Source organism: Gymnoscopelus microlampas (assembly GCF_963454915.1).
Source record: "Gymnoscopelus microlampas genome assembly, chromosome: 11".
In the NCBI taxonomy this organism is placed as follows: domain Eukaryota; kingdom Metazoa; phylum Chordata; class Actinopteri; order Myctophiformes; family Myctophidae; genus Gymnoscopelus; species Gymnoscopelus microlampas.
The window spans coordinates 16083981-16222513 of record NC_139948.1 but is presented as its reverse complement, the minus strand read 5'-3'; the positions used below and the strand labels follow the sequence as shown (position 1 = coordinate 16222513).

The window sequence follows — 138533 nt, the reverse complement described above, 5'->3', positions numbered from 1 at the left end:
AACAGTATGAGTTCAAGGTTCCACTTCCTTTAACAATCAGACATCATTTTTGTATTCTAAAAGATGTGTTACTTCATTTCAAACTCTATGTCAGAGAATGTTTTTTTAGCTGCAAGTATTCCAAGAAGACAACACATCTGGAAACACCTGTCTGCTTCAAAATATCTGCCTGTGAGAGACCTTGCTGATGCAGGATGACCATCTTATTAGTGCAATATGAAGGAAAAACAACTCTGTTTCAGCTAAACTGGAGATAGAGAGGTTGCAGTTCATAAATCCCTCATTACAAAGAGTATAAAAATGCACATTCGAGAATTCAGTGGTGCAAAAACCACAGGCACTGGTCTACAGAGATGTAGAAAAACTGATAAGGTTATGAGTTATCCTCTACAAGTGGGCGAGTGAATGCTTGACCCCTTCAGCGAGGGCGTCCGGTGGTTCTGTTGTGGGGTGCATTTTCCTGGCATGGTTGGGGTCCACTAGACCCTTGGGAAGGGTTACTGCAAAGCAATACAAAGTTAGTTTTAAATGATCACCTTTGTCCTATGATGAAACATTTCTATCCTGATGGGTTTGGTCTCTTCCAGGATGACAATGTCCCCATCCTCAGGACATGAAGTGTCACTGAATTGTTTGATGAGTATGAAAATTATGTGAATCATATGCTAGGCCTTCACCTGGGCCTTGCACCTGGAGTGACAGGGCTTTTTCAGTTGCAGCCCCCACCCTCTGGAACCCACTCCCACCTCACATCAAAGCTGCCCCCACTCTTGCCATGTTCAAAGCCTCCCTCAAAACCCACCTTTTCAGACTTGCTTTCCCTGCCTAACCAAACCAAATCTCTTCTTCTTAGTCTTAGCTTATTGTTTTTAGCCTTTTAACGCACTATATAGGTCTGATGTATTATTATTATCATTATTCACAGTTACCAGATCTCAACCTAATTTAACACATTTTAGACTGACAAACACCAAATGAGGGAATATCTTTTGAAAGAATGGCGTTCCAGACGTGTGGGATCTATGCTGCCATGTCTATACATACGTATCTATTCTCAGAGAGAAGTGTAAAATTCAGCACTGCAAGGAACTTCCATCTCAGACTACAGTAGATCATGGTAATGCCTAGCCATAGGACACTATAGGGTCAAGAATTTAAATGTGTTATCAGACTAGTGGGTAATTTGCATGACAGAGTTTACATGTGTGAGCTAAATAATGGTTCAGTGGCCCCTACCCTTTGGGACAGGGACACCCACCCACACTGTATTAACATAGCAATTTGTGGTACTAAATATTCACCAGATGCAGATGGGGGTAGGGCTTTATGGTGTGTATGGGGCAGCCAGGGAGGTTAGTAGGCATACAAATGGAATATAGGCTTATAACGTTTGATTGTGTCACAAATAAACCTACTGTGAGAGCAAATATTTTACAAGTCTCTCCAAACCTGATAATTATGAAAATTGAGTTGGAAGGTATTTTGAAATTAGCCCACAGTTGTTGGGTGTTTGCCTATGGTCAGGAATGATTTGAAACCTAAAAAGGCTGATGTTATACCCCTTTTTAAATTTTCTATTTGATCATAGGAAACAACTCCCCAGGGCTATTTTTGTGTTAGCTCTAATGGCTGACCTCTGTACCTCGTGCTGTTTACATTTCTGTCTAATAAAGTATTCAATCAATAAAAAAAACATGCACCTTAGGACTTAGGCTATGTAGTCTTGTATTTGCCATGTTGACTGTTATCTGACGTTGTTTCAGTTCTCTCTCTATGACTGTTTTTCACAACATTGGGAACTAAAATAATTTCACTCTTTTTTACACCCGTAAACTTGAGGTGCAAAATAAACTTTAAACTAAAGTTGAAACTTTGCATCAACCTGGCCGGTTGTTATAATTCCACAAGGAATTATATCTCAACTAGTGGATGCAGTGCAAACAGTCCTAATATCAGTGATGGAAGAAGTACTCATATGTTTTACTTAAGTCAAAGTATTTTAAGTAAAACTTAGTACTTAAAGTACAAAAAGTAAAAGTACTCATTGTGCAAAATGTCCCATTTCACAAGTTAAAAATGTATACAAATTATTTTGAAAATAGCAGATCTACAAGCTCACACATGGCCAAAACTAACTAACCAAAGTTTTCAAATAATTATAGCGGAGTAAAGGTACAATATTTGCTTCTGAGATGTAGTGGAGTAGAAGTAAAAGTGCTGAAAATTGGAAATACTCCAGTAAAGTAAAAAATACCTCAAAGTTGTACTTAAGTATATAATATACTTGAGTAAATGTACTTAGTTACTTTACACCACTGCCTAATATATATATATATATATATATATATATATATATATATATATATATATATATATATATATATATATATATATATATATATATATATATATATATATATATATATATATATATATATATATATATATTATATTATAAGTCCTAGATCTAAATTCTGTTTGATTCCCTTTGTAATGCGAAGGAAGAAACGACCCCGCCCTCTGCTGACGTCAATTCTAGTAATAACACAGGAACTAACCGGATTACCACTTTCAGTCTCGAACATATACGTCCGCGCCAACAGTTTCGCCGAAAGTCCCCAAAAATAGCCCCCCCCCCCCCCCGATTCATGATGAGGGACTGATTCAACAGAAAAGGGAACATTAAATATTATCTCTTAAATGATGAATTATCATGCGTTCACATATAATGTTATTAGAACCCATCTCATATATCTGCAGCCCGGCTTAGCCCTATGGCTGTGATATTACATACATTTAATGTATTCATGTATTGGAATACATGGATTGTTAAAAAAGGGATTGTATGTAATATCACAGCCGTATGTAATATCACAGCCATTCTAGGGCTACAGTCCAGCCTTGATGCCAATTTGAGCAACAAAACAAAACAAAACAAGAAACAAAAACTAAACAAAACTAGGTTTAATGAAACTCAAAAGAAAAAGACCACAGGGTCTCAATCGAAATACGTTTTTAAATATAATAATTTGATAAATTGAAACTCAATACAAATGGTTATTGGTTAGTTCTATTTGAAGATAGAAACCATGGAAAGAAACAAACAAACAAACAACCCAAAAAACACAGCGGATGAACAGTGTTGCCATGTCCGCGTATTATAAGCGATGTTGGTCATTGTGGGTTGCAGTTTTTTGGGCTTGTTTCTAAAGTATAGTTGCTTACTTGGGCTTGTTTCCTAATGCTGTTTAAACCAGTGGTTCTCAAACATTTTCATGTCAAGGACCCCCGAATTAATATGTATTTGCCCACAGACCCCCCGTCCCCCCCACCTGAAAATACATTTGTGTTGTTATTGTGTATATATATTTTTTATTTTTTTTTATTTTTTTTCAAGTAGCGGTTGCATAGTCGCTACTTTTGGGCATAGACCTGGTCGCTTATTTCTCTCGCAAAATCTGGCAACGCTTCGGCGGATGGATACGCCCAGGGCGCCATCATGATGCGAGAGCCCTTCCACCTCATATGATAAAAGCCGGTCCTCCTTTTCTGATCACCGGCATTTCAGCAGCAACCACAGTCGGTCGGGGTTTCAGTCGGTCCTTAGAAACCTATTATTAGTATTTCTTCTTACTTTATTTTTACATTCACACTTTGTTTACACAATGCCTGGATTTTCCGACAGAGACCGTGGCAGAGACAGAGGGTAAGTGTTTTCTCGCTGTTTTCTTATTCTTTGTGTTATGTCGTCGTCGTATGACTTGCTAGAAATGGCCGACGAACGAACGCGACTGGAAAAAGAAAACGGAAACGAACCGTCGTGTCTTTTTGTCGGAAGCCCCTAACTATAATTAAACCAGTTTTTTTAATTTAGAATTCACTTACACAAGCAACGTTTAAATGTATATCTGGTTGGTTTGACGACATCGAGTCGTGCGGTTTGTGGTGTTAATGTGAGGTAACTAGCTGGCTGAAGGCCTCGCCCGGCCTCGTGTCCCGACGGTGTTCTTCTAGCATCAAAGCTAAAGATGCTAGCCCGTCGCAGAGACTTTCGCTCGACAAAAACGCCAAGAAAAGGAGTCTCCTCGACACCTTTTCTCGTTTTAAAATGTAAAATTATGTCGAGCAAAGGTCTTTGTTTGATAAATTAAGGCCAACGACGAATTCCGACGACGGGGTTTGAAATGCTCTTTCTGCTTGGCTTGGCATTCTTGGTGCCAGTATCTAGTAATCATATTCTAGCTCATGAAGTGACGCTGTTGACACACTTGTATTCTTAAGTGAATGTGTATTCTATGAGGCCTGTATTGAGCTAATGTGCTAGCCTCGTGGCTAGCCGGCGTTCCGCCACGTGACTGCAGGAGTGCGGATACAAAATGCCGGCCCAGTTTTTTTCCATTGTTCAACTACTGGTTGGAAAGTATACGGCACTTTTATTTTTACGAACTGGATGACGCAATCTATGGGCCAAGTTGCTTTTCCTGCTAGATTCGAACGGGGATTGGGTCTTCATGCGAGATTTTCTGGCAAATTTGAACACATGCAAATAGTTTTACACTCGCAACCATAGCAGTCACCTCGCGTAATTTCAACTTACGGTACCACGTGAAGATGGTAGAACATACGGTGCCACATGTGCTCATGAAACACAATATCCGTGTTCTGCAGATATGGCGGCGGTCCTCCTCGCTTTGGCGGTGGCGGCGGAGGTGGTCGCGGTGGAGGAGGTGGTAACAAGTATGGAAACCCAGGCGAACGTCTGCGCAAGAAGCACTGGAACCTCGACGACCTCCCAAAGTTCGAGAAGAACTTCTATCAGCAACATCCCGATGTGAACAGGAGGCAACCGGTATGTATGCGGGGCTTATTATGGTGTGATCTCACGTGGTCTCTCAGCCCTAAGGGATGGTTACATAATGTAATGGCTGCTCGAACTCAACACGTGCAACTTGAGATATGTTAAGCTACCATGTCTTCAACTACCATGTAGCATGCATTTGTCAAACTTTTTATGATTGTTTTATATCTCACAGCAAGAGGTGGAGCAGTACAGGAGAACCCATACTGTTACAGTGAAAGGAAGAGACTGCCCAAACCCCATCATGAAGTTCCACGAGGCCTCTTTCCCATGTAAGATTTAAGGCCTGCCATATGTATCAAACTGAGAAGGTTCTGTTTTTTCTCTGTATACTGCAACATTTCTTTTTGGGTCCAACGTATACATATCTCATACCTCAGTAACCTATCCTAGTCTAGTCATTCACTATACTATACTGATGCTGTTGCACATTAATCACAGGCATTTCAGTGAACATTCGATTTACACTGCCCATAATGTATTAATAGTACCATACTTTGTATTATAACTTTATTACCTTACTTATATTATATCTTGTACTATATGTTGGGCATTAACCTGGCTGTTGCGCCACAATTTCAATGGACGTGTAACAAATGTCTTTTGAATCTTATTGATTTGGATTTTAATTATTTTATTCTCACCCCCACAGCCTATGTGATGGATGTGATCGGTAAACAGGGCTGGACTGAACCAACACCCATCCAAGCCCAAGGGTGGCCTCTAGCGCTGAGTGGCAAGGATATGGTTGGCATTGCACAGACTGGCTCTGGGAAAACACTTGCTGTAAGTAAATCCTGCATCACGTTTGACATTTAATATTGTGATGTTCTGTTGTGCTCAGACCTAGCATGATTCAATGTGTACTTTTCTTTATGCAACTGATTCTGCTCAACTAACTACATTCTTTTTGCTCTGCAGTATCTGTTGCCGGCTATTGTGCACATCAACCACCAGCCATTTTTGGAACGCGGAGATGGTCCCATTGTAAGTATTGAAAAATACAATCCCTCCCCCTCCTTTGCTATATGTTCAGTTGGATGTGATTGTCTTTTTGGGATGTACCTAAACCCCTCCTTTCTCCTCTGCAGTGCTTGGTGCTTGCCCCCACCCGTGAGCTGGCGCAGCAGGTCCAGCAGGTGGCTGCAGAGTACGGTAGAGCTTCTCGTCTCAAATCCACCTGCATTTATGGAGGTGCCCCCAAGGGACCGCAGATCCGTGACCTGGAAAGGGGTATGTTCCATCACCATCTTGGGGCTTTTTATTATTTCTCCCAACAAAATGTGCATATCATTTTCTGACCCCTTGGTGAAGTAGGCAGACTGTTATGAGTAAAAATGCCATTGCTAATAAGTTGGCAGTCAGATAGACTTAATGTTATGGCATGTTCAAATTGGCTAGTCCATATTGCCTTTTTGTTTGAGTGTTGTCAGTATAGTGATTGCTTTTTGTTTTTTCTGTCCAGGTGTGGAGATATGCATTGCCACTCCGGGTAGGCTCATTGACTTCCTGGAAGCAGGAAAGACAAACCTTCGCAGATGCACATACCTTGTTCTGGATGAGGCTGACAGAATGCTCGACATGGGCTTCGAACCACAAATCCGAAAAATAGTGGACCAAATCAGAGTAAGATTTTCTTGACTTGTGATTTAAAAAAAAAAAGGCATATGTCATGAAATGTTTTTTAAGGTGGAAATGTCCATGTATTAAAGAAAACCGCTAATTGTAATGTCCCTGTTACAACAGCCTGACCGGCAGACACTTATGTGGAGTGCTACCTGGCCCAAAGAGGTCCGCCAGATGGCAGAGGACTTCCTAAGGGAATATGTCCAGATCAATATTGGAGCACTGCAGCTCAGCGCCAATCACAACATCCTGCAGATTGTTGATGTCTGCAATGACGGAGAGAAGGAAGACAAGTGAGTATCATTTTAAAAGTGACACACTGTTAGACAGTGTCTTATGGAGTTTTGTTATTGAGCCATTTTGTTGCTCGTTTGCCATAGGCTGCTTCGCCTGCTGGAGGAGATCATGAGTGAGAAGGAGAACAAGACTATTATCTTTGTGGAAACCAAGAGGAAGTGTGATGAAATCACCAGGAGGATGAGGAGAGATGGGTATGTATTGCTGATTTGTTCACAATGTCCTAAATGGTAGTGCCATAATTTATCTAGAAATAACGTTCCCCTTCCCCCCTTGTTTCCCCCATAGATGGCCTGCAATGGGTATCCATGGAGATAAGAGCCAACAGGAAAGGGACTGGGTGCTCAATGGTAAGTTTGAGAATTGGTGTAGTGAGAAAAGGTGACTCTGGTGCAGTGTTAGTTTTGTTGCCTAAGATTTTGATATTTAAAAGACTGAAATGGGACAAAGCTAAATGGTTTGTTCAAAGGACTAAGACTAAATGAGAATTTGCTGCAGTGTGTAATTGTTTTTGACTAAGATTTTGATATTTAGTGGAGTAAGACTAAATCAGAATTTGCTTTCAAAATTAACATGGCTCTGGTGGCGAATTCTTGTCCTAAATGGATTCCTTTTATGTTATTTCAGAGTTCAAGTTTGGGAAGGCTCCAATCCTCATCGCAACAGATGTTGCCTCCAGGGGTCTAGGTTAGTGATTGTTTGATTTATATTTTATGTTGAATTTCAAAAAAGAAAGTGTATTTGCTTTCTTTAACTCTTCTGCTTCTTTCTGAGTTTCTCCCCGTACCTGAAGGAGCAGTCTGTGTGGCAGGGCCTTGGCATGACAAGCCCAGGTCTCCAGAGGGGGAAGGAGGATTCTTGGAGGTGTCCTGACTGGGGGAGACGCGGGTCCCCCAGTCATGCAGATATACAGAGGTGACAGGGCCCCGGGTGCGGCATATCGTGCTGGCCTGCCTTTTAAAAAAAAGGGGGGTCTGCGATGGGGGCCACAGTCCCTCCCCCATACGCTCGTCTATGGCAATGGTTTGAACTGCTTCACACCCAGGCTTTTACCTAGCCCTGCATGTGTTTGGGCGCATGCACTCTACTGCTAGTCATTTAGTTGTGGAAGTTTTATTTCATTTAGAGTCTGTCAAAGCATGGGTGACGTAAGTGTTGCAGTTTACCTAAACTTAATGTTGTAAGAGCAGTATGTCTGGTTGATCATGCCATCACCTCTGTAATGACATGGCTACTGGCGCTTCTGGTCACAGTGGAACGCGCAAGTCGGCCATGGACAAAATCCAAGCTCACACTCCTCCCTCGCCTGCGTTTCAAAGTCATGTCGAGACCTGCCAACGAGAGACATTTGATCACCTGAACTCTGGTTCTGGAAATATCTTGCCATGATGAGAATGGGGATACGCAATCTTTTTTCATTTTTCCAATTTTTTTTCTCATAATAAGTCAAGACTAAGTGGCTCCTTTACAGCCCTCCAAATTGGTACAGTTCCTAAGATCTTGGCAAGACGCTGCAGTGTGGCCTTTATAGCAAGCTTCTCATGAGTGTGCGCGACAAAGGGACCATGGTCCTTGTTTGGGCATACGAAGAGGCACTTGTCAAATAGCGGCCCTACTGTGTATATGCACCCGAGGGTGACTTGACATTATGTGGGGACATTTGCTGCAATGGGAACGGACTAGTGAATGCATACTCCAAAATGGTAAGACTTCTAATCGGTTCTTTATCGTTGTGGGTGGTTCAGCTGTGTGGCTGAGGGTTGGGTTTCTGTTGTCCTCTGGATTGGAAGCAAATGGAGTGTGCATCGTTTCTCTCTTCCCACCGTAGTCTCCCCGGGGAAAAGGTGTTTGTTCAGGAGTTGTCTAATACAAATTCTTCACAGGCTTATTGAATAACCCCATCCAATCATTCCCGTTCTAACTTTACCTCTTGTTTCTGGCTGTTGTGGTGGCATTTTTTGTTTTTTGGTGTGCGTCTTTGTGCGCGCTCCTGCTCACCCTGTTATGCCACACCACAACACAATCCACAGATGTTGAGGATGTAAAATTTGTCATCAACTATGACTACCCAAACAACTCTGAGGACTATATCCACCGTATCGGCAGAACGGCACGTAGCCAAAAGACAGGCACGGCCTACACCTTCTTCACACCCAACAACATGAGGCAGGCCGGTGACCTGGTTGCTGTGCTCCGTGAGGCCAGCCAAGCCATCAACCCCAAGCTCCTCCAGATGGCTGAAGGCAGTGGAGGTAAATCCAATTGGTGAGATACAGGAACTGTGGTGTAAGCTGCAGACTTTATTTGTCTTTATTTTCCCCTCCTGCTTTGTTTTGATTTTGGTTCACCACAGTTAACTCACAGAGTATCTCAAACAAACATTCTGTAGCTTGTCGTCTTAACCATTATATGGCTGTTTTTTTTTTACTAATTTCATGTCTTAAAAGAATTTTCACTTGTCTTTTCCAGGGCGTTCAAGGGGAGGCAGAGGTGGCTACGGTAGAGACGACCACCGTGACAGGTATTCTGGCGGCAGGCGCGACTACGGTAGTTTTAGGGACAGGGATAGCGGTAGAGGCTTTGATAACGGACCAAAGAAAAGCTTTGGCACAAGCTCACAGAATGGAGGTTATGGGGGTGGCAACAACGGCGGCAGCAACAGCTTCAACGGAGGCAGCTACAACGGAAATGGACAGTCAAACTTTGGTGCCAACCAAGGGAGCTCCTTTGGAGGCCAGAGCAGCTTTCAGGCCCAGCAGTTTGGTGGTGCTCAGAATGGCGCAAGCCATCCGCCTTTCGCCTTTCCCCAGGCACAGGCCCCCCAGCAGCCACCACCACCGCCCATGATGCCATACCCAATGCCTCCTCAGTTCTCACAGTAAAATTCGCACAGAGAAGTAATTTATTGCTTATTGCTTTTTGTCTTTGTTAAGTTCTATACCTGATCTACAAATGTATCCCCCCTTTTTTTTAAATCTTTATTTACATGACAGGGTTTCAAAACCAGTCCAAACCTCTATCGAGTTCCTTGGAGGGTCTGCAGTGCAGCCATAGTGTTGGTGCACATTTTTGTTATTACTTTTACTATTTGCTATTTAATTTGTTACATTCCTCAGTCAAGTTTAGTCATGTTTTGTACTAGGTAATTATATGTTTTGGGTTTTTTCCACTTGTATCGATTACTAAGGTGATGTTAAAGACTGCATGGCCTCTCAAATAAAAATCCCGAAAGACATTGGTTGTTTTTATTTCTGTGTGGGGTTGCTCTGAAACTTCTGTTTTTTATAGTTATTATTTCTGCATGTGTCTCACTGGTTCATTACTACTTATGCAATAACATTAACTAGTAGATTTGTATAATTCAAAGATATTGGCTATTCTACAGTACCACCTCTGACCAGAAGGTGTCATATTTTGTCTACTTAACTTCAACATGCTGAAACTGTTAAATTCTATGACTGGGTTCTGACATTGCATGCTGAATCACTGTTATTTGACTGGTTGCTTGATTTAATACAGTAAGTCGAATTTCTTCCTGTAAATCCTCCATAGTACAGTTATTGCAGATGTTGAGTGAGGTACAGAAAGCATGATGAAGGTAAATCATTCCCCAGTATGCAGTTGTGATACTGTAGATGGTGATAGTGTTGTGACATTGCGACAATTTTTCTGCTGCAATCTAGATTGACAGCTGACTATTAGAAAAATTTTGTTTTATCTGTCATGCTGGCAAAGGGGCTTAGTATGCCAGCAGTTAATTATATTAAGGGTGAAGTGACAGAACACAAGAAACCTTGTCATGTCTGCAAGAACTCAAACGTTACTTTGAAAGATGTCTTTGCCACATTAAATACCAACCTCGGTAAATTTGCAATTTCGTAGTAAAACTTTACGCTATTCCTTTTGGACTGAAATATACATCATCTCAAGTAGCCTCTTTAACTGCCGCAGAGAGAAGTGACTGCACCCGCTGTGGTAAAGCCTCTGCCAAATATTGAGAAGACATGAGCGAAAAGGTTTCACTCGACAATTCATGACCTTGGGGATTTGGCAGCTGCTGCTGAAGTTCTGTCTTCCAGTGAAGAGCAGTCCCTAAGGCCTATTCAGCCCTGACGAACCATGGTGAGAGATGCATTGAAGCCTGCCACCCTGCAGTATTCTGTTACTGACATCTGGACTTGATTCCCCAAAATGTTGGATTGTGTGTATCCGTAACATGTCCACTCTAGTTCATTAGTTTTATCATTGTAATGCAAAGTTATATATTGTCTTGTTTTAAATTAGATTTGCATACATAAATACAAATGAAGTTCCTAGCCATTTAGAAAATATTCAAAAGAAATTGAAGATATTTATACATTTTTTTCCCCCAAATAAAAGATTGAAGTGATATATTTAAATATTAAAGCTCTATTCTTTTAGTAATAACTGCTTTAGTGCTTTACAGGCCTCTCCCAAACTCTCCAGGTCTTTAATGAGCAGGTGGGTTGCCAATTTCATCCAATCAGGAGAGTACAATTTCCTGCTTCAATTTTATAGTGTGTTCCAGTTCCAATTTTGCATTTCTTTTGTTTAATAATTTTGAATTTCACTTGTTCATCCTGGCTGTAGCCTCTATGAGTTCTCTCTCCTGATTGAATGAAACTGGGATCCTGATGTATTTTCTGTTTACTAAAGATTGTGAGAGTCGGAGAGACCCCTATTACTGACTGAACAAACAGCAGGGGCATTCAGTGTTTTTTCAGGCCATGGACCCCATAGCTTAAAGAGAGGGATGAAGCAGCGACCCCTACTACATATATTGTAATACAATTGTGTTGCAGATTAAATGTTTTCATAGATTTCATAGATAGCGTCATAGAATTTGACAGCACTAGCATCAGTGTTGTGTGTAAATTAATGTTTTTGTTTGTTTACACTATCTTTTCTATTCATATGTTGGATTCATGTTAATGTGTAATTTCAGAAATGTAAACCATCAGTAGCCGGCATTGTCGGTTTGACATTTGGCTGTATTTTATTTGGTCTGCTCTTTTTTCCCTCTGCACCCAACCTCTTCACCGAAAATAGCCGACCTACAAGCTCACAGTGCATCACAGCGTGACACGTGAGCTTGCTATTTTCGGCAAATCTTTCCCCCTAATGTAAAAACACACAAAGATTTGGTGGCCCCCAGGAAGTAACTCCGATGACCCCCTAGGCCCTAGGAGGTCATCAGAGTTACTTCCTGGTATCATAGTATGATACCAATGTATATATAATAATGGAGACACGTTTTTGGAAACTGTCATCATTTATATCAGAAAGTAGATTGGATTTCTATGTGTGTTGGTGGTTCTGTTGACAGTCAGAGGGAGTTTGTCAAATTTCAACAATGGTTATAATTTGGTGAACCTTCCTTTTTCAGGTCTTTTGTTAACCACTTAAGCCCTATACAACAAATAGCAAAAATATATAGCTGATCTGCAAGCTTGTATCATCACACATTGTGAGCTTGTAGATCTGCTATTTTCTAATTATTTGTTTAAAAAAAAAGAAAAATGATAATGTTTTTACAATCTACCCAAGATAGAGACGCCAAAGTTAAAGTAGTTAAATTATACCATGAAATTGAGAAATTAAATTCACATTGCTCTTTAACGTGTCCTGTTGACGACATCACTGGGAGAGGAATTTCTTTCAAGACTAATGAGTTTGTGCAAGTGTACAGTGAGAGGATGCATTTCACATACACAGCATTTAAACCAATTCTGATTTACGTTCAATCTTTGATGTGTGCATCATAATGCAATCACAGTTCAACCAGCAGCAACTAATTCACATTAACCATCTTTAAACGGCAAAAAAAGGCAGGTTCTGAACCACACTAATAGAGAGCACAATGCTCCTCATCTTGGTGTCATATCCAGTGCATGCATGTCCCTCGACAGTCTTTTTTTTTTAAATCAACCGCACCCACTGCACTGTCATATTTCCAAAACCGTGGTCCGTGATAATGTGCACTGAGAAGTTATGCCTGGAACGTTTACTCTTGTTATACTGTGCAGAATTCTTTCTTTTGTCAGTCAGAATGATTTGTTTTCAACGTGTAACCTCACCCTGCTGTTGACAGCCTCTGTGATGCTGTTGACTTGACAGCCTCTGATACAACTAAACAGCATTAGTTGTGTCAGGCTCGGCTGACTGTCTATAACTTAAACATTTGAGCATTTTTGGGGGAAACAGATGAGGAATCAAAGAGCCTGAGTGTCAAGTTCACTGTGTTGTATATATTGACATGGTATGGTTGTGGTTTATGTTGTACACAATGAAGGGTAAATAATTGCAGCACAAACTGTGCTTATCTTGAATGAATTGTGCAATGTGGAATTTAATCAGGTGGGCTATGTTTTCTTGTGGGGTGGGGCTGAACTATACGTATACAGGCCATTTATGACACAAAGTATGTGACCCCTCCCGATATTAGTACACGCCTTGTGAATACATAAGGCCTTTAAAGTAAGTGATACAAACAGAAATGCATGTGTAGCCCCATTACCAAAACAAATAGCAGCAGAGACATGTTTGGATGGCTATGTTGTTGACTATGTTAAACCCCATGAACTGTAGCATCCCTATTCTGGGGCACACTTTTGGTGAAAATAGCACATCTACTGTACTTACATGCTCTCAACATGACCTTTTCGGCAAAGAGAGGTAAAAGGTGGGGACCAACAAAGGGCCCTGGGGTACTCCTTGCTACTAAGCATAGGGATTACGTGGTTACATTTGGTTCACCACTTTGTTCAAAAAAACATACTGTTTCTCAAAAACAACTTGCTGGATTGCCATGGAATTCTCTGTCTATCATTTATGCTCCCGTAGGTCACATGGGGTGTAAGGAGCAGCATGGCCTTCAGGCCCACCAGCGTCATGTTTTGGCTTATTTGTAACTTTCTGTATTGGGAACGGTAATTGGATTGTGTTAGTAGTAAGTAAGTAAATTGTATTTATATAGCACTTCTCACAGAGAAAACTCACATAGTGCTTTACATACCAACAAATGTAACAAAAAACAGCAGCAAAACAGTGCAATATAATGCAAAAACAGAAGACATATTGACATATAAGACAAGGAAGAAATAAAAAGAAAATCAAAGATATTCCGCAAAAGCATGACCAAACAGAAGTGTTTTCAAGTGGTTCTTAAAAATGCCCACAGACGCTGCAGCTCTCAGGGCCTGCGGTAGGGCATTCCAGAGTCTGGGAGCTACAGCCTGAAAGGCTCTGTCGCCCCTGGTTATGTAGTTGGTTCGAGGGATGACCAACAGACCCTGGTCGGCTGACCTTAGGGTCCTGCTCGGCACATATCGTTCTAGCAGGTCGGTTAAATATGCTGGTGCTTGACCATGCAGAGCTCTATATACGTAAGTACAAGGACCTTGTACTGGTTGTGAACATTTGAGTAAAACAGATTAATTGTCATGTACCAATCAAACTATATGTAAAAAAGGAAAAGAAAAAAGGATTGCACCTTTAACCACTTTTGCCCTGGCGTTCCTAATTTGGGCATGTCATTAGGCCTATAGGTGAAATATATTTAAAAAAAACTTTTATTGAACGACTATAGTAGATCTACAAGGTCTCAAGGCATCGACTTGCAACACATTGTGAGCTTGTTGATGTGCTATATATTTTTTTAAGTGGTTAAGGAATTTGTCACCAACAGTCAAACACTTTGTGATATGCATTTACTCTGAAAAACTGGTCTGTTTGACTGGGTGATATTCTGATGTAGCTAACAAAAGACACATGGACCATCTGTACAAAAAATAACTAGAAGAAAAAAGTGGTCCTCGGAGCACAGGTCTCCGCCAGGTCAGGTATGTTATTGTGGGCCAGCAATGTTGCTGGATCCGTCTTGATCACTTGACTATAGAGATAATGTGTACCGATTTGCGTAATGTTTGGAATACATTTGTAGGAGTAATATAATAAAAATGTTCAGCAAAAATCCGCCTCCTGGTGGCACTATAATAGGGCAATGTTAAAAGGGTGGCATTTGTTCCTCAACGTAGTGCGTATGTGCGTGCAAAGTTTCACCGCAATCGGATGCTGCGTTCATGATTTGTGACATTTTGTTCAAAACTTTAGATGTCAATCTTAGCCAATCAGGATGGAATATGAAAAATCTAATGCATCCGTCCTGATCACATGACTATAGAGATCATGTGTACCGATTTGCATGAAATTTGGATAAAATCTGAAGGAAAACCTTTCGGCCTGGCGGGGACAATTATGAGATCTGCTCAGTCACCATCTCACATGCCCTTTCACTCAACATGCGTTCCTGGTTACTATGACCCATTCCCCTCCCCCCTGTCTTCAGGTATGTAGATGTTAGTTGTAGGAGTAGTTGCTCTGGGTGTGGTGTGTGTCAGACACACCTATCACAAGCATGAGGCAGAGCAGCATGTTGAACACGATTCTTTCCACTGAAGCAGAGAGGGACTACATTGTTAGACATTAAGGCACGAATACCTCAAACATTCTCACGGCTACTTAAAACTCTGTGCTTTTGTTTTTGTAGTTACACACAGAAACAATGTGTGTACTCTCCTTTTGTGCCCTATCTGTTTGTTATCTGAAGAGAACCCAGTCCTTTTCTTGGCAGCAGGTGAAGTCTACATTCCTTAGAGCAGACCTTGACTCCTCATATTCCACACTGCTAATTTAACTGGGCGTGTGTCTGATAACCACTCACCTAGAAACCCCTTGCCGGGCCCTGCCAGGCCTCTCATGTGGCTCACCTGAGACATGGTTCACAGAAATGCCCAGTTAGGTTTTCACTTGCTTTGTTACCCACATTTGAAATGATTAAAACCTCTGAACACTTTTTACCAGTTTTCATTACCAGTTTTCATTACCAGAACAGATTACTTTTAAGTTTGTATCTTTCTTTGCTATTTCTCTGTTCTGAGTTTTTTTGCGCAACTATCATGACTTTCAGTTACTGTATACAATGCCTTCTGCACATTTTTGACACTCTGGCTAAAACATATCGCACCCATCTTAAGAGGTTTATCATACTACCATTCTACCTGTATTTTGTCTTGATTCTCACAGAGCATTATTATTATTATTATTATTATTATTATTAACTTGCTATATTGGATTGTTGCGTTAGCACAGTCTCTGCGGAACATCCACGTCCCACCAACATCGCACTGCTTGTTCCTATATGGGTAAGTGATTCTTACAGTATGTGTGTATTGCTCAGTGACAGTGGGTCACTAAGCTAATTGTTCACCTATGATTCATGCACTTCTATAAAGTCTTATATACTCCATATGTGTCATCTCTACTCTATGTTTACTTGTAGGGTGGGTGGCACTGATATAATGACAGTGTCCGCTGAACCAGAAAGACAACCGGTGTATAAACATGATGGAACATTTGTGTGCAGTTTCTTTATGTTAAAATAAGCCAATTTAATTTGTTCGCTATTTGTTTTTCTGCATTTCTGCATTTCTGATTGTATTTACAAAAAATAAGTAGGCTACATTTGTAGGTTATTTACTTAGTTACATTCTAATGAGCAACCTTACAAGCGAACCCTAAGCATAATATACAAGCAATACTGAATACAATAAACTGTCCCCTCTTCTGACTTGTTACTGTGTAGTGGAGTGAGTGAACATCTGTCAAACAGACAGAATGCAAGGCAGTCAAGGAAAATACAGTGGTACATAAACTGAGAGTGAAAGAGTGGCAAGGAGCAGAACGGAGGTGGTGCCAGTGGTGAGGAACAGGTCTGCCCGGTCCGCTGCCTTGAATGACGACACACCTGCTCCTGCTGGACTGGGAGGAGCTGAGGCAGCCAGGTGAATGCTCCTTAAATGATAGGAGGAGAGGAGAAAGGAGGAAAAGAGGAAAGGATTTGCGAGAGCTGTACAGGGACTTAGGGGCTTACAGACACGGTCTCCCAGGATGTCAAAGAAAAAGGAATTAAGTCCTGTTAAAATCAGCAAGTAAGTTTGTCCAGTGTGTGTGTGTGTGTGTGTGTGTCTGTGTGTGTGTGTGTGTGAGAGAGAGAGAGAGAGAGAGAGAGAGAGAGAGAGAGAGAGAGAGAGAGAGAGAGAGAGAGAGAGAGAGAGAGAGAGAGACAGACGTGTTGTGTTGTGTTGTGTTGTGTTGTGTTGTGTTGTGTTGTGTTGTGTTGTGTTGTGTTGTGTGTGCTGTCATTGTATTCTATCTCTTGTTTTCTCCTATCTTGTGCTGCATCTTGTCTCAAGAGGATTTGGCTGGAATCTGGTTCACCTCCACATGGACATGCGTGTTGGAAGGAATTCCTTTTGTGTGTGTGTGTAGGAAAGAGCTGTTTTATTGTCCTGATTCACAGTTGTCCATATGGACAGCTCAGTGTGAGCTGTGATCTCCTGCATGTGAGCTGCTCACATACAAAATATGCATTCAACAGAATGGGAAGTTGTCTTGCAAGCAAAGTCACGTCAGCAGAAGTTACATGAGAAACTCATGCAGCTGTATAAATATGCAGGACATGCTGAAAATGAATAGACATTTGTGATATATTCCATTCCATTAGTTTCTCTCCTGTCAATAATGTCACAATACACTTAACTTAAATGTGTCAGGAAAGAAATACTTTAATGCTGCTTCTTGTCTTGCGTTCATTTTGCAACAACAACTCTTTCATCTGTGTTTCATCTTTGTTAAAGGGGTGTGACAACCTAAGTGTATTGATCCAGTAGAGACATTCCTGGTGCAGCGTTTCAATAGAGCACTGCTCTGACTAATTAAGCTGACAGAACAACAATAGTTTTACATTACACTTTTATTTAGCAGAGAACCATTATACACGGACACAAGACACACAGCGTATAGTTGCAGCGTGTTGGATTCTGCCATCCTCTTACTGGAGAGAAACATAATGGTTTCAATAGAATCCATTGCATTGACATGAGCTGTTGAGCAGCATGCTTGACAGTCACGTACACTTACAATACTGCATTGCACTTAGAGGTCACAATATTTACCATTCCATTTTTACACTGACTAAGGGCAATCTGGAGTCTTTCCCAGTGCCTCTGTGTCTTTTACTATAGCTGTCAGTCACCCTGGAGGACATCTTCATCCATAACTGCTGCACAGTTTAAGGAGTGGCCAGACAGGATCCCCAGCAGCTTTGCTTGTTTATATAATCTACATAGTTACACTCACCGCACTGTCAACTACAGGTCTCATGACATGAACTACTGTAGACAGTCTGCCATGTCACACATTCCACACATCACTCTTGATAATCAGGTGGATAATGTCAGTTTAGTGCTAAAACTGGTTCTGGTGCGTTTTGCAGGAAACAGCACGGTTGCTTTGCAAGGCTAGTGTACACAAGGCTGGTTTACACAGCAAAATCCAGTGTGTTCATTTAACACGAAAGTGTAAAAAAAAAAGTAAATTATTACACTTTCAGAGATAAATGAACTTATTAATACTTTGGACTTTTCTGTGCCATACTAATGGTCTTGACCATTGACCATTCAACATTAGGTTCACCACATTGTCCTGTATTTTGGACTTTGCCAAGCTTTGGGGCCTATAGTGTGTGTGTGGGGGGGAAGCAGTAAAGATAAGCGCTTGTCTGAATTAAGTGAAATACACTGAGAAATGTGCACACTATAACCTTAACCTTATCATCCTACACTTCTACCACGCATCATGTCTGCCTAAGGATTTTATGGCCCATGCTGGGCTCAACATTCTCTTGATTAGAGATGAATGAATGGGAGTGGAGATGTGTGAGTCACACCCTCACTAACAGCATTCCTGACCTCAAGGTGAAGGTGTGGGCACTCGCTAATGATCTGTCAATGATAGATGTAAGTATCTGGGGTGTGTCTCCGGAAGTAGTTTCAGAACAATTGGAGCAGAAATGAAACTAGAAAATAGCCGTGCAAACTGCCCGCAGGTTAGTTGTCGAAGCCACCAATTACCACTGACAAAGTGCCAATTAACCTAGTGCTGGAAACGTGAATGAATCTTCTTTGTTCACCCACACAGTGAATGGGGTTTGTCTCAGTGGCCTCAACACTAATGTGTACTATGTGGTGCTCTTCCAGAGGTATATTTGAACTTTTAAGTAATCTGTTGAGGTGCGCCATTGGATGACCAGATGCACTGACCACATAATTGTACATACCGTAAATCTTCTAATAGTGACCTCTATTAAATTAAAAAACGTCTCTCTATTAATGACCGGGGCTCTTTTTTCTTTGAACATGTATATATATTCACATACATGCATGCATACATACATACATACATACGTACATACCTACATACATACATACATACATACATACATACATACATACATACATACATACATACATACATACATACATACATACATACATACATACATACATACATACATACATACATACATACATACATACATACATTGCATGCATTATAGAGGTTTCATGACCTTATCTCTGTCTCTTTAGGAGCCAGGCCAATGACCTGGTCACGGCGATTTCTCGTATGCAGTTGAATGCAGACCAGGTGGAGAAGAATATTCTACGAGCAGAGGACCTCATGACTTTGGTAAGATGCCTGTATAAGTAGGCTAACTTACATACAATGTTATGTATGCACTATGTTATCCTCTACCAAAACCAAAAGCAATTTCCATGTGTGGATAATACAGTTTCTATTCTAGTCTATTCTATTATATCAACACTAATCTACTCTAATCTGTTGTCCAAGTGTACACTTGATAACTGTACATATTCTAGTACACACACACATCAAACATCTTTTTCCGATGATGTATGTTCTTTTTTCTATCTGTGGTGGTTCTGTGGATTCCAGGATACAGAGAATGAGAAGAAGGGACAACCCTTCGTTCACCAGAAGGAGAATGCAGACAACCTGGGGGAGGGTGAGGTCTTGTTAAAGCAGCTCTTCATGGATGTGGACAAGGTCAAGAAGCTGGTGCATCCGCAGGCTGGCGAGATTGAGAAAGAGTGAGTTCATTTTACAAGTAGCATGGAACTGTGAGAGTATGCAAATATCCATCAATCAATCAATCAATCAATAAATCAATCAATCAATCAATCAATCAATCAATCAATCAATCAATCCTATCCTTTTTTTATCCATATATAAGATAAAAGTCTCATTGAGATTAAAATCTCTTTTAGAAGAGTGACCTACCAAGAGAACAGCATGAACATTGTTAGAATAATAAACAAGCAAAACTATCACACACTACAATCGAGTGAACACAACATCAAGTTAAAATGCAGTACAGTCTAACCCTAACCTAGCCTGGCTCCAGCCCCTGAATCGAATTTTATTGAAAAAACAAAATGAAAATTCAGCCTTGACTAGGTCTAAAAGACTAGGTCTAAAAAAATAAATACATTCATAAACAGGTGCAACAGGTTTCAAAACTATTTGTGTATGCATATGCACATAATGGATGTGGACATACACGTACATAAAAGCACAAATACTTACTGTGTACATAAACTGACATACACATAATGACATAGCCTACACTTGACAAACACTCCACACACTGCCAAGATACTTATGTACAGCCATAATAAACATTCATTGCTAGTTCTAACCTGGATGTTGACCACCGCCTGCTTCATCCCTCCCTCTCTCTCTCTCTCTCTCTCTCTCTCTCTCTCTCTCTCTCTCTCTCTCTCTCTCTCTCTCTCTCTCTCTCTCTCTCTCTCTCTCTCTCTCTCAGTGTGAGTAACCTTCATGACCGCTGGGCTAAGGACTGTGTGGCGTATCGCAATCTATACGAACAGGTGCAGGAGGTGGATCTGACTCCTAGGATCGACTGGGCTCAGATCCTGGATGAAAAACAGGTCAGTGTGCTGAGACAGCCTCATGGATGTAACGTCTGTGGTTTGATTTAAAGCTGCAAACAGAACTAAATGTATGTTAATGTAACCTATATATAATGTGTGTGTGTGTGTGTGTGTGTGTGTGTGTGTGTGTGTGTGTGTGTGTGTGTGTGTGTGTGTGTGTGTGTGTGTGTGTGTGTGTGTATGTGCGTGCGTGCGTGCGTGCGTGCGTGCGTGCATGTGTGTGTGGTGTATATAATATGTGTGTATATATTTATTTACTCTTTCATTAAGACAGTGTCGGGTATGACACCTACTGGTTGACGAGTAGTACTGCCTCAGGCTCATAAGTGCAATATCTCCTCTGGCCAAGTGGGGATTCCCCAAATGGGGATTGCAGGTTGCAGCTTTTAAACCCACTTAAACCCTCTATTCTTATTCTAAACGGACCTGAGTTGCAACTGTGCTTAGTCTGCTCTGGTTTCCTTCAACATCGAATCTCTTCGCCAGAAATAGCAGATCTACAAGCTCACAATGCTTCGTGCTGCGGCGTGTAGTGAGCTCATAGATTGACTATTTCTGGCAAATGTTCCCCCCAGTTCATGTGGTTAACTCGAGTTTGGGTGAAACCAGCTTGCTCTCAATGCTCTTAAATTAAAACACTGGCGGTTTTCCACTTGTTTTTAGTAACATTTGGTGCATTAATTAACATGTGTTCTTCAGGTTTCAGCGGTGTTCATGTTTGTTGTACTTAAACCCCATCATCAGGGGCAAAAGACAGAAAATACACTAGTATTGAGCCCTGAGGGACTCCGGTTACCCATATGGGGTTTAAGTGGTTAATGTGTGTCACTGCAGAAGCAGCTAATGGCAGAGGAATACGGGCCCAACGTGTCTGATGTGGAGAAGCAGATTGCTGCTCATAACATCTTCCACCAGGAGATGGAGGCCTACAGCTCCCACCTGGACCCCAGCAGCACTACATCACAGGTGACAACACAGTTAGGGGTGCAATAGTTAATCAAAAAATATGTATATTTATAAAGAATGATTTTCAAACATCAGATCAGATCTACAAGCTCACAACACCAACCTTGTAGATTGTCTGTTTTTACAACAAAGTATAAGACAGGGCTTAAATGGTTAATCAGACTGATTTAGCCGATTATAAAACATATATTACAAGTTCTTCACGTTGATGCGCCAGGGTAAAAATCTCCTTGGTTGTTTGATTAATGAAAAAAGAGATTGATAGAATAATTGCTAAGAAGATAATTGATAGTTAAAGCCCAACAACATAATACCATGAAAAGAGGTGAACTGGTGTGTGCCCTTCTCTCAGTTTGGTTCAGGTTAATTATCGTTACACTGGAACTGAAGCTCCCAATATTTAATTGGCTTAGCCTATTCGAGATGTTTTGGTCATTTTGGACATTCATCACAAATACATAGCTGAGAAGAAACACCCAATTTTCTGTGTGCAACAACACAATACCAGACTCTGGATTCATGTTTACCGTGAAGCTGCATTAATGAATGAAACAATAATGATAGAAGAAAGAAAGAAGGATACTGTGTAGAATGTCGTCCACACATTTGCAACACCAACATTGCCCTTCTTGATTCTTGACCTAGCTAGTTTGATTCCTGCTGGAGACCTGTGTTGCAATCTCTCTGCCCACAGATACCTGTTTCTGTACCCTCCTATCTAAATGAGGTTACTCTCCTATCTAAATGGGGCAAACACCCCCACACACACACACACACACACACACACACACACACACACACACACACGCATGCACGCATGCACACACACACACGCACGCACGCACGCACACGCACACGCACACGCACACGCACACACACAAGCACACGCACACGCACACGCACACGCACGCGCACACGCACACGCACGCACACGCACACACAAGCACACGCACACACAAGCGCACGCACACGCACACGCACACGCACACACACACACACACACACACACACACACACACACACACACACACACACACACACACACACACACACACACACACACACACACACACTGTGGTCAATCCAAATATAAGTCAGAATGAATGCTGTCTGCAAGAAAATGTGTTTCTATGCCTAAAACAAATGAATGATGATTGACTAAACATAACTCTCTGATCTTTGTCTGCAGGTCAAAGACAAATACGCCAAACTCCTGGTGAGTCGAGTGTGTGTGATAAACATGAAGCATAAAACCGTGTGTTTGTTCCATACAGTATTGTTTCAGAATTGCAGCTTAGAATCACTGCAGTCTTATTTTCTGTCTCATGTACTAATGGTCGACTAAACCAGTGGTTCTCAAGCTTTTTAATGTCAAGGACCCCCAGTTTGGTGTGCATGATAAGGCCAAGAACCCTCACAACAAATGGACCCGTAAAAGTCCATTTAGTTCCTAACCAACAATTTGGCTGGGGACCCCTTGGAACCCCCTCAAGGACCCCTGGGGGCCAATTTGAGAACAACTGGACTAAACCATTACGTGTGTGTGTGTGTGTGTGTGTGTGTGTGTGTGTGTGTGTGTGTGTGTGTGTGTGTGTGTGTGTGTGTGTGTGTGTGTGTGTGTGTGTGTGTGTGTGTGTGTGTGTGTGTGTGTAGGAAAGCTGCCAGGGGAGGCGCAGGGACCTGGCGTCTATGTATGAATACATGCAGAGCTGCAGTAAGGAGCTGGTCTACATGACGGAACATCAGGACAGGATCCTCAAGAGAGACTGGAGTGACCACATGATCAATCCCCCAAGCGTCCGCATGGAGTATGAGGTGATGTAGAATAGATGATAATCATAATGAAAAACTGTCACATTTTCAAAATATATATTTGGAAATATTGCTTTGGATCCGGATTTAAAAAAAAAAAAAAAAAAGACCAAAAAAAAAAGTGAGATTTTAGCCAGTTTGCCTTAACAAATGCACTGACTAATGCACTCTGGTGCAATCAATAGTAAAAAAAAAAACATGATGGTAACACTTTATATTGAGGTTGGGTCTAAAATGCGTTATAACCACATTTATAATGTATTTTAATGCACTTATATACTATAAATGTTTATAATTATGAATAACTTATAACAAGGTTTATGACTCATTATAACTTATATAATAATATCATTTATAAGTGCTGGTCATAATGCATTATAAACTCAATGGAATCACATTTATAATGCTTCATAACACTCATTATTATAAATGTTTATAATTATGCATAACAACTTATAACAAAGACACTAACTAAGATAAGGTAGTTATAATGTGCTATTCCACTGAGCTTATTTTTCATCTCATTCTTTTATATTTCATTCTTTTTGTTGTTTTTCATACAGAAATTCAAGAACAGCGGTCTGCTGACTCATGAGGAAGAGACTAACCAGCTCCAAGAGGAGGGAGCGAATCTCATCGAGATGAAACACCCTGGAACCCCGACCATACGGGTACATAATATATATGCATAACTGTAATGAAATCAATAGTTTTGTGGTGGGGGGGTTGAAGATCAAATAATATTCAAGTGATGAATTAGACTGAATTGCTCGAAACTGGTCTAAATGGAATTGAATTGAACGAAATTGAATCAAATCAAATGAATCAAATCAAATTGAAAAGATTTGAATCAATCTTAACAGCAGGCATTCAGCTGAATTACCAAGTGGAAGGCTGCAGTGCTGTGAAACAGTTCTCTTCACATCCTCCCACTGTCTTTTGTCAGGCTCACAAAGACGCTGTGCAGCAAGAATGGCAAAGTTTCCTCAACCTGTGTATTGCCCAGGAGACTCACCTGGAGAATGTAGAGGACTACACAAAGGTAGATGCCTTAATATATCTATTGTAGTGACTGATTGAATTGAGTTTGTTTTAGCTGAAATAATTCAACGGATTTGAAGGATTTCACCATCCCACTCTTGCTTAGCCAGATGGAGCGCTCGTAGCATAGTTTCCTGTTTTTCTGTGTGCACCACTGTAATATAACTACACTGTCTCACTCCTTTTCTGTGTGGGATAGTTTTGGTTTTATTTCAAGATGTTAGAGAACTTAATGAATTAATAGCTTGGCAGAAAAAAGCATTGGGGAAAAAGACAAAATGCATGTGTTAAAATCTGCTTTTGTTAATCACAGTTCCAGCTTGATGCAGAGACATTGTCTGAGTCCTTAAAAAGACTCAACTCCACTCTGGACCCCAAATCTCTTGCCAACAAGAGCAACCCCGAAATCCTGATGGCGCTGGAGGTGAGATGCCGTTTTCGGCACAGTCCAGGATTGAATATGCATTAGGACGTCCTCCTTGAAATAGAACAATATAGGATTTAGGTTAAACATCTGCAGTGGCCCTTTAAGTTGGCAAGCCAATGAATAATTGGTTATGTGTGACTGCAGGCAGATGAACCAGCTGTACAGAGGAATGATCAGCGCCTGGCTGCTCTGAAGGAGCTGAGTGCCTCTGTAGCTCCTCTCAAACTGAGACGAACCCAGCCATCCAAACCCACCACCGTGTTGTCTCTGTGTGAATGGGCAGATGAGGAGGTAGGGATGGAGCTGGTCAGACACGCACGCACGCACGCACGCACGCACTCACTCTACCACTCCACCTAACTCACTCACTAGTGGTCACTTGCATAAATATTTATATTTCTTTTTAAATGAAAATAATAAATGCTTGATTTTTGAAAGTTTTGGTCCCCTTTCCAACTGTAGGACTCAGTGAGTCGTGGAGGTGAGCTCATTCTTAAGTCTAACTCAGACAATAAGAACTGGGAGGTGAAGACGAGCAGTGGGAAGATCAAAACGCTGCCTGGAGCCTGCTTTACGATCCCACCGCCTGATGAAGAGGCTCTGGAGAAAGTGGACAGGTACAGAGGGACATCTCTGTTTGTCCTGCATGTTGGTTCATCATTTGATCATTAACTCCCATGTAACAAAGGCAAGCGAGGTTGGCTCATCGTCAACCTGAATGAACCTTGATGATTTTTTGAGTTAGAGACCTAAATGAAGTTTCATTTCCTTGTGTTGTGATTTACAATGTATTGAGTCACTGGGCAGAGTGACATACAGATGTACAGCCTCATTACAATAATATCCCATTCCCAAATGCTTCACAGCTCAACTAATAAACAGATGATTCAACTGCAGTGAGCTGTAATGAAACAGTGTATTTATGTTTTAGTCTGGGCAGAGAGTTGGCAGACCTGAAGAAGCGGAGAGCTGACCTCATGGCCTCTCTCAGGACTCCCAGTGTGGAAAAGATTCGCCCACAGACAGCGGGTAAGAATAGAACACAGCTTTTACAAGACTCAACTCACAGCAGCATTATAATGGGGGAGCGTAGAGTGGGTAGAGAAGCCGTCTGGGAATCTGAAGGTCACCGATTTGACCCTCGGCTCACCCAGTCAACGTGTCGAAGTGTCCCTGAGCAAGACACTTAACCCCTTAACAGCCACCCCTATGTACTCCTTTGAGCCATCCGAGCAACCTTCTGCTGGGTGAAGCAGTCAAAGTAATTTCCCCTCCCTCAGGAACCAGGAAATACTCAATTTCCCCTTTATAATGCAATCAGATTTGTTTGGTTTTGATCCCACCTGGTTTTTCATTGTCTAAATGTTGCTTCTGTCCTTCCATAGTTGCTGTAGCTAGTGCTCCAGAGGACTCCAAAGCTGCCACGCTGTCCACCCAGCTGGACAGAATAAAAAAAGACCTGGAGCAGAGTGAGCGGGATATCCAGGGCAGACTGAGGGCCCCACTGAATCGTCGTGACCCCACACAGGACCTGGCCAACAGGCTCAAAGAGCATGAGGTTAGTAAAGCCTGATTTATAGTATGCTGGTGTCCTGCGCAGAAAATTGCAGAACTACAAGCTTACAACACATTGTGGTGCGATGCGTTGTAAGCATGTAGATCTGCTATTTTGGCACGGGACACCATCGCAAGACTAAGTATAAATCAGACTTAATTTCAAAGAATAGGATGTTTTATTGGCTTTTTATCACTTCATTTTAACAGTGACTCTTGTCATCTCTGACATTTTTGCAATGTAAGCAAGGCTGCATTATACTATTGAATCCAGAGTGTAGAGTTGTCCTGTGCTTTTCCCTCCAGAAAACCACTCTGGCAGTGAGGAGTCTGGAGGCTGAGAAGTCAGCAGTCCAGAGAGAGATGGAGCCCATCCTGGCCAAGAAGCCACTAGGGCCCACAGCTTCCAGCCTGCCCATTAAACTCAATGCTGCCAACAATAAGTTTGATGACATCAACAGCCTCAGTGAACTTTATAACAAAAAGTAACAGAATCAAACTATAATGATTTGATGTTCAATGCAGTTTTAGATAGATAGATAGATAGATAGATAGATAGATAGATAGATACGTAGATAGATAGATAGATAGATAGATAGATACGTAGATAGATAGATAGATAGATAGATAGATAGATAGATAGATAGATAGATAGATAGATTGTAGATCTGCTATATATGAATGTACGCCTATTTTCACCAAATGTTTGCCTGTTATCATGCACAGAATTAATGTGGTTAATAAAGTGATACATAAGTCAAGACAGCGTGTAGAGGTTTAAAAATATTGAAAAATGTATTCTGAATATTAATTATATTTATAAGTGTCATTTTCCTCTTTCATCTACAAGGGCTACAGCTTCCATGTTCCTAAACAAGCAGATTCAGAAAGTGGAGGATGAAGTCTCAGGGTTTGAGGAGCAGTTAGCTAAGGATGGTGCCATCCCTGACACACCCAATGCCCTCCAGACACGCAATCAACAGCTACTGGTGCGCTATTCTTGATTTACCTGATTTACAACTTTACTTCTTGGACCTCTTTTTTCCGTCTGAACCAAATCGCTTCGCCCCAAACAGCCGATCTACAAGCTCACAACACATCACAACCTGACGTTTTGTGAGCTTGTAAATCGGCTATTTTTGCAGGATGTTCCCATAATAGGAATGCTGGGGTTCAAGTGGTTAACTGTCTCCATTAGCCAATCAGGTTCAGGTTCAGACATAGAGGTCATAAGAGGAAGTAGAATGTACACTGTAAAAATCCTCAGTGTTCATTTATCCACTTGTAACTCTGAGAATGTAGAAAATGTGAACAAATTGAAGGGTCCATTTGGTTACATTTGTACACTCTCAGTTAAATTAACGCTGAGGATTTTCCTGTGTACTGTATTGCTTGCGCATTTCTGATTGTCATTCCAGTTATTAATGATAGAATGATCGATCAAACATTAATTGTTACCATCATGCCTTTATTTTTTATTAATGTCATCTGTGTGTCCTTAATCCCTCACACAGCTGATGAAGGATGATGCCTCAAAGCAGGATGATATAAAGAAACTGGGCAGAGACCTGGAGCTGACAGAGCAGGTGTGCAACTCCCTGCAGAAGAACTTTAATGAATACTGTCCTGACATCCATCGTCAGGAGAAGGAAGTTAAGCTCCTGAAGAACCGCTATGCTAACATTAGCAATCAGCTGCAGGACAGGTGAGACCTCAAATCATTATCATTAGTAAATAATACAATAATACAGATAATTTATTGTCATTGTAAATGCAGTAACCATGTGAATTCATTTGTACTGGATAAATGGTGTAGGGTTCATCTTGTTGTTATCCGTTCCAGGTCTACTCTTGTTCAAGAGGCAGCCAATAAAAATCAAGGATTCGAGAGTGCTGCGCAGTCATTGAATTTCTTCTTGGGCAATCTGCCCAACAATAAGATCAAACCCACTGACAGTGTAGCTCAGATAACTGCCAAGCAGAACACTCAGAAGGTGTGTGTAAATATTTATTTGTGTCGGATTTTAAACGTTTATAAACATTTATCCCTGATTGATATGGATGAAATAACCCAAGAGAAGGTTATTTTATAACTGATATGATACCAGTTTGTCTCATTGGTTTTATCGCACCTTAACGCACCTTAACGTCCATAAGTATATCATGCACAGTAGTATACATACATTGCTGCTATGCTCAGGCACCTTAGTTTGTTTCTTATCTCAGGTACTTTGTAAATATGTAGATAAAACTTGTTTGGCTTCTGTTGTTCTCTTGTTTGATCTCCTGCCCCCCACTCCTCTTCTTCTTCTCCCTCCCCCCTCTTCTCTTCTTTCTATGGAAATTAACGTTGATGATATACAAAAACGAATTTCACCCACTTTTTTACCTTGTAAACCTGTGATGTGACAATAAAACTGATTCTGATTCTGATATACTCAATTATGTCCCCGGTTTAGAGAGTGATGGAGGACATCAAGAGAAAATCAGAGGACTTAGACAGAGTCAAGCATCTTTCTCGTGACTTGCAGAATGTCATGAATGTGAGTTCAGAGTGAAAGGCACTCCCAATATCCTGTTCCATGTACAACTAGTAAAATCAACTTTAAATGCTTTGTTGTCAAATCTGCTGCTGACGGTCTATTTTTATGCTATCAGGAGTATGAGGTAAAATCAAACAAGTACCGTGCCACTCTGAAAGATGATGATGATGATGATATTGATGAAGAACCAAGCCCCAAGAAACAGTACACTCCAACCATGGCTGATGCTGTACAGAAAAAGGTATGGCTGAGATCAGCTTCTAAACAACTATATGAGGAGTGTAAAAAAAAGTAACAGGACTGTGGCAGCCACGCTCATGACTCAATGCTAATCGGGTAACCGCTTATGTTAATGTGTTGTGCAACATCCCACCACTATTCTGCTATAATATTGTTCACTTCTCTCACTCTGTGCTTCTGTTCCAGCCAGGCTGTCGTGTAGCACACCCTCTGTTACCCACCGCCACGCAACTGGAGGTGGCTACGGTTAGGGTCAGGGTTAGGGTTAACCCTTCAACCTAACCCTATAGCCCAACTTAACCAGCAATTTCAAATAAATTATTTGCTCCTTATTTGCGCCACCTCCAGTTGCATAACAGCAGTGTAATTACACAATAGCATGGAACAGAAGCACAGAGTGAGCGAAGTGAACAATATATAGCAGAAAAGTGGCAAGATGTTGTGCAACACAGTGACATAAGCTGTTACTCAATTAGCATTGAGTCATGAGCAGGGTTGCGACAGTCCTGTTACTTTTCTTACACATCTCGTATATGTTCAAAGGTAACATGTCAGAGATAAAAGATATAATTAATGTTAAGATTTTAAGATGCAGGATTTCTGATATTTGTTCTTGGGATGATTTTGCACTCAATTGCATTTGCTGCTATTGCAGGAGAAAAAGCTTCTGAAACTTTATTCTGAGGTGTCTGCAGAGAATGATCAGCTACTCAGCCAGATGAGAATGGCTAAGGACGTCATGGCCAGGGTAGGAAATAATGCCATATAATCAAGATTTTTACTCATCAATACTTTGTGACTGTAGAATTAATTGAATACTGGATATGTGGCATTCAACATCTAAAGACCCTCCTTTATCTTCTTCCATTCATCACAGAATGAAGAGAACGTTAGCCAGGTGGTTGTTAGACAACAGCAGCAGCTGCAAAGTCAGCAGAAGAGCTTGGAGGAGTCTGATCATCTGAAGAAAGAACTTAAAGAGGAGATCACCAGGCGTACACATGCTGAGAATGACCTGAACACATACAGGAAGAGATTCATGTCCCTGAAGAGTAGGAGAGGGGTGGAGAGGCTGGAGGAGAAGGAGGTGGTGCAGTACTACCGTGAGCCAAAGCTGGAGGTTGAACTTGAGTCTTTGAAGAAGAAGATCAAGGATGAGGCTGTGAAGCGATCAGGAAGCCATTCAGAGATTGAGCTTATCAACGAGACGATCATCAAACTGGAAACTGAGCTGACAAAAATCGAGCCCAAGCTGGTGACAAAGGTAGTGACAGAGTACGAGAGAGACCCAAAGCTTGACAAAGAAGCCACCAGGATCAAGGATGAGATGCACAAGATAAGACTGGAGCTCCAAACGAGAGATACGGAGACGGTCCAAATGAAAACAGAGATCACAGTTCTGGCACAGCAGAAACCAAAAATTAAGGAGACGGTGGTGAAGAAGGAAGTGGTGAGACTTGAGAAGGATCCAGAGATGCTTAAAGCTGTGCTTTTCTTCCAGAATGACATTGCAGATGAAGAGTCCCAATGCAAGGCACTCAATGATGGGATTTTTAGCACAAGGAGCCACATAAACACATTAGAGAGAGTCATTCCCTCCATCCAACCCAAAATTGTCACCAAAGTAGTGAAGAAAGTAGAGCAGGATCCACAGCTACTTGAAGAGTCAAAGAAACTTCGCCTCTCCATGGAGGAAGAGAAAGATGAGATTGTCATCTTGATGAAGGACCTCAACACTCTTCAGCTACATTATGGTGAGGTTGACAAGCTTAAGCCTAAAGTGAATGTCAAGGAGATCATTAATGAGATTTACAGAGTTGATCCTGAGACGGAAGTGGAGCTGGTGCGGCTGAAGAAAGAGCTGCAGGATTCAAGCCGAAACAGTGCAGACACAGAGAAAGAAATTAGCAAAGTGATGGTGGATCTGAACACCCTGCGTTCTCAGAAACCCAAAGTGGAGTACAAGGAGGTGACCCAGGAAGTGATCAAACAGGAGAAAAGCCCAGAGGTCATCAGAGAGTTGCAGAAGCTCAAGAGCCAACTCTCTCGCCTGCAGGTCAACTGTGATACAACTCTGGAACTGTTGAACCACCTACGTAAAGAGAGAGATGAGTTGAAGGCTGAAAAATCCAAGGTGGAGATGAAGCTGGTAACCAAGGAGCTGATCAAATATGAGAATGACCCCTTGCTGGAAAAAGAGGCTGACAGACTTAGGAGAAATGTGAGAGAGGAGGTTCAGGAACGGCGCAGTGTGGAGGAAGCTGTCTTTGACCTTCAGAATCAGTACATCATCCTTGAGAGGCAGAAGCCAGAAGAGAAAATTGTAGTCCAAGAAGTAGTACGTCTTGAAAAGGACCCCAAGCAGTTCCTGGAGCATGAGAACTTGAACAAGAGTATGGATGATGAACTTAAAGCCCGTCGAAAGCTGGACCTAGAAGTGAGGCAGCTCAGAGGCCTGGTTGAGGAAAAAGAGAGAACCTTAGCACAGATGGATGACCGCCACAAAAAGATTCAAGTAGAGGTAGAGCTCAGGCAGATCAAGTGTCGTATTCTTGAGTTGGAAAATGCACCACCGCCCATTGAAGAGAAGATTGTCATTGAGGAGGTCCTCAAAGTAGAACGGGACCCCAAGCTGGAGAAACTAACCGAGGATTTACGCACTAACATGGAGACTGAGGGCACCAATATTTGTCGCTTGGAAAGAGAAATTCGCAACCTAAAGATCAAGCTAGATATTTTGCTAAAAGAAAAGTCTGGTGAGAAAGTTGTTTACAAAGAAGTTGTTCGCGTGGAGAAAGACCCAGAAGTCGAGGCGGAGAGGGACCATCTCAGAGAACAAGTGATGCAGGAGAAAAATCTCAGAAGGGACCAGGAAGATGAAATTGCTAACACCAACACTAAAATCATCCGCCTGCGGACATCTCAGGCCTCCACATCTCAAGAGGAGACCTCATTTACATCCAGTCGAGATGCCCTTCAGAAAGAAAAGGGAAATCTCCTTCAAGAGCTTAAAACACTGGAGTCTGAGAGGCAGAACATCAATATAACATTCCAGCAACAGTCTAAGCTGATGAGTGAGAGGAACCAACTGAACCGTCAGAAGAGTGTCAAGATGGGGTCAGAGACGCAGAGTTTGGAGAAACAAATACTGAGTGAAAAAGACAAAATACACCAAAAGGAGATCCTCATTGCCGAATTACAGAGCAGCTTGCATAAGGAAGACCACTCTGAGACTCAGACCAGAGAGACCAACCTCTCCACAAAGATCACCATCCTGGACCCAGAGACTGGTAAGGACATGTCTCCCTATGATGCCTACCTACAGGGCTTGATTGACCGCAACCAGTACATTAAACTTCAGGAGTTGGAGTGTGACTGGGAGGAGATTTCTTCAATGGGACCAGATGGAGAGACCTCCATTCTGCAAGATCGCAAGAGTGGGAAACAGTTCTCTGTCAAGGATGCTCTAAAGGCAGGTCGCCTGACTCAGTATGACTTGCAGTGCTACAAGGAGGGGAAAATGCCCATCTCTGAATTAGCTCTCCTGGTTGCTGGGGATTCCAGACCGAAGCCCCTACCTCCAATCAAGACCCCAATGTCACCCACCAGAGCCAGTCCAATGTCACCCACCAGAGCAACTCCAATGTCACCCACAACAACTCCAATGTCACCTACCAGAGCCACCACAACCTCCCCTCTGAACTCAATGTTCTCGTCACTGAGGTCCTCATACCCCAGCCTCAATCGCCTCAATAGTGGCAGTTTGACTAACCTCAATCGTCGCAATAGTGGGAGTTTGACCACCCTGAACGCCTCTGCAGGCGATGAATTCTTTCCAATCTCTGGTGTTTATGACACCACCACTGACAGCCGCATGTCTGTGAGAAGTGCCCTCACCCGCAAACTCATCGACCTCGACACAGCCCTAAAGCTCCTGGAGGCACAGGCGGCCACGGGAGGCATTGTTGATCTCGCCAAAAAGGACAAACTGTCTGTTCACAAGGCAGCAGAGTATGGTCTCATTGATTCGAGCCACTTGTATAAGCTGCTGAACTCCCAGAAAGCTTTCACAGGAGTGGAGGATCCTGTCACTAAGGAGCGTCTCTCTGTGGGGCAGGCTGCAGAAAAAGGCTGGATTCCTCTTGACAGTGCCAAAAGGTTAATGGAAGCCCAGTACCTGACCGGTGGGCTGGTCGATCCCTCCCGAGCCGGCCGCCTGAGTGTCCAAGAAGCTGTCATCACCAAGGTGATTGACAGCACAACAGCTGAAGAGCTCCAAGATCAGTCGACCCACACAAAAGACCTGGTGGACCCCATCACTAAAGAGAAGATGTCCTACAAACAGGCGATGGATCGCTGCAAGAGGGATGTCGCAACGGGGCTCTTACTGCTCCCCGTAGCCTCCACTGATGCCATGGATGCTCCGTCTTACTCCAACTATCGCTTCAATGCCTCTCACAGTCAAGTTTAAGCATGTGCAGTTTAATACCAAGGTGTTAAAAGATGTATCTGTGACAAAGAAATTATAAAAGAAAATGTTTACATATATATCCTTGAAGAGTTTTTTTTTGTTTTTGGTTACACTGTAAATGTTCATTTATTCTGTCTCAATCTGTGGTCAGGACTTGTGCAAACAAAAGGTTATGGTTTTTATGTTGATTTGAAATGTTTATAGTTTTTTCAGCATTTTGATGGAAATGCACATTAAACACTGTTTCATGATAGGCACTCAATAAACTATACAAGCCTTAAATTGTGCTTTAATGTCTTCAATTATTGCAGTTGTTAAAGAAAGTTTTAATATACCTTGTACAGTTCTTCTTGCAAAAGCAAATGTATGCCAATAGTAATTCCTTCTTTCCTATAGTGCTTCTGCACAAGGTGCATATTATATCTTATTGAATTTAACCACATAAGCTCTATATACTTCAACGTATGACAAACAGTGAAAATAGCCGATCTATGTAGAATTTCACAATTCTTTGAAAATCTTTCCTCCCCAACATAGGGACACCAGGGTTAATGTGGTTAATATGGTCTCAGTATTGAGGGGTATTGGAGTGTATAAAGAGAAACATGTTCAGGCATGTACAGTATTGTGATGCTAGTATGAACATTATGAATATCTACCACAAATGAATTAATAATATTTTACAGAGCTGAATGGACACACATGACAGCTATTGCCCAGAGTCCACATTTCCTATTCATTCCAGACCATGAACTTGTATCCCTAGGATTATGTGACTCATATGAGTGAAAATGATGGATTAAGGTTACAGGTGCATCTCAAAACATTGGAAAAGTAAAATTTGTTCCGTAATATAATTTGAAAAGTGAAACTTTCTTATATTCTACTGTGCATGAAGTAAAATATTTCAAACCTTTTTTGTTTTAATTTGGATTAATACGGCATACAGCTCTATGAAATCAGAAATCCAGTATCTCAAATATCTATAATCCTTAAAAGCCTAAGAACAGGTTGCTTTGATAGCGGGCTTCAGCTCATCCGAAATTGAAATTGAAATCTTAAACTGAATCCTGTAACGAACAGGGAGCCAGTGGAGGGAGGCAAGAATCGGGGAGATGTGATCATACTTCCGTGCCCCTGTTAAGAGGCGAGCGGGCGAGAGGCGAGGCTTCCAAAGTTTGCAGGATTGGTCCGTTTTGAACAAACTGCCTCAAATCATGAACGCCGCTTGCCATTTCCATAAAATTGCACACGCACATTCCCACTAGGCCGAGGAAGAAACCCCACTTGAAAATGTTCAAATCAGCCTTACGGTGGCGCTATAACAGGCCGATTTGCATTTTTAACTATAACTGCACCAATCTGCGTGAAACTTTGCACGCACACTCCCTAGAGGCCAAGGAAAAACATCTGCACTGCATTTTTCACATCTGCTTTTTACAGCGCCACCAGGATGTAAAATACATTTTTGGAGATTATTCCTTCAGATTCTGTCCAAAAAACACGCAAATTGGTACACTGTATCTCCATAGACATGTGATTCTGATGGATCTGTCCGATATTTCTTATTCCATCCTATTTGGCTTACAGTGGCTTCTAAAGTTTGCAGGATTGGTCAGTTTTGAACAAAATGCCTCAAAACGCAGTGTGCAATTTCTGTGAAATTTTGCATGCAGATTCCCACTAGGCTGAGGAAGAAATTCCCCCCTTTTCACATTGGGGTTTTTGCATTTTTATGTGGTTAAATTGCGGGAAGTTGAGAAATATGCCGAAAGTTGTGAAAAGTTGTGAAATATGCAGAAATATGCGATGCGAAGCGCATATTATGCGATGTGATGCGCATATTATGCAAAGTACATTTTATGTGATGCGATGCGCATTTTATGCGATGCGATGCAGCCTTTTTGAAAAAACTTTACCTCCGCATAATTATGTGCCATTATGCTGATTATGTGGTAAATTATGCGATCGCAAAATCGCATTTTTCTGGAGGGTCTAACTTATATGACACATCAGCTAAAAGTGGCTGAGTGATGGTGTGGTGGTCTGAGCATCGGACTCACAGGGCAGAGATTACATGTTCAAATCCCTGTCATTCTATGGTTCATTGCTTTTCAACTTTACTAACTGAACGCTGACATATAAACACTTCCAGAGTACAAAGAGACATGCAATGGGAGTGGCTGAGAGATGGTGTAGCGGTTTGAAGATCAGACTCTCAGCATGGAGATGCCATGTTCAAATCCCAGTCATTGTATGGTTCATTGCTTTTCAACTTTACTAAGTGAAGGCTGACATATAAACACTTCAAGAGTACGAAGAGACATACGAGTGGCTGAGAGATGGTGTAGCGGTCTAAAGATCTTATAACTGAAAGAACTCTTCCCAGCTTAAGTTTGACTAATTAATTAGTATTAGCTTCATCAGCTAATTAAAGCAGACACACAGGGTTATTATAATTTAAAGGTGTTGGCAATACTTTGCCACCCTTTCTCCCTGGATCCATTTATTGCGGCCATGTTTCCTTTCTTGCTTATTATACATTTTACTTCCTCGTATGAGTCCCAAGACTCAAAACCCAAAAGAGTCTTGAGTCGAACACATTAGATCCACGGAGACATAAAATTTCTCTTTTTGGCCTTGAGTCTTGGGACTTAAGGCCCAAAAGAGAAGAGGAAGGAGTACAATTCTAAAACTATTAAACATTTCAAAGATTCCTTTTCAGGCAAACATGTCCACAGTAAGATGAACATTTTAAAGTTTGAATGAGGTTACTAGGCGTAAGTATGTAGTTGTAAGCCTGCCTTTAAATGTCCATTGCCCCGCATTGACAATGCATTGGGCGCTTAAAGTTAAATATCTCCAAAATTACAAATGATTTCAAAGAAAGAATCTCAAGCATGCATGTCCACAGTAAGGTGGAATTTTAAAATTGTGAATGGAGTTTCTAGGTGAAAGTTTGGTAGCACTTTACAATAATGACCCGTTATAAAGCATTTATAAACGTTTATAAGTAGTTTGTAAACTATTAACAAATCATTAACAACCTGTTTGTTGACATTCGTAAATGATTACTAAAACCTTTATAACTACAGTTACAAATCATTTGTAAAGTATTAGTAAGTAGTGAACTATTCATGAATAAGCCATTTATATACATCTGTAAAAGATTATTAAATCATTTGTAACGACCCATTCTAAAGCATTTATAAACATTTATAAGCAGTTTGTAGACTATTAACAAATCATTAACAACCTGTTTATTGACATTCGTAAATGATTACTAAAACCTTTATAACTACGGTTACAAATCATCTATAAAGGTATTAGTAACTATTCATGAATAAGCCATGTATAATACATCTGTAAATGATTATTAAATCATTTGTAACTGATGTTACATAATATATACAAACATTCCTAAAGTATCTATAAATCCTTAGTACATGTTATTATGTGCCCTATAGTAAAGTGAAGACAGTTCATCATTTACAACTGTCTGTTAATGTGTTTGTTCATGTTTAACATGCTTTGTAAAACATTCCTAAAATATCTATAAATCCTTTGTACATGTTATTATGTGCCCTACAGTAAAGTGAAGACAGTTCATCATTTATGACTGTCTGTTAATGTGGACTTTCTCCTTACCTGTTGCAAACTACCTGGCTTTCATGAATGCAGACACCAAACAATTACTAGAATTATCATTCATGTTAAGCAAATGATGCGTAAGACATTCGTAAAGAGTATTTCGGATTTAACTTTCGTTTCGGTAGTTTGATTACAAAATGTAAGTTGTGTAAAAAATAATCTGACTATACTAAGTTGTTATTTGTTTGTTTAAGTCAGGCTATACTCTACTCAGAGTCATAAGTTTACAAAATGTACTAAAGTACAGTGAACGTCTGTGCGGTTTGTCTTCATCACTGAAAATAACGTACATGTAAACTGATGTCATGTGCAGTTGGGGTGAAGAAACACAACCATTTCACTCCTAATAATACCTATTTGATTTGACATCCTGACTTGCTGCTGTAGCTGAGGCTTGAACCTGTTACCTGCGGCTCACTAGTCAGTGACTCTATCCATTCACCTACAGCTGTTTCCTTGGAATCTGCGGTTCTGAAACGTTTTGTTGTCAACCCCCCAAATTGACATGTATTTGGGCAGTAGACCCCAATGTGAAAAGATGTAGTGTCAGGGCCCCCCATGAAAAAGATTTATATTTATGCTGTAACACATTTTTTAAAAAGTTATTTGTCTTGTTTGTTGTTCAAGTCAAAGCACCAGGAAGGCTGTACTTGTCAGCCATCTGTTAGCTCAATGGGTTGAGACGCAGTATTCATGATCCAGAGGCCATGAGTTCAAATCCCATTGATGTCTTTCCTATGATTCTTCCCTTTGCAGACTGGCTTCCAGAAGATCAACTGAAAACTACCAGGAAGGCTATATTTGTCATCCAACTGTTAGCTCAATGGGTTGAGACGCAGTATACATGATCCAGAGGCCATGAGTTCAAATCCCATTGATGTCTTTCCTATGATTCTTTCCTTTGCAGACTGGCTTCCAGAAGATCAACTGAAAACTACCAGGAAGGCTGTACTTGTCAGCCATCTGTTAGCTCAATGGGTTGAGACGCAGTATTCATGATCCAGAGGCCATGAGTTCAAATCCCATTGATGTCTTTCCTATGAATCTTTCCTTTGCAGACTGGCTTCCAGAAGATCAACTGAAAACTACCAGGAAGGCTGTACTTGTCAGCCATCTGTTAGCTCAATGGGTTGAGACGCAGTATTCATGATCCAGAGGCCATGAGTTCAAATCCCATTGATGTCTTTCCTATGATTCTTTCCTTTGCAGACTGGCTTCCAGAAGATCAACTGAAAACTACCAGGAAGGCTGTACTTGTCAGCCATCTGTTAACTCAATGGGTTGAGACGCAGTATACATGATCCAGAGGCCATGAGTTCAAATCCCACTGGTGTCTTTACTGTGATGCTTCCCTTTGCAGACTAACTTCTAGAAAAACAAGTTAAAACCACCAGAAAACCTGTAACCCTCAGCCAACAGCATAGCTCAACTGGTAGAGCGTCTGTCCAATAACATGACTTGACTTGACTTGAGTGGGTTCGATTCCCACTCGAGTCAAGTCTCCCCGGTAACTTGGGGCAACGGATAAATTGACTGATATCCTTAGTGATGCTTCCCTTTGCAGACTAACTTCTAGAAAAATAAGTTAAAACCACCAGGAAACCTGTAACTCTCAGCCTACAGCATAGCTCAACTGGTAGAGCGTCTGTCCAATAACTTGACTTGACTTGAGTGGGTTTGATTCCCACTTGAGTCAAGTGTCCCCGGTATCTTGGGGCAACGGATAAATTGACTGATATCCTTAGTGATGCTTCCCTTTGCAGACTAACTTCTAGAAAACAAGTTAAAACCACCAGGAAACCTATAACTCTCAGCCAACAGCATAGCTCGACTGGTAGAGCGTCTGTCCAATAACATGACTTGACTTGAGTGGGTTCGATTCCCACTCGAGTCAAGTGTCCCAGGTAACTTGGGGCAACGGATAAATTGACTGATATCCGTAGAATAAATTGTAGGAGTGTGCTGGTTCAAATCCAGTACAACCCAGGGTTCGATTCCCACTAACGTCAAGTCCCCGGTAAATTGGGGCAGCGGATAAATTGACTGATATCCGTAGAATAACTTGTAGGATTGTCCTGGTTCAAATCCAGTCACCACCTTAGTAACTGAAACCGAATCTGGCCAATTCGGTCTCAGTTACTGAGATAGATAGAGGGTGCGTAGAGTAGGCTGAGTAGAGTAGGGGTAGAGTAAAGAGGGAATATAGTCGGGGAGTAGGAGTAGGAGTAGGTCCCAGAAGGAACCAGAGTAGGGGGAGGCGTAGGGCCTAGAGTAGGGGGAGGAGTAGGAATAGGGCTCGGGGTACTTTGAACCAGGACACTCCTACAAGTTATTCTACGGATATCAGTCAATTTATCCGCTGCTCCAATTTACCGGGGACTTGACGTTAGTGGGAATCGAACCCAGGACCGCTCGGTCCTGGGTTGAACTGGATTTGAACCAGCACACTCCTACAAGTTATTCTACGGATATCAGTCAATTTATCCGTTGCCCCAAGTTACCGGGGACACTTGCCTCGAGTGGGAATCGAACCCACTCAAGTCAAGTCAAGTCATGTTATTGGACAGACGCTCTACCAGTTGAGCTAAGCTGTTGGCTGAGAGTTACAGGTTTCCTGGTGGGTTTAACTTTTTTTCTAGAAGTTATTCTGCAAAGGGAAGCAACACGAAGAATATCAGTCAATTTATCCGTTGCCCCAAGTTACCGGGGACACATGACTCGGAGTGGGAATCGAACCCACTCAAGTCAGGTCAAGTCATGTTATTGGACAGACGCTCTACCAGTTGAGCTAGAGGCCATGAGTTAAGCTGTTGGCTGAGAGTTACAGGTTTCCTGGTGGTTTTAACTTGTTTTTCTAGAAGTTAGTCTGCAAAGGAAAGCATCACAGTAAAGACACCAGTGGGATTTGAACTCATGGCCTCTGGATCATGTATACTGCGTCTCAACCCATTGAGCTAACAGATGGCTGACAAGTACAGCCTTCCTGGTAGTTTTCAGTTGATCTTCTGGAAGCCAGTCTGCAAAGGAAAGAATCATAGGAAAGACATCAATGGGATTTGAACTCATGGCCTCTGGATCATGAATACTGCGTCTCAACCCATTGAGCTAACAGATGGCTGACAAGTACAGCCTTCCTGGTAGTTTTCAGTTGATCTTCTGGAAGCCAGTCTGCAAAGGAAAGAATCATAGGAAAGACATCAATGGGATTTGAACTCATGGCCTCTGGATCATGTATACTGCGTCTCAACCCATTGAGCTAACAGTTGGATGACAAATATAGCCTTCCTGGTAGTTTTCAGTTGATCTTCTGGAAGCCAGTCTGCAAAGGAAAGAATCATAGGAAAGACATCAATGGGATTTGAACTCATGGCCTCTGGATCATGAGTACTGCGTCTCAACCCATTGAGCTAACAGATGGCTGACAAGTACAGCCTTCCTGGTGCTTTGACTTGAACAACAAACAAGACAAATAACTTTAAAAAAATGTGTTACAGCATAAATATAAATCTTTTTCATGGGGGGCCCTGACACTACATCTTTTCACATTGGGGTCCACTGCCCAAATACATGTCAATTTGGAATGGTTTGTTCAGTAACAGGAGTCTCCCCACCATGTAGTGATCATGGCAACAACCCCTCTCCTATCAGCCGGCAAAAAGTACTCAAATGTTTGTTAAGTAAAAGTATCAATACTCAAAACTTTTCAGGCAATAATTTACCTAAAAAGTTTGTATTAAAGTTAAGTATTCAGAACTTAACTTTTTTAGTTCATTGTACTTCTATATATAGATTACCAAACTCAAAAGTCAGATGTATTCAGAACTGGAACTTTTTAGGTACTTCTATAAATCGATAACTATGATTTATTATTGTCTACTCAAATAATAGTTAGTACTACATGTACTCTTTATTCATGATTAATTAAATATATTTATTATATCAACTAAATATGTATTTGTGCTAAATGGCTACGCTGAGCTTGATCGCCACACCCCAAATTAGCCATCTTTACGACTTCAGCATTATTATTGCACAAATTTAATGACCAGAAGTCTAGCTTCACATTTGCACTTTTTATATAATTGTCATATCAGAAGACAGACCCTTGCAGCATAGAGAATAGTTATACCCTTCCAGACAAGAGTCATATCCCGGCGGACACAGTCGTCTTCAAGGCAAGAGTCAAAGTCAGAATGCAACATATACCTTATAGACGCCGGTAGGATGGGGCAACTATTATTCGCTTATAGATTCCAAGGACTTGGAATCAACTCTCTATTAATGTTAGAACAGAATCCTAACAACACACTTCCCTAAAGGCCTCTTTTGGTCAGAGGAGGCATCTCTGCTTTCAGAGCTCACTCTATTCGGGACGGACATAGGGTCCTTCAAGACATAAGAGCTCTGACTGGAAGGGTATGACTATTCTTTACACTGCAAAGCTCGTCTTCTGATATGACATTCTATAAAAAGTACACATGTTAAGCTAGAATTATGGGTATTGAATTCATTGTTATATGGGTATTGAATTCCCATTATATGGGAGCGCCAATGGAGGGGGAAGGCTGCTTCCGTACACGCTCCTCAGCGTCGCAACGTTTTTCCTTTTTTAGTATTTTTAAGCCTTTTATTCTTTTCCTACACCGTCAGGTGTCTAAGGAGTTATGACAGACAAGCACTTCTGGACATCAGCACAGCGATCGCACACAGAATTCCGGACTTTTTCGCGGATAACCCTCCACCGGCTGGGTGGTGGGAGATCTTCCCTTTGTCTCGGCAGGGATCATAGCATGGAGACGGCGAAAGAGGCGAGCGCGTCCTGGCCATCGGAGGACAAGAGCGGGCCTTCGAAAAGGTTCAAAAATAGCAGAATAGCAAATAGCAGTCCAAGCTCGCAGCGCGGCACGAAGTGTCGCGCTGTGAGCTTGTAGATCTGCTATTTTTGAATAGCAAACATATAAATGGATAAAGTGGTTAAAATGTTTATGATGCTATATTAACTACTTTAGCTGGGGACCCCCTGAAATCCCCCCAAGGAACCCGGACCCCACTTTGAGACAGGCTAAGAGCTGCAGGGTGTTTGTAGCTGCGTTAGCATTGGGAACCGTATCCATCACACTGTCAGAGCTGGTGTGTGGACTTCACGTCAGATAAAACATTACAATACCAGTGGTGCTCAAACTTTTACATTTCAAAGACCACCATAACGGGTCCATTTGTACACTAAAGATTTAGACCTGTAATGGTCCATTTGGTCATCAACAATTATAATGATAATGAAGGATCCCAACCCTACACAATGAACATAAAGAATAAACCGGGTAAATACAACACAATGAATATAAAAATAAAACATAAACCATGTAAGGGTAAATACAACACAATGAACATAAAGAATAAACCAGGTAAATACAACACAATGAATATAAAAATAAAACAAACCATGTAAGGCTAAATACAACACAGTGAATATACAGAATACAACAAACCATGTAAGGGTAAATACAACACTATGAACATAAAGAATAAAACAAACCACAAAAGGGTAAATAAAACACTATGAACACAGAATAACAAACCATGTAAGGGTAAATACAACACAATGAGCGTAAAGAATAAAACATAAACCATATAAAGGGTAAATACAACACTATGAACATAAATAAAACAGACCATATAAAGGGTAAATACAACACTACGAGTAGGGCACTGCAGGGAATTGAACCCCATCCCGGTAAACCAGGAGAACCACACCAGAGCCTTTGTTTTTGTTTTGTTGTCATTTACAATCACATGGTACCATTCACATATTTACATTTCAACAGTAAAGTCATTTTACAATTTACAATGTACATATTCATCTAATCTCTTTATCCAGAGTGACTTACTATAAACAAAATAAACACATACATGGAATGCAGAGACGGTGCAGTGTCTCAGTAAACTAGGATCACAGGTAAACCAAGAAGATAGCATCAGTCTAAACAGTATAATAAATTAATAAACAGTATAATAAATTAATAATCTGTACATAGAAACTATAGGTCAACTAACCAGGTCAACAAATTAACCCAGCATCTGAGGTATTTTTTACTTTACTGGAGTATTTCCAATTTGCAGTACTTTTACTTCTACTTCAACACATCTCAGAGGCAAATATTGTACTTTTACTCCACTACGATTATTTGAAACCTTTAGTTACTTTGTAGATTTTGATTACTACAAAACATACACACACAAACATTAACCCTATTTAAACTTAGATCTACAAGCTCAAAATGCGTCTAAGTGCTACAGGCTGAGGTGGAGTCTGAAGAGGAGAGTCTTCACATTACAACAATGATGATTTACGCTGTTGGTCACATAGAATTCCTGAAGCAGCACAGCTGTACAGTTACAGATAATGAGCCTACTGAGATTAGATACGGTAATGTTTAGCGATATAGCGCCTTTTATTTAAAAAAAAGTTATACAATAAATAAACAATAAATACAAAAAAAACATCACATTAAAATCCAGTAAATGGAAGTTAAAACAAAACATACATTACAACTGATTTTTTTTGTGTGGATATTACATAATTTCCAATGATATTATCCATCAAAGACTAATGCTATTATGTAATTTTTACAGGCCTATGAAGTCATGATGACCAAGAAGAAAACAGGAAAACAATAGCACAAAATACATGTCAATAATTAACAGTACAACAATAAAAGGAGAAAAACTAACAAAATACAGATAATAGATACAATAAACTAACAGATATTCAAATTAATATTTGTACAAAAAAACTCTTGCTGACCTCCATCTATCCCGTCACAGTTCATCCATTTACCAATTTAGTTTATCCACTTAAGGCTTCCATGTTAAAGGACAAGTCCGGACTAGAATAACAGACTTTTTTTCCTACTTATATTGATCCCAAATGACTGGCCATGGAAAATTCATGAACAGACCATAAATGGGTAGCCATGTTTTCACTCCACAAAAACCTTAAGGAAAACTCCTTAGACAGAGACTAAGAAAATATATTAGTGTTTTATTTTGTCATGCTCATAAAGAGCTCCAAGTGCTAAAAGTGAAAAGTGCAGCAGCAAACGTTTGGGTCAAAGGACCATCGTCAGTGCCTCGCCTACTGACCGCCGTGAATAATCAAGCTTTACCCACAAATGACAACACATAAATCCACATCACATACATCGCCTATGGTCATATGTGATGTGGACTGACGTGATGAAGACTTACCTGCACATGACTTAAGTGACGTGAAATGATAAGACGAGACGCAAATCAAATTATACGAAATGATACGAGACATAAGTCCACATCACATACTACATTACACTACACTACACCCCACACACACTATGGTCATATGTGATGTGGACTGACGTGATGAAGCTTTAACCGCAAATGATTAGATCTGATATAGCACTGACGATGGTCCTATGACCTAAATGTTTGCTGCTGCACTTTTCACTTTGAACACTTGGAGCACTTTATGAACATGAAACAAATAAAACAAAAATAGATTTTCTTGGTCTCCGTCTAAGGAGTTTGTGGAGGGAGTCTTTTTTTCTGCCAGTTTTGCTTTGTTTTTGAGACCAGCTACAGTCAGTAAATATTCCTCTTTTTCCTTTTAGCTTCGTACAATAAAAAAAAACATATTTACAGAGATAAGAAGTTTATTTTTCTAAGGAACCTCATACATTTAAAGCAACAAATGGAACCAAATGGACCCTGGTCCACTGTTTCCCAAGTTATGGGTCGGGACTCAATAGTGGGTCGTGGACACATTTTCTTGGGTCATGAGTAAATAAACCCCCCCCCCCCCCCCAAACTTGTTAATTAAGTATTCAATCAAAGCTTCCAGCAGGTGATTGGCCGGTGGATTACAGTTCATTGAAAATTGTAATGTATTAAATACATTTAAAAAATACATCGGTTTGTTCTGCATGGAGCAGATAAGACATATTGGAATATTGTTGATGTCCAAAAAACATTATAAAAAGTGAAAATAGACAATCTACAAGATCAATGTCACAAAAATAATCAAACAGTCAAAATAATGTAATTTAAGAAAATGCTAAATAAAAAAATACATAAAGAAAAGAAAATAACAAAAATCTACAAGAGACTTTTTAAAGCTCGGTGGACATTGTTACTTTGTTTTAATAAATACCTGATAATGCTTTTAATCGGGTAAACAATATATAGATCATATTTTTTAATCAAAAATGTCCACAAAACTTACAAGTGTGAAATAAAATCTTGACTCCTCGGAATATTTTTTTTAAAAATTGTAATAATTTAATCATTTACAGAACATAAATGGGTAGCCATGTTAACATCTTTATACAAAAGGAAAACCGGTAGAAGAAAAGACTCACTCCACAAAAACCTTAAGGAAAACTCCTTAGACAGAGACTAAGAAAATATATTAGTGTTTTATTTTGTCATGCTCATAAAGAGCTCCAAGTGCTAAAAGTGAAAAGTGCAGCAGCAAACATTTGGGTCAAAGGACCATCGTCAGTGCCTCGCCTACTGACCGCTGTTAATAATCAAGCTTTACCCACAAATGACAACACATAAATCCACATCACATACAGCGCCTATGGTCATATGTGATGTGGACTGACGTGATGAAGACTTACCTGCACATGACTTAAGTGACGTGAAATGATAAGACGAGACGCAAATCAAATTATACGAAATGATACGAGACATAAGTCCACATCACATACTACACTACACCCCACACACACTATGGTCATATGTGATGTGGACTGACGTGATGAAGCTTTAACCGCAAATGATTAGATCTGATGATATAGCAGTTATAGCACTGACGATGGTCCTATGACCTAAATGTTTGCTGCTGCACTTTTCACTTTGAACACTTGAAGCACTTTATGAACATGAAACAAATAAAACAAAAATAGATTTTCTTGGTCTCCGTCTAAGGAGTTTGTGGAGGGAGTCTTTTTTTCTGCCAGTTTTGCTTTGTTTTTGAGACCAGCTACAATCATTAAATATTCCTCTTTTTCCTTTTAGTTTCCTACAATTAAAAAAATATATATTTACAGAAATAAAACGTTTATTTTTCTAAGGAACCTCATACATTTAAGGCAACAAATGGAACCAAATGGACCCTGGTCCACTGTTTCCCAAGTTATGGGTCGGGACTTTCTTGGGTCATGAGTAAATAAATCCCCCACACTTGTTAATTAAGTGTTCAATCAAAGCTTCCAGCAGGTGATTGGCCCGTGGATTACAGTCCATTGAAAATTGTAATGTATTAAATACATTTGAAAATTACATCGGTTTGTTCTGCATGGAGCAGATAAGACATTTTGGAATATTGTTGATGTCCAAAAAATATTATACAAAGTGAAAATAGACAATCTACAAGATCAATGTCACAAAAATAATCAAAAACATTCAAAATGTAATTTAAGAAAATGCTAAATAAAAAAAATCCATCAAGAGAAAATAATAAAAATCTACAAGAGTGAAGATCTACAAGTTCACAAGCTCAAACAAATTTCATAAAGTAAATAAAAAAGAAAGAAAAGCAATTCCATAAAGTAGGGTAAACATTTGTTTAACATACAACTTGCATTTAGTTGAAATTTAAACCAGTGGTTCTCCACCTAAATAATTGGCAAAAACATTAAGATTTAATATAAAAAAAAGTTATACCAAATAACTTAGTATACTAAGTTAGTTCCAATGGATTGGCCCACCCATCTGACCACTTAACACGGCTGCCATGTTAAGTGGTCAGATCCAGAATAACTTAAGGCTGAGAACCACTGATTTACACATTTCAAAGATCTACAACTACGGCAGATGAAAACATAACCCTATCGGTTAACGCTCTGTACATGAGCAACATTTAATTAACTTTCACAATTAAGATCATTTTTAGAGGAACTATATTTTATTCAACACTTTTTTTAAAGCTCGGTGGACATTGTTTTACTTTGTTTTAATAAAAACCTGATAATGCTTTTAATCGGGTAAACAATATATAGATCATATTTTTTATCAAAAAACAAAAATGTCCACAGAACTTACAAGTGTGAAATAAAATCTTGACTCCTCCGAACATTTTTTTTTATTGTAATAATTTAATCATTTACAGACCATAAATGGGTAGCCATGTTAACATCTTTATACAAAAGGGAAACCGGTTGAAGAAAAGACTCACTGCACAAAAACCTTAAGAAAAACACCTTAGACAGACTAAAAAAATATATTAGTGTTTTATTTTGTCATGCCCATAAAGAGCTCCAAGTGCTAAAAGTGAAAAGTGCAGCAACAAACGTTTGGGTCAAAGGACCATCGTCAGTGCCTCGCCTACTGACCGCCGTGAAAAATCAAGCTTTACCCACAAATGACAACACATAAATCCACATCACATACAGCGCCTATGGTCATATGTGATGTGGACTGACGTGATGAAGACTTACCTGCAAATGACTTAAGTGGCGGGAAATGATAAGTCGAGACGCAAATCATATTACGCAAAATGATACGAGACATCAGTCCACATCACATACTACACTACACTACACTACACTACACACTATGGTCATATGTGATGTGGACTGACGTAATGAAGCTTTAACCGCAAATGATTAGATCTGATGATATAGCACTGACGATGGTCCTATGACCTAAATGTGTGTTGCTGCACTTTTCACTTGGAGCACTTTATGAACATGAAATAAAATAAAAATTGATTTTCTTGGTCTCCATCTAAGGAGTTTTCCTTAAGTTTTTTGTGAAGTGAGTCTTTATTTCTGCCAGTTTTGCTTTGTTTTTGAGACCAGCTACAGTCAGTAAATATTCCTCTTTTCCATTTTAGTTTGCTACAATTTATTTTAAATAAAAGGTTAGGGTTATAAAATTGTTATAAAACAATTTTGAGTAAACAAAGTTTTTCAAAAGAACCCCATACATTTAAAAACAAATCAATTCTGTTTAAAATATTAAAAGAGTAGTGAAAATAGCAGATCTACAAGCCAAACTTGTAGATCTGCTATTTTCACTAGGTCCCAGAGAGACATCGTCTCTTTTGTGTCTATAGTACAATTAAAATGAATTAAAAGAAAGAAAAAATAGAACATGTGCTATTTCATGAAAACAAAAGAAATCTAAGCAATAAATTATATTTAAAAAAAAAGTTCATAAAGTTTGTGAAAATAGATTTACAAGCTTGTTGTGAGCTTGCAAATCTATTATTTTCACTAGTTTGGGTCCTGAGCTAAAAGGTTTGGGAACCTCTGCAGTGGCTCAATGCCTGGTAGCAGTTAAATATAGAGCTTAAACATTTTGATTGACATCAGTTATGACTGTAATGTTTAGAATGCAACACACAGTTATGACACATGTTTAGAATGCAATCACACAGTTATGACTGTAATATTTATAATGCAATCACACAGTTATGACTGTAATATTTATATTGCAATCACACAGTTATGACTGTAATGTTTAGAATGCAATCACACAGTTATGACACATGTTTAGAATGCAATCACACAGTTATGACTGTAATATTTATAATGCAATCACACAGTTATGACTAATGTTTATTCTATTTTCCAGAAGTAATACAGTCTACAGTGACTGAACTGCCTCTTACACAGTGTCACAGTGGCTGCTAGCTGATGCCTATGAGTTCAATTCAAAGTTTACAATTTAAATGGTGCATTTATCTATAGTACCTTTAACCAAAGCACTTTGTAATGTGCATTATTCGCCAACCTACTCACCAGGGGGAGAGATAGAGATGAGAGGGATAGAGAGACAGAGAGAGAGATAGAGAGACTCGTATAATTTACATCATTTTTGGACGATTGACATAAATTATACGAGGCGCATATGACGCAATGGCAGCAACATTCTTTGCTTCATGTTCTCTGCATCAGTCTCAGTCCAGCATCAGTCCATTTTCTTCATTATTCTCCTGCCAAATGACGAGCATTGTACGCAAACAACGTGAAACGAAGCCCACATCACATACTGGTCATATGGTTGTATGTATCGTTTATATTATATTATTATTATTATGTGATATGGATTGACGTGATGAAGCTTTACTCACAAATGACGGCACAAATAACGAGCAACTATACGTGATGCACATGCCGACATCCGTCACACACCTTCACATCACATACTGGTCATGTGATGTGGATTGGCATGATTAAGCTTTAACGCAAATGACGCAACGCAAAATCAATTGTGCCAATAATTGTCAGCAATACAGCAACAGCATGAATGACATTAGTACACAACATACAACACTATGAATGACATTAGTAAACAACATACAACACTATGAATAACATTAATACACAACATACAACACAAGCAACAGGAATAACCAAAGTCATTAACCCTTTAAGACCTGAAGCCGATTCTACATGTCTCCTAAATCCCAACAGTTTTCTGAAAAACATAAGTTTCTATATCAGTGGTTCTCAAACTTTTTCATGTCAAGGACCCCCAAAATGATATGTATTTGGTCGCGGACACCCATCAAAATATTTTGTTCCACGGACCCCCCCAGAAGCAAAGATTTGCACACACTTTCATGAATTTTCAAAAATAACAGATCTACAAGCTCATAGCGGGGCACTCGGTGCTGCGCTATGAGCTTGTATATCTGCTATTTTTGAATAGCCAAAGTGTAAAATAAAGCTTTTTAGCTCAAATCTAAAAATGACACAGTTCCAGGTCTTAATAGGTTAAATGCATATGATATGAATGATGGCCCTACATCTCTCCCTGTTCTGACCTACTGTAAACAACAGCATGTACCTCGCCTAAAAGAAAAAATTGCCGACCGATGTGAATGGCGAGCTATCCGCAAATGTTGTGAAATAGTCACAAAATCACATAAATCCACATCACATACGACCAGTAATTCACATACGACCAGTAATGTGTTGTTGTTATTATTATTATTATTATTATTATTATTATTATTATTATTATTATTATGTGATGTGGATTGACGTGATGAAGCTTTACTCGCAAATAGCCTGAAACGGTACAACGGCAATCAAATTACGCGAAGCGACACACGACGTAAAGGACGACATGCATCACATACCTCCACATATGTTCATATGTGACGTGGACTAACGTGATGATGTTTTACCCGCATATGTTGTGAAATGACACAACACAACACATACATCACATCAATGCACATCACATACGGCCCCCCTGTACGGTCATATGTGATGTGGGCTGACGTGATGAAGACTTACCTGCATATGACGGAAGCGACGTGAAATCAAAAGTAATTTTTACCCGCATGTGTTGTGAAATGACAACACATACATCACATCAATCCACATCACATACTACACTACACTACACCATGGACTTATGTGATGTGGGCTGACGTGATGAAGACTTACCTGCACGGTGACGTGAAATCCTGAGACACGACGCAAATCAAATTACTTAACGCAAAATGCTACGAGACATAAATCACACAAACGCTGGCCGTGACCCAATAATAAAAAACACTGGTCCAGTCCCTTCTTACTTATTCTTCACGAATGACGGGCATTGAACGCAAACGACGCAAACCGCTGGCCCGCCACCCGTTAAATGACGCAACGCAAGCGGCGCAACGCAAGCGGCGCAACGCGAACGGCGCTGATAGTGCAAATTTTACGGTTAAAGCTAAAAAAATGTTTAGTTGATACTATGACAGGGCAAAAAAAGCTATATTTTTAACTTTATCAAAAATAGATAAAGCACAAATAGGTTTAACTATGTGAGTTTGCTATGTGACCAAGAGCCACATATACTATACCCTGTCACTATATTATACAACCTAGTATACATATACTGTACCCTGTCACTATATTATACAGCTTAGCGTAGGCCTACATATACTGTACCCTGTCATTACATAAACAGCCTGGTATACGTATACTGTCAGTACTACAAATGGAACCAAATGGACCAGTGACGGGTCCATTTGTACACACAAAAACCACAAGACACACGAAAAGAAAAAAGTTATAACTTTATTCAAGCAAATAATGAAGAGAAAAGAGGGGAAGTTAAAGTATGGAGGTCAGGCAGAAACCGTGTATGTCCAAAATTGTTACTTTTTAAAATGGACACAAAATAACCTGTGTTCCAATGGATCCAATGTAATTATCATGATCTTTGCGTTGTGAGCTTGTAGATCAGCTGTTTGTACTGCTTTAGTGTGTGACACTGTCACACGGTATGACCAAGTAAAGAAATGTATTTACGACAAAAAAAAGAATAGATAGATAGATAGATAGATAGATAGATAGATAGATAGATAGATAGATAGATAGATAGATAGATAGATAGATAGATAGATAGATAGATAGATAGATAGATAGATAGATAGATAGATAGATAGAGAGAGAGAGAGATACAAGGTTTCTGCCCGACAACCAATGCTAGACCGTGTCACTACTATCACTTACCTTGAACAGCAGCCACGACTCAAACAGCAAATGAAATTAAAAAACACTAAGAAAGAAGCAAATGACACAACATATCATTTGCTTTCTCTTTTAGTTTGCACAGACCTACAGCATAGATGACTGTAAACACAGTGTTAATGGGGCTACATGCTACCATAATGATACCAGACATAAATCACATAGCTCCACATCACATACATTTGTACACACATACCACTAGTGAAGAACTAGTGCAATAGACAGGCAAGAAGAAAGAAATGTGTTTGTGAAAAGAAAGAAAGTTTTTCTAAAACAAAAAATCGATCAAATAACTCAGACACAAAAGTAAATAAAAACAAATCATTTTGTTATTGCTTTATTAAAGCAAAGAATATAGAAAAAGAGAAGTTACGACCACATATGGTCGTATGTGATGTGGACCGATGTGATCAAAGCTTTGGGCGCAAATTACGTGAAACAATAAATAAAATCACATAAATCCACATCACAGAAAGGCACATGGTCCTATGTGATGTGGACCGACGTGATGAAGCTTTACCCACAAATGACGCGACGCAAATGACGTGAAACGATAGACGACGCAAATGACCACATACATGGTATGGTAGCATGTAGCATGTAGCCCCCTTAACAAGCAGCAGCTGCAATCAAAAGGTTCCTACCTTCCTGCCATCTTCACTTACGGACATCTTCTTGTCATCTTCGTGTTCTGTAAAGACACAAAAAAGAAAACAAAAACGTTGAGTTGAGCAGGCCTTACAGGGTGACATTTTGGAAGCCAAGATGGTCTGTAGAGCCATAAGCTGGTCACTGACAGGGCTGTGCCACCATTATGGCATTTTACTTGAGTAATTGTCACAAATAATTGCGATTAAGGACTTAATTGTATTGTACATGAACATTGAACATGTTTGAAAATAAATCAACATTTTGTAACCAGAAGAGTGGGCACCCGGGAAAAGTGGGCACTTCAATGTGTAATTGGCCATTTCTATTCCTCAAAGTAAGTAATTAAGTAACTTAAAGGAGTAGTTCACCCACAAAATGACTTATTTTCTATCAATTGCACACGCCATGAAGCCTTGAATTCATTGAGTTTTTGTCGCATTCCTAAGCCAATAATTAGATTCCCGTCTCCTACCGGCTAATGTATCTGGTAGGAGACACAAAGTAAATTATTTGTGTCGCCTACCGGAAATACACCTGGTCATCAAATTATTGGCTTAGTAATGAGACAAACTAAAACAAAATCATGAATTCAAGGCTTCATGGGGTGTGCAATTTATAGAAAATAAGTAATTTTTTGGGTGAACTACTCCTTTAAGTACATGATTTGAAGATGCTTGACTGGCCTACAGCCACTGTGGGCATAAAACAATACGTTTTAGGTCTGATAATGATGTACCCACCCGTACATGTTCACATCATGTATACTTTACATTACTTAAAAAGGGATAGTTCACCCAAAAACATACTTCTTTTCTATGGATTAGTCACCCCATGGAGCCTTGAATTATGGACCGGTAGGCAGCGGTTCCGGTAGGAGACACAAAGGAGACTCTTTGTGTCTCCTACCGGAACCGCTGCCGGTCATTGGTTTAGGAATCAGACAAAAACAAAAACATATCCATGAATTCAAGTCTCCATGGGGTGACTAATCCATAGGAAAAAGTGTTTTAAACTATCCCTTTAAGACAGGGGTCATCAACATTTTCAGGCCAAGGACCCCCTAGCTGAGAGAGAGATGAAGCAGGGACCCCCTCTATATTGTATAAAATTGTGTTTGAGATAAACTTTTGCTGCTCTTTTTTCCCCTCTACACCTATAACTCTTTGCTAAAAATAGCCGATCTACAAGCTCACTACGCCTTGCAGCGCGAGGCGTTGTGAGCTTGTAGATCTGCTATTTTTGGCTTAAATTCTCCTCAGCAAAGGGATGCTAGGGTTCAAGTGGTTAATGTAAAAAAAGATTTGGCGGACCCCCTGTAGTAACTCTGGGTCCCGGACCCCCTGTTGAAGACCCCTGCTTTAAGAACATTTTGCAAATTCTTCATTTGTTTTACATTTTGGGAGAAACATTGCCAATTTAGCAAAGAGGTGCCCTCTATTCCTGTATCAAACACCATGTTCAAGTAAAGTCTACAATGCTTATCATTTCATCAAGTTCCAGAAACAACTAAAGACGGTGGCTCTCAAAAGTTTCATATCAAGGACCCCCAAATGAATATGCATTTGGCCAAGGATTGGGCCTCTTCCTTACTTCCTTCACATGTGTTACCAATGATACTAACGAAGGCTCTGTTCTATTTAGTGTAGCACAGTGGTTCTCAAAGGACACCCATAACTCTGAGTGTACAAATGGAACCAAATGGACCTGTGATTTGTTTCCATCTGTACACTCAAGAGTTACACACCCGTAAGGGTCCGTTTGGAACAGAGCCTTCATTAGCATCATTGGTAACACCTGTGAAGGGAAGTGAGGAAGAGGCCCAATTTATTTCCAATATGGCCGCTGATTCCAAAACTCCAGTTTGTGCCTCCTACCTACAGCAAGGTGTTGTGTTACGGTGAAATTGGTGACCTTCAGAAAACATGCGACCATCTCGTGGACTTCACAAAAACATCACCATGTCCAAATGTAAATAACAACCGTTTGTTTGTTTATGAACAGAGCAACTCCGTTCATAAACTAACAGCGATTGACTTTGGATGTTTGACATGTGAAGTCCACAAGATGGACACATATTTTGTCAGGTCACCAATTTCTCCATAACACTGGTGGAGGCAGAATGTTGAGGGTTGGGATTCGGCTTGAAAATAAAACCACAGGCGTCTTGGTTCAGCTCTGAGCCGCTAGACCAGTGTCTCTCAAAGTGTGGTCTGACTCTGATACCAGTCATCAGTTACCATGAGTATAAACCCTAGGGTTTATACTAGACCTGTCACAATTATTACATAATAGCCTAATTGCAATTATTTGAATTTGCAATTATGTTTTGCATAATCGTCATAATCATTACCATGTTAAAAAAAATCAAATATTTTCAAACATTTTGTTGAAATAGCAGAACTACCAGCTCAAAACGTGTTGCGATGCGACACGTTTGGAGCTTGTAGATTGGCTATTTCCACTCTGCTAATCCCACTATGAATGTATTTTTTTGTAATTAAATAATGTATATTATTTGTCATATCTGCCTTGTGCAACTTTTATTTACAAAGCCCTAAAAGCCAAAAATAAATTACATTTGTATTCATAATGTTCCAATGCTCAACGACTAACACGGTTAAATCTTTGATCGCAATCATTTATGTGACAATGAATCGTCAACTTCCATTTTGTAATGGTGACACAGCCCTGGTTTATAATGGCCAGCAGTGGTGGAAAAAATACTGATTTGTTTTTACTCAAGTAAAAGTATCACTACTGCCATGTAGAAATACTCAGTTACAAGTAAAAGTCCAGAATTCGAAATTCACTTCAGTAAAAGTACAAAGGTACTGGTATCAAAATGTACTTAAAGTACCAAAAATAAAAAGCACTCATTATGTAGAATATCCCGTTTCACAAGTTTTCAAAATATATTAAAATCTTTTGAAAATAGCAGATCTACAAGCTCACAATGCGTCGCATCGCAACGCATTGTGAGCTTGTAGATCGGCTATTTTCAAATGGCCAAAATGTATAGGGCTGAAGTGGTTAATACACTTTTTGTGTTTAAAATCAAAATCTACAAAGTAACTAACGTTTTCAAATAAATGTAGTGAAGTAAAAAGTACAATATTTGGATCCGAGATGTAGTGGAGTAAAAGTAAAAGTATTGAAATTTGGAAATACTCAAGTAAAGTACAAATCCCTTGAAATTGTACTTTATACAGTACTCAAGTAAATGCACCTAGTTACTTTCCACCACTGCTGGCCAGGTTTGATCCAGGTACGTACCGTGTGGGGTCTCCAGCCGCTCGGTTGAAGATAGCTGGTATTAATAGAGCCGCGTAGGTTGTATGGCACCACGTCCCGAGCACCGTACGCCTTGTATCTCCAACGGAGAACGTTCGTTGGCACCGTTATACGTTTCAGCTCTCAGGGCTCGTTGCTGTGTCGAAGTTCCATCTTCCTGCCCCTTGTCCTGAGTTACAGACACTCTATTACCAGCTATCTCCTGATGACTCCATCCATCCAGGACCTTCACTGAAGAACTCATACAGCGAGTCAAACGCTGAGTCATAGCTAGAAGCCATGACTCAGCGTTTTTAACTCACTGTATGAAGTAGATTTTGTCCACTCTGCAGAAGGTCACCACATGATTAACCTGCAAGACACAGATATACACCAATATTACATTTAATATATTGTAGAATATAATATTAAGATTGTAAAAAAGAACCAAAGAAAAGACATTATATACTCCTTAAAGGTAGGGTAAGTTATATATATATTTTTTGTTAAAAGGTTAAAGTATTATATTCTGATAGTAATCATTGCAGATCGTGTGTTCTGTCACAGGGGTCTCTCCAGCTCTTTAATAAACAGAATATAGTACATGTTCAGGTAGGTGACAACATTTAAGCCAATCAGGAGAGGGCACTGAAAATGCATGTTCTGTTTAATAAAGAGCTGGAGAGACATGAAGACTCCTTTTACTGAACAAACACTCTATAGCAGTGAGTACTATCACAATATAGAGCTATTTAACACTGTTACTGAACAAACACTCTATAGCAATGAGTAGGCTACTATCACAATATAGAGCTATTTAACACTGTTACTGAACAAACACTCTATAGCAATGAGTAGGCTACTATCACAATATAGAGCTATTTAACACTGTTAGTGAACAAACACTCTATAGCAATGATTACTATCACAATATAGAGCTATTTAACACTTATTTTACCAAAGTAAATCACTTATACGTTTTTTAGGCTAGTGTTCGAAACTGTCGGGCAAAGCAACACGTATTGAGCTTGTAGATCTTCTACTTTTGCCATTTTTGAATCCTGAAAAGGTTTTGGACATAATGAGGTTTCCTCCCGATGGAGACAATATTATAGTTTCATCTTAGCCTTGGATTGAGACTCATTATTCATTATTGTTATCGATTTTGATATCAATATTTATTTTAGATTAATCTAAAGAGTAAATAGAGTTTTTAATCTCCTGTTACAATGTAGCACTGTTATCGCTCCTAATAGGCTTTTACATTTGTTTTGTTCTAGATATTTTATGAAAAGTATTAAATGTGAAAGGTGCTGTAGGTACAAATAAGGTTTTATTATTATGATCTAGCCCTGGTCCAAAGCGTCAGTGAGTTCTCTCTAACGCTCTGCCAGGTGCTCTGCTCTGCTTATAGACAAGGAATTCCACTGCCCTGCGAGGGCTCCAACTGTAGTACAAATAAACAAAACCACTTCACTACTCTCCAAAACAGAGGTTGTTTTATGTTGTTTAAAGTCGATTCTCGGAGGTGGGAAGCCTCTCAGCACCCCACCTTCTCTGTAAAATACACTTTTTGGCCAGAAAAGAAAATATTTCACCGGAAGAAAATAATGTTTTTGGTTGCTCCACTGCGCCCTCTACAGATCTGGATTTTTTTCTATTGACCATATTTTGCCTCCCGGTTAAATATTTTCTTTTCTGGTCAAAAAGTGTATTGTACAGAGAAGGTGGGGTGCTGAGAGGCTTCCCACCTCCGAGAATAGACTTTCAACAAGACAAAACAGTCTTTGTTTTGGTGAGTAGCGAAGTGATTTTGTTTATTTTTACTACAGTCGGAGCCCTCGCAGGACAGTGGAATTCCTTGTCTATAAGCAGAGCCCAAGCGCCTGGCAGAGCGTTAGAGAGAACTCACTAACGCTCTGGACCAGGGCTAATTATGATCCTATCTATGACATTGTTGAACACTCCAAAAAAATAGTATGTAGTTAGTTCCATGTTAAAGTCTCAAACATCTTGATAAATGTATATTACTCTAAACATAAAGTGTTTATCCCAAAGCTACAGATGTTATCCCACCATACGGACCCTTTGTGTTCAGTAATATTATTAGTAGTATTATTCAAATAATAAATGTTGCAATCTGGTCTGTCAGAATAGTGTTAGCCCCATTTAGAACCTCTCCCTCCGCTATGTAGCTCCGAGGTGAGGTCCTACGTGCACCGGTGCCGTTTGAGCAGGACATTTTCGAATATTTTCCACTTTACATGTTTCTTACCCCTTTCTGCACATCGTGTCCAAAAAGTAAAGGTTCTCTGAAATGCTCTCAGATGTTTTAACTTCTAGCGTTTAAATAGCTTCTATCCTCAGCCGGTTCCATAGACCAATTATTTGTTTACTAACATTGAGACTGGACGCACAGGTGATTGTTTCACGCAATCAATTCCCAACCTGTTGTTTCGGGGTGCGCTGGTTTCAGCACACCCCAACCCCCTCTTCTGTGTTGGCTAGTGAGGCGCGTCCTAGCGATACCTGATAGAATGGGTTTCATTGCACGCATACTGGTTGCACGCATTCTGGTTCTTATCAGTGTGACGTCGTCTGTTAAGGGGTCTATAATATTATGCATTAGAAGGTGCAATTCAACGTTTGACCAGTAGGGGAATCAGCAATGATGCCTCTGCGGGCGCAACTTCTGGGATGTCTTAAAAACATTTAGGAGAGAAGCTATTTAAACACCTTTTTCAACTCGTTGGATAGATTTTATTGCGCGCTATAAGTTAAAACATCTGAGAGCATTTTAGAAAACCTTTACTTTTTAGATATGATGTGCAAAAAGGGGTAAGAAACATGTAAAGTGGACAATATTTGAAAATGTCCTGCTTTATACAGAGTGACATGTAGACGCACAAGCCTTAAAACACAGAACACCACACTATTTGTGAAAGTGGCGCTGCAGCTGACCGCAGGTATTACACTCCGAGTGAATGTGGAAATAGAACGGCGTTCAAACACAGGCGTGATTAAAACACGTATTTATTCAACGTTAAGTAATATTACGGAACAAACCTGACCCATATGGACGGGTAACATTCGTGGCTTTGGGTTTAAACGCTTTATGTGTTGGATAGGATTGGGTTCATTTATGGGGATTTACGAGTCGTTTAAAACTACCAACAAACATCAACTCAATCACCATAAGTAAAATCCCTGCATCGTCTTAATCCAAGGCCTAAATAGATTATAAACCCACATGAATGTAATGTATGTATGGCGGGGTTAGATCTACAAACCCCCACACAGTGAGTGTGGTTTAAGGTTTAAACTTTGGGTGACAATTTAGTTGTGATCATTTGGAACAAATGTTTGTTTGATGCAGTAGCCTTGGATCAAGACTTATAAATTATAAGTCTTGATCCATTATAAGTTATAATAGATGTATTTTATCAATGTTGACTTATTTGCATATCTATGAGGTAAAAGTCAGACAAGACATAAAATGACTAGTTTGATGCATTTTCTCCCTCGGTTGTAAAACACCGAGGGACATTTCATATTTATGTCCAGTTTGGTGTCATAATAATTCACAGTCCTAGAACACCTCGAATGCTTAAACAATAATGGTGTTAGATAAAGGTGGATAAAAACGTGTCATGTTGATATAAATAAAACATCAGTTACCTTGTACAGAGCGGGCGTGGCACGCTAACCAAACTGTGTTGGAACCAGCCGCGTTGCACTTGCGTCCAATTTAAACCCGTATTCACATCCGGTCTAGAGCCCCGCCTACTGGATCCGGTGTGTTGTACGCGTCCATGGACACATTATTTCCGTTTCCGTTTTCCAACCGGATCTTCACCCTTCAGAGTGAATTGATCCCCAGACTGCTTTCAAGTCATCAAGACTAAATCATCTACTCCTGTGTGGAGGATGCAGTGGTGTAAAGTAACTTAGTACATTTACTCAAGTACTGTACTTAAGTACAATTTTGAGGTGTTTGTGCTTTACTTGAGTATTTCCAATTTTCAATACTTTTACGTCTACTCCACTACATCTCAGAGGCAAATAGTGTACTTCTACTCCACTACAATTATTTGAAAACATTAGTTACTAGTTACTTTGTACATTTTTATTATTATTACAAAACATTACATTAAGCACTTCAGCCCTATGAAAATAGCTGATCTACAAGCTCACAACGAGTAGCAAAGCGATGCGTTGTGAGCTTGTAGATCTGCTATTTTCAAAGCATTTTTATACATTTTGGAAACTTGTGAAATGGGACATTCTGCAAAATGAATACTTAATTACAGTTACGTAGTCAAGTGTGTGTAGTGTTGTTGTTAACTTGTTTCCCCCGAGGGGGCGGGGGGAGAATCTCGCCTGCCCTAAATGTAATTCCTGTGAACGCCACTGTTCCATGAGCTGCTGCAGTGCTGCTGTTCAGCCACAGAGAAGAACGCTGCTCTGGTTTTGGGCTCCATGATTGAAGTTCAAGGATTCTGCTATCGACTTTCATGGTCTTTTATAGGAATACGTGAAGCCTGGCTTTACCATCCTGGCTCGACACAGCCTGGCTTGACAAGGTCTAGCTCGACAAAGTCACTCCTTTTCAGCCTGGCTTGGCGTTCATGGAACGGAATAAACCAGGCTGTACGTACGGACCAGACTTTGTCAAACCTGGATTTGACTTAAATCCAGGCTTCTGTGTGTGTGTGTGTGTGTGTGTGTGTGTGTGTGTGTGTGTGTGTGTGTGTGTGTGTGTGTGTGTGTTCAATTCAATTCAATTCAATCTTTATTTCAGACCCAAGAGGGATCCATATCACAATAAAAAAACACCATACAAAACATAACAATAACAGAAAAATAAATACAATAAAAAGACTTCCACCATGTTCAGTTTCGAACATACAGACAAGTGCGCCAATGGTTCCACAGTCCTGACAGAGAACCTGACAGAACTACGTAAGGGGTTAATTATGACAATAATGATGTGTGATGCATTTGCACCAAATGCACAATTTACATGAGTGACATTAATGGTAATTGCAGTTCCCCTTTGTGTTGCAGTGTGATTATTTCTGTAGAAACGCAATTAACATTTGCGCTTTTCTTTCTTTCTCTCCCCCTCGCTTTAGGTCTGTGAATTAGGATAACAGCGTATCCTTCACATCTAACCTGCAATCATTTCAATACCACATAAACTAGCACTTACGACAAGGGGGTTACCGTGTGTGACCCCAGACAACACAGCCTTTGACTGAGTATACATTATGCTTAATATCCAACAAAAAGCTAAGTGCTTTCAATAAAAACGGAAGCGGCGGACATTGTTTAGCATTAGGAAATCAACTTTTTGTCCTCTTGCCACAGTGGGTGATGGATTCCAAAATTTACCAGCCACTTAGATTCTTATTTCTGTCATTCTGTCTTTCTTTCTTTCTTTCTTTCTTTCTTTCAAAAGAAAGTTCCTGCCCACTGCTGTGGGTACTGCGGTTTGAATCCTCCACAGTGCATCAGATTGGTTGGGAATTCATATCAACACAATAGGATCTGTGCATAAATGTAGTACCAGGTTTCCGTAAGGTGGCATATCCGTTTCCTGTTACGATTCATTTTCCCATAGCTTCGTTTGATTGTCTCAGTAGCAGTTTGAACCAGAAACACATGACACCTTGACATGATTTCCTACTTAGACCTGTATTGTTGTGACTCCCCACTCTTCCCACTCCCAAGAAAGGACAATTCCCAGGACTATAATGCTAGCTCATTGTTTGAGGTGAAGAGAGAGGGCAGATGTCAGCTGGGGTTTAAAATGGCTGCTGTCATTCATTGCTTCAATCCATAGCAGCAAACCCTTCTAATGTTTCAGTACCATTACCCTACACACACACACACGCACACAGGCACACGCACACGCACACGCACGCACGCACACACACACACACACACACACACACACACACACACACACACACACACACACACACACGGGGAAAGAGGTGTGCCACATAAAAACAAACCACAACATATATCAACCTGCAGGTCAGGGTCATAACACAGGTTTGCCCTTCAGTGCAGAAGCTGCTCACGCGCTGGCATGTTAGTGGATTAGACTTAAGTCTTCATTCAAGAAGGCTTTCCCTTCATTACCATGTGTCTCTTACTTTAGTTTACCTCTACAGTTAGGTGTTGTTTGTGCAGGTGAGTCAGTAAAAAAAGGCATACCCTCGAGGTGAATTCCTGGAGGGTAAGGGGTGGTGATAAAAGAATAATTGACAGTGAGTGACAGGGCTACAAAGATACAGGGGTAATGACAAGCTGAGCCACTGATGTTGCCAGGTCCGCTTATCATAAGCGACTTTGGGCTTGTTTTTCTGTAAAGTTGCTTGTCCTTTTTTGTGCCAGGGACCCCCGTACCAGATTTGTGTTGTCAAAATGTCATAATTTGTCACTTTCTTCACATTTTGCTTGAAAATAGCCGATCTACAAGCTCACAACGCATCGCATCGTGACACGTTGTGAGCTTGTAGATCAGCTGTTTTTAAATATCCGATGCATAGGTTTAAAGTGCTCATATGGCCTGCCGCCCGGTCGCTTCTTTTTGGCTTGTTTTCATAGACCTGGTTGCTTATTTCTCTCGCTTGTATAAAGGCTACTTTTCTGAAGCCATAGACATTTAAGGAAAAAAACTCACAAAATATAAAAACAACAACTTTAATATACATATTTCACAAATAAAAAAAGAAAAGTATAAAAATATTTGATTCAACATGTGTTTCTGCAACACACAATCCCCCCCCCCCATTCCGGAAAAAGAGAAACAAATAAAAAGACAAAAGACACAATAAAACTTTTTTTTTTAAGTCTTCATTGACCAGGTAGCCTATACTGTATATGTAGGTGAGGTTAGTGGACCATGGATAACCGCCTGTGAATCCTCTCTTAGATCCTCTCTTAAGTCCCGAGACATTTGCAGGAGTTAATGCCTCCCTTACAGTGTGTCTGTTGAGCTGCTAATGCTCCAGTCATCACTGACGTCACATGGGGAGCTGTTCAGCACTGGATGTCTTATTATGGCCCACATATATTCACACGACATGGCTAATGCCCAATTTATGCTCCGTCATATACGGTGGTGTAAAGTAACTAAGTACATGTACTCAAGTACTGTACTTAGGTACAATTTCGGTATATTTTTACTTTACTAGAGTATTTACCATTTTCTGTACTTTTACATCTACTCACCCTGGCATGTTAGTGGATTGTCTCCACTCCACTAAATATCTCAGAGTCAAATATTGTACTTTTACTCCAGTACAATTATTTGAAAACTTTAGTTACTAATTACTTTGTATATTTTGATTATTATTACAAAAGATACATTTCCCACTTCAGCCCATCATACATTTCGTCCATTTGAAATGGGCGAATCTACAAGCTCACAATGCATCGCCATGCAACATATTGTGAGCTTGTAGATCTGCTATTTTCAAAAGGTTTTTATGAATTGTATTCCTTTGAAAACTTGTGAAAACGGGACATTCTGCGTAACGAGTACTTTTACTTTTGATACTTTAAGTAGGCTTTACTTTAAGTAACACAATAGGCTACCGGAGTCTAACAAAAGCTAATTTAACAGTGATTTCTTCTGTGCGCCAAGTAGGCTACCACTACACTGTCATGTACAATGCAGTAAATCAACCGAAAAATTCATACAAATACGAGTTTTCAGCATATGTGGGAAGTGGTGCTTGCCCTCCATTCATAATTGAAATAAGGAAAATAATATATGCAACTATCTGTCAGACAGGCATTGACAAAAATAACTCAAATAATGTCAGAGTGGTGCATAATGTACCCAAAACATCCTTTGTTTCTTGTAGACTTTACAGGGCTTTGAGCAGGGTGGTATCTCCATCATCATACATCAACTGATTTGTCTCTCGTCTTTACTCCCAAAGTTAAGGGATGCTGAGGGAATCGGATGGCTTCACTGTTGCGGCGCATGTAGGCGTGGCCGCTAATCGGGTACCACATTTCTGTGAAGATTAGGTTGGCCACAGTGATGGAACAGCGCCCCAACACCTTAAAGCCAGACTTTCGGTAGAAAGGAATGAGGAAGTCCTCGCACATCAGCATGGCTCGGCGCACGTTTGGCAGACAGCGAAGATACTGAAGGTAGCGCCACATCAGAAGGGGGCCTTTGCCCTGTTGCCTGAAGGTGCGATGCACTGCAAGGACGTGGATGTGGACTGTGGAGCCATGGGGCTTGTGAAGTGTCAACGCTTCCTGGAGGCAGAGTTTGATAATGTCAGATTTTCGATACAATTCAAACAGTGCTTAGAATTCATAAATGACATGATAAATTTGTCTTTGCAAATAAATGCAACATGATCCACTTTTAACCCATTCAATCCGGGAACGCATCTCTGTCATTTTAAGATTTCTTTGGCTATTCAAAAATAGCAGATACAAGTTCATAGCGCGGCACAGTTTTTTTTATCGTGAACATTTCTGCAAATCTTTGAATATATATTTTTAAAGCGATCATTTTAACTCAAATCTTTGCTTCTGGGGGGGGGGGGGTCCCTGGAACACAATATTTTGAGATGGGGGTCTGCGGCAAAATATTTTTTTTGGGGGGTCCTTGACATGAAAAAGTTTGAGAACCACTGATATAGTTAGGATTTAGAAGACGTTTGTAAAATATATATTCAAAAGATTTGCACAAATTTTCAAGATTTTTCAAAAATAGCAGATCTACAAGCTCATAGCACGGCACTCGGTGCTGCGCTATGAGCTTGTAGATCTGCTATTTTTGAATAGCCAAAGACATCTAAAATGACAGAGATGTGTTCCCGGATTGAATGGGCTAATTGAGGATTCTTGATACAACCACAAGCCATGCTGAGGACATTAAATTAGTCTTACTGTTGTGAGCCTGTCCTGGTCCCATAAAGAGCCAATGATGAAGGCCACAAGTCTCCCTTCCTCAAACCAACCCATGGACAGCTCTGGACACAAGGTCAAAAAATGTCGCACTTCATCCAAGTGAAGTGGACAGTCTCCTGTTACGGAAATAAATGCTGGGGAAGAGAGAGAGAGAGAGAGAGGAAGATTCAGTGGGTGAAATTTCCCCGCGTAAATAATGGTTGGCATGTCAGACGATTCGGAGCGAGCAAATTGTGAGAATGTGGACATGTTTTAACTCTCTAAAACGTACACATTACTCTTGAAACTTCTGTGTTGGCTATTATTTAAGTATGTGACGACAACAACAACAACAACAACAACAACAACAACTAGTATACAACGTACCCTCCCTCTCGATTTCAAAGACGCTTGTAGCATCTTGCGTGTTGAGCGGTCGAACTTCGCTTGCTGGCAGCGTGTGTCTCCTCTGCATGCCAGGCGAGTTGAAAGGCTCTGCGCCGGTGACGGACATTCTGCCGATAAACTGCTTTTAAAAACCTTGCTGTCCTAAGGCTGTTCACCGCCTCTTCAACCCACCACCACGACCATTCGCACAAAGTGCAGTTTTCACGGTCTCTGAAAGTCCTGTCAGGAAAGACATACGCTGTTAGAGGCCGTATTTATATATGACAGCTGCTCGTGGTTATGATTCATAGCCTATTTGCATTTGATTATTCCACGTCACGTATGGTGAGTGAGTGGATGAATGAATGAGCGCGTTTGAAAGGCAATTTACCAAACCCTACCATTAACCGAATCTATTATGGCCATTTAGTGTTGTCTCTGATTATTGACTGAGCTTGTGTTGTCACTCACTCTCACACACAAACACGCACCCTTGACCTGCGGGCTGCGGCCTGTCCCATAGTCAGGGGGCCAAAGTTGATATTAACACCTAAGATAACACCTCTGGGTAAAAGCAGACAACCTATCCAGTATAATCTTTAACCCCTTGTCATGTATTCTAGCCTTATTGTCATCTCATAATTTTTTTAAAAGATACTTTTATCAATATATACTTAAAACTGGTCAAATCAGACCTTTTCACAATACTGACATGTTATTTTAAATGTAATACTATAATGTTGAGCACATTTGCTAATGTAATTGTACTGCTAATGTGGTAATGTAATGAAAATGCAAGTATCAACGCTAATATTAGTTGATGCTGGCTAGAGTGATGATGCATATTATTTCATTTGCTGCTTATGATCACACCCATTACACAAGATGGGGTGCTGTATTCATAGCAGACATGGGACATCTGGCACAGACAGCACCAGAGGTCTATCAGGGCTTCCTATATGGTGATTTTGTAGCCAAGGAGACTAAACACAGCTTCAATTAAATTCCTTTTGACCTTCCCCTTGAGCATATCAACACAAAAAGGTTGCTGGAGGGCTGATAGGCATCACCAGAAATGAGACAGCTAGAACCGTTGGTCCATCAACTACAATGAACGTGCAATCTTGGCAAAGGATACCATCTCATTGTTTGGACTGACACATGAGGATGATGAAGACACCCACAAAGACTTCCATCAATAATCAAAAGAGATCATACTGATGTCATCCAACTTGTTGAACAGTTCTAGAGATACCACGTCTTCAACAGGAGAATGTGTTTGATCTACTGTAGTGTCTCTGACAACTGGTGATGTTGCTTCAGGTATACTGAAGGACCTTGGAAATACTGCAGAGTCTGGCAAGCAAATGATCACTGAGTTTGTTAAAAACCGACTGATCACAAAGAACACAGACTTCCACGACAGCCTCACCAAGAGAAAACCAAACACTTTCTCAAGCCTCTACAGTGCAAATGCCAAGCTTGAAAAACTCAAAACCAAGCGTGTGAAGCCAGACGGGGATATTCTCTGCCGCATAATTGTCTCCATGGAGAGTGGCAGAGAGGTCAATGGATGAGCGTCTACAAAAGGAACTGTGTGCAGTCCCCTGTCACTTGCAGCAACCGATGCAATGCTCAGACCTATAAAGCTGAGTTAGCTACCATACTACAAGAAGGTTCATAGGAGACAGAGCTCAGTTCTTCCAGTGTGAGAGCAAGTGATGCCTTGACTCTGCACATCATGAGGGTGACAGTCCACTATCACTATCAGGGTTTGGAAACAGTCACTATAGTGACCCATCCACAGCTACCTTCACCAATCAATTGTGGTTGGCACACGGTAGAAGGCAGGTTGGTCCTCCAGCTTTCAAGCGAAGAACCTCTACAGGCCACTTCAGCCTTATATACATTTCGGCCATTTGAAAATAGCTGTTCTACAAGCTCACAATGCGCCGCAATGCGATGCATTGTGAGCTTGTAGATCTGCTATTTTTATACATCAATCCAAGACAAGAGAGACCGCAGGACACATGGACCTCTCACATCAACACAGGACAAAACTCCCTGCAGTATCTGAGGAAGACTGTGTCCCAGACATAGGGCTACGCTCCCACATGAGGAGCCACGCTAAGAGGAAATGACTGCATGTCTACTCATCCGTCGGATCGACGGGAGACTCCACCACCATACATTTGAAAACTTGTGAAATGGGACATTCTTCATAATGAGTTTCTACTTTTTGTACTTTAACTTAAGTACATTTTGATACTAATACTTTTGTACTTAATTTATTTACTTCAGAAATTTTTGAATTATGGACTTTTACTTGTAACAGAGTATTTCTACATTGCAGTATTGATACTTTTGTGAGTACTATTTCCACCACTACAGTTACAGTTAGCCACATCAGCATTGAGTGTTGTCATGTTATATTCAGTTTGTATTGTTTTATTGTCTATTTAGCATGACAAATTGACAATGATGTGAATGTTCTTATTTTCAGTCTTGTCTTAGACCTGCTGTATGTTATCCATTTTGGTGTGATGTATGTTTTGCATTGTGTAATTTGTATACTCAAAACGCCACTAAAGAAGTTTCCTCAAATGTATCTTTTACCATAATATTTACAAATCTATTGCAATACCTTTCAAAATAACTTTCCATATTGTTCTTTTATCTACGTCCTTTAATATAAAATATATTTCAAAGAAAGAATTAAGCAAATGCATATGATGTTCAATCGGATTATTTGATGCATGAAATGAGCATTCAAATATTAAAGGGCTTCGTCACCAGAAAATAAATTCAACATGACAACCACCCTAAAACCTCTTCTATGGGTTCTCTTCTAACCAGCTTTAACCCAAACATAGCAAAGGTCATTTCTGAAGCACTTTTCTGTATTGGCCCCCTGACTACCACACAAAAGCTGTCAGCAGTGGTGGAAAGTAACTAAGTACATTTACTCAAGTACTGTACTTAAGTACAATTTTGAGGTACTTTTACTTTACTGGAGTATTTCCAATTTCCAATACTCCACTACATCTCAGAGGCAAATATTGTCCTTTTTACTCCACTACAATTATTTGAAAAGTTTACTAGTTACTTTGTAGATTTTGATTATTATTACAAAACATACAATATACCACAAGTTATACCCTGGCCTATATGCATTTCGGCCATTTGAAAATAGGCAATCTAAAAGCTCACAATGCCGACCTACAAGCTTGTGAGCTTGTAGATCTGCTGTTTTCAAAAGATGTCTTTGAAAACTTGTGAAATGTGACATTCTGCACAATGAGTAGCCTATAGTGCTTTAAGTAAATGTTGATGCCAATACTTTTGTACTTTTACTTCAGTACATTTTGAATTCCGGACTTTTACTTGTAACAGCTAGTATTTCTACATAGCAGTATTGATACAAGTAAAAAATGTGAGTAGCCTACTTTTTCCACCACTGGCTATCAGTTTAATAACAAGCATTCTGCACTACAGTTACATACCGGTAGGCTAGTAGCTATCCCTGACGGTGACCGCGAGGCTCCATAGGAGAAGCTCTGCTCTCTTCTTAAGGACACACTTCTGTCTTTCTGGATCAGACTGATTATTACAACGAGTCACGTGATCAGGGATTATTTAGACCTGTTCCTTTCAAGTCGGGAACACGTACGTCTGTCTGTCACATTTGCTGTGGCCTATATATTATATAGCGACATTTATTTACTTGTACTTTTGATGAAGTAATAGTCTTGTTTCTTTCTTTTATTTTTAGGTATTAAAAGGTCTTCAAATCCTTGAATTGTCACTTCATTGTCATCTGGACCCCCCATCTGAAAAAAATCATGTGGGGACCCAACAGGACCCCCAGTTTGACATGCATTAGGCTACGGACCCCCATTTAATGGCATTTTTATCTCTGGGACCCCAATTGAAATAGTAACATCAATGTTAATTTAACTCTGAGAGTGTACAAATGGTACCAAATGGACCCTAACGGGTCCATTTGGTTCCATTTGTACACTCTCAGAGTTACAGACCCATAAGGGTCCATTTGGTTCATAAAATCATTCAGCTGGGGACCCCCTGGAACTCCCTCAAGGACCCCTAGGGGTCCCCGGACCCCACTTTGAGTTAAGGCCCTATTATGAAAATGCACGTAGCTCAGGCCTTGAAACTGCCTATTTATTAATCAGTCAGTGACAAGAAACGACTTTGACCATTTTGGATTTATTATAGTAAATATATTACCATTCAGGCAGTCGAGGTTTACAGCAGAAATGTTTATATCCAGTTTGGTTCATAAAAATGTAACTCTGGAAAAATATAGATACCTCTCTCTAACATACAGGAATGACTTGTTTATAAAATGGCGTGACATTAAGGACAAAGTATCAATATTAACAAAAATGTATGTGAAATACAGAAAAAACTGTAGCCTAGGCTACACCAAAAGCAGCTGCTGAAATAGATAACAGTACAGTACCATAACAGTTTATAACGCCTTAAACTTCTTCTTGCAGTTACTTGTGTAGGTCTACATCATGTGTCTACCAAACTTATTCTATCATATCATAATGCAGTGGTGTAACTAAGTACATTTACTCAAGTACAAGTACAGTACGTCACGATGCGACGCATTGTGAGCTTTTTTTTTTTTTTTTTATACATATTTTGAACTTGTGAAATGGGACATACTGCACACAATGAGTAGCCTACTTTTACTTTTGGTACTTTAAGTATATTTTGATGCCAATACTTTTGTACTTTTACAAGTACATTTTGATTACCGGACTTTTACTTGTAACAGAGTATTTCTACAGTTTGATACTTTTACTTAAGTACAAAACATTTGAGTACTTTTTCCACCACTGCATAAATCTGTCTATCCGTGTAAACCGTATTCCAAGTCGTTCTCTTGAATGAATGACTTGCAGTATAGAGACAGTCCACCAGAGGGAGCCAACGCTCTCAACACCTGGCTGCAGCTAAGGCAAGGCATCGTAATGAACACAATTTGCTTTAACCCACTGGTCCCCCCCCCCCCAAATGATCATATTTGAACTGGGGACCCCCCACTTGGAATGTAGGAGTTGAGGCATACAATTTTATTTGACTCGGTTCCACAGATAAATATTGTGAAAATAGCAGATCTATGTTGCCAGGCTTTGTGCCAAAAATGTGCCTCTTTCTTAAATTATTTGACAATTTGTCAAATAATGTAGTTTGTTGATTACTTTTGATGCGGGGATGGTCTTTTTCTTTAATTTCTTTCTTTTTTTTGTTTAGGTATTAAAAAAGTCTTAAATGTCCTGTCACTTCACTGTCATCTGGGGACCCCCCCAAAATCATGTGAGGACCCCCCTGGGGGTCCCGACCCACAGGTTGAGAATCACTGCTTTAACCGTTTACGCACACCCCATGACCATTCCTGTGAAAGCAACCCAGCTGGAAAATACATTTCATCACCTGAATAACATAAATGAGGATGCAAACCGTTGCAGCCGTTAATTTACATTATTGCATGTTCATATGTATGTAAATATTTGCATAAAACCGAGTTAGACAGAAACCAGCACAGCAATGATAAGATGGAATCCCAAAATGAGGGATGAGTGTCAAGTGATAAACTTCAAGTAGCATTCATAGCATCATTTCGTGCACATCACAGAATGTGCGCTCACCAAGCTGCTTTTGATTGATTGTACTCCACAACAGCATCTATTTATCACTCAAAAACATCTGTTAAATTAGCACTTATCTGTTATTCTATTTGTTTACTTGGAGCATAATTTGACTGCCTCAAAAAGTTCTCTCAGCAGATGAATCAGCATTCACATCATTTAATCTCCATTACCCTGTTAACATCCCATTTCTCAGTACAGCACAGTACACAGGGTGAAGGATTGTCCCCTTCAAAATATATATAACAAGCCACTGTATACCTGTAACAGATATGGTGAGAAAGAATTTCATGACCTGGACTGAACTGAAGCAACAGACAGGTGAAAGAGAGAGAGACAGAGAGAGAAGGAGGGGGGCCGGGCCGGGGGGGGTCCTCACATTTGCACTCTCCTCTGCTCCCGTATGTGAATGCTTATTTTATACTGACTGCGTACAACCGTGTCACGGAGTGAGTTTGTAGATCTGCTATTTTCAGCGAGCGACACAGTCGTACGACATAATTATAACGCTATACTTAACGCTGCTCATTATCATGGACATCTGAGCAAACCACTTGCATGCCTCGAGCTCACATCGATCGCATTGTGTCAAATGTGCAACACAGCAGCGCAAGACCCTGCACCCCTCCCCCCGTAATGTGCTTGAACCCAAGAGTAAAATCTCAACATTGTCCAGTGAGCCAGTGTCTTAAGGAAGCACTAACAACTCAACTCACTTAAAAGCATTCATAACAAAACACATTAAAACTAAATGTCAAATTCTGTCTATTATAACATCTTCTCTTCTTGTGCAGTGTGAAGCTCTCTTTTAAGGACACCTCGGGTGCTGACAGCTCAGAAACCTCGAGAACATATGGAGAGCGTATACAATCTTCAGACGGCAAGAGAGAGAAGGATCATATGTACACAGCTGTGTTGCGTACCCCTCCCCCTCCCGCTAAGTGCTGCAGAAATGCAACGGAATGTGTGAGGATATATGTGTGTGTGTGTGTGTGTGTGTGTGTGTGTGTGTGTGTGATGGGGGCTAGGGGTGCAAAAGAAAAAAGGAAGAGATATTGATGGAGTGTGCATGCTTGTGTGAGAGAGTGTGTATGTGTGTGATGATGGAGGTGGATGGATGCAGGGAGGGGGGGGGTGGACAAGAGTTGTAACCTCAGCTGGTCGGGGTTTCCGCACCAGCGCTCCACATCGGTAGCACTTATCACCACCACCTACTGTACGTTCCTATTTATCACCACCAACGAAACCCTCCCCGCTTTGCAGAGCACGGAGGTGTCACGAGAGGCGGCTGCACGTGCAGCGCCTATTGTGTGGCCCACAGCCCATCAGCTGTTTACATTACGTACGGGTGTCTCCTACACAGTAAAATCCCGATTTAACTCCGAGAGTGTACAAACGGAACCTAATGCACCCGAAAGGGTCCAGACTCCATTTGGTTCTGTTTGTTATCTCTCAGAGTTACGCTCTTTTATTGAGCTCTCAGAGTTAAATAACAACTTCTGATTTTACAGTGTGACAGACCTGAGACCCTAAGATAAGAGGTTCAATCACGGAACTAATGAGAAGGGAGTTTGAGGTCCAAATCCATGCGATGGTCCTGGTTCAATGAGTCAAGGAGTGCTGAGTGCTGCGATCAGGCCTGTGCCGATTCCGTGACAGCAGTGGTTGGTGGCGGTGGGGGGTTGGGTTGGGAGCTGCTGGCCTGGTTGTATGGTTGGGGCTTCCTCGGGGGACAAGAAAATGTGCTTCTCTTTACGTGCGTCACACTGATCAAGACCGACAGCGGAGCAAGCAATGCTCCGCCGCAGCACCCTGCCGTACGCTAATGCTTCACAGACACCTCACACACACAAGCCCGGTTCACACAGGGCCATGCACGCAGTAGCAAATGCATGCACAATGCACATTATGAACATTTGCACGCATACACATTATCTTCTAGTGCCCACACGCACGCACGCACACGCACATGCACGCACATGCACACACGCACACACGCACACACGCACACACGCTGAGCTGGGACCAGCCAGCAGCAAGTACGACCACCCATGGCTTTGACCCTGAATCAAAGGGGGAGAGAGAAAAGGGGAAGGGTCTATCAAAAATAGGACAAGCAGTATCTGTAGAAAAATAGAAAGGGGAATTTCCAAAGGCTGATATAATGTCTTTGGCACTTCTGAAAACACAGTGTAGATAAAAGAGAACGGGATCATAGAAAATGAGCTCATTGTTCAGAACCAGTCAGATTTAGGGTGAATTTGAATACCCAGTTCATCCACATATGAGTCTGGCCAGCCGCGGGTGGATCTGCGCCTGGACGGGCCCATACTCCACCATCTCTCCGTCCACGGTGATCACGCCTTGAGGAGAGAGCGGCTCCAGCCGCAGGGCCCTCACCTTCTCGTAAACCAGGTGGGGACAGCCACAGGCTAGGTGGGCTCCTTTCTCCATAGCCAGGAACAGGCGCAGGAGGGCGGGGCGGGAGATGCCTGCCGTCACGTAGAACAGGTGTATCAGCCCGTCGTCCGGCCCCGCCCCCGGGGCCGTCCACAGATCCTCGGCCAGGTGGGACTGGTAGATGGCCAGGACCAGGACAAAGTCCTCCTCCCGGACCAGCGTCCAGCTCTCTGGTACGGGCTGATCCAAGCCGGGCAGCAGGGAGTCCGGTGGCCCCCTACTCTGGCTCTCCGCCGGGGTCTCGGGCCTCTTGGCGGTGATGGTGTTGTTGGAGGAGTTCTGGATGCTGTTGTGGTTGGAGTTTGGGTCACCGCAGCTGTGGCGAGAATTCTGATTGGGGGAGGTATTGGGGAGGGGCTGGCAGGGGATAGAGGAGCAGAGAGAATGGCACTGAGGCATGGAGGGCGGAGGGTGGGGCTTGGCGGCCCCTCTGCTCGGCTTCGGCGCCTCCTTCACAGGCAGGTATGCCAGCCTTCCCTGGTACACTCTGAGGGAGGCGAGGCGCACCAGGGTGCCCATGAGGAAGCGGATGGCGCCAACATGTCGGTACTTCTCACTCTCGATGTCCACGTCAGCCACGAAACCCCACGCCAGGGACAGGAAGGAGAAGAGGCGCTGCTGTGATGCCAGGTGGACCGACACCAGGTCCAGACAGACTACCAGGCCCTTACACAGCAGGAAACCACAGCTCAACAGAAGCTCCTCGTTCCATGCTGGAGGAGACCTGAGGGAAGGAACACCACAGGCAACCAGTCACAGGTAAGACATGACAGGCCAAAACATTACAAAACGTGAAGACATAACATACACACCCTGTTTGATTATTGAATTATTAAATGTGCAGTTTTCTTCAAAAGAAGAGGGCATGCCATGACAGGAAAATAACAATGAAACCGAAAGAATAAAAAATAAAAACGTTTCATAACTTTACAGTAATATAATAAAGTGACATGGTGATATGGGAATCTAAAGATTCTAACCATTTCATTTGAGGTGCTTCAGAACAATATTGAAATTAATAAATACATAATCATGGGTTTAGTGTTAAGAGAGAAACAGTGATACAAAAAAGAAATGCGTTCAGTGAATCAATAGATTCCTTCTGAGCTCCATTGGGGCTGTTTTATAACAAGGCACCAGCAGAGGGGGTTAATGGCCACCTGCAGTCAGAGAATGGGTCAATAGGTTTTACCGCTACATAATCACTCATAATGTGCTGATTTTTTTCAGCCCATTACATCATTCTTCTGAGGGCTATCGTCAGCCTGGAACGACCTCCTTTCTGCACAGCCGGGCAGCCAGACTGGCTCCGCTCTCTCTCTCCTCTCTCCCGAGGGCTGAGCGCACGCTCTGCCCCGTCAGCCGTTGGGATAATTACACCCACGGAAGGGAGATAAATCAGGTTTTTGCCTGGTAGTGTATTGTACAGGTAGTCCATGCATTTAAATTACTCATTAGAGCAAAGGACTGACTTACTGGGTGTAGTGGTGGACAGAGGCGGCCAGGGCGTTGCCTGAACCACCTGGCAGAATGCCCAGGGGAGTCTGGAGGGCCTGCTCCCAGTCCTCTCTCTCCATCAGGCCATTTATCACCTGGACAAACAGAAAACACAAAGGTTTATTTGCTTCACTGTCTGATAATTACAGGTGTGTCATGAATGGAGGCAGAATGTAGTTGAATCCCTGTACGAACGACAAAGGTATGGCTATGAATGAGTGACTGCAGTCATTTTGGGGCAATAGCTTGATAGTGCTCAATGAACGCTTCTAACCCCCTCCCCACCCCCACCCATAAGGCAATTACATTTTCACAGGCCCAGTGTAAAACATACTATGAATAGAAGCAAGTGCAAGAGGGGCTGCACAAGATAAAACCCTACTCCATTCTCTGATTGTTCGACTTGAAACATTTTAAACGTTTCCCACACTCCTCTTAACTTCCCCTCACTCATTATTATCCTAATATTACATTATTGAGGCTTAGTGGGCTGGTGCTCTACTGCCCATATAATGGTTCTGAGAATGGTTAATAACTGCTCCAACTGCATTTCCATTTGCGTGCTGTTTGGTGCAGAACCCTTTAAACTGTGTCCACATGGTCGCATAACAGCCAAACCAATCTGTGGGAGGGGTTAAGGATGTAGGTATTCATTTATTGGTTTTAGGCCCTGCAGTGAGAGAGCACTCTGACAGTTAAAACAAAAGGATGCTCCAAATGCATGTCTGAACATGCAGTTCGTACAGTTGAGAGACTGCATGCAATATCGAATCTACAACTATTCATAGAAGACTACAGTCATTCTGAACCATAGACAGACACTCAATTACATTTTATCACATGGTCGATTACATTCAGATAAATAACCCAGGTTCTCGCCAGACAAAATGTTTTTTGGGTAAAATGCATAGTACATGGATTGGCACTCGGGAAAGGATATATTTTTCCCCCTTTTTTTCCGATATGTTTTGGGGCTTTTTGGGCTTCATTTTTTATAGATTACAGTAGAGACAGACAGGAAACAGGGAGACAGATGGGGAGAGATATGCAGCAAAGATAGTCGGGAACGGGACTCGAACCCGCGATGCGCTGTCAGGCTACATTGGAGCCTAGGTGTAACGCTCGGGGAAAGCATTTCTGATCATTTGTATCCCATTGAGTTCCGTCTGTCATATACATTGACATTATCCACAACTTGCGACAATGAGTGAAATGTGTTAACTGTTTAGCAGCAGCTAAAATGTTGACCTGCACCTCATTATTATATCTTTTGACCAAACTCTAATCAGATGTTTATAGTGCTGATGAAGCATGCACCAAAACGGATATAATACAGCACCGTGTTGAAATCACAGACACATCACAGATTTTAAAATAACATGCTTTGAGTGATTAGATCTGAACATCTCTACTTAGTTTAACATGTCTGACTGCTTGAAAAACAAAACATTTTCAACTTAAAATAGTGAGGAGAGGAATGGACACTTTTCAGTTTATTGCCAGTCATGCCAGACACTTTTTGCAGAGCTGTTTTGTGTATGTGGGGTGAGACTAATCTCAATCCCCTTTTTCTCTCTCTCTCTCTCCATCTCATGGATATTGGCATGCGCACACAGGTCCCTCAGGCTATTTTTGTCATTCCAAAAAACAGGTTTAAGAGTCTGCAGGGTCTACCACATTGCAGATATACAGTAGCTGTGTACATCTCATCCTACATTACAATTAACTTGTTGTGTAGCTGGCATTGCCATTAATATGCTGTCATACCATGACTAAAACGATATTAAGGTCACTGTAGTTTTTCGAAGGGACGTCCTGCTACTTCTATTTCCGTTTTATTTTGGTGCTTTTTACCCCCCTTTTTCTCCCAAATGTAGTCATTGTGCCAATTATTTCCTCCCCACACACATTTGTGTGTTGTACTACTGACTCACCTGCCGGTAAGGAGCCCCCACCGGGAGGATGTAGAGCCTTTCGCCCTACTCCTCCCGCCCAACACTCCCTGCTGACAGGTGCTGCCCCAGCCCGTAGCAGTAAATGCAATGTCATTTATCACCCTCCCCACCCTCTTCCCACGGTGGATTCGAACCCACAATCTCCGCGGTGGTGGGCAAGCACTTTACCACTGCGCCACCCGAGCGCCGCTCCAGGTCGATTGCAATGGAAACACAACATAACCGTTTACATAACTCTGTCATAGAACAGAGCGATGCAGCACGGACTCATTTGGCCACAGAACGGTCGTCGAAAAGTGGTATATGATGAGCCAGTTGTGTATGGAAACAGACAAACGTTGGGTGATGTGAAATGTCCCTTGTCATCGCTGGTAGCAAAAGTGGCTTTATTGGTTAAGAGAGTAATGTGACCAGGCTGTTATGAAGCCGTAAAAGCACACTTTTATTGATCTTGCCCCAAGAACTCTCCAATGTCAGGCTGGAGAAAATATATTCAAATAAACAGAGTTCCTTGCCCAGAACTAAATGAGCGTATGAAAAAATAAGTCCAAAACTTGTCTTGACTTTGTCTTTACTTTGCCTGCAAGACAACATCCTGTGACAACACAACAATGAGAGTCAGCGCACCTCAAACAGCAGCCCGTCTCCTGACATGATGACCAGGGCATCCCACTTGGACAGGTCAGCCTTCCTCACCAGCTCCCGTGCATGGTTCTGATGCTCTGGAGGACATAGGGACAGAAACATGTTGTCACATAGAGATAGAAGAACAATATGGACAAAAAACAAAACTACAATGGAATTGGATACAAACTGCCAACAATGAAAAAGAGGGGCAAGGATAATGGGACGGCGTCCAGGGGAGGTTCAGGGAGATGTTTCACATTATCCACACTACTTGACAGCTCTGAGGCAGCTCAGCCTCACTGCAAACATCTGCAATTGGTTGATGTCTGTATGCACACGTGGTGTGTCCATGAGTGTCTGTGTGTGCAAGTTAAGTGTTGGTTAAATGCTTCGAATCGACTGAACGATTTTACTGGCAACATCCTTGAGAGCGTCCCTCTGCAGGGAGATTCCCTGACATCGCTCCTATGGCACTAAACACTCCACAATCCTGCCAGCTGAGACTTAACAACTGTGAGTGTTTGTGTGCGTGTATGTGTGTGTGTGTGTGTGTGTGTGTGTGTGTGTGTGTGTGTGTGTGTGTGTGTGTGTGTGTGTGTGTGTGTGTTTGTGTGTGTGTGTGTGTGGATGTAGCATTTGTGTGAGAGAAAGTGAGAGCAAAAGGGGAGAAAGAGGGCGAGAGAGAGAGACAGAGAGGTGTGTTTTACAAGTGAGAGTTGAAGTCTTGTCATCACAAGGGCAATGTTTTCCCCACATCAGCTTAACAACTTCTACAAGCTCACATCGTGTCGCATCGCGGCACATTGTGAGCTTGTAGATCTGCTATTTGGAAATCTTTTATTTTATTGTTTATCTTCTTTCTTTTAATATTCTTTAATTAATTACATTAAATTACATTTTTTGAAAAATGACATGCCCAAAATAGGGACTACAGGTTGAAAATGAACATGCCTGCCTTGTCTTCCTTTCCTCTAAGCTTCACCTCAGCCAAGCTCTCCTGGCTCCTACTGTACTGTACTGTACTGTACTGTACTGTACTGTACTGTACTGTACTGTACTGTACTGTACTGTACTGTACTGTACTGTAGCTCCCAGCCATAGTGGCCGTTTGTTATGTACAGTATGGGATGGGTGATGCAGTCCTGTGCTGTCAGACACAACTCGCTGCACAGCTGACTCAGCACTTTGAGCCTGTTGGGTGCTCGGGCTGAGGCTGCACTTCCACGCCATTTCCTTACTCGCAGGGTCACTTGCCAATCACGAGCACAGGCGCACACACGCACATACACACACACACACGCGCGCACGCGCACACACACACACACACACACACACACACACACACACACACACACACACACACACACACACACACACACACACACACACACACACACACACACACGTGCAAGCTGACCTAAACCTAGGACACGGACAAGGGCAAATATGACTGTTGCCAATGTTTTTGTGGCATAGGCCTCCCCCTGCTTCCCTTCCCGATGTTCATGTTCTGGACCTTTTCCCAAACCTTTCCATGCCAAGGATCCCCAAGTAGCCAATAGCCATAGCCTCTGGCCGCGGCCACCCTCTGTGAAATAGAAAAAATAGAAGGAAAAACTAAAATAGTGAAAATAGCCAATCTATGCACTGGCGGCAGTGGCTCGGGAGGTAGAGTGGCTGCTTTGGAAACGGAAAGGTTCCCGCTCCCCCTGGGTTAGTGTCTTTTAGTATTTTTGAAAAAAGAAATAATTTCTTATTATGATTTTCAATTTTATTTTATTTTGCCTGTCCTTTCCATACCCCCCCGGCCCCCGGCCCCTGGGAGGCCAGTGTTTAAGCTACCTGCTGCACAGGGCGTAAGGTAATATGGCGGGTAATATTTCTGCTCCGTTGATGCAGTACATGAAAACTCAATTAAGGCGAAGAGATGAAATTCCTGCCTTCTGCCACCGACACCATACCCTACCATCATCTCACTTTCTTTCTGCTGCTCACGTGAAGATGAGCCATTGTCCATGTATGCAACACATAACATACTGTCTGACACCCGATCCGGCTTTGTGTCGCTGGGCTCTTTCACGTTAGGTCGTCAAGCTCGCCGCTGGGTAAATGGAAGCAGGCCAAAGCACTCAGACATCCTTGACTGGCCAGCTACTGCGACGGCCAAACGCTGCTTCTCAGTGACCTATATTCTCTCCTGCTGCTGCTCCAAGCTGCGAGGCAGTACAACGACGAGCGTCTGTAATTACTCTTTGTCTTTTTTGATCACTGTCCGGCTGCTGAAGTCCCGAGGGGGGAACCGGCACTGAGCAGGTGCAGCTTCTTCATGACGCATGCATGTGCGCGTGTGTGCAGCTGTGCAGACAGACAGACAGACAGGCGCGCACGCACGTGCACGTGCACGCACGCACGCACGCACGCACGCACGCACGCACGCACGCACGCACGCACGCACGCACGCACGCACGCACGCACGCACGCACACACACACACACACACACACACACACACACACACACACACACACACACACACACACACACACACACACACACACACACACACACACACACACACACACCTATTCCATTTGACTTTCAGTTGTTGTAGAAATGCACGACTCAGTGACTATTTCACCTGACAAAGTAAACAATTAGCATTTTTTTTCTTAGGTCTTTTACTCTATGCCTTAGTTCGTTTTTAATCTACTTTCTACGTAAGAAGGGTCTCGTTGTTGCTGAATGTTGCTTTGTTTATGTCTTGACGTTTTTAAAACCCTGTAGCACTTTGTGATTTGCAAAATTGTAAAGAGCGTTATAAATAAAATGTATTATTATTATTATTATTATTATTATTATTATTATTATTATTATTATTATTATTATTACCCTTATTACCCTTATTATTATTATTATTATTATTATTATTATTATTATTATTATTATTATTATTATTATTATTATCATTATTATCATTATTATTATTATCATTATTATTATTATTATTATTATTATTATGTGAGGGCTGCGTAGTGGCCCGAACTTCTAGTTCATAAAACCCACAGACTTAACCACTTAACCTGGTGACCCTATTTTGGGCATGTCATTATAAGCAAAAATTCTAATTTGTTCAAAATGTTTAGCTTTTGCTCAACACTATGACAAAGTATAAAATGTGTTTATTTATGGAAAACATAAAAAGATGAAATATGGAGATACAAGCTTTCTGCCCGACAGCAACGATATGCTTTGCATGAATTTATTTCTGCCCTTAAAACCTTTTCCTGTCCTTCCTGACTATTCTGAGAAAGGTCATACAGAGTTCACACAGTGAGCAGCACATGATGATGGCAGAGCACAGCGTTGAACAGTTGCTTATATGGCTGCAACTGGGGCTGGGCAATGAACCGAAAATATATTGAAACCGATATTTAGAACCAATATCCTACTTATAACCAAATAATCGAGAAATATTCTATTAGATGTTTTATAATTGACTGAATCAATTAGTCTGATTAACCACTTAGCCCTGTGTTATACTTGGTTGTACAATGGTGGAGTACAAAAATAGTGAAAATAACCGATATACTGTACAAGCTTCCAACATGGCGCATCGCGACACGTTGTGAGCTTGTAGATCTGCGATTAATCACATAATCAAGAAGCAAAATGTTGTACCTGAAGCATGTTTTTTTCTATAAAAACATTATAACATCATAACATCTACTATACCTCAATGAATTGATGGGAAAATGTGAAAATAGATTTATTTTAATAATCGATTCTCCATTTGTACACTCTTTGAGTTAAATAAACAGATCAAGTGTGGGTCTGTGGCCTAATGCATATCAAACTGGGAGTCCTTGAAATTAAAAAGGTTGAGAACCACTGGCTTAGAATAAAGAGTGGGTCTAATAAAAAACCCATTAGCCTAGAGGCTGTGCTGCTCCTTACACCCAAATGGAAACGCTGGCTGAAGGGTGGTGCTAGAGGAAAGGCCATGGCTCAGCAAAATGAGGAGGGTTCATCCTGCTGTCTGCCTGGAGGATTAGGTGATATCTTGTGTGAAAAGTTGACATTCTGATGTAGCCGCTATAGGAAAGGTCATGGAGTCACTCAAATATGTATATTTCATCCTCCTTCACACAGCACTTTTCATGGCAAACCACCCATTACATTTTGAGATAGCGTAAGTGCAATGTGTAGAAAAATATAAGCTGCTGGATTAGGACTCACCACTGTGTGTGTGTGTGTGTGTGTGTGTGTGTGTGTGTGTGTGTGTGTGTGTGTGTGTGTGTGTGTGTGTGTGTGTGTGTGTGTGTGTGTGTGTGTGTGTGGTACTAACCAGTGATGACCAGTGTGTAGGGTACAGCGGCCTCCGTCAGCATGCCCTGTACATGAGTGGTGAAGAGCTGGAGTGCCTGACCACGACCACTGTGAGGATTCACCAGCACCATGACCCTGCAGGGCCGACGCACCTCACCATACACCACACCTGAGAGAGAGAGAGAGAGAGAGAGAGAGAGAGAGAGAGAGAGAGAGAGAGAGAGAGAGAGAGAGAGACAGATGGGGGGGGGGGGGGGGGGGGGGCGGGGGGTTAAATAAGATGAAATAACAGAATCAGGGCCATTCACACCAAGCGGTTACGCCAGCGGTCCGGGCCTATATGTGCTATTTTTTAATAGCCAACGCAAAAACAAAAAAAAAAGACACAGACACTTTCCTGGTTTTAATGGGTTAATATGATATCATTATTATCAATATGAGTCATCGTTATAGTTATCATTCTTGGTGTGAATAGCCCTTAAAGCATAAAAACAGAGCTAACACTATTGTATCTTTTAAACCGCTCATACAGAAAGCCTCAACGCTTTGTTTTAAAGAGATGCCAGACACTATTCAGACAGATGGCGCCTGACAAACTTTTTTCTATGCAATATTCTCAGCCAAGGCAGTCAAAAGACAGCCCCCCCCCCCTCTCTCTCTCCTTTGTCTAACGACGTGCAGCAGTTACAGTAGGAATTACTGCCAGTTGAAGTTCATCTCTTTGGTTGTGCATTAGGTGACAACCACTGGGCGAAGCAGGACAAACTTGTTTAGGTGACACGTGGTATTGAGGGAGCACTGTATGAAAAGTCCTGCCTTCTTCCTTCCTGAAGGTACATGTTGCTGCAGATACCCTTGTCTCCCAAAAAACACTCCCTCCCCAGAGGCCATATCAAATGATTCGATTCCCTTTTAGAGGCTAGAGGGACAAAAACGTTTGTATCAAATTGCACCCAATGGGTTTGGCTGCCTGCAATTTGATCAACTAACAAAAAGAGAGGCATGTGATTCAGGCCCGGCGTCACGGTGGGGGCGTGAGGGGGCGTCGCCCCCCAAACCGGACCAACTAGCCCCCTCAGTCAAGATTGCCAATTAATAGCGTTTCGGTGTCATGCATTCCTCAGCATGTTAAGGAAGTGGTCAGCGGTGTTGTGTGTACCAGGAAGCACTGATAGACAGATAAACATGACAAGGACTTCAGAAATCGTGCAAGCCCCAGTTTGCTTATATGCCAGAGCAGCTTCCCTGTCCAAAATGTACTATGACCTCAGTGCGTTGATTTATTTTTCATCATATCGTGGCTGTCCCTCCATAATCCGAATTCATGAGACAAGCACTGATTTGCACTACACTATATACCAAATGTATCACCTATCATTTGTGCTTTTAGCCTTTTCTTGCTCTAGTCTGCTTATTTGATTTTCCTTTCCTCCCCCTGTCCCAAAACTGTAGTTTATTATAACACAGGGACGTTGCTGCTATCATCGTGCCGCTTAGCCTTGTTAAGCTGGTGAGATGAACCGGCAGAGGTCTCAAAATATCTCAGAGAAAGAGGTGTGAACCTGTCGACAGACTGTGAAAACACAGAGGCCAATGTGGCAAACTCTGTTTCCCTCTATTCACCAGCATTGGGTTCGCCATTGTTGTTTGTTTGTATTGAGTACAATGAGGCTTTCGGACACAAAAGGCTCTATCTACAATTCCAGAATATCGGGCACAACACTGGAAGCTAGCTTTGTCAAAGGAAGAGCTTTAGAGTTTGGTTTTACACTCAAGGGTGGTAGAACATGTTCGATAAAATGCCCTAGAGGTAGTGAATTGAACAACATCCCCCAATAAAGACCAGGCAGAGGTCAATGCCAAAGGCAATTAGCAGCAATCTATGTACTCCTGTCAAATAACACTTTCTTATGCTATACGCCTATGAACTTTTTTTAGCTTGCATTATTTAAAGGATCCTTTTTTGATCTCTCTTTTTTTTTTTTAAGGTAGATCTTTGAATTCATGTTTAAAAAAAGATTGTGTGAGCGAGGTCGAGGTCGAAGGGATGGACTACACACTGTACTTAAAGGGATATTTCACTTTCAAACATGTTTGTGGTCATTTTATCATCTACTCAGGATTCTGTGAGCACCCCAGACAGTTTTTAAGATTGATTCAGTATTAGGATATTTGATATTCATTTTATCAGACCCTTTATATACAAACCCATTGTAAATTCAAACATTTTAGATTAATTGAAAACACATGTCCTTGGTGCTGGTGTCTGATATTGTTTGTCCTTCTAATGCGTGAGGGGGGCATTTCAATTACTTTTTTCATTTTATTAAAAATAATAATTACCAAGGACGTGTTTTCAATTAATCTAACATGGTTAAAATGGAGTTTGAAGTTACAATGGATTTGTATAGGAACTGGAAGGGGGCGTGTCTGATAAAATGAATATCAAATTTAAAAACTGTCTGGGGTGCTCACAAAAGCTTGAGTAGACGATAAAATGACCCCAAACATGAAATATAATAGAATATAATTACTCAAGTACAAGTAAGTGCTGAAAACGACTCTCTTGAAGACTACTACTGATAACAGTTACATACTGTATGGTCACCATGAAATCTCATCAACCTAGCAAGTGATCAGGGTGAGTGAATGTCTTATTGCATTTCATACAGTAAACAATACTTGATTGTGTTTATAATATTATAATAAAATAATTTACAATTACAAGTACATTTTACAGTGTGTTACTTGTTGATTATAGCTATTACCTAAATATCAAAATCAATATAACACAACTTATTGAGTTGAGCCATGGACAGCTCAATAACAGCTTTTCAGTTAGTACATAATCAGGTTCCAACTGCCAACGCATGTTTGAGGAAGTACCACTAAATGTTGTGATGATTTGCATGATGGCATTTATAGATATGCTAGATGGAAATGAATAAGTGAAACCCTTTATTCATACAAGGAAAATGTACAGAGAACAAGCTCTTTTATTCAGGAGTGCCCTTGCGCGCGCGCGTGTGTGTGTGTGTGTGTGTGTGTGTGTGTGTGTGTGTGTGTGTGTGTGTGTGTGTGTGTGTGTGTGTGTGTGTGTGGCGTGCGTGTGTATGTGTGTGTGTGTGTGTGTGTGTGTGTGTGTGTGTGTGTGTGTGTGTGTGTGCACGTACGGATGCGTGCCTTGAGTTGAATGTGAGAGATGAAGAGCCTGAGGTGCAGGAGAGTTTTTGAAATATGTGTGCGTGCGTGTGTGCGTGTGTGCTTGCGTGTGCACACGTGCGTGCGTGTGTGCGGGCGGTGTGGTGTCTGTGTGAGTTGAGAGGGCAGATACCTGTGGGCAGTCCTGATCTTCCTCTGACTAGGGAACTGTCTGACAGGCAAACTCTAAACTCTGGGGTGTATTTTTCACAGTTTAGAGACGGTAAACAGTAAGAGTCAGAAAGGTGGCAGACAGACTCAGTGATGTGATGGAAATAATATGCACTGAGCATCTGGCTCGTGAGTAGAATATGAATTTCCTAACCATCCAAATTATAAGCCAGCGCAGTATCACCATGCAAATCCCTCTCATAAAAGACTTAATTTAGATTTGCCTGAGAACACAGCCGTCTAGACTGCGTCACAAGTGAGATCCGTTAAATTACAATCTTTACTGCAAGACGTGCAACGAGGAGGAGGGGGGAGGAGATCAGTGTCTTACTCCAAGGACACTTTGACTGGAGGACACATGGCTGATGAGGGATTCAGACCTGTGACTTTGTGATTATGGGGTGGCTCCTATAACCACTACACTGCCTGCAAAAAAGCATCACAAGACGTCCTATGAAAAAAGCTGCCATCGCACCAAGACAAACAAACAAACAAACAAACAACAGTGGGGATATCTTTCAGCGAAAGCCGAAAGCTAATCCTGGTCTCTGGTGTAACTCTGTCTCAACAACAGCTTAGGCTGGACTGACGGATCCCGAAAGAAAGCTTTATTCCAAGGTCGTGGTAAGGAATGGGAGGGTGCGAAACTGTGTGTGTGTCTGTGTGTGTGTGTGGTGGTGGGAGACAACACCACCAGACTGGGGGCCTCTCTGACAGGCCTCCTCAGCCGGTTGTCAGGAGACAGAAGGCGAGGGGCTCCCTGGTGAATTGGGAAGAGGCTGGTAGGGGTGAGAGTGAGAGGTCATCTCCATCACTGGAAGAGCTGTGGCGGGCAGAGCCATAGGGAGGTGACAGGTCGCACGGTGACAGACAGCAGGGATGCACACCTGGCCCTGTGGCTGAACACAGCTCTTGGCTGTGTGAAGGAAACATGCCCCCGCCGGCGTCTCCTATTGATGTTTTATGTTGCCCTCTCTCCTCCTCCCAACCTCAAGACGGTTTCACTATTGAATTTGATACACTGTTTGCAAAAGTTACTCTGTGTGTGTGTATTTTCTTTATGATTTTCTATGGTATTGTGTGTTTACTGTTTGTTCCAGGGGCTGCTATGTTATTGTGTCAGTCGTTGTGCGGTTGTTGGGGGTATTATTATTTACACATTTTTGTCAGATTAGACTCTGACTGGCACCCCGGCAACTACACCAGCAAACCGTTACAAGTTTATGTATTTTCTTTCATGTACAAAATACAAAGACCCAGCATTCAACAACAACAACAACAACAACAGCACAGGAATAACTGGATGCTTCTAATTCAAGGGGACTTTGATTCAGGTGCATAGGGAGCACATAGGAAAACACGAGAAATCAAGACAGTGCAATAACATTATATAAATGTAATAAGGTACGCGATGTGACTATGTGTGAACTGTGAAGAGTGTGACTGGCACCCTACCAAGCATTAGAAGAGAGAGGACTAGAAATAGGCTACAGCCAGCAGGGAATACACAAATTAAAATTCAAAATCCTACACTCAAGGCGACCGCTAGTAACACCAGTCAAAACAAGTAACCATCATCAAGTTGCCATGTGCAATGCGGGAAATAGTTGGCTGTTGGCTTGTGCAGGACTGCATTATGGACTTCATTATCTATGGCTCATTCATTCCAACGACCTACCTGTGAAATTGAAAACTGTGTTAGACTCTGCACACTATAGATTCCAGGCCATATACTAAATGCAGTTGCAATCTCGTTATCCTTGCTGCCAACTACTTCAAAAGAAGAATGACTTCAGCTTCCTACTGTATTTCTTTCATTTTTAATCTATAGCCAGCAGGATGATGATATACTGTATCTCTCTCCGTAAATACAAGCCTGGCATTGCCCCTGCACTTAATCCAACCTTTCCATCTGCAATACCAGATGAGATGGCATGTAATTAACTCTACAAGGGATTAGCAAACCACACTGACTTTCATACACCCTCTACAACAATGTATTCAAAACAACAGATCGCTGTGCTGGTAGTACTGCGTCTATATTAGAATGACATCATTCACATTAAAACATACCATACATTCTGTTAAATACTGTATTATTGGCTGCCCTGAATCGGGAATGCTAAAACAACCTCATAAATTAATGATGGGGCAGTGTTACAAAGGAGCACAGGAGCAAAACAAGACAGAGTGAGATACCACGTTATCCACGACAAAATCATCGGCGAAGAGTTGCAGGGATTTTGCGGTTCATCATCTGATCTGTGAGTTGGCGATTGAATAGCACACCGGTGACCATTGATAGCCAGTTCATCAATATACGTGTGAACTGACCTTTTAAAAGGCTTCATTTCTGGACTCCTTTGATGAGTCCAGCAGAAGGACAATAACAAGGCCACGCAATTACCTCTCAGGTTACCATCTGCCTGCCTGACAGGGGACTGAGGCTCTAACTGCTGCTGGCTGCACACCAGAGGAAGGCTGGGTCCTCCTCATCACACAAAGAGACCAGTTTCTCTCTCCCTCTCTGTTTGCTGTGTGTACACCTGGGGGCTGCAGCCAGGATGGCGACCTCATTCCTCATCCCACCTGACTCTTCTTCTTCTGACAACCAATGTTCCAAATGAGTCCCTGCCAAGTCAAAAATATGTTCCCTCTTTGAACTAGGGCCTATATGTTGGCTGCTCAGTAGGACTCCCGTGTTAGGCATGCAAGCTCTGTTTTCTATTTTAAACACATTAAGAAAAGGGAAAAAAATATATATTTCCCAGCATGAATACACTTTAAGACATAGTTAGCTTTGGTGTGAGGCTCAGCACCTCATCATCTGAATCAAAACGGCACAGAAAGTCATTCTAGTTTTGTATAATGGACCCATGTCATCACCATCCTTAATAGCACTATCAGCATTTCCCCGCTACTGAATGACGGGGTTAATGAGCTGAATCAACACCACCTATATAGGTTTGTGTTATTAATGACTCCGAAAGAATGAGGAGAGGTTGATGAGATGGGGATATGAGTTTAAGCCCAGTACCATTATGCATTTCAAACAACAGAAGACCTAATTAGACATAGCTGTAGCAGCAGGAGATGAAAAACATGCTTTTTTTTTAACGCGTAAAATTCCACCCGTCAACAATATTTTGCCCTGTGGGAATTAGTGGGCAACAGAGGACTGCATAACTCAGCCATCATGTTCTATAGAGAAGGTAAAAACCTATGCAAATGAATACGGTTCTGTAAACAGACATAAACAAATAGGCTGATCTAGCAAAAGAGTCCTCTCTCTTGCTCATATTAATGTTTAAAGCTTTGCAAATAGTCCATAAATAACATAAGAGAAAGTGGTTATTTGAGTAAATGAATCTGATTCTGCGTGGTTAGTCTGCCACTGGGGGAGGGTTTCCACATCACTGGGACCTGGTTCACCACCTTCCTCAGCAGGTAGAGCAGGTTCCTAGAACCTGATGGATTCCAGATGGAATGTGTCACTACATTCCTTGTGTTTCAGTCTGCCAATAAGACAGTTTTGGGAATTAGTCTAAAATGCCCAGGAAGGGAGAGTCAGCAACTTACTACGGATGAGTTGGTAGGCTATGTAAGATATTTGACCTATGTTAAGATGTTTACTTTATTTGCAGTGGTGGGAAAAAGTACTCAAATGTTTTACTTAAGTAAAATTATCAATACTACAATGTAGAAATACTCGGTTACAAGTAAAAGTCCGGAATTCAAAATTTACTTGAGTAAAAAGTCCATAAGTATTGGTGTCAAAATGTACTTAAAGTACCAAAAGTAGAAAGTACTCATTATGCAGAATGTCCCATTCCACAAGTTTTCAAATGCATAAAATCCTTTGAAAATAGCAGATCTAGCTCACAATGTGAGGCATTGTGAGCTTGTAGATCGAAGTGGTTAATGTATGTTTTGTAGTAACTAGTAAAGTTTTCAAATAATGGAGGTGGAGTAAAAGTATAATATTTGCCTCTGGGTTGTAGTAGAAGTAAAAGAACAGACATTTGGAAATACTCCAGTAAAGTAAAAAATACCTCAAAATTATACTTAAGTACAGTAGCCTACTTGAGTAAATGTACTTAGTTACTTTCCGCCACTGTTTATTTTCTTTACCCCCCCCCCCCCCGTACCAATCAAGTCAGTCCCGACTCGCTCAATTACTGTTTCTGGGGGTCTCACCATCTCGCCGGGGTATCTGTCGTATGGAGAAGTCTCTGATGGCACTCGCCCACCGCTCAGCCTCCTGGAGGTTGACGAGCGGGTCGTCCTGGACCAGGGCGACCCGAAAGCACTGCTCCACTTTCTGGCGGGCCGTGGTGCCGGTGGCGCTCATCGTCCAGCGCCGCTTGAACTGGTAGAAATAGGCGGTCACGTAAGCCCCGACGTCCGCGCCCCCGGCGTCCGCTCCGTGCGCCCGGCACCCTATGCAGTCGGTCAGGTTAAACACCACCTTGGCGGTCCGTCCAGGTGACGACGAGGCGGAGATCTTCTGGACGGTGAGGGCGCTCTCCGTCAGGCTCACCGAGTACCTGACCCTGTCGTTCAGCGTGTCCGTGAACTCTCCGTACAGCGTGCCGCCCACGGCCCCGTTTCGGTCCGGCTCAGCGGCATCTTCTTTCTCCATCATCCAGTACAGAGAGAGAGGGTTCCGCTGCAGGATGATGGTGCGTTGCAGGACTCTGACTGACTGACTGCGGCTGACTGTCTGTCTGTCTGCCTGGCCTTCTGTAGTGGGACACTGTGAGAGAAACAGATGTGTTCGTAGTGGAGAGTCTCTCCCTAGTGACTGACAGTGGAATGGCACGTTAAAGACAGGCCATTGAAACTTGGTAGGTTTAGGCCACTGTTTCCCAAACAGTGGGTCGGGACCCATTTGTGGGCCGCGGACACATTTTTATGGGTCACGACTTAAAGGGATAGTTCAGCCCCAAAATTACTTTTTTTTCTCTATGGATTAGTCACCCCATGGGGACTTGAATTCATGGATATTTTTTAGTTTTTGTCGCATAGTGGTAACACTTGTGGTAACACTTTAAGAGAAAGTGGAAACACTTTAAGAGAAATGTATTTGTTGTTGTTTTTTATTTAACTTACAATGAACACATGGTAGCCTAGTGTTATTCACCATTTGTAATCAAACCCCATCTAGCTTGATAACCTTATGGGCAATCAGCTGTTCTCAAGCTCAGTGCTTAATGAGTCTTACAGTTTAGTAGACCTTGTATTGTGAATTTGTACTTCCATGTAGGTACTGTTGTTCTCATGTCTTACTAAATAAAGTACATCAATCAATCAATCAATCAATACTTACTTGGTTTGTTGTTAGTTGTATCTATAAAACCATTCTATTTAAAAAATATAAAAATGTATATGCATATGTATGTATAGTTGCACATGATAGTTGTTTAATGCAGTGGTTCTCAAAGTGGGGTCAAGGGACCCCCAGGGGTCCTTGGGGTGGTTCTAGGGGGTCCCCAGAAAAATGTGTAAATACAGCATCACAATCATTTTATCCATTTATATGTTGGCTATTCAAAATAGCAGATACAATCTTACAGTGTGTCACTTTGTGCTGTGCTGCGAGCTTGTACCTACTATTCTTGAAAATATTTGAAAAATATTGAAAATGTAAAATCTCTTCTGAGGTCTCTGGAAACACTTTTTCAGATGGGGGTCCGCCGCCAAAAACATATGAATGTGGGGTCCTTGACATGAAAACGCTTGAATGAGAACCAATGGTTTAATGATCAAATGAAATAAAGTACTATGATCTCTGAGGTGGAAAGACTGGTGATGCGAGGTTACTATGATCATTGGTTAAAGTCCACGCCCTGTCCTCGATCATTGGTCCACAAAGTCACGCGAGAATTTATGTGTATAAAGCAGCCTCCGCGACCACGCAGAGTCTTTCAGGTTCCGGTCAGACTGGGAGATGGCTGGCTGCGGCGTAAGGCACAACGCGACGTTATTATTATGTAATAACCATGTTCTATCCAGTCCACGTCGGACACGGACTGTAATCTACTACGTACTTTACCAAGAAGTGGAATATGAACGTGAGTAGTAGTAGTACACCACAATGTGGCCACACTACAGCCCATATTTGATGCTACCATGACTCGAGCTAATGCTATTAGCTGAAGCTAAACACGTGTGGTGCACACTGGTGCCTGTGCTGTATCACTTAGAATCAGCACGTGGCAGTGGTGGAAGAAGTACTACCTTTTTTACTTTAGTAAAAGTATCAATACTAAATTTACTTGAGTAAAAGTATTGGCATCAAAATGTACTTAAAGTATTCATTATATAGACTGTGTAAAACACTTTTGAAATAGCAGATCTACAAGCTGCATTGTGAGCTTGTAGATCGGCTATTTTCAAATGGCCGAAATGTGTATATAGGGCTGAAGTGGTTAAAGGGATAGTTCACCCCTAGCCCTGGTCCAGAGCGTTATAACTCACTAACGCTCTGGACCAGGGCTAAGTTCACCCCAAAATGACTTTTTCCCCCCTATCGATTAGTCACCCCATGGAGACTTGAATTCTTGGATATTTTTCTGCTTTTGTCACATTCCTAAGCCATTTTGATGACCAGCAGCAGTTCTGGTAGGAGACAGTCTCCTTGTGTTTCCTACCGGAACGGCTGCCTAGTGTCTACCGCTCCGCTGGTCATCAAATGATTTGCTTAGGAATGCGACAAAAACACAAAAATCCATGAATTAAAGTCTGAGGCTAGTTTTTTTGGGTTGAACTATCCCCTTGATGTTTTGTAATCAAAATCTTCAAGTAACAAACTTATTTTCCCTGGACTTCACTTATGTTAACATACTGATTGATTTACTATCTGGCTGTGGCAATCTTTATGCAGTTTTATATGAGCGGCTTAACACATTTGATATTCATGACTTGGAATATCAAATGTGTTATCTGTCAATTCACTAATTACATTATCCTGGGTACCACACGTGTTGGCTGATCTGGATATGATGACACACCCAGCTCATTGATATACAATGATACATTTTGTTCCTATTATTTCTGATCCAGAACCTAAAGGCTTTGTATGTGTATATGTAGTTTTTATGGTTTTGAACTTCAATGGTTATAACAAAACATTTGTTGTAACCACTCCTCAGCTCAGGTGGACGTCACTGAGGAATATCCTGGATAACAAGGAGAAGGATTCGGCTTTCCGAGGAATCTGCATGATGATCGGGGTCAACCCTGGAGGAGTGGTGCAAGTGGGTGTTTTGGTTACTGGATTACTGAGAACATAACTTGATGCACAGTGATGTGGAAATGGAAGTCACCTCTTTCAAGATATATTTTTACATATTGGGACATAAACCTCCACCCAAGCTATTAATCTAACATGACTCATAAAACACTAAATTTGTCTATGTATTCAACCAAAAATAAGCCATCGTGCAGAAACCACACGTGTCTCCATATAAACAAAGCAGGTAGTTGGAACCACATACTGCTAATCTTAATTTGTCATGAAGTCAGTCGTATCTGTCAGGACATGGCAAGTATTAAATTAAGTCTGTCAAACCGTAGACTTGAAAGAGGATGCAACCTGTGTGCCCCCCCACACACGTCACTGTAACATAAGTTTCTTTTGCTTTCTCAATACTCATCTATTCTACTCTATGATGAACCTTAAACTAGACACTCGAAATCTGACAAATCATATGATTGGATTTTTTAAAGGTCTGAGATCAGTGGATTAGGAGAAGCAGAGGCTCACCTACTAAGTGGAGAACTGACATTAATTATTCATGTGTATTTCCATGTCCAGGATTTCATCTTCTGCGATGCAGTGGCTTCCTGGGTCAACCCCAAGGATGACCTGAGAGACATTTTTTATAAAGTGAGTATGACCTAAAGGCAATTCCATGTATGCTAAAAGGCAAAGTGTGGTCTTTTTTTAGTTTTTGCATGTTTAAAGGTGCCATTTTCCCCGCTTTGCAGGCCTGCATTACATGAGGACTTTTGGGTGAATCCATGTGTCGTGAAATGGGCTGGAGGTGAGGTTTTAAGCATTACAAGAACATGGGGGTTTATACTATAAAGTCAATGATGAAACTGTTATCCCTGTCTGAAGAAGAGTGTAGAGAATCCTCGCTGACCTGATGGCTTTGCTACAGCCTGATATCTGGTGTCCTCTGGTTGTGTGAAGCCATCTAATCAAATGTATCATTAACAGGCCAACACTTCCCATCCTACAGCATGAAATGGACAGGAGTTATTCAGTGCCATGGGACGACTCCATCTGTCACGAAATAGGCTGGAGGTGAGGTTTTTAAGCATTACGAGTAACATAGGGGTTTATACTCTAAAGTCAATGATGAAACTGTTATCCCTGTCTGAAGAAGAGTGTAGAGAATCCTCGCTGACCTGATGGCTTTACTACAGCCTGCTGTCTGGTGTCTTCTGGTTGTGTGGAGCCATCTAATCAATGTGTCGTTAACAGGTCAAGACTTCCCATCCTACAGCATGAAATGGACAGGAGTTATTAAGTACCATGGGACGAATCCATGTGCCATTAAATGGGCTGGAGGTGAGGTTTTAAGCATTACAAGAACTGTGGGGGGGTTATACACTATAAAGTCAATGATGAAACTGTTATCCCTGTCTGAAGAAGAGTGTAGAGAATCCTCGCTGACCTGATGGCTTTGCTACAGCCTGATGTCTGGTGTCTTCTGGTTGTGTGGAGCCATCTAATCAATGTGTCGTTAACAGGTCAAGACTTCCCATCCTACAGCATGAAATGGACAGGAGTTATTCAGTGCCATGGGACGAATCTGTCATGAAATGGGCTGAAGGTGAGGTTTTAAGCATTACAAGAACTATGGGGGTTTTGTACTCTAAAGTCAATGATGAAACTGTTATCCCTGTCTGAAGAAGAGTGTAGAGAATCCTCGCTGACCTGATGGCTTTGCTACAGCCTGATATCTGGTCTCCTCTGGTTGTGTGGAGCCATCTAATCAATGTGTCGTTAACAGGTCAACACTTCCCATCCTACTCTACAGCATGAAATGGACAAGGAGTTATTCAGAGGTATTTACCACTCAATGGCTCTTCAGTTTTCCATAGTTTCAATGATTAAATGGCTGCATAGGAAGTGCCGTCTTATGCGATAACTGCTGATGGTGAAGCTTATCTGAGAAATGCAGTCATAATTGTCACGCAATCTTACATTCTTCTTAGAAACAAAACTTTATATTCTACAGGTGTGGGTGCATGTTTAAAGATGCCATTTCCCCATGTTTTGCAGGCCTACATGAGGACTCTTGGACAAATCTACGTGTCGTGAACTGGGCTGGAGGTGAGGTTTTGAGCATTACAAGAACCATGGGGGTTTATACTCGATAAAGTCAATGATGAAACTGTTATCCCTGTCTGAAGAAGAGTGTAGAGAATCCTCGCTGACCTGATGGCTTTGCTACAGCCTGATATCTGGTGTCCTCTGGTTGTGCGGTGCCATCTAATCATATGTGTCGTTAACAGGTCAACGCTTCCCATCCTGCAGCATGAAATGGACAGGAGTTATTCAGTGCCATGGGACGACTCCATGTGTCGCGACATAGGCTGGAGGTGAGGTTTTTAAGAATTACGAGAAACCTAGGGGTTTATACTCTAAAGTCAATGATGAAACTGTTATCCCTGTCTGAAGAAGAGTGTAGAGAATCCTCGCTGACCTGATGGCTTTGCTACAGCCTGATGTCTGGTGTCTTCTGGTTGTGTGGAGCCATCTAATAATGTGTCGTTAACAGGTCAAGACTTCACATCCTAGAGCAAGAAATGGACAGGAGTTATTGCAATGATGCAACACCATCATTAAAGGAGTTATGCAAAGGTATTTACCACTCTATGGCTGTTAGTTTGATGTAGTCATAGTTTGACTATCAGATCTCTTCCTCCTATCTTTTGGGGTAATCAAAATTCGATCAATGGGCAAAAACAACAAACTTATGCCCACTGCTTTGAATGATGCCTTCCCTTATGAAGGAACATCCGTGGAGTCTATGCATTGGTTCTGTGAATGTGTTAACCTTCCAGACAGTTTTAGCCCATACATTGAATTTAGATGTCACCATACTTATTGGTAGGCAGAGATCCCTGATGTCTGGCTATGTGAGCTGTGATTTCAATGATGAAATGGCTGCATAGGAAAAGCCGTCTAATGCGATAACTGACGATGATGAAGCGTATCTGAGAAATACTGTCTTGTTTGGCACTCAACCTGGCCTTTTTTTTATTTTGGACTTAACTCTATATTGTCTTCTACAGGTGTGACTGAAAGTCTGAGAAGAGCAGAAGACTGGATGTGGCAATCGCATGCATCAAAGTAGACTGCAACACACCTCAATTGATGGCATTTGTGTAACTGAGTTAAATAGTTGATTTAGTGAATTTTTACTAGAGCCAGCCAGTGGTTAAGTAGGTCGGGGTAGGCCTGTCACAAAATCACAGATCGCATATTTTGGCTAATTGTGATTTTCCGTAGTTTTATTCATCTGAAAAAAATGTTCCTTCTAAAATGGTTGAGCTTGTTAATCTTTTTCACTTTTTGAAAGTGGGTCGGGGTAGGCCTGCCACAAAATCACCTGAAATTATTTGAGCTAATTCAACATTTCCATCAATTGTTTTTATTATCCAGTTTGTTTTCTTTTCTAAAATGGTTGAGCTTGACTTCCCTTGAAAGTATAAATTAATTCTGTTTTGCCCATGGTAAATATTTTCTGTTAACTTTTTGTGTAAAACCTCTGCCCTGTTAATGCCTTGTTCAATGCCAAAAACACAATTAAAACATTATAAACGCAATCGTTTTGAAAATGGGTTCATTATTTAAAGCTACAGTGACCTCTCCTGGTGAAAAGCAAAACTGCATTTAATAGACAGGCCAGTTGGAGGCTTTCAATAGGACTGTTAAATGAATGGATGTTTCTGATTTTTGTACATTGTAATGCACTGTAGACTTTGTATTTGGGCAATATTGGGTATAATTTGCAATAAAAACTTGTGTTAGTATAGGCCATGGTGTGGTGATGCATGTGGAATGGGCAACACTCAGATTTGACTAGCTATGGCTCATTCATTATTACAGTAACAAAATGAAGGGCATTGAATCATTAAGTTTTGCAGGTCACAGACACCTTTTTATAAACTTAATGATTAAAAGCCCTTTTCATTTTGTTAAATCATGAGGTCAGTTTAATTTGTATTGAATGAATTCCATGCATCGTTGAAGCGAATAAGTGCAGACCCCTGTAGTCAATTCAATTACAGCAAGTATTTTCTGTGGTAGCTACAATATCTTTGCAGCAGCCGATCCATACCAGTTTGAGAAAATGAACCAGTTGCTGCTTCGGACGTCATTTGTCACGTTTTTTTCCCCCCCTGCACCGAAGCCAGCAGTTCTATGTAAATGTAGTTTCAAGTTTGATGCGTGTATCGAAGCTCACAGAACTTAGTTTTAGTTACCCAAGCCCTGCTACATGCCGAGTTGGTGGTTCCTGGGATCAAACCACAAACTGGTGGTCCAAAGGCATGTGGCCTACTGACTGCTACCCGGACACAAATTGGCGCCAGCCAGTGTTCTGAAATCCTGTACATTTTGGTTGTATGTCCTTGTAGTTGCTGCAGCAGCCATGTTCCACTCTGCTGAGAGAAAGTTCTTTGAAAAAATGTATCCATCTCATTTTTGCTATCAAATGCATAACTTTTATTAGCAAATGTAATGGCATGTCAATCTGCCTGCAGATAATATATTTATACATGTTTAATTTAACATTTCATGTAATGATTCATTCTGTTTAGAGTAAGCAAAAGAAAAATAGTGGGCGCTTGGGTGGCGCAGTGGTAAAGTTCCTGCCCACCACCATAGAGGTTGTGGGTTCAAATCCACTGGTGTATCCAGCTTTGTCGAGCGTCAATACGAAAACAATTGGCCAGTGTTCGGGAGAGGTAAGCTGGGCGGGGATGGTGATATTGATCATTGCACATACTCCTGCGGGCTGGTGTGGCACCTGTCAGTGGGGAGTGTTGGGCAGGAGGAGTAGTATGAAGGCTCTATGTCCTGGTGGGGGCACCTCACTGGTAGGTGAGTCAATAGGATACAACAGCAGTGATAGAAATGTGTGGGGAGGAATCAATTTTCATAACGACTAAATTGGGGAGAAAAAGGGGGTAAACAAATAATTGGCTACTCTAAATAAAATGGCTCTTAAAAATGTATTCAAATTGTTGAACAGACATGGTATACAATTAAACTTTGATTTCATGTTCAAGTAAACTAGGTTATAGTAGAGATCCTTTAGTCACGCTGTGTGGAAAGCTGAACTATAAGATGTGTTCTTAAGTGTGTCCAAGAAGAACTGTTCGTCCTGCAGGTAGTCACGGTCCTACAGAAAGAAACGGCGTTAGGAAATGTATTATGAAGTAAAGATGTTTGTATTTTGGACTTAAGTTCTGTCATCAGCTCAAATGGAGTCACCTTCTCTGCAGTGTGCCTGAGCAGAGCCAGTCTAGCCTGAAACTCTGGGGATCCAGGGCTGGAGTTGGTGGTGGGATCATTGACAGTAGATGTCAGCAGAGGATTTGGCAACACTAGGCTGAAGTCTGGTGATACAAATACAGTAAAGTTAATAGGGCTACTTGCCTGATATCCAAACTCAAACTTCATTGTTAAAATTTGAAAGAATTGCAGAAAATATGTAGCAAATAGCAATTCAGGGGTCTGGAACCAGAGTTGCTATGAATTTCCTTCACCTGTGAACAAGGGTGGGATTGGTTGTGGCAGTGGGGTGAGAGGAGCAGTCTGTCCCAACCTTTCCCTCCGGAGTTCAGTCATCCTTAATCGCTCCTGTAAAAAGAAACACAAGATGCTAGTACAAAGTTACCGAGCAGAGCCACAAAATGGATCCAGTGTAGCAAATCCAAATCAATTATACACTGTAGCATTCAGACACCTGATGAAGTTGCTGCTCCTGTTGCCTCAGCCTCTCGTTTTGGGTGTGGATACTTTTAAGTCTTGCCTGGTGTTCAGTCTCCACACGCCTCGCCTCCTGCAAGGCCTGCTCGCCCTCCTCATACTTTTCTGCAGCCAGCTACGAACACAAATAATGTGTTTAGCAATAACACTGTTCTACTGTATCTAAAAGTGCAGGAACATGACATTCCTAGATATATATACACATGTGTTAATTCATTACGGGTTGGGGTTTTACCTTGCTGAAGGCCTCCACCTCATGTGCACGTGTCTTGAGTCTCAGAGCTGTACCGCTTAAACTTTCTTTCTCTCTCTCCAGTTCCTCCCTTTGTCTGTCCAGGGCCTCTCGCTCCCGCAACGCAGCCTCCTCTTTCTGTTTGAGCTCAATGGCACGAAGTCTCAGGTCTGCTTGTTCCTGGAGGAAGAGAGTGACCGTTTAGTGTTTAGTTTACCCGGCACAAAGACAAACATTTACTATTAGATTACTGAAATGTAATTAGATAAATTTATACATTTTACCCTACTATTCTGTTGACAAAACAGAATTACATGCACCACAAAGCATGTACGGTAGGGGTTTTCAACAACTAGTCAGCTAGTCGCCTACTATAACCACTAGTCGACACAGTTTCTTTTTTTTTAATGTACATGGTTACAAGATAAAGTATTAGACCACCATTGTACATTCTCCCCTTTAAAATAAAATGTGTTCATCTTTTGTATAGAATAACTGAAATTACTATTTATTTTCTTTTTATGGAGGTCCTACATAGCGTGACATTCCGCAGCCGTATCTTTGAAATTCTCGTTAAAAAAAACAACAAATGTTAATTGTTGACATCAGCTACAAGTATGGCAAATCACACACTCAAAAACAAAGAAGCACATCAACTCTTGCTGGCATTTCTGTGCGAAACAGACCTGTGCCAAGCTGATAATGTTGCCCTCTCTGTGGGCGTCTCTCTCCATGGCCCGGCTGGCCTCCCGCTCAACTCTCTCCAGCCTCTGCTTCTCCTGGGCGTGGAAGTGACTCCACTCAGTGGCTAGCTTCCTCCTCTCCTCTGCGCAGTGCTTTATCACTGACTGCTGTTCCTCCAGCAATGCACTCTGACGGATGTAAGTGAAATTAAATCAATAGTGAGAAATGCAAACGGATTGATGTATTGTGTTCATACAGACATTTCCAAAAGCAAAAAGGCTTCATCCTCGTACAAACAACCCTTTCGCTTGACCTAAATTATGTCACTTTCAGTCGAAAATGCGCAATTTTCTTTGAGGGTCCAATGTTGAAAGGGTCATTGTGACAAGTTGACAACGTAAAGGCATTAGCGACTACTGACAGTATGTAGTCCTTAACCACTTTCAACTTGGCGTCCCTATTTTGGGCATGTCATTACAGGCGAAAAATGTCATAAATTGTCACAAATAGCTAAAATAGAAAATATACAAGCTGACAACACGTCATGATGTGATGCATTGTGAGCTTGTAGATTGGCTATTTCTGAAAATCCTTGACAATTTCAAAACATTTAGTCAGCAAGGCTTAAGAGGTTAACCTTAGCTCGTTCCAGCTCCTCCCGTTCCATGTTTATGTGTGAAGTCATGGAACGCTTCTCCTCTTCCAGGCCTCTAAGTGCAGACTCCGCCTTGGCCTGCTCTGCTGTGACCCTCCAGCGTTCCTGAAAAACAAATATGTAAGGTACAGTGTGTTTGTGTGTGCGCACGTGCGTGCGTCCGTGCGTGTGTGTGTGTGTGAGAATGTGCCCATATGTGGTCTACATCTTCTCCAGAACACACATGTACAATTGGGGAAAAATAAACAACACTATCTTGCATTCAAATGAAAGTAAATCTGTTAGTATATAATGTCCTAACTGCCACAAACTTTAATGATAGCAGGCTTATTGTGGTTCTGATAGGACGTTATTCACATTTTCTTGGCATATGGTTCAGGTCCAAAAAGCACAGGTACACAATGGTAAAAAAGGCAAAACCATGCGAGTAAAGGCTTCATTTTAAAGATGGATGCTATCTTTAAAAATAAGCCTTTATCATGTCCATGGTAATGCCATGTTTCTACAGGACAACAAGTGGTCACCGCGTGGTTTGCTGAGCATGTAAATAAGCAAATCAGGCTTCTCAGTTACACCAATACAACCCAATCTGGCGCTTCGTGTGAGAATCTGCAACTGTGCCTGTGACTGCGCTCTCTTTTTCTGATTGGACCATTGCAATAATGTGGTTGACACACCATCCGGACACCCATTACAGTGCCTTCTACCACAACAGGATTACTGAGACTTTTTTCCCCCTGTGCCATTATCTTCTGCTCAGAACCTGACCTTTTCCAGTTGCCTCTGCTGCTCGGCCAGTTGAGTGTCCATCCTGGCGATAAGCTCCTTGAGTCGGGCTCTCTCCTCCACCATGGCCCTTTGCTGCTGGTCTAGGCGGTCCTGCATTACTAAAAACACACATCGAGACGACAGAACATAATATACAGTTTAGAATTTCAGTCAGGACAACTCATGAATGAAATTAAAATATTTAAATGAATATATAATGAGAAATACACGTATTTGGTTTGGCGATGAATGGATCTGCTTTTAGATACTCTGGGGGCGCACATTACATCTCCCCAACAAAAAACGGGCCTTACAAACCCCACATAGTACATAACGGATCCAAACAGATGGTAGCTGGGGTGGTGGAGGGTGAACAGCAATCTAAACAGCACCAGCAGCACAGACAGCCAGCAAGGCAGAAGCAAACACCAGTGTTTTGTACTGTTTGTGTGGGCAAAACTGGAAGCCAATGAAGGGAACGAAAAAGGGGGCGGTTGATGTGAAAATGTTGGGAATTTGAAGACCAGGCATGCTGCAGTATTCTGGAACATTTGGTTGGGCTTAAGTGTGCATACCAGGAGGCCAATAAGGAGGGAGTTGCAGGAAATTGCTCTGCACATGTCTCATGCGCAATGTTCATTTAAGCATTTAGCAGACTCTCTCATGAACGACATGAACCAGTAAGTGGTAGAGTAAATAGTGTGCTAACTGCTCACAAAACAAGTGCTGCAAAGTTAAGTAACTAGGGTAGCAGGTAGACATCAAATCTAAACTTCTGTCACTACACCTTGGGAAAACCGAATCCATCCTATTTGGGACCAAACATTCCCTCAGTAAAATGAAGGTAAATGACTTCAAGGTCAAAGTCGATGACACAATCATCACTAGCAAAGAAGAGATTACCTATTTGGGATGTATTCTTGACAAACACCTGTCAGGTGAAAGCATGGCAACAAAGGTGTTCAAAGGAGTAAACCAGAGAACCAGATTTATGGGCAGTGTTTCCTCCTTTGTCAACCCTCAGGCACTCAGGACCCTCTCGGGGGCCCTGATTCAGCCCCTTTTTGACTATGCTAGCTCCTCTTGGTACTCCAACACCTCAGTGTCACTGAAGACTAAGCTTCAAACCTCCCAAAACAAACTGATTCGACTACTTCTCGGACTGGGGCCCATGACCCACCTCTCTCCCACTCACTTTGCCAGCCTAGGCTGGCTCAGGGTGGAAGACAGGGTTATACAACTAAAAATGGGACTGGTCTTCAAAATTGTAAATGCAGATCTGCCCGAAATGCCCCCTATACCCGCATATCTGTATAAGTACCTCGAAAAAGTTAGTGACACCCACAGTCACAAAACTAGAGGGAGCGTAAACAATAATCTGGTAACACCCACCCATAACACAAACATGGGCAAATTCTCCTTCTATAGCACTGCCACCAAGGAATGGAATAGTCTAACCCCATCCCTCAAAAAATGCAGTTCGCTGGGCTCATTCAAAACAGCCCTAAAAACTCATCTTTCTGGAGGCCTAAAGAGGAGCTAGTACCAGTTTCCCTGTAGACAGACGACCCCCCCCCTCCCCCTTTTTTTGTACATACTTTTTATTTTATTTTCTAATGTTTTTTTTTTTTTTTTTTTTTTGTATATATATATTTTTGTACATAATGGTATTTTTTTCCCCCTCTGTATTCTTATGTTGATTATTGAACTGTTTGGTTGCTACTATATATGTCTATGAAATTAATTCAAGGACCCCAATGGAAACAAGCCCGCAAGGACTTTTTTGGCCGGACCTTTTAGACAAAAGTATTACAAATGTAACTGTGTTGTTTTACATTCTTTTTGCCTAATAAAAATTTCAATCAATTTCAATAACACACATAACATATGTGAACAAGTAGCCAACATACGTCTAGATAACTAGCATCTGAATAGACAAGTTGACAACAAGTACTGACACAAGGATGTGTAAGGAGTGCTAGGGGGTGGGGTGTAGTCTGAAATGGTGAGTGTTCAGACTGTGGTAGAAGAAGCATAACCTCAACGCAGAGAGGAAGAACTTTATTGATACCATACAACAACCCATTGTAGCAATTTAGAAACATTAACCGAGAACATATTTCTTATGTGATCATCCTATTGTGTACGTCCAATACAACTTTCTGTGTGTGTGCATGTGTGTACCTCGAAGTTGCTCGTCCCTCTGCCGTGCACCCTGCTCCAGGCCTTGGGCAGTGTGCTCGTGAGTGCTCTCCACTCGAGAAGATATGTGTCCCAATCGCTGGGAGAACTGCTCCATCTGCTCAATCACCAGCACCAGAGACCTGACGCCAAAGTGCATGTAGTACGTAGCAATGTTACAGAAATCTCACAATCATCGCAGTCACAATAGTATCTCTATTATATATTAATAACCTTTATATATAAATAAAATGTGACAATAATACTTGACTTAACATAGGCAAACAATAATTATGAAAAAATAAGAGCGAGAAATAAACAAATGTAATACACAGCTAATTTAGAAATGAAAACAAGAATATAACCCAATATGAAATGAATGGAAGCCAGGCAAGTGTTTTAAAAGGAGAAACATAACTGGCTAGTCTGTCATTTTATTTGGACTGATTAATATTATAGCATGCAGTGTAATGGGAGGAGTAATGCATTAGCAGCTCGTTGAGTTGGGGTTGAGTTGGACAGAAAAGAATAGAACAGAACATGGAACACAGATCATGAGCACGATTCACCGAAGTACATGGTTAGGTGCATCATGCCTTGTTGTGTGCATAGCGTGATTATGGTGTATTGGCGCCCCCACCTGTTTTCATCATGCATTGATATTTCAATAAACCCTCTCTAAAACCCTGAACTTGACCTCTAACCTGGTCTGTGATGTTGCACTGGTGACTGCATCAATCTCCTCATCCTTCAACCTCTTCAGTCTCTGAACTTGGTCTTCATAGTCCTTCTTCATCTCCAAGATGGACTTCCTGTCAGACAAACGAAGAGAAAAATACAAATACAACACAAAATAATTCCATGATCACTAAATGTATTTATGGCTGAAATTTACTGTACTATTGATTTACTCAAGCATTAAACAGAATTTCTAAAGCTACTGTATGGTGCATTCATTGACTGACAGAAAAATATTTTCTTTTATCCCACGATTTTGTAACCCATTTTTTCAACCAGTTGTACCTCTTGTACGAAGAAGGCATTCATTTATGGGGGAAAAAAATAAATATGGAGATACAAGGTTTCTGCCTGACAGTGACCATATGGTCGGTTCACTAACTGTCTGAGCCACTAGGCACCCCAGCATTACATTATATATCTGGATTCAGATAACTTGTAATGAGCATTTACCATCATTTTGTACCTTATTACATTACTTCGCTGTCATATTATGGTCTCAATTAATGACACAGATTAACCGAATAAACGAAACATTATTGACAGCTTACATGATTATGAACGTAATCCTTAGTTGCAGCCCTAAAAGAGGAGTGCATGTCAATAAAATAGACAGTACAGTTGTCCACAACGCACCTCTGTAGGTCCCTGAGCCTCTCCACCTCACGGTCTCTGTCCTGTTGAGCCTGGGCCAGTCTGCGCTGGTGCTGAGCCTGCAGCTCCGAGCACTCCTGCTCAGCTACCTGTGTGACCATAGCCAGGCGCTCCACTAGGTCCTCACACTCCTGATGTGCCCGCGCCTCCCGCTGGGCAGCTTTTTCCTCAAGCAGCTTTACACGAGCCCTTGAAACGCAGAGAAATATTTATGCTTCAAGCTTGGAGCCAGCATGGGGGAAATATGCATAATATATACGTTAAGAATGTTCATAAAGTAATCACGTGTGTTTTTCTGCATGTGTCACACACATGCATAGAAACACACAGAAAGACTGTGTGGTTTGAAAACACGGCACTTAAGATAAAAATAATTGCCAATCTATAAGCTCACAATGCGTAGTAACGGAACTTGTTGTGCGCTTGTAGATTGTCCATTTTGAACAGGGCTTAAGTGGTAAAGTCCTAAACAGACTCTAGCAGTGAACTCATACTTATGCGCATTCTCCATGAGCTCTATGTCCTGGTTGTGTCGCTGCTGAATGCTCTCCAGCAGCATCTGGCTCTGGTCTCGCTCCAGCTGTAGTGTCTTGACCTGGACAAGATGAACAACAGATGTGCATTATGTCCCTAGTGAGGCTAGCATCTGATACAAAAGTACACAATATTTACTTCTAGTCAGAGGAAAAAATACCACTCGGTTGAGGACAAGAGGACTGCACATTATACACATACTGTGTCAGTGTCTTATACATTGTGACTAATATTCCCAATAGAGACAAGATTATGGATTTAAGCAAAATAAAATCTCACGACTGAAAAATGTTGTATGGCCAAGTCCTAATGTGCAATCTGTGAAACAGTGTGAAAGGAGCCCCCCACACTAGCGCTGTTTCCTAAACAATCAGCAAAATATGTAAAATGATGATGTTTTATTAATACAATGCTGTTCTACATACTGCAAACCAGGTGAAGAAATCACAATCCGAGACCATTTAGGGTTTTATGAAAGATGCTTATGAGTTCTGAACATATTGCTAGTTTGACCACTTCAAATGCTCTAATCTTAAAATAATAACCGGTGGGCTATTTTCACTGGGCAACATGCTTCCATAGAAGACATGCTGGCTTCTATGGAATCCAAATGACTAAAATCAGTCGTGGTGACTGAGAACATTAATCCATGCACGATTCATCACTAATGAAAATGATTGGGTCTTGGTCGTCTCCATGTACGTACATACCTGTCCCTCAAGCTGGATGATGCGAGCCTGCAAATCTCCAGATTGCTGCTCCTTCTCCTTTCGTCTCTGCAGGTAGCCTCTGTCCACAGCGCCCCCTAGGGATGATGACTGCAGCAACTTTGGTGGAAAGAAGACATAAGTCAAGCATTGAACACATAGAATGGATGCTCTGTCATTTTGAGAACATTGGATGGAAAGACCCGTCATTTCTACCTCTTCACCGAGGCTCGGGGAGTCTTCCTGCTTGGGCTGTCGGGCCTCTGAGCTTGAGGCCACAACAACCTTCTTCCTGCTCATACGTGCTCTGGTTAGCCAGTCATCTTCAACCTCTTGGTCGTCTGTCTTCTGACCCATGGGAACCTCCGGCTGGCTGGGTTTGGAGGTGTTGGGTTCAGCTGCGGTTTCTGCTGTCATTTTCACTGCTGGCGTGGTGCAGCTACCAGACATGGAAGCATCCTGTTCTCCGAAAAGAGAGGAAGAAGGTTTTGGCAACTCCAGTACGCTCTTGGGCTCTTTGACATCTTCCTCTGGATATTTAAAGTCATCATCGTCGCTCGCTTTGAGACTCAGCCAGTCAGCTGCAGAGCGTGGATGGGCAGGGGTAGGGTTGGTGGCCGACACAGGGGTGGAAGGTTTGGGGTTCTTCTCCGGAGCAGAGACACTGACATCTTCGGTGGAGAACCTGAGAGAATCATTACAGGTTGTGAACTTTTCACACAAACACACATACACTGTTCACTTGTTATACATTAAAACAAAGTAAGATGTGCTCAACTTAAATATCTGCAATCAAGCACTAACTTGATTGCAGCCTTGATATATAATATATATTGTATAATAACTCTCTCTCTCATATATATATATATATATATATATATATATATGCACAGTATCATCATTTCTATTCAGTCAATTACCTTTCTTCCCCCTTCTGATGCTCGGTTTTAACTGCAGCAGATCGTCTTGACCACAACCATGTAATTGGCCGAGTAGAAATGTACGTTAATGTGTAGTCGGACAGGCAAGTCACCTTCAGGCGGTGTGCCTCCATCGGTGAAACCGAGTGCACCTTCTTCAATCTGACTGGTTCTACAATCGTACTGTGACATATATATATAATATATAAGGTCTGAAGCTTGACTACACAACCAACCTGACAGACTGCCTGCGTGAGCGGCGTCCCTCTGGAGTGGATCCTAATGTGGGCTGATAGGAACCGAATGTGAGGTCGTCTTCTAGAAATGGCTCTGTAGGTTTTCCATTAGCTTTAGTATTGGAGTTTCTCTCCTGTTGCTGCTTCTCCAGAGGCTGAGGCAGGTCTTTTCTTTCCGCTGTGGGTGGCCGGTCCAGGTGACGAGGGGACGTCCCACGTTCCAGAATCTCATCCAGCCTGGTGCGAGCTCTCTGCACGCGCTCACCACTACAGACAGACATGAGGAATTATTTCCTCTCTTATGTGTATTGATCCCAGTGGCTGTCTGATGATGGTTTTATGTGACAATGTTACCTTTCCCGGGTGGGCCTAGGTGCAGCCTCCTCCTTTTTGGGATCGTCTTTTGTGTGGTCAAACCCTAGTTGACTCATTAAGTCATCGCCGTCGTCGTCAAACATAAGCTCCTCTCGTTTCTTTGGCGTGTTCACCGGAGGAGCTACAATGCAGGCATAATGTTATGTCAGAGGCTACGTTTTAGCACAGAAAATGGTTCCTCTTGAAATACACCAAATATACAGGATCAAGTACCAACCTAGTTCCTCATTCTTTATGGTAGGGGATAATGAAGGAGACAATATGGATTTCTCAGGTGGAGTCTTCTGCATTCTGATTTTAGGTTCAGTCTTGGTTTCATCTGGTAGGTCAGCAAGCAGGTCAGCCAAGGGGTCGTCTAGTTCTGTGTAGAGGAAATTAGGTACAGTATGTTTGAATGATAATCTTTTTGCCTGCGTCCACACACAGCCTGGCTTGTCAAAATATACCTATTTTATTCTGAAGATCATTTAACTATTTAATTGTGCCCATTTTACTTTATTTCTTACTTTTCTTATAGGCTGATATTAAGTAAATAAGTGTAATTCTTTATTTAAAACCGATATTTACAAATGTTTATCAGTAATATCATTATGCTACTGTAGTTCTGGTAAAACATACCGTATGTAAATATATTCCGTAGTCTATCTCTCAAAGAAAGTAAATTAATACCATGTGAAAATCAAATGTTCATTCTGAACCCAAACAGACATCTTGAAATGTCTTAATGTTTACGCAGCAGTAATAAAACATAACGTTTCATGTTATAACATGGAACAAATACAAACATTCACATGTCGGTGTAGATGTAAACAACACATACTAGAAATGTTTACAGCACTAAACAAATACTTTGATCGCTAAAATTAAATTAGATTTTATGTTGAGAGTTTAATTGTTCATTACACCCCCCGTTCACTCACCGTTGAAGGTGAACTTCTTGTAGCCCCGTGCTGGTGATGTGGCCACAGAACTCAGCTTGTTCTCTTTCAAGGTGGTTTCATCTTGGTGGAGAAGGGAAACACAGCTCAGCTTGAACTGTTACTATCAAAAACATCCAGCCCTGGTACTGATGAGCTCAATAGCTTCACATCATGGAGATCTCTACTCTACTTATCTTCTGTGAAGTTGAGTTGAATCTGTCATACAGGAGCACATTAAAAGTTCCCAAAATATCTATACAACTTTCTAGCCATTTTGGTAGTTGCATTGTAGAATATTGAACTCCACACAACACTGCAATGCAAAAAGCACTATGCTTTTGCTTTAATCATGCCCCTACCATCCTTTTGATCTTTGTCAGGACAAAGATTTAGGAGCACATTGAGAGCAGAAAAACCCAGCTCAAGCAACTCTGAGACGAGATGTTACCTTAAATAAGAAATAAGAATCATAGTTAACCACATGAACCCTAGCATCCCTATTCTGGAGCGAACATTTGGCAAAATTAGCCGATCTACAAGCTCACAACGCATCGTGTTGGCTATTTTCTCCGAAGAGATTTGGTGTAGGGGGAGATGAGGAGTGGACCTACTATAGAGCACTAGGGGACTCCGGTCAACTCATTATGCAGGGTCTAAGTGGTTAAAGAGTACACTGCTCAGTAGTCACTGGAAAATAGTTACGCTATTGGTAAAAACATGATATTTGGGTCTGGTAGAGCATCATCACATCTAGGGATATAGGAGCACAATTGCAGAGTGAAACTTGTACCTCTGGGTTGGAGCTTACCGTCTAATTTGGGCAGATCAATTTTAGGTCCACCGTTACCTAAGGACTTTGTCTTTGCAGGGGCTGAACTAGGCTTTTTCTTTGGGCCAAACAAATCAGCGTCCATCTCATCCAGGTCCTGCACAAAGACAAACAGCAACACATCAGTGGTTGTTGGTGAACATGTGTACATTGTGTAGGCCACTGAAAAGCAGCAAGGCATAATCTCAGTTAGGCCTATCACAATTATAATGACGTGATCGCAATTATTATCATTCATAATCATTTCCATCCATCTGTACAAGTTCATCTGTTGAAAAACAGCTGAAATAGCTGATCTACAAGCTCACAACTCGTTGCGAGGCAGCACATTGAGATTGCAGATCGGATATTTTCAGTTTTTGATAAAAAGAATTGAAAAAGTTAATGCATGGCTTTCTTTAATGCATGGCTTGTTTTGACCGTAGTACATTATTAATTTGGTTTATTGGTTCCGATCATTGTCAGTCATCTCTTTGTATATTTAAGTTATTTGTCATATCTGCTCTGTCCAATATTTGTTTACAAAGCCTAAATGGCAAAATATATTTTCTATTTATTTGTTCCAATGTTCAAAGCCAAAAACACAATTAAATTGCTTGTCACCTAAAAACGGACCCTGATCTCAGTTTTGTTTCATGATTACCTTCAGGTTCTTCAGTATGTCATTTGGATCTGCCTCCGAGACATCAGAGTCCTGGCATGAAAATATGAAAATGTGCGTATGAAGCAGAAAAATGACATTATGCATTATATGTACAGTAATAAGTCTTGTTGAAGTCCTGTTTTTCATTGAATTGGACATTAAGGTTCAAGTCACCAAAAATTCAAGACTTGAACCTGAAACACAGTAGGGGTACAACAGCTAACTTAATCAAACTAATCAATATAATAGATTAGAAAGAATTATTGATAATTGTTAATTGAATAAAATAATCAATTAATAACCGATCCCTATTTTGAGTCATTATAGGCAAAACATGAAAAAATAAAAATATAAAATATTTACACTTCTCGATTATTCGATTTATTCAAAAAATGATTTGATAGAATAATCGCTAAGAAAATAAATAATAGCTCTGAAGTCCACACTTTCCTTATGTAAAGAACCCAGCGTTACCTCAAAATCACCAGCATCCCTTGCTGCTTCCTCAGCTAATTCACTGAAGAAGTTGACAGATGACCTAGAGAACAAAGGAAGCATACCTTGTGAGTCAGACTGGGACAGTACTTAGCAAATAGTTGCATACTACTGTGGTACTTCACTTTCCTTTTTTTACTTACTGGTTTATTGGTCCTCTACGGGTTGGATTATCCCTCGATTCTGATGAATGAATAGTTGAAAGAAAATGGCGTATAGTAATCTATGACAGTCATATATGTAGTGTAGTATGACTACACTGACAAACAAGATATTTCTATAAGACAATAACTGAAATTGCAGCACTGTTTTTACTTACTACTATCCATAATCAGGTCATCAAATAAAATGTCATCTTCTGAACCTGGGGACACACATGGTCATATATTTTATGTTTTCTGTGCTGTGATCACATCTTCCTGTGAAATGACGGTATAAAATAACATTCAATTAACTTACTTTTGACGGGCTTGCTGGTCTGCTTTGAAGCCTGCAAATAATGTGAAGAGGAAAAAAATATTGATCATATCGACCAATATGCAGTCATTGACAGTTAAAGTGAATAAACTACAGCAAACAGACGTAACATTCGGACTGGTTTTAACTGAATTATCCTTTTGTATACATAATAATAGTGCCAATTAAACAGATCATGATAAGAAATACATACATGATATCAAACAGACATTTGCTCCAATTAATATCTGTTTAACACCAGTAGTGTAAAGTAACTAAGTACATTCACTCAAGTACTGTACTTCACTTACTTTCTTCAGTATTGACAATTTTCAATACTTTTACTTCTACTCCACTACATCTCAGAGGCAAATATTGTATTTTTACTCCACTACAGTCTTTTGACAACTTGGTTACTAGTTACTCTGCAGATATAGATTATTATCACAAAACATACATTAACCACTTTAGTCCTATATTTCGAAATTCGGCCATTTGAAAATAGCATATCTACAAGCTAGATCTGCTATTTTCAAAATATTTACATTATGAAGACGTTCTGTACAATGCGTACTTTTACTTTTGTTACTTTAAGTATATTTTGATGCCAATACTTTTGTACTTTTACTCAAGTACATTTTGAATACTGGAACTTTACAAAGTATATCTAGATTGCAGTATTGATACTTTTACTTAAGTAAACATGTGAGTGAGTACCTCTTCCATCACTGTTTAATAAAGTAAGACTTGACAGACTTACCATGCTGAATCTCTGCTGCAAGCCTTCAAATCAGATTAAGCGTCATCCGTCTCCTTGGTAACGGCCACAGGGCGTCCAGATTCCTCATGACATTGGTTTAGTTTCCCAATAGATTGGGCGACCAGTGGCATCTTTTGGCGTTTTATTCATTGAGCTAAATGGGTTTTAACACAGGATACATCTTAAAACCACCTTTAAATAAATGCTAGCTAACGGTGGCTAATATCGATATATACACTTATTACATTAAACGTCACAACGCACAGTTATTACGTCCAACCAGGTGTGACTCCTGTCACCTGTATTTGTTAGTGATAAGTTAAACATAAGATATAAGCGCCAGTTAATGTTTACCACCTAGAGAACAACACAGGGTTTTTTAAATTAGCGTCATTTGGCGCAGCTGCTCACGTCGACCTTGATGTTTACTTCCTGTTCCCGGCGTTGCCAGTTTTTGTGAGAGAAAAAAGCAACCAGGTCTAGGAAAACAAGCCCAAAATAAGCAACTTAGGCCACATATTATGAGCAATTTTAAACCTATTTGAAAATAGCCGATCTACAAGCTCACGATGCGACGCGTTGTAAGCTTGTAGATCTGCTTTTTCTTTCTTTCTTTTTTAAGTGAAAAATGTAGAATATGTCTTTTAGATGGGGGGTCCTTGGATAATAACATTAATTTGTGGGTCCTTGAGTCTCTTCTCTTGACATGAAATATTTTAGAACCACTGGTTTAAACACTATTAGGAAACAAGCTCAAATAAGCAACTTCACTTTAGCAACAAGCCCCAAAAAACGCAACCCACAACTTCAAGCCCAAATAAGCAAATACCAATATTTACAAGCAACTTTACAGAAAAACAAGCCCCAAGTCGGTTATAAGAGGTGGACATGGCAACACATATTCACTTCCTGTTTCTTATTTTCCATTTCCCGTTGCATTCTGGGTCACGTAGTTCTAAGAATCTGGGCAGCAGCCCGGGTTACCAGCAGACTTGTTGAGACCAAGACCTACTTTTTACTGTCTAATGGTTGAGACAGACATATGCTTGAGACTCTCAGAGACAAGTTAGGGCCTAGGCTATTTATGTATTTTCTTTAACCCTACTAGACTAGTTATTATTTATTTTTTGAGCTCTTGGTCATTTGTTTTCAAACACGACACAAGGTGGCGTCTCAGGTTAGAATTTTCTTATTGCTGTAATGAATAGAGTTTATCAGTGGTGCAAAAAGTACTCAATTTTGACTTAAGTAAAAGTATCAATACTGCAATATAGAAATACTCTGTTCCAAGTAAAAGCTAGTCCGGAATTCAAAATGTACTTGAGTAAAATGGTTGGCATCAAAATGTACTAAAGTACCAAAAGTAAAAGCACTCATTATACAGAATGTCCCATTTCACAAGTTTTCAAATATATAAAATGTTTACAAATCTTTTGAAAATAGCAGATCTACAAGCTTACAATGCATCGCATTGCAATGCATTGTGAGCTTGTAGATCGGCTATTTTCAAATGGCCGAAATGTATATAGGATTGAAGTGGTTAATGCATGTTTTGTAATAATAATCAAAATCTATAAAGTAACTAGTTACTAAAGTTTTAAGATAATTGTAGTAAAAAGTACAACATATGCCTCTGAGATGTAGTGGAGTAGAAGTACTGACTTCACAGCTCTGCTTCTCCGTTCAACTTCATCCACCTCTTCATGACCACTCAACAGGCTTTGCAGACATTTCAGGCCTTGCTGTGAGGACTAGAGTCTCTAAACAGCAACACTTTAATAGAATTGATTTGAGACGTTAGTCGTTTTAACAACCAACGTCCCAATTTCTAGAGGCCTTTGTTCACTTTTTTTGACATTTAAGATCTCTAAAGCATTGAATCTCAAAGTGGGGTCCTTGAGGTGGGGGGTTCCGGGGGGTCCCCAGCAAAATTAGTCATTGCATCAAAATTTTAAAATAGCCAATCTATACAAGCTCACAACGCACCCCATTGTGGCGTGTTGTGAGCTCGTAGATCTGCTATAAAACACATTCAGGCACAGTAAAGTGCAACAGAGACCACACACACACACACACACACACACACACACACACACACACACACACACACACACACACACACACACACACACACACACACACACACACACACACACACACACACACACACACACACACACACACACACACACACACACACACACACACACACACACACACACACACTTTTGATGTCCTGCACACTCGAAACAACATGTGTCTCAGTGCTTGAATCCAAACAAGTTCAGAATATAAACAACAAATGTGCATGAACGTATTCACAGTTAACATTGGTCATACGCTTCAGTCTGCCATTACCAACACCGGAGAAAAATGATGGGTAGGCTACAGGAAGCACCTTCTCCTCCAAATAGATCGACTGCCTATGGAGGAGATTGAGCAATATTTTGCAAGCTGCTTTGCCTTACACTTGACAACCCCATAATCCTCAAGCCCACCAGCCTGTGGGCATGGGCCAAGCTGCCAAATATAAAAACAATGAGCTGACACTTGTAGCCTATGTATAATGGCTTGTACTAATGGCCGGTATTTTACTTGTTTAGAGAGGAAAGCTTCCTCTAAACTTGAATCAAAAGTACAGCCAACACACACACACACACACACACACACACACACACACACACACACACACATTTTAACCATTTATTTATGTCCACATAAAGGAGAAACATACAGGCACAAAAATATTATAGGTGCAGTAAGGCTACATTCACAAAATCATGGCATATGTCTTCATGCTACAATAAGCATGTCACTCAGTACTCAGTACTCTATATGAATATAAGTAACAGCGTCTCTGCCATATATGGCGGCTGTCAATTTTAGCAGAGACAGCACAATACTTTGCCAGACTTTTTGCCTCCTTTTTGGGCATCGTTGAAACCCTCTAACAACCAGTCTGTGGGTCCAAGGCTGTGTCCAAGGCTGACAAATATAAAAACATAGTCTGCACCTATAACCTAGCTCTGAGATGGTATGTAGGAATGGTTGGTATTTAATGATAAATATAAATGATGAATGATAAAGGCTTCCTCTAAGCTAAGGTCAAACGTGCATGATATCTCTACAGACACTTCCCTAGACTCTTCCTCAAGCCAATCAAATAACTGCACAACCGAAATATTTGGGATCATGACGCATAGTAGTAGGCTACGCCCATTTCTGTCTTACTAGATTCTCTGCCATTCTGCTTTTTCTTAAAAACACCCATTTTGATACTACTAATAATATTCCATTGCAATTGGCTATGACTGGCTATTTGGCAAAGTTTGCAGATTAAAAAGAAATTGGCAAAAAAAAACAAATTTTGAGGGACAGCGAATTGCACCCCAGGCACATTTTGGTCCTACATTGAGGGGGCTCTAAACAACACAGAGCCATGAAGCAATTTCATGTATGCTACTGTACATCCATAAGGGGGCCCATAAAGGGTGCCACAAATGCTGCAAATATCACTGTTTATTGTAGAAACACATGTGCCCCCCCACCGCCGCCGCCGCCCAACAAAGGAACATAACGATTTACTTTAAACCCTGAGATACATCAATCCCTTTCTAAGATAAACAATAACATATAAATGTGATGCATAATTACATTAAAGAGTGCTGCAATGTGTTCCGTGGGTCCATCTTTGTATCTGCAGTTCACAGAAGATTACTCCACTGCATTGCTCTTTTGCTGTCACAATAGGTATAGGACCTTCTGGACAAGGGACAGGCACAGTACAAGGAAAGCTGTGATCAAAAAGAGTCTTATTCCTTTGGGCTGGCCCTCTGTACTCATGACATTCTGACACAAGAAACATTACATTAGCAAAGAGTCTTCACCCAAAAAATACAGATAATTCCTGCAGAGGTCTGGTCTGCTGGAAAGACACACAAAGAGAACTTTTATTTAATGTTGGCAAAGCAATAAACAACATTTTTTATCATCTGGCATCTGCATAATATGGCATTGAATGAAGCCAGTGAGACCAGATGTGTTCCTGCGGAGATGAGGAGGGATCACTCAGGTCTCACTTCATGCCCGTGAGAAAGGGAGAAATGGGAAGGTATACAATGTGACACGCATAGACATCAATCACGTAAAGAAATAATTGGCAATCAGTGAATAAATCACCCTGATTCAGATAAAGTAAACCAGCCTGCCTCTAATAAAAACAAATCCATAGAGATCCTAGCTAAGTGAGTTTCTCTGTTTATCCTCCTCTTCATGACCACTCAACAGGCTTTGCAGACATTTCAGAGCAATGCTGCGAGTGTGAGGTCTAGAGAGGCTTCTGAACAGAACCACTTAGAATTGAATAGATTTTCTAGAGGCTTTTGTTCACTTTTTGACATTTGAGAAACTAGGAAATAAAAACAACAACAACAACATTTCTAAAACAGGTATAGGCCTGTTCATGTAAGAACATATGATATCGTGACACAGTGGGGATGTGAATGAAGTACCCCTCTGTTTTTTGAAAGAGAGAGAAGCAAGCACTCATCAGACGAGTAGTTCACAGTAAGTGTGTATCGGGTGCACGGTTCTGGCAGAAATAGTCTCTTGGAAAGGAATACCAGCACTCACTTTAATCCATTTAGGATTTCTTGTTTATTTTAGTCATTCACCCCCAGCAGCAGATCATAAGACGGACGTTTTGGCCCACAGGCCTTCCTCAGCGTGAACAAAAAACCCTACTGTTTTTGCCATGTTAAAACATGATGGCCTTTTAAGCAAATAAAGTAAATGATGTCATTTGTATGAACTCAATGTGCTTCACAAAAAACAAAGAATGCAAAATATATACTACTGTATCTAATCCCTATTAAAATATATATAAACACAGTAATCCCTCCCTGCATACATATAACAACAACAACAATAATAATAATAATAATAATAATAATAATAATAATAATAATAATAATAATAATAACAATAATATTATGACCCCCAACTCCACAACTCATACATACACCCACAAGAAAATGTCCAATGTTACAATTGGATGCCAAATCCAATGTCAACCAATAACAACCAATGTCTAGTTTCCTACTGGTAAGGTTCTTCAGTAAGCTTGAGCACAATCTGGTGTAGCTAACTTCATATCATCTGACGGTATCTAGATACACCCTGTTGAATAACACTAGTGAATGAACCAACCATACTCTAAATAGCCCCCTTATATTGACAGTAAAGCATGTCATGTGCATGGGCAACTTTTGAGAAACAAGCAAAAAACAGATTAATCTTGGTCCGAGACAGAGGCAACACCGAGACGGGACCGTTGCGGCTGGACTTGAGTACTACACCACTAAATAACACACATGTAACACAATTATTCACCGCCTGATCTTAATACGATTAAGTTCTGTGCAATGCTGTGCAGTCTCACTCTCATGTCCCACAGATATTTTTAGTAGATCCATTTTGAAATGTGTCTTTTACATATGTTGTAATATTGAGAGCCTGTGGCTGCTGAATGGTGATCTGATTTCATTTAAGGCTTTGACAATATACACATGGTGGTCATTTTGCTCTTAATAGGCAGTAAGATCTGAATATGAAGTAAGATCAAAGTGGCCAATATGGTCTATATTATATTAGCTCATAGACTCTATAACATGAATGGACACAGACACAGAACACAGAACACTGTCATCCTTTTATGTATTTATTCAGGCAGGGAAGGTGAAAGGAGCAAGGACTGAGGAGCAAGATTTTTTTGTACAATAAATGGTGTCACTACTACACTACTAAAGGTACAGTAAAAGCTGGTGCTGGAAAGACAAGAAACCAGCAGCACCTGCCAGGTTTTTTGTGTTGATTGGGTAGAAGGTATAGTCTCTAAAGCCAGGCTATCTCTTCTACAGTTTTTCTATGTTAGGCAGAAGCATTTGAAAATTGTGGGAGATAATTAAGACGCCTCTCCCTCACTTTCTCCCTATCCCCCCCCCCCCCCCCCCCCCCCCCCACCTCTCTCTCTCTCTCTCTCTCTCTTTCTAGGAAGAAGGCTACTTTAAAGGGCCAACATTAAGCTGTTAACTCATCAGACATTTTGACTGCTTCCCGACTGTTATTTATTGAGGGACAACAAATTGTCTAACAATGCAAATCAATCAGTTAACTGCACATAAACAATGAATCATTAATCACGTTCAACCTGGTATCCCTATTTTGGGCATGTCAATATAGGCAAATATTTTAGATGTTTTCATAGATAAGGAAAATAGTCAATCTACAAGCTTACAACGCAATGTGATGCGCGATACATTGTGAGCATGTAGTTCGGCTATTGTTTGCTATTCATAAACAACAAATTGCATGACAACAGATATTACTTATTCTCTATGCATTCCAGTGAAAGACAAAATGCTAAATAACCGGTCAGAAGCCATGGCACACATCTGTAATTCATTACTTCACATAATATCTTAATGTCCCCATTGTAAACTCAAAACATAATAGACAGTCATACATATTCACTGCATTAACTGTACATAGTTTGCCTTTAGTCCCTATGTCTGGGACAAGAAAGACTTAAGCCACTATGCAAGAAACCATACTCAATACAATTTGTTTTTTTTCTTTTTTGATCAGATATGAATCATTACACAGCCTTGAAAAATAAACCACAGATTATAACAAATAACAAATATTGGGTCTGCTTAATTGTTAGGCACAAATTTACTTTAAACCCTGATTTATATTAAGCCCTTAAGGAATTTCTAATATAAACAATAACCTACTGTATAAAGGTAATGCGTTTTACATTAAGCAGTGCTGGAAAGTGATTCAGGAGTCCATCTTTGTATCTAATATGCCTCCACTGGATTGTTCTTTTGCCGTGACTAGTACTGGACAAATAAGGAAAACTGTGATTAAAAGGGGCCTCATTCCTTTGGACTGGCCCTCTAGTCTGTACATATGGCATTCTTAGTTCTCAGAATCTTCCCCAGAATCTCTGGTTGGAACCAAGGATGCTTGCAGGGGTCTGGTCTGCCGGAAAGACACACAAAGAGAAAACAAACATGAGGTAAGAGGGATTCATTTAAAGTTGGCAAAGCAATAAACCATATTTTCTTAATCATCTGGCATCTGTTGTATTTCTCAATCGCTTGAAAGAATTTCCTGTAATTCTAACCTCATTCCCAAAGCTGTAAGTGTAATCCCCAAAATAGTTAAATCGTAAAAATAAAAATAGTAAAATGATAACCACATGCGTTAAAATACACTAAGCCTGGCAATCGCTACAACAATGTCACAACATTTATAGCGCCTACTGATCGTTGTGTAAAGCCTGACACTCAAATACAGTCAAGCTCTATTTGACTCTCATTGGGCCTCCATTCTCTCCTCCTTGCCTACCCATCCTCTGTGTTCCCCTCTCTCCTTCCCCACCACCATGCACTCGGACATCTCTTGCACGACCCTGATTGACACGTGCTTCTTGCTCCATTCTTATGCAGAAACAGTGCACTGGAACCCTGACAGCATGTGTTCTCCTTTACTCTTCAATTGTGTTCAACATGTTGGCCTTATGGCTTTAGTACAAACACAATACTCAATGTACATACTCAATGCATGTATTTTGCATGCAATGATTTGCCCAATGAACAACTGTGTCAATACGAATGGGAAATGTACATTGTTTTGACTGAAATGCCAGAGTGGAAAAAAGAATTACATCTACACAATGACAACTGCGTTTAGTGATTAGCATTCTGTGTGAACACAATAAGAACTGACATAGTGTGGAAAAACTGTAATATGGCATAGAATGGAGCCAGTGAGACAGCTCACCAGATGTGCATCCTCGGAAGGAGGATGAAGAGGGATCCCTCAGGTCTCACTTCGTGCCTGTGAGAAAGGAAGACATGGGAGCGTATAAAATCTGACACGCATAGACATCAATCAAGGAAATAATCTGCAATCATTGGATAAATCACCCTGATTTATATAAATAGACCATACTGCATCTAACAAAAACGGATCCAAAACGTAGGGGAATATTTAAAAGCCATACGTACCATTCCATAGACACCACATATTGCATGACGTGTGGTTAGACTGATTATTGCTTCATCTGCATCTTTATGAGTTCATGAGCAGCACCAGGAAAACAGATCCAAAGGGAATCAGAAAACAGGAATAATTAACATTTCTATAAAACCTTAGGTATCACTGCATACACACCACATACAGCATTATGTGGGGTTAGATAGTTTTCATCTTTATGAGTTCATGAGCAGCTCCATCGAACAGTGAGGCAGTGTGGAGGTAATGTATTTATAATAACCTTTCAAAGAGCTGATGGATTGTTGTTCTGCCTCTAAATCATTCAGCGTTTGCAGTGTACTGGTGAGTACTTTAAAGCTAAATGTGGGGCAGGCAGGCATCTTAACGGCCTTCTCTGACATGCTCCACTGCTCCACTTACACTCCCTGTCAGGAGCACCTCCTGTGCACTCCTGTCTCTCCACCTCTCCCTCTCCCCCCTCCATCTGTCTCTTTCCCTCTCCCTTTCTTTCTCTCTCTCTCTCAGGTCAGGTTTAGTCTATGGTGATGATTGCTTCATCATCAGAACTATTTTTTCATTCTGTTTTGTTTCTCATTTTGTTTTTTGATTACATTATTAGGCCCACGGGAGAAAATTCAGTTAATCATCTGCAGAGTGGTTTCAGTTAACTTTCAATTGTGGTTTTCTATTTTTATGTCTACTTGTATTTCAGTTTCATTTATCTAGAGAGTGTTTTCAGTTAACTTTTAGATGTGGTTTCAAATTCGGTTTTCTTTTTTCTTTTTTGTCTAGTTGTATGGTTCAAACGAGGTCTATAAAGTGAATGGCGTACGTACGTGTCCTTACCTGTTAGTTATTGGTGTCCACTGTTCCGCTGTTCTTCTTGTAGGGAACCTCTGTCTCAACATCCTCCTTTTGCCTGTGACAGAAACTCTAGGTTAATCCTAAACTCCCCTCTCATCTCTCTTTCTTAAAGTCTCGACTGGGTATTCATAAAACGTCCATTTGAAGGCTTTGGTTTATACGTTGCCTGTCTATTTTATAATAAATGTCTTCCCCTGGCCCACAAAAACATATCCAGGGCGCGGGGCGTCTGGGTGGCACAGGGATAACTTTCATGCTACCAAGAGGCACCGGGGTCGAACCTGGTTGCTCCAGTGAACACAAGTGGTCATGTTTACAGTTGGGGCGCCAACAGGGGAGTGCGTTCTCTGTCGCTGCACTAGCAGCAACTCCTACAGGATGGTCGGGTCACCTAGTACAGCAGGGAGTCGGATAGAATGTTCTTCCATACAAGTTACCCTTGTACCTCCCAGTGAAAGTCCTGACTGTCAGGGGAAAAGAAATGTTGGGGATTGCTGGATTGGAGGAGACGTGGTTGTCTACACCCTCCCCAGGACCAAACAGTAAGAGTTGGCAGTGACACAAGCTATATATACATGGGGAGAATTGACAACGACTAAATTGGGGAGAACAACAACAACTAAACATTTTGCCAACAACTAACAGACATTTACATGTTCTGGTTATTTTAGTTAATAAGTGTATGAGAAAGCAGTTGCCAGGCTTCACTACTTTGGCATTGTTTGCCATCGCTGTGTCATGGCGGTGCATGGGGCTGAGATGATTGCACTTTGAGTCAATTAGCAGCCCTGGACTCAAGAGCTCAGATGCGTCTCCCTCCATTCATGTCCTCCAATTAAAACTGCGATACGCTGTCGCTATGTACCGATCCACTTCCACACATATCAATCCACACACTGTTGCTCAAGGCAAGCCCTAAAATAATCACAAGTGGTGATTTCAAATCAATGATGCAGATATGTCTCTCTCTCATTCTGTCAGACACACTTTATCTGGATGTGAGTGTGTTCTTGCCTGTGCGTATGTGTCATGGGACATTGGGTATGTGGATAAGTGGCTCAAAATAAGTGGTATAATCCTATACTCATGAATATGAATTTGCAGTGTATAAACCAACGTTGACTCTTATATCAAGCTTTGAACTGCATATGTCAGTAGTATACAGTTGCACATGTCAAAATAAACACTCAAACCATACAAAGACTGAGAATTTGTTTTTGATTCTCTTCTGTGGAAGTAAGATTGATTTTCAAAAAGCAATAATCAGACATTGACGAATCATAAGGTGTACTCACGGTTTGGTTTTGTTGGATTTTAACATCTGACGCAGGAAGAGGGCGAAGGTGGTGAGGACCATCATAGTGGTACACATGATCCTGTCCCAAGGATTCCAAGGGTCCCTCGCCCTGGGCCTGCAGGTGCATTAGAGCCCAGAAACCACTTCTCCCATTGGATGTGTTGAATGGGAGAGACAGGCTGAGGGGCGTAACAATCAGACTATTCCTGTCTCTGCTGGGCAGATTAGCTGCCTGGAAGGATTAACTCAGATCAAGGGGTTAGATCACGTTGGCAGGGCCCAGGGGCAGAACATATACAGTATATAGTATATGTTTCTATTGAAACCACTTCAGAGTCTTAGCCAAACATGGTTTTAGGACAAAATGTACATCTTGTATTGTGTTTTTTAATAAGCTTGGATGATGAAGGGCGTTGTTCAAACTTGCAGTAAGTGGTGAATTGGAATCCTGACAAATGCCAGTTTAAATTGACAGTGTTGTTTTCATTATTATGTAATGTCTCTCTTTTGATACCTTTAACAGGTAAGTAGACATTACCTTTTCAGTTTACTTTAATTCTGAGAACACTGAATTCGTTTGTGTTTCAAAGTTGGTGTGTCCTGACTTCCCTTTCATTCCCTGACATGCATTAGTCAAGTCAATCTTATCATAGTGATACTACTGAGTCAATGTTAAGGGGATTGAACTGGCCAAATGATAGCACTGACCTCAATAAAATATATTGTAGGGCTGCTAGATACATCAGTCCAACTATTTTCACACAGCTACAGCATGTAATGTATTAAGAGATGGTCTGCTCCTTGAGATATGCAGCTATAAATATAAGCTACAGTACATCACATGGTTTGTAAGGTTACTTTAAATACAGCTACAGACAACATAGAATGAAAAAAATTGGATAATGTTAATAATAAACACACACCAATGTTCAGTTTGCTCACCAGGCGTTCCTGACAAATATTAATTCAGCAGTTAATCATTGCTTTACTTCAGTTAAACCTTGGCAGAAAGCTGAAGGTTCCTGGAAACCTTGGTTTAAATAAATAATTCCCTTCAAATCTCTTCTGGGAGAGGTCAACTGACGGATCACCTGACCCTAAAAGACTCACCATGAATTGATTAATCACAGATAGATCTATAATATCTCTGCTGTCGGGCAGACACCAGCTAACTCCAAAATGATTTTTCAGGAAAGAAAAAAATGCGTTTTTTAGTTAGGAGGTTTTGTTCATCATTGGAGTCAGCAAAACCAGCTAACTCCACCCCCTTTTGGTGGAGTTAGCTGGTTTAGCAGAACGTTTATGCAGATTTCCAAGTCCAGGCTGCTGACCTAGAAAAATATTTTAAACAAAGACTGTTTTGAAAATAACACATCTAGAGTATCTGAGTTGAGACGTAACTTTATATAATCCATAATCCAGTATTCACCACTTGGCAGGGACTTTGAACCTGTATTTCACAAACACTGACACATGTAGAATCTGACCTAGCATTTAACAAATGCTTTACCACACCTCCTCATATATTTAGCCAAATCTTTGCTGACTATTCCTCATGGGAACTATTCAGTCACTTCACACAATGCTATTTACACATACAGGCACATACTTTTTAATGATCAACACTTCATTTGAGTTTTACATTAAGCAAAAGAAAATTATAAGGAACAACAAAAAACATATCACCCACATATGGGTAATTGGGTATACCTTTAACATCAATGGAGTCAACACCAATAATGTGGTCTAAATGCTGAAATGTCCATGTGGCCTGGCCTATATTGGAAAAACTAGCAGACCACTTAACCACTTGACTTAAGCCCTATTTACTTTGTCATTGTAACAGATAGCGAAAATAGCCAATCTACAAGCTCAAAACATGTCAAACGCACTGTGAGCTTGCTATTATGTCTATAATTATTTTTATTTAGAAAAATCTTTGAAAAATTGCCCAAAATATTAACGCCAATGTGGTAACACTTGCTATGCATCCCATGTCTATGATGCATTATAAACATACATATAATATATTATAATCTGCTTATAACACTGTATAATTATAGTTATAATAACTAATTAATGCTTATAATCTATAATCTTTTAAAGCAAGTGACTTATAATGACAGTTATATAGTGCTTATAACTGTAATTATACAGTGTTATCACAATGCATTTACACTTGACCGTATAAGTCATTATAGAATGCTTCATAATGTGTTATGATTATTGTTATAAAGCATTATGAATATTTATGAGTTCTTATAACTATAATTATACAATGTTATAAGCAGATTATAATGCATTACAAGTACGTTTATAATGCATTATAGACATAGCATGCATTGTGCAAGTGTTACGTACTGGGTACTCCACAACAATTATTTGACAAAACAAAGGAACAAAGGAAAAAAAGGAAAAAGACTTGAGAGTCAAAACAGATAATTATGGGGGTGGCAGGATTGAAAGGAATGCAATGTCACAATAGTTTGATGCCTAAACTTTGATCAGATGTGAGGAGGTGGATCAAGGGTTTCCATGGATTATGATTGTGGAGTGTTATTAAGGTTTCAAGGCCAATAGGCTCGAAGCCTTATTGCATTCCTTGGCTTTCACTATTATTATTATTCTTCCGCCGTTTTTGCCAGTTCTGGCCTAACCGCGTGGTCACTTTTTATGAAATTCGGCAATATGGTAGAGGGCTATGCCAAACGGCGAAAACCCGAAACTCACAACCATTGGCCAAAGGGTGGCGCTGTAGCACTCAATTGAAAATGCCAACTTTGAACAGGTACAGCTCATGCCCTGTTTGACCTACAGCCATGAAACTTTGATACACACATGCGTCTCCTCATGCCTAACAGCTTTCACTGTTTGACTTTTGACCTCTGACCTTTAGATCTCCCACCATTTCGAATTCTATGAAAAGCAGTAAAAAGCAGTAAAAATCAAACTCCTCCTGGGATTTTTGAGCAATCTGTACGAAACTGTCTACACATGAACTTTGGACCAATGCCGACAGAACTAAGCAAGCGGATTTTCCATAAGTGAAAACGTTAAGCTTTTATAAACCAATGAAAGTTGCATGTTTTATGACAATTATTCATCTGCCCCTAACACATACATGCAGACTCACATTTGTTTGACACTTTGCAATATTGTAGAGGGTCATTCCAAGTATCACTGAAACCAATCTTACTCCAATTGGTCAAAGGGGGGCGCTATAGCAATTTTTTGAAAATGCAAACTTTAAACAGGCAAAAGTCATGCCTCGTTTGGCCGACAGCCGTTAAACCTGCTTACACATGTGCCTTGACTCATGAGGAACACATGTATCACTTTGACCAGTAAGCTCTGCCCTTAGATTGTCTGCAATTTTGAGCAGTTTGAAAAACATTTAAATCCAGGATTTCTGAGCAATTTGCGTGAAACAAATTGCTCTTGAGAAAATGGATTGGTCAAATGTACTCGATGGCTCCTCGGCTGAGGAGTCTTGGTCTGGTTTCAAAACTGCCTTTGTGTCTGTTATTGATAGCCTAGCGCCCAAGAAGGTGGTGAGAGTCAGAGCCCGTACACAACCCTGGATGAAGGAAGACATCCTAAATGCCATCAAACTCAGAAACAAATTGTACTCTGAGTTTAGGAAATGCAAAAATGTGCAACTACTTGAAAGATGCAGAAATCAACGAAATGTAGTAAACAAAATGGTCAAAACTGCCAAAAAGAATTTCTTAAATGAAAGCATTGAGGCAAACAAAAGCCACCCACAAAAGCTGTGGGAAGCGCTACAGAAATTGGGCTGCAACAACAAAATTCAAACCAAAACTACAAACATCTGCATTATTTCAAGTGGCGTGCTCATTACCGACAAGCAAGCGGTTGCGAACTGTTTTAACAGCTTTTTTACCACCATTGCAACCCAGTTGGTAAGCAAACTTCCTCAGCATTCAGGTTTGTACGGCTCTGACCACATCCATGCTTACTATGACAAACTAGAGGCTAAAAAAGACTCTTTCTCATTCAAACCAGTAAATGCTGATGATGTGCAGAGAAAACTTTTAGCCCTCCAGCCGAACAAGGCCACCGGCCTTGACAATATCCCCACCAGATTCCTCAGAGACGCAGCTACTGCTATTGCCCCCATAGTAGCCCAAATCACAAACCTATCCATCAGCCAGTGTCACGTCCCACAGGATTTCAAATTGGCAAGAGTAATCCCTCTACATAAAAAAGGAAGCAAATTAGAACCTGGCAACTATAGGCCTGTTTCCATCCTTTGTTCCATCTCAAAGGTTGTAGAGCGATTAATTCAAGAACAAATCAACAGCTACCTCAGCGAACATAAACTGTTGTTTGAATTCCAATCGGGCTTCAGAACCTCCCATTCCACTGACACATGCCTGATGTATTTGACCGACTACATCAAACGTGAGGTAGACGCGGGCAAATACTGCGGCATGGTCATGTTGGACCTCCAAAAAGCGTTCGACACTGTAAACCATTCAATTTTACTTGATAAGCTGAGGGCGATTGGTTTTGACTGCACATCATTAAACTGGATGAGATCCTACTTGGAGGGTAGAGAGCAAGTGGTTGACATCAACGGAACCATGTCCTCTTCCCTCCCGGTGAGCTGTGGGGTTCCTCAGGGCAGCATTCTTGGGCCGTTACTGTTCCTTTTATACATTAACGACATGAATGCTGCCTGTAACTGCAAATTGTTCCTGTTCGCTGATGACTCGGCACTCCTGATCTCGGGAGAGGACAAGTTGCAAGTTGAGGAGGCGCTCAGCTCTGAACTCTCAAAAATCCGTACTTGGCTTACCGATAACAAACTGTCACTACACCTTGGGAAAACTGAATCCATTCTCTTTGGGACCAAACATTCCCTCAGACAGATGGAGGTAAATGATTTCAAGGTCAAAGTCGATGACACAATTATCGCTAGCAAAGAAGAGATTACCTATTTGGGTTGTATTCTCGACAAATACCTGTCGGGTGAAAGCATGGGGACAAAGGTGGTAAATAATGGTAAATGGTGCATTTTATATAGCGCTTCTATCCGAAGCGCTTTACATTGATTGTGCCATTAACCCATTCACACACACATTCATACACCGATGGCGGAGGAAACCATGCAAGGCACCAACCTGCTCATCGGGAGCAATTAGGGGTTCAGCGTCTTGCTCAAGGACACTTCGACACTAACTCTAGGGGAGCGCCCCAGCCCGGGATCGAACTGGCAACCTTGCGGTTTTCCAGTTCACACTACCCGGCCACTCTACCCCTGAGCCACTGCCGCCCTCAAAATAGTAAACCAGAGAACCAAATTTATGGGCAGAGTTTCCTCTTTTGTCAACCCACAGGCCCTCAGGACCCTCTCAGGGGCCCTGATTCAACCACATTTTGACTATGCTAGCACCTCCTGGTACTCCAACACCTCAGTGTCACTGAAGACTAAGCTTCAAACCTCCCAAAACAAACTGATTCGGCTACTCCTCGGATTGGGGCCCATGACCCACCTTTCTCCCGCCCATTTTGCCAGCCTAGGCTGGCTCAGGGTGGAAGACAGGGTTAAACAACTAAAAATGGGACTGGCCTTCAAAATTGTAAACGAAAATTTGCCCGATATGCCCCCTATTCCCGCATATCTGAGTAAATACCTCCAAAAGGTTAGTGACACCCACAGTCACAATACCAGAGGGAGCGTTAACAACAATTTGGTACCACCCACCCATAAAACAAACATGGGCAAATTCTCCTTCTACAGCACTGCCACCCAGGATTGGAATGGGCTAACCCCATCCCTCAAAAAATGCAGTTCGCTGGGCTCATTTAAAAGAGCCTTAAAAAATCACCTTTCAGGAAGCCAAAAGAGGAGGTAGTACCATTTTCCTATTAGATAGCCGACCCCCCCCCCCTGTTCTTGTACATATCTCCCCCCCCCCCCCCTTTTTTATTTTTTTTATTTTCTTTTGTTGTACATAGTATTATATGTATGTATATATGTATGTATATATATATATATATATATATATGTGTATAGATATATATATAGATATATAGATATATATATATTCTTGCTGTTTTTTTTATTTTCTTTGTGTAATGATATTCGAACTGTGATGCCACTATATATGTCTATGAATTGAATACCAAGGCCCTCATTGGAAACAAGTCCGCAAGGACTTTTATGAACGGACCTGTTAGACAAAGTATTTTAAATGTAAATGTGTTGTTTTACATTTTTTGCCTAATAAAATATTCAATCAATCAAACTGTGTCAAATACATGTTTGAGGCCCTTTTTCACAGGTTCAGGTGTGTTGGTTCAATAGCTTGATCGCTTAATCATCTGCCTTGAAACCATAGGGTAGCCGGTTCGAATCCCACCTCAAGTAGACTTCATTATAATTGCATTGCACACAACATGAGTATATCAATGAATACATGTGCAATTGTTAAAGATGACGAGAAATGCATACTTGAAAGTAGTTATTTTCAATGTATGACGTACTTCATTCGCCCTTTTGTTTTGTTTTGTTGGAGTCTCCCTTTTCACTGTCTAAGGCTGTGTATTGGATAGCTCCACCAGTAGAGTGTGAGTCTCATGTGCCGAAGGTCCCTGGTTCAAATCCCACTTATTACAGTTCACATTTAAATTGCATTGTACAAAACATGACCCTGTTAATTCAGACATGTGCAATGTTTAGACAATAACACGAAATGCTTTTGAGAGTAGTTGTTTTTTATGTATGACATACTTTCTTGTGAAAATAGCCGATCTACAATCTCACACCTTTTTAGATAGCAACGTGTTGTGAGCTTGTAGATCGACTATTTTCCACTAGTTTCCATTCCGAAATATATTGAGCAGTTTGAAAAACATTTAAACCAAGGATTTCTGAGCAATTTGCGTGAAAGTGTGTCATCTGTGTGAACTCCCTTTTCACTAGTACAGGTCTGTTGGCCCAATGGCTTAATCATCTGCCTTGATACCGCAGAGTCGCCGGTTCAAATCCCACGTCATGCAGACTCCAACTCAATTGCATTGCACATCAATGAATAAACATGCAATTGATAAATGAAATGCTTATTGAGAGTAGTTATTTTCAATGTATGACGTACTTCATCCCCTCTTTTGTTTTGTTTTGTTGGATTCTCCTTTTTCACTGACTAAGGCTGTGCATTGAATAGCTTGATCAATACACTGTTAGTCTCATGTGCCAGAGGTCCATGGTTAAAACCCCACTCGTCACAATTTACATTTAAATTGCATTGTACAAAACATGACCCTGTTAATTCAGACATGTGCAATTTTTAAACAATAACATGAAATGCTTTTGAGAGTAGTTGTTTTTTATGTATGACATACTTTCTTGTGAAAATAGCTGATCTACAATCTCACACCGGAAGAACCTATAGGACGGAAAAACCTATAGATATCAACAGACACCATCAGGGAGGCCATATCTTTAGCTCAATGAGAAGAGAGGCAGCCTGTGAATCCATAGGTCGCTGGTTCGATCCCTGTCCCCAACAATGCGTTGAGGTGATCATCATTTGGAATTCCCCCTATTCCCATGGATTGGATCCACCCCTCTCACCTGCTCTCACTCATCACCAATCACACCTGCCACATGCACAGTACAATTTTTAGGTACTTTTACTTTTACTACTACTACTCTACTCTACTACAATTACAGCAGATGACAGCTTTAGTTACTTGTTACTTTGCAGATGTAATTATTAATACAACACCTACAGTAACCACATACAGCCGATCTACAATGTGACGCGTTATGAGCTTGTATGTATATATGTATATAATAAGCAACCCATGCTGTATGATAACTTACCACATATGAAATCCAATTCTGTCTATCCAATGGCTCAGTCTGTACTGTGGCCATAGCTGAGTGGTTAGTGAGCCCACCTAGGGAGCCAGAGGCCCTGGCTGCCCCAGGTACGATTCCAGGCCAACAAATGTGTCGATGAAATGAAATGTGTCTCTGAGCAAGACTCTTAACCCCTAATTGCTCACAGGCCCTCATTGGAAACAAGACTGCAAGGACTTTCATGAACGGACCTGGAATTATTCTTATCCTTTACACTGTCTACCCACAAGTCTATAGGTCCCTGGTTCAAACCCCAATTTAACCGGTCCAAATATAATTTACTGAACAAAAATCATGACTTTGTTAATTAATGCATGTTCACTTCTCTCTCGCTCTCTCTCTTACTGCCTCTCTTTCTCACTGCCTCTCTCTCTCTCTCTCCCTCTCTCTCTCTCTCTCTCCCTCTCTCTCTCTCTTTCTTTTCTCTCCCTCTCTCTCCTCTCTCTCTCTCTCTCTCTCTCTCTCTCTCTCTCTCTCTCTCTCTCTCTTTCTCTCTCTCACTCTGTCACTGTCTGTCTGTCTGCCAGTCTGCCACTCTGTCACTGTCTGTCTGTCTGCCAGTCTGCCACTCTGTCACTGTCTGTCTGTCTGCCAGTCTGCCACTCTGTCACTGTCTGTCTGTCTGCCATTCTGCCAGTCTGCCACTCTGTCACTCTGTCACAGTCTGTCTGTCTGCCAGTCTGCCACTCTGTCACTGTCTGTCTGTCTGTCTGTCTGTCTGCCAGTCTGCCACTCTGTCACAGTCTGTCTGTCTGCCAGTCTGCCACTCTGTCACTGTCTGTCTGTCTGCCAGTCTGCCAGTCTGCCACAGTCTGTCTGTCTGCCAGTCTGCCAGTCTGCCTCTCTGTCACTGTCTGTCTGTCTGTCTGCCAGTCTGCCAGTCTGCCACTCTGCCACTCTGTCACAGTCTGTCTGTCTGTCTGTCTGTCTGTCTGTCTGTCTGTCTGTCTGTCTGTCTGTCTGTCTGTCTGTCTGTCTGTCTGTCTGTCTGTCTGTCTGCCACTCTGTCACAGTCTGCCAGTCTGCCAGTCTGCCACTCTGTCACAGTCTGCCAGTCTGCCACTCTGTCACTGTCTGTCTGTCTGCCACTCTGCCACTCTGTCACAGTCTGTCTGTCTGCCAGTCTGCCACTCTGTCACAGTCTGCCAGTCTGCCAGTCTGCCAGTCTGCCACTCTGTCACAGTCTGCCAGTCTGCCAGTCTGCCACTCTGTCACAGTCTGCCAGTCTGCCACTCTGTCACAGTCTGCCAGTCTGCCAGTCTGCCACTCTGCCACTCTGTCACAGTCTGCCAGTCTGCAGTCTGCCAGTCTGTCACAGTCTGCCAGTCTGCCAGTCTGCCACTCTGTCACAGTCTGCCCGTCTGCCAGTCTGCCACTCTGTCACAGTCTGCCAGTCTGCCATTATTCTCGAAACCGCTCATTGCTGCTTGCAGCTATATTTATGGTTGTTATTGGTATTAGTGGACACTTTGAAACACTTTCTCTCAACTGACTGAATCAGTTTTACTTGTCTAGTTCTGCCCTCCTCTGCCTTGGTGCTCCTTCCCAACAGATGACATGCCATCTGTTTTTGCTCTTTTCCTGCACCATTTTTCACTGTGGTCACTCACATTCCGTTGACTTTAATTGTTTCATTGTCTGACACACTTCATACACTCCATTAATCCATTGTCTTGAAAAGAATGACATTTTCAGGGAATCTTGTTGTCTTGTTGTCCCCACATGATGCAATCGCCACATACAATACCACAAATCTCCTGCAACATATTTATGAGCATGTCATCTCGACACTTTATGAGTAATCAAAATTATTCAAACACATTTTTCAATATTAGATTGTGAATATTTAAAATATGTTTTTACATTATAAAGGAAAAGCATAGGTGATATTTTTCGTAAAAGAAAAAAGAGTGCCACGGACATAGACAAGTCTTGCCACGGACATGTTTGTCCATGTACGGACATGTTGATGACCCCTGCAGTTAGACCTCTGCAACACTGGTGGTGCGGGACTGTTATTGAACACAATAGCAGACAATACAATTTTTACATTGAGTTGCAATTATCAGTTGCACTTAACTTAACTTAATAATTATCATATAGAGCTACAGCTGGGATAAACCCACAAGCCTGTACAATTCAGTTATTCATCATCCTTCTATTATCTCCTATCCCCCCGAGATCCTCTTTAACTCATATTCTCTCAAATAAAATGTGTAATAGAAACCGTCGTGTTTCTATTTTAAACGTGTCACACATCAAATGAGGCAGGAGCTGGATCAATTGAAAACAATCATGGGAGGAACAAAGGAGATCTGCATAGTGTGGCTCCCTTAAGTGCGAAATGACATTTCGAGCCTGAAGAAGAGCATAGAATCGAAACATCATTTTTTTAACGAGCCAATAAATTTGCACTTAAATTTGCCACAGTGTGGGATCTCTTTTGTTCCTTCTAAAATACAATATGTGAAATATGACAGGATGTTCATCTGCTTCCTATTCTGCTATCGATTCATCGTGGGAGAGAATAACAGGATGTTTATTCGCTTCATGTTCTACTGTCCAGTCGGTGTGTATGCGATTCCTCATCCTCAAATCTCAGCCCCCAATTGTTATGATTGGCTGAGACGCATAGGGGGATCATAGAGGGAGCACTCGTATTGGTTCCGATGATTACATATTCCGTCCACCATGACTTGCCAACTTCGACGGTACACTTTTTAATGCACAAGACCATCAGCTGCTCGGCCCAGTCACTCGCTCGCCTTGCGCCTTTCTTGGATGAGCCTCAAGGCCTCGCTGTCAGCATATACCTGCCTTGTTTTCAAGTGATTTAAAAAATGATACATTTGTTGTTGTAAAACCTTACACGTACTCCCCAGAACAACTGGCTTGACGACTGGCTTGAGAATCTCTTACATGCATCCAGTCTTCGTAAGAGAGAATCCTGTCCTATAGTGTCAGGTTCCTCTGCTTAACCAATGCTTATGCCTCCAGTGCTATAAGTCCTTCAACGTCTAGGATTGTCTCTGCTTGGGCTTTATTTATACAGAGGATTGTACAAAGGGGTCTATCTATACGTATTCTTCATCGGGTACACTTACTCTAGTGAGTACCCCCTGCTCGCTAAGGGTTTAGAATGTGACAGGCAGTTAGACCTCTGCAGCACTGGTGGTGACTTTTATTGAACACAATAAGGCAATGCAATATTTACCTATAGCAAATATCAAGTATCAAACTACAGCTGGCCTAAACCCACAAAACACATTCAGCTGTTCATCCTCCTTCTGTTCTCTTCCATGAGATCGCTCTTTAACTCATATATTCATTTTCTTTTTTTCTTTCATTCCTTAAATAAACAGTGTAATAGAAAAAAGGTAGTGACACATCCACTGATCAAATGAGGCAGGAGTTGGATCAAATGAAGACAATAATGGAAGGAACAAAGGAGATCTGCATATTGCAACTCACTTAATTGCAAATGTATTGGCATATCAAAACTAGCAAATGACATTTCAAGCCTGAAGAAGAGCAAAGTCTCAAAATGTCATTTTTTGATTGTACCAATACATTTGCACTAAAGGGAGCTGCGTGGGATCTCCTTTGTTCCTTCTAAAATAAAAAATGTGTGAAATATGACGGGATGTTCATCTGCTTTCTATTCTGCTATCCATTCATCGTCGTGGGAGAGAATAACGGATGTTTATTCGTTTCATGTTCAACTGTCCAGTCGGTGTGTAATGCGATTCCCATGCCAGTCATCCTCAAAACCCTGCCAACCAATTGTTATGATTGGATGAGACGAATGGAGGGATAGAGGCAGCACTCGTATTGGTTCCCATGATAACTTATTCCGTCCACCATGACTTGACAACTTGGACGGCACACTTGTTAATGCACAAAACCATCAGCTGCTCGGCCCAGTCACTCGCTCGACTCGCGGCTTGCTTGGGTGAGCCTCAAGGCCTCGCTGTCAGCATATACCTGCCTTGTTTTAAAGTGATTTAAAAAGCGATACATTTGTTGTTGTAAAACCTTACACTTACTCAGGGCGTAACAACGCTCCCCAGAACAACTGGCTTGAGAATCTCTTACATGCATCCAGTCTTCGTAAGAGAGAATCCTGTCCTATAGAGTCAGGTTCCACTGCTTTACCTACGGTTATGCCTCAAGTCCTTCTACGTCTACGATTGTCTCTGCTTGGGTGTCTCTTCTCCTGGCTATTACTGCTTTTCATTCATTCTTTCTTAGGCAAACTGTCTGGTTCCTAAATGATTTATGTGAGCAGTGGAGCTATTGTATCAACATTTCTGTGGGTCACATTGTCACAACAACATCAATAATATAGCATGCCATCTTGGAGGAAGAATCCCAATCCATGCATGGCAATGTGCAAGCATGGACAGTGGTTAATAGTATTGGCAATGCTTCGTGGACGTAATTCTAAAGGAGCTGGATCAAATGAAGACAATCATGGAAGGAGCAAAGGAGATCAGCATACCGTAGCTCACTTAAGTGCAAAAGTATTGGCACACCTGGGAAACAAATTGGAGACAGAAGTTTGATGAAATGCATTGAAGTCAATGATAGCTGACTGGACCAGCTTAAGAACCAACAATATTTTTATTTTTTATTTTTTTTAACTACATTTTTATTGGAACAAAGGGTTTTCAAAAGACAAACACACATACAAGGATACAAGACAGAACACAAATAAGGAAAGAAAACAAAATACAAAATAAAAGGACAAGACATTCTGCATTCTACAATTGTTACAGTTATTACTCTAGTAAAATGTGTTATACATTGTCCATGGGCTGAAAGAAGACAGACCACTTTTCCCATTTTTTGTGTAACTTGTCCTCTTGTAGTCTGAGAATGAAATTTGTTTTTTCCTTTGCGTAGATTTCCCCTATAATGTCCACCCAGTTGTCTTTGGTTGGAGGATCCTGTTGGTACCAGCGACGCATGATCAATTTCTTGCTTGCTGCTGGAAAGTTCTTGATTAAGTATTTGTCATGTTTTAATAATTCTTCAGGAATATTCCCCAATAACCAACAATATTTTGTAATGATTCCTCAGGCTCAGGCGACCGTCAAATATATTAATTTGTTGTAAAACCTTACACATAGGACGTTGAGTGAACCAAAACAAATGCTCCCCAAAACAACAGCCTTAATTGACAACAGAATCGCTTACACACCATCCAGTCGTCATAAGAGAGAAACCTGTCCTACAGAGTCAGGTTTTTCTCCTTCAATGATTAATGTGTTTAGTCATACATGCCATAAGCCCTTCTACTTTTAGGGTTGTCTCTGCTTTGGTGTCTCTTTCCCAAGCTATTACTGCTTTAGGTAGGTGTGGTTTTAGGTAGGTGTGGTGAAGCTATTTTATCAACATTTGCTTCGGTCACAACGTCATTTATACAGCTAGTGCTATGCCCATTGGAACGCATGACCCTTCGGAAAGGGTCGGTTCTGATCACTTCACTCTCGACACAGCCATTTTTACCTTGAGTTGCAATGATCAAGACCAGACTACAGCTGGGCTAAACCCACAAGTCTGGGTTTAGATATTCATAATCCTTCTGTAATGTCTCCCTGAGATCTCTGTTTAATGTATATGCTCTGACCTTTCATTCCTTTCTAAAATAAAATGTGTGAAATATGACTGCTATCCACTCATCGTGGGAGAGAATAACAGGATGTACATTTGCTTCCTGTTATACTGCAAGAAAGAACGGAACGCTCGTCTCCAAACAAAACGTTCTTCTTGGCATAGCCATTGACGCACCAGGGAGGAAAACTGGAGCCAGCCCAGAAGTTCGATGGAATGCATTGAAGTCAATAATAGCTGGCTGGACCCGCTTATGAACAAACAATATTTTGTAATGATTGCAACCTCAGATAATCGGTCCAGGGAAATAAAATAACTCATATCACACTTTCTGATCTCTCAATATGCATATATAATTGTATTGAGTTATCTAAAGAGCACAGAGTAAATTTCTGACCTGTACTTGGCTCCCTCTTTTTTCCCTCCACTAAATCTCTTGGCTCTGTAATCTCTACTCACCAGCTCTTCTATCACTGCTATGCTGATGATACTCAACTGTTTTTCTCCTTCCAAACCTCTGCCACATTGGTTGAAGCAAATATCTCTACATGTCTGGCTGACATCTCACAAGTGGATGTCTTACCACCACCTCAAGCTCAACGCAGTGAAGACTTAGCTTCTCTTCTTCCCATGAAAGTCTGTACCCTGCAGAATCTTACCATTTCCATCAACAACAGGGAGTTGCTCACCCCAAAACACACTCGCCCCGGGTCAAATCCGGTAACCTCGGAACGGTCGCCACCAGATAATCCTAAACGTAAAACTATGTAAAACTATGCTTAAACCTAACCTTATTCCTAAACATAACCTCAAAAGCTATGCCTAAACCTAACCTTATACCTAAGCTTAACCTCAGTAAAACTATGCCTAACCCAAAAGTAATTCCTAACCTTAACCTCAGTAAAACGAATACAAGAATATAAGAACCGCTGGGGGGCTGGGTAAGAGCGGTCCGCAAAAAAATGGGTTACCTTCCTCACCAAGAGGTCTGCATGCTCCTTATCCAGGCCTCAGTCATCTATTTAGGCCTTTACTATTTCAGCTCTCTCCTTACTGGCCTTCTGGCATGCTCATTGAAGCCCCTCTAAATTCTACAGAATTCTGCGGCATGCATGGTCTTCAACTTCGTCATATTTTGACACGTCTCCTTGCTTTTGCGTTTCCTTCACTAGCTAGCAGTCTTGAGAGATTACTGTATTAGTAGTGAGAAATAAATCCTCTTGATTATTGACCTTACCCCCTAGCACTCCCCTATCCTTGTATCCTTTCTTGTCACCTTTTTTGGTAGATGCTAGTTATAATCTGCAGATATATATTGGTTACTTGTTCAAATTGTTTTGTTATTTAGATTATCTTTGCTTGACCACATAAATATTAAGAATGTTATTAGATAGTATGTTGTTTAGACAGATGCTAGGTTTGATGTTTACCTTTCATTCTAGTTTATTTTAAGAACTAAATGTTTCCCTTGCACTTACTTATGACTATAACATGTCATTTTCAGACAAGGGTTCATGCCATTTACTAGATTTTGCACTGTCAAAATGCTAACAACAACAATAATTACAATCTACAAAGTAACTAACTAAAGTTTTCAAATAATTATAGTGGAGTAAAAAATATATATTTGCCTTAGAGATGTAGTGGAGTAGGCCTAGAAGTAAAATTATTGGAAATTGGAAGTACTCTGTCAAAGTAAAAATACCTCAAAATTGTACTTGAGTACATGTACTTACAGTAGTTACTTTCCACTACTGGTGAAGAGAGATCTGGACAATGTTGTATTTGTCCTTATCAGTGGATATCTCCAACCATGGCCACATTAAGTTGCTGCCCTTTGTGATGCACAGTAAAATTATGGCATTTGCCAAAGTCACATCATTGTTGCTGATTTTAAAGGTCTAGACATAACAGTCCCTGGCAATTGATTTATTACTAAATTAAAATGTACATGATTTATAATTTTTTAGTAAAGAAATTGTAAAACAACAACCAATAAACAAACTGGTACCAAAACGTTTTGCCACCTTGTTGTGGTAGCAAATTCTGGCCTGGCCCATGGAGTAAATGCTGTCTGTATTTTGATTTCAAAATACTACTTGTTATGACCACTCCTTAGAGTCACAGCAAACAGGAAGTCCACATGGTGATGGTGGCATAGTTTAATCGAGACTTTTATTAAGAAATAGTAGCCTACAGAAATAGAACATAACACATGAATGGAGTGTGGAAGTCAGAAGATCAGTGTGAGGTGTGAGTGTGTTGGATTAGTGAATAATGGTGGAATCAACATGATGAAACAAACAAATAACCAAAGCAAAAAGAGCACCCACCCTCAAGGAGAGAAGAGAGGACAGTCACAACAACCCGGCCCTTTTAAAGGCTCCCCCCAGCTGTAGGTCAACAGGCCTGACAGGTAAACAGGCCTGACATGTAAACAGGCCTAACAGGTAAACAGCCCTGGAGACATGCCTGGGCCCGTCACATATTGTTGGTTTATAAAGCTTTGAATGTTAGGGCCCAGATCATTTTCTGATCTTGTACTACACCATTGTCAGGCCATGTGGGACAGCTGGGTCTGCTTACTGAACCCAAACTAAATGTGGGGAAGCAGCATTCAGTTTTTATGCACCACATATATGGAACAAACTCCCAGATAATTGCAGGTCTGCTTCGGCTCTCAATTATTTTGAATCAAAGCTAAAGACCTTTCTTTTGTGCCACTGCCTTTTACTGAGATTTATAATTGAATACTATATGCTATAATTATATTCTCTTATCTTTGCGTTTTATATTATATGTGTTATATTATAAAGTGTTTATTTTGCACTTTCTTAATGCTCTCTGTCTTTGTCTCAATGCTTAATGTTTTATATAGGGCAATTGCCTTGTTTCTTAAATGTTATACAAATAAACTTGCCTTCCTTTCCTTGCATTCCTCTCCAATGAGTCTGACCAGCTCCTTATCCAAGCCTCAGTCATCTCCAGGTTTGACAACTGTGTAACCTCTCTCCTTGCTGATCTGCCGGCCTGCACCCTCAAAACCCTTCAACTGATCCAGAATGCTGCAGAATGCTTTGTCTTCAACCTCCCCAAATGTTCATGTCTCCCTCCTCCTTCTGCGTTCCCTTCACTGACTTCTGGTTGCGTCCCATATCCAATTCAATACACTGGTGATGACCTACAAGGCAATCAAGGGAATGGCACCACCTCATCAGGGCATGATCCACCGCTACACCCCTTCCCACACCTTCAGACACACTGACCCTCCCTTCCTTACGATACCCTGGCCAACACTCCAAGCGTCCTGGACAATTCTCCCTGCTGGCTCCGAAGTGGATTGACCTCCCCCTTCAATCAGGAGACTGCAGACCCCCCATTTTGCGCTGCAGTCTGAAAACTCACTTCTTCATAGACATATATAATACGATTTGGTTACAGTAATCTTATTTACAGTATATCATCTGGTTTAGACAGATTAGGTTTGATGTTTAAAACTGGAATCCTAGTTACCTTTGAGCACTTAATAGTTTTCTTTACTGGACTGTTTACATCCTTTTTCTTTTACTTAAAACTTCACTATGTAACTTTCCTCTTCTACCCCGGATTTGAACCCGGTTTCCGCTGACATTTTTACCATTGAGCCTGCCTGCTTGATCGCGGGATAAATTGAATCTTGAAAATTTGTGTCAGATCCTGTGTCTAGGTGAGACATGAACTTTGACACAATCTCAAAGTTCATTTTTTTCAACAGAAAAGCAGGGAGACAAAATACAACCATCCCAATTGTATACGTTATATTGTATTAACATACTGCACTCTACCATACAGATTGGACAAAATGACATTTTATTCATAAAAAGTTACATAGTGCCGCTTTAAGTTCCTGCCATTTACTCTGATCTTGCACTTTATACGTCACTATGAGAGTATC

General features: G+C 41.0%; 7 protein-coding genes across 18 annotated transcripts in view; 3 read left to right on the top strand and 4 right to left on the bottom strand.

Annotated features, from left to right (window-relative positions):
- Nucleotides 1-3547: 3547 nt before the first annotated feature.
- ddx5 (DEAD (Asp-Glu-Ala-Asp) box helicase 5) lies at nt 3548-10016 on the top strand. Of its 3 annotated transcripts, none has more exons than XM_084072416.1 (13): nt 3548-3706; nt 4669-4849; nt 5034-5130; nt 5511-5644; nt 5780-5845; nt 5950-6091; nt 6324-6484; nt 6605-6777; nt 6865-6975; nt 7070-7131; nt 7409-7468; nt 8812-9033; nt 9251-10016. In XM_084072416.1, exons 1-13 carry the CDS (start codon nt 3666-3668, stop codon nt 9661-9663), a joined length of 1863 nt encoding a protein of 620 aa, XP_083928542.1. In that variant the 5' UTR covers nt 3548-3665; the 3' UTR covers nt 9664-10016. The 3 variants fall into 3 exon arrangements, with proteins under 3 accessions (XP_083928542.1, XP_083928544.1, XP_083928543.1); XM_084072418.1 differs by having other exon boundaries at nt 8812-9046; nt 9251-9432; XM_084072417.1 differs by lacking the exon at nt 3548-3706 and having other exon boundaries at nt 4716-4853; nt 5038-5130.
- Nucleotides 10017-16631: 6615 nt separating this feature from the next.
- evplb (envoplakin b) lies at nt 16632-34017 on the top strand. Its single transcript, XM_084072862.1, has 22 exons — nt 16632-16791; nt 19291-19390; nt 19658-19812; nt 20550-20673; nt 21511-21642; nt 22832-22858; nt 23296-23457; nt 24018-24125; nt 24401-24496; nt 24809-24919; nt 25067-25213; nt 25385-25539; nt 25854-25951; nt 26308-26480; nt 26783-26961; nt 27327-27465; nt 27991-28181; nt 28320-28470; nt 28936-29019; nt 29135-29260; nt 29915-30007; nt 30137-34017. Exons 1-22 carry the CDS (start codon nt 16751-16753, stop codon nt 33728-33730), a joined length of 6186 nt encoding a protein of 2061 aa, XP_083928988.1. The 5' UTR covers nt 16632-16750; the 3' UTR covers nt 33731-34017.
- Nucleotides 34018-63744: 29727 nt separating this feature from the next.
- On the bottom strand, nt 63745-65269 carry LOC311054629 (serotonin N-acetyltransferase-like; the record flags this gene model as incomplete). Its single annotated transcript, XM_084070635.1, has 3 exons — nt 63745-64113; nt 64756-64910; nt 65143-65269. The coding sequence occupies 3 exons, from the start codon at nt 65267-65269 to the stop codon at nt 63745-63747; spliced, it is 651 nt and encodes a 216-aa protein (XP_083926761.1).
- A 4081-nt stretch (nt 65270-69350) lies between these two features.
- Nucleotides 69351-89783, bottom strand: sphk1 (sphingosine kinase 1). Of its 2 annotated transcripts, XR_014601850.1 has the most exons (6): nt 89257-89783; nt 81707-81856; nt 77363-77457; nt 74760-74875; nt 72321-74007; nt 69351-72249 (listed from the first exon to the last, which is right to left on the bottom strand). XR_014601850.1 is itself a non-coding variant. In XM_084072457.1 (5 exons), the coding sequence occupies exons 1-5, from the start codon at nt 89702-89704 to the stop codon at nt 73098-73100; spliced, it is 1719 nt and encodes a 572-aa protein (XP_083928583.1). In that variant the 5' UTR covers nt 89705-89783; the 3' UTR covers nt 69351-73097. The 2 variants fall into 2 exon arrangements, 1 of the variants encoding a protein (XP_083928583.1); XM_084072457.1 differs by having other exon boundaries at nt 69351-74007.
- Nucleotides 89784-90991: 1208 nt separating this feature from the next.
- On the top strand, nt 90992-95907 carry LOC311056472 (uncharacterized protein). Of its 9 annotated transcripts, XR_014601884.1 has the most exons (12): nt 90992-91133; nt 92214-92318; nt 92879-92950; nt 93052-93107; nt 93287-93373; nt 93554-93640; nt 93823-93905; nt 94086-94140; nt 94358-94408; nt 94591-94677; nt 94857-94939; nt 95374-95907. XR_014601884.1 is itself a non-coding variant. In XM_084073109.1 (9 exons), the coding sequence occupies exons 6-9, from the start codon at nt 93630-93632 to the stop codon at nt 95433-95435; spliced, it is 243 nt and encodes an 80-aa protein (XP_083929235.1). In that variant the 5' UTR covers nt 90992-91133; nt 92214-92318; nt 92879-92950; nt 93052-93107; nt 93309-93373; nt 93554-93629; the 3' UTR covers nt 95436-95907. The 9 variants fall into 9 exon arrangements, 5 of the variants coding, with proteins under 5 accessions (XP_083929235.1, XP_083929236.1, XP_083929233.1 ...); XR_014601883.1 differs by lacking the exon at nt 93554-93640; XR_014601882.1 differs by lacking the exons at nt 93554-93640; nt 93823-93905.
- A 943-nt stretch (nt 95908-96850) lies between these two features.
- Nucleotides 96851-111270, bottom strand: fbf1 (Fas binding factor 1). Its single transcript, XM_084071344.1, has 26 exons — nt 111129-111270; nt 110865-111018; nt 110108-110138; nt 109968-110012; nt 109792-109831; nt 109628-109691; nt 109154-109204; nt 108490-108607; nt 107682-107762; nt 106979-107122; nt 106741-106882; nt 106387-106653; nt 105447-105915; nt 105234-105350; nt 104484-104584; nt 103972-104178; nt 103302-103409; nt 102601-102740; nt 100417-100535; nt 99631-99753; nt 98996-99181; nt 98313-98489; nt 98055-98192; nt 97855-97948; nt 97580-97704; nt 96851-97487 (listed from the first exon to the last, which is right to left on the bottom strand). Exons 2-26 carry the CDS (start codon nt 110865-110867, stop codon nt 97404-97406), a joined length of 3174 nt encoding a protein of 1057 aa, XP_083927470.1. The 5' UTR covers nt 110868-111018; nt 111129-111270; the 3' UTR covers nt 96851-97403.
- Nucleotides 111271-137486: 26216 nt separating this feature from the next.
- The window catches only part of LOC311055410 (cytoglobin-1-like), a 10781-nt gene continuing 9734 nt past the window's right edge, over nt 137487-138533 (bottom strand). The window contains exon 3 of the mRNA XM_084071600.1: nt 137487-138533. This exon is cut by the window's right edge and continues 1363 nt beyond it. The gene's annotated coding sequence lies outside the window, so the exon portion shown is untranslated.

Excerpts from the sequence above, each read along its gene's own strand:
- ddx5 (XM_084072416.1), top strand. The coding sequence starts at position 3,666 with ATGCCTGGATTTTCCGACAGAGACCGTGGCAGAGACAGAGG. Across the intron at positions 7,132-7,408 it reads AAGGGACTGGGTGCTCAATG|AGTTCAAGTTTGGGAAGGCT; the intron begins GTAAGTTTGAGA and ends ATGTTATTTCAG. Across the intron at positions 9,034-9,250 it reads GATGGCTGAAGGCAGTGGAG|GGCGTTCAAGGGGAGGCAGA; the intron begins GTAAATCCAATT and ends TGTCTTTTCCAG.
- evplb (XM_084072862.1), top strand. The coding sequence starts at position 16,751 with ATGTCAAAGAAAAAGGAATTAAGTCCTGTTAAAATCAGCAA. Across the intron at positions 23,458-24,017 it reads GCGTCCGCATGGAGTATGAG|AAATTCAAGAACAGCGGTCT; the intron begins GTGATGTAGAAT and ends TTTTTCATACAG. Across the intron at positions 25,214-25,384 it reads GTGAATGGGCAGATGAGGAG|GACTCAGTGAGTCGTGGAGG; the intron begins GTAGGGATGGAG and ends TTCCAACTGTAG.
- sphk1 (XM_084072457.1), bottom strand. The coding sequence starts at position 89,704 with ATGATGGAGAAAGAAGATGCCGCTGAGCCGGACCGAAACGGGGCCGTG. Across the intron at positions 77,458-81,706 it reads CTACACACTGGTCATCACTG|AGCATCAGAACCATGCACGG; the intron begins GTTAGTACCACA and ends TATGTCCTCCAG. Across the intron at positions 74,008-74,759 it reads TCTGTCCACCACTACACCCA|GTCTCCTCCAGCATGGAACG; the intron begins GTAAGTCAGTCC and ends TCCTTCCCTCAG.
- LOC311056472 (XM_084073106.1), top strand. The coding sequence starts at position 93,085 with ATGTGTCGTGAAATGGGCTGGAG. Across the intron at positions 93,108-93,286 it reads TGTCGTGAAATGGGCTGGAG|GCCAACACTTCCCATCCTAC; the intron begins GTGAGGTTTTAA and ends TATCATTAACAG. Across the intron at positions 93,374-94,590 it reads TGTCACGAAATAGGCTGGAG|GTCAACGCTTCCCATCCTGC; the intron begins GTGAGGTTTTTA and ends TGTCGTTAACAG.
- fbf1 (XM_084071344.1), bottom strand. Across the intron at positions 107,763-108,489 it reads TGATCTGCCCAAATTAGACG|ATGAAACCACCTTGAAAGAG; the intron begins GTAAGCTCCAAC and ends TTCTCCACCAAG. Across the intron at positions 105,351-105,446 it reads CCCCGAGCCTCGGTGAAGAG|TTGCTGCAGTCATCATCCCT; the intron begins GTAGAAATGACG and ends TTTCCACCAAAG.